This window comes from Ochotona curzoniae, unplaced genomic scaffold (genome assembly GCF_017591425.1).
Source record: "Ochotona curzoniae isolate NIBS_2020 unplaced genomic scaffold, NIBS_Ocur_1.0 contig_430, whole genome shotgun sequence".
NCBI classification, from domain to species: domain Eukaryota; kingdom Metazoa; phylum Chordata; class Mammalia; order Lagomorpha; family Ochotonidae; genus Ochotona; species Ochotona curzoniae.
This window is the reverse complement of record NW_024466219.1, coordinates 10,198,616-10,342,794: the sequence shown is the minus strand read 5'-3', so window position 1 is coordinate 10,342,794 and position 144,179 is coordinate 10,198,616. Positions and strand designations below refer to the sequence as shown.

Below are 144,179 nucleotides of genomic sequence, written 5' to 3'. Positions count from 1 at the left end.
AGAATGAGCTTTCGTTGGAGCAAAGTAATTGCTAACATTTGAGAAATGCACATTATGAAAAAAAGATTTCAATATTTTTGCTCCAAAATAAATGCATAACATAACTTTTTCCATATTGAACTTTTGAAAGATTCTCATGTTGCTGTAATTCTTTTCCATTAGCATACTCATCCTTCACCTTTAATTATCTAATAATTTTAACAAGCATTCAGTAAGCTGCTGTGAGGCATACCGAGACACCTGATAGGCATTACTGACTGTATTTTGAACATATATAAAATATCTCCTTAATGTTGGCCATCTCTCATTTCGTCACTATCTTCTCCATAAAACCCCAAACTATTTTTCTGACCCGCCTCTCTCTGCCCGACATCTGAATATCAATCACCTGAAAGCTCTGTTCCCAAACTAGACAGAACAAAGTATCGCAGGGCAAACAGAAGCTGTTTGGCTGGGGCTCAAGAGGCAACAGGCAAGACAGGGTTCACAGGACATAAACTAAAGCTGATTCCATTATTATTGCTCCAGACTGCAAGCAAGCAAACTTCTCATCCTACTCTGAATCCATACAACGAGAAGTATAAACCAATATTTTAACACGTTTGAAATGGATGGTAACACAAGGGCATTGATTGATGTTTCAAATTGATTCAAATTCTTTGAGTCATCAAAGGATATTTATTAAATAGATACATTCAGCAGTTTGATGGATTATTTCAATGTGTAAAAACAAAAGAAATACAACTGAGCCAAGCTTTTATATTACGTTATTTTTTAAAGATTTTATTTCTTTTTATGGAAAAGTCTGATATACAAAGAGGAGAGCCAGAGAGGAAGATCTTCCATCCGATGATTCATTCCCCAAGCAGCTGCAATGACCAGAGCTGAGCCAATCTGAAGCCAGGATCCAGGAGCCTCTTTCAGGTATTCTAAACAAATGCAGGATCCCAAGCCTTTTGGCCGTCCTTGACTGCTCTCCCAGGCCACAGGCAGGGAGCTGGATGGAAGCAGGGCCTCCAGGGTTACAACCTGCACCCATATGGAATCCCAGCATGTTTAAGACAAGGACTTTAACATTAGGCTACCACGCCAGGCTAAAGTTTTTATTTTGTTTTAAAGGAGTGTTAAAGCATGGTTCACATATTACAATGGAGCCTGGAGTTCAGCCTCTCCCTCTGCACCCTGAGCGACAGAATAGGATATCTGAAGTACTCGGGGCTGTGCCTGGCTGGGGGACTTGGCTGGACATTCTGGCTCTTGGTTTCAGTCTAGCTCTGCCCTGGCTGCCATGGGCGTTTGGCGAATGAACGAGTAACTGAAAGATCTATCGATCATCTATCTGTCTCCTAACAATTTATCTTCCATTATCTAACTTTCTCTGTCATTCCAGTATTCAAATAAAAACAAATACATTCAAAAATTGGGAAGGTTTATTAATGATTAACTTCAGTGATGAAAATTGAAATGAAACTACATTGAATCTGTCCTATTTCTATTAATATTACATCAATATAAAAATAAATTCTCAGAAGAATAATTGGAATAGGATACTTTTTAGAATGCCACACTATACACATTTATTTAATAAAAAGTAATGAGGCCAAAACCACCCAGAATTCCACTGGATCGTAAGTATTTACTGTGAGAGAAGATAAGGATATATCTATTTAGTAAGGAGTTCCCTCAATTTATTAAATTTTTTAAAAGATTGATTTATTTCTTTCTTAGAAAAGCAGAAAGAAAAAGAAGTCTGCCATCCTTCACCGGTCCACCTGCCAATGGCCGCAAGGGACTGGTCAAAGCCAGAAGTCCTGAACTCCAGAATTCTCAGCCATGACACAGATCTGTTGCCAGAGGACTTGTGCTGAAATCTGAAGACACTGTTGACCCTCACAGCCTGAGAGTGTCCTCAGCGTTTAGCATCCAGAGGATAAAGAAGTAGGCAGACATTGTCCGACTTGCAGGAACACCTAACTACAGACACAGATAACAGGGCATTATCCAGCCCCCAACGTCAATCCTGCACACATCCCAGTATTATACTGCACAGTATTAGGAGTTCAACCAGTTTTAACATGTAATCATCACTTTAAAACTGTCAAGTTAAATCTCTGCACGTGTGTCTTGGTTTGTTTTGTGCTGCGAGAACAGGATACCTGGACCAAGCAGTTTACAAAGGACATTCCTTTCTCATGGTTCTGGAGGCTGGGAATTCCAAGATCAAGATATGGCGGATTTGGTGTCTGGTGTGGCCCGGCTCTGCCTCCAGGATGGTGTCTGGGAGGATGCACCCTGCGCAGGGAGGAGCCCCCCTCCTTTCACTGTAGAACAGATTGCGAAAGAAGGCCAAGACAGCACACAGACTAGACTCATGTTCAGTAGTGGCTCCATTCCCACGTGTTTGGGTGGAGCCTATGCGGCCTACTCACTTGCCACAGATTTCAAGTCTTAACTACTGCTTTCACGGCAATTAAATTTCTGAATAGATTTCAGAAGGGAAACCCATTAAGTTATTTGGAGGGACAGGACTGGAGCCATAGTGTAGTAGACTAGGCCTTCACCTGTGGTACAAGCATCCCATGTGGGTGCTGCTTTGTGTCTCAGTTACTCTATTTCTGATCTGGCTCCCTGCTATGGTGTGGGAAAGCAGTGCAGTACGGTGTAAGTCCTTGGGCCCCGACACACATGCAAAAGATCTGGACAAAAGCTTTTGGCTTCTGACCGGCTCAGCTCCGGCCACTGTGGACATTTGGGGAGTGAATCAACAGATCAAAAATCTCTCTCTCTTGGCCTTCTTCTCTCTGTAATTCTGACTTTCAAATAAAAATAAAATAAATCTTTGAACAATGTGATTGGAGGGAGATGTTTCAAACTTCTTCACCGGTGACTGGAATATTTTCACTTCAAGTTCACGGGTTAGATGCTTTGAAATCTTCCTGGATTGCAGTGCAGTGAGCTAGCTGCGGTCAGCACGCTGCAATATGGAACTGTATTTAAATTCATCTCATCTAAAACATCAAGAAAGCAGAGTCTTTAAATATTAATCAAAAGTGTGTGCATTTGATTTCTTCTAATGTGTGTTAGGAAATCCATATCTCACCAGAAAGGTCAGAAATTAAGGTAGATGAACTGACACTGAAAATAAAGCAGACTCACCAGCCAGTCGGAAATTGGCTCTTGCAACGTCTGGACTCAGCTCACGTGCCACGCGGAGACATGCTTCACTAATGTTCCCCGTGCAGTGTCCTACTCAGTCATCATTTGTTACTGAAAATGGTGTTATTGACAATTACTTTCTGCTTGTATCTGCAGAACAAGACTAAGTTATTGTATCCAGACATCATATTGCACGTTTCAAAACGAAGCCAATAAATGTTAAAAGGCGTTGGAAATTCTGGAAAACGGCTCCGAATTCATGCAGACTGAATGAACGCTGATTTTGAAGCCAGGATAATAGTGAGTGCCATGAGATCCATGTGAATTACGCACAGCTCATGAATGCTCGGCAGGGAAGAGTGGAAAAGCACAGAGGTTTCCTCCTGGGTGGAGGTGAACATGGTTGTTTTCCTTTGAGAAATCAGGTTTTAAGAGCTGAGCAAAATCGACAAATTGCCTTTCATTAATATGCTTTGATTCACAGGAAAGTTGGTTCAATCACTCCACTAAATTACTGTTTCGCTCTGACTACAGGATGGATTTAATGCCGTGACTGCCCCGGACGGTCCTGGAGGAGGGGCACTGCATCAATGCATGGTATTCATTGGTAACTGGGACTTACACCTTTCATATTGATTTCACTTGGGTTTCGCTAATGGCTTTTCCATTCTCACTGGATTACCAGTGGAAGTGTACTGGATCCAAGGGGACCACCCAAACTGGAATAGCCTAGAAGGTTCCAACCACAGTGGTAAGGCGTTTGGCTGTCTAGAATCCTTTGGAGGGCCTTGTGGCTTGAATTGATTAATCACCTTTCACTCCTAAGCCTTTACATTTAGTATCAAGTGTTTTACATACTCTATTTCTGAAAACTTCTCCAAGCACCTTGCAGTTCTAAAGTGCTATACTTCTTCGCAAGTAACAGTTTCTCTTGCACATAGCCCGGGTTCCTCCACCTGTTGGCTCCCACCTGATGGATCACTTCCTGAGATGCAAGCAGCAGCATGATAGGAAATCCCTGTTGTCACAGGTTCAGGCACAGAAAGTCAGAAACGCCTCCGGGACGAGCCCTGGCAGAGAATACGTGAAGGGGGTTTAAGCACGAAGGTCTTTAATGTTGAAAGAGAGTTCAATACAAATGTGTCTGGAAGCTTACTCCTATGTGAAAGGTAATCTGCGAAAAGTAATGGTGAGAAAACTAGCAATGAAAACAGAGGATTTTATATTCTTCTTTTCTTGTTTTCATTTTTTAAGAGATAGGTCCTCATTGACATATGAATTATGTCTGAGACGACACAGGCCATCTATAAACCCTCCTCATGCTACAGTCAAGACCTGAAGGTATTTCCACGATTGTTTCATAGGAACGTATGAAACTCTTTACTGTTGAAGATAGATTTTCCTTTCCCTCTTTCCTATTGTGTCTGTTGCCACACAATTTATTATCAGTAATACTATCTTCTGCTCAAAAAGAAAAAGAAAACGGAGGAGACAGGAGAAATATGGAACAGGGGGGTGGAAGAGAGAGCAGAGGCATTCAAAAATATTCACAGGCTGCTGGGAAATCTGAGGGGCTCTGCTTTTAATACTCAACATCTGTCCTTAAAAACAGTCAATCGCAAGATCACTAGCAGCTGCTGCATTAGACTCTTAATCAGCCGTGATTTTCAAAAGGGAAAAAGAATGCTGTTGGATCAGTGGATGGAAAGTTATTACTTAGAACGCACCAGCATGGTACAGACAGCCAGTTCAAAATTTAAACAAGAAAACTTTGCTGGTCGTTCTGAGTCCTGTTCCTGTGTAAGGCGTTGTGCTATGAAGGCATAAATGGTCCCATGTGGCCAGAAGCCAGAAGAAAACAGTGCAAGTTGTGGCATCTACTCAAAAATTATACTTCTAATGGGAAGAGTATTTAAAAATCAATCAAGCTCTAATCACAGGAAGACAAGGAAGCACCACAGTGGCACCCACTTCAGTCACAACAAACATTGCATGGAAGGGGACCCCAAAGTTTTGAAGGTCTGTTCCTGCCTAGATGCAATCCACGCGGCACTGAGAACCTCAGGGACTGCATTCATTTCACATACCCTGGACAAGAGGCTACTCCTGCTTTGAGTTCACTTCAGGCTCTGGGGGAGACTTGTCTGTGCCATTCACCTTTTCATGCCGAGGAGGAACGGCAGCATGCTAACAATTCTTACACTGAAGTAGGGCATGCTGTTCCAAACTGAAGAGAAAAAATGTAGTTACATCCAGGAGAGGATATTGCTTAATGCATCAGCCATTTGTTCCTAGAGCAAGTCCCAGAGGGATCCCTGGTAGCCTATAATGTTGAGACAGAGAAAGAGAGAGAGAGGGTGAGAGAGAGAGAGAGAGAGAGGGTGAGAGAGAGAGAGAGAGAGAGAGAGATGCTGTGATGCAAGGAATTAGCCATGCTTCCTTTCTTTCTTTCTAATGTGCCTGGGAAGCAGCAGGTGACAGCCTACGTCCTTGAGATGCTCGCACCCAGGGCGGGAGACTTAGGGAAATCTCTTGGATCCAGCTTGGACCAGCCCTGCCTTCTCTGGGCATTTACAAAGTGAACTGGCCGATGGACAGACTTTCTCTCTTTCTGTCCATGTCACTCTGTCTTTCAAATAAATAAGTAAACTTTATGAAAAAGATGGGAAGAGAACTAAATCTGCATGTGAGGGGCTCAAAGCAAAAGCCTAGTGGCTTGGTCCTCACCTTGCATGCACCAGAATCTCACATGGGTGCCAACTCATGTCCTGGCTGCTCCACTTCCCATTCAGCTCCCTGCCTGTGGTCTGGGAAAGCAGTTGAGGATGGTCCAAAGCCTTGGGACTCTGCACTGGCATGGGAGACCTGGCGGGACAGTGCATCAGTGTGGGAGACATGGAAGAAGCACCTGGCTTCGGATCAGCTCAGCTCTGGCCTTTGTGGCCACTTGGGGAGTAAACCAGTGGACAGAAGATCTTTCTATCTGTTTCTCCTTCTCTCTGTAAATCTGACTTTCCAATAAAAATAAATAAATATTTTTAAATAGTTTAAAAATCTACATGCGATCCTCTCAAGCAAAGTAATTCTATGCAAATGGTAAGTATTGTGGAAGAGGAGTGTGCATGTCCAGTGTCCTGTTCTTTGAAACTGGGGCAGCAGTGATATTTCTTGGCTGAAATAAATTGCAATTGAATTCCCTTTGAAGATGTCTCTTTTCAGTCATGAAGAGTTCCCCTTAAATGATCAAATCAACTAATTTATATTCCCATGTATTTCTTATTGATTATAAATAAAAGAGAAGAATCTCAAACCTGTGCATTGTATAGTAGTAAATTTCCTTATTATAACAGCAATTTATTTCTCCTAATGATTCTAAATTATATCCCTCGAGATTTATGAGCACAATCACGATTGTTAGCCATCATATCCTGCTCTGGAGCACACATTTATTGAAGACATATGTGACTGAGTTTTAGGTTTAAGTATCAAATATTCAAAGTAGCATTAAACAGAAGTACACAAAGGCATGCCCTTTTTCTTTCCATGGGTCCAGTCAGGGAATAAACATAGAGTGTTTGCAAACCAGAATACAAATGGAAACTGAGAGGAAAACCTGTCATCCTGCATCAGGCAATGATGAGGACATGTCCTGAGTACCAGGCCACGGGGTGAGGTGGTTGCGATGCAAGTCTCAAGCTTGGATAGTGTAGGCCATAGCTTGACCCAGCCTCTGCTGCAATCCGCAGCTTGGTCAAGACGAGGCATTTTTTCACAGCTGCCCAGGTCTGGCTCCTGACCCCAGCTTTGCACAGATACAGACCCTGGGGAACAGCACTGAGTGCTCCTGTAACTGGGTCTCTGCCACTCACATGGAAAACTGGGACTGAATCCCCAGTTCCCATTTTCAGACTGGCCATGTAATGGATGTTTTGGTCATGTGGGCAGTGAACCAGTGAATTAAACATCTCACTTTACTCTATATGTCTCTCAAATAAATAAATCAATTAGGTAAAAATATACTGGAAGTAATAAAAAAGCAAAAAAGTTAATGTGGTAAACATGAGATCAAGAACCTGCTACTGGTATCATGCCGCAGGGTGCCTTCAGCAGCCCTTTTAAATAAATACAAGTACACTCTAAATGACAAAATAATAATAAAAAAGCAACAATAGCATGGGTGTTCATTCCCATTGCAATGCATGTAATTATACTGCTATGACACTGATATCAGCAGCGAATATTTATTGAGAGTTTGTGGTGTGTTGGGAACTGGGCTACTAATATCATTTTATATATTAATTGATGTAACCCTCACATCAACGATACAACTATGCTTACTGTTGGAATTTTTCCAGGGTGGACACCAAGACCTACGGAGACTTCGTCATCGGCTGAACATGGCACAGTGAGGCGAGATAACAGCCAGGAATCAAATTGGAACATCTGGATTCAGAGTGGGTTCCCTTCGCTTCACCTCACTCATTCCGTCGGTGAGGGCCTTTAAAGATTCTTCTATAATATGGCTTGCCAGCGTCATTTGTATGCTGCGCTTGAGGAGGAAGCCAGGAACAAGAACCATTATGAAAATGTCCTAAGTTAATGGAATCTCCAATAAGTTCAGGTCTCCCAGGAGGCCTCCAGACTGAAGAAGACAGTGAGTTGACAAGGAAGGAGAGACTCTTCTAAGTCAGAGAAAGCAGGAAAAGACAAGAACTATTACTGCGTTCCCTCAACAGGGGCTTGAATACCTAGGCTCACTCAGTCTTGCTGCTCGGAGTTGGGATGCTGTGTTTCCAGGAACACGATTAAAAGAGAAGAGTCAAGAGTTGGCCTGCACTTGCAAGCTTGGTTAAAAATATTTGGTCTGGGCCCGGCGCGGTGGCGCAAGTGGTTAAAGGTCCTCGCCTTGCACGCCCGGGATCCCATGTGGGCGCCGGTTCTAATCCCGGCAGCCCCGCTTCCCTTCCAGCTCCCTGCTTGTGGCCTGGGAAAGCAGTCGAGGACGGCCCAAAGCTTTGGGAACCTGCGCCCGTGTGGGAGACCCGGAAGAGGCTCCTGGCTTCGGATCGGCATGGCGTCGGCCGTTGCGCTCACTTGGGGAGTGAATCATCGGACGGAAGATCTTCCTCTCTGTCTCTCCTCCTCTCTGTATATCCGCCTTTCCAATGAAAAGATAATAAAAATAAATCTTTAAAAAAAAAAATTTGGTCATTGTCCTATGATCAAATAGGTCACGCAACCATATTCTTGTGTATGGGGACTAGAGAACATGCAATCGGGTTGGTCGGAAAAACTAACAAGGTCACTACTGAACACACTTGGTTTCTTTCCCGTCTAGTTCTGCAACCACAATCCAGTGCACTTGTCTTCACTTCTGACATGACATCCGGATTCTATTCTGCCATCCTTACAATATGCCGTGTGCTTTCCTTTGTCAAAACTGGGTTCTTACATGTACCACAAAATTGTTTCTTCAGGAAACCCTTCTTTCTCTGCCTGCCTACATCTTACAGTATAATTATGTTTGAGGGCTTTTTTTTTGGCCATAGTATCAATTTCATATGTTGAATGGACTAATACATTGAATTTAATAAATTATCTCCCTTCTTCCAGAATAGACTATAATGTGCATGAGTTCACTTTTTTGGTTTATTATTTTATTTTTTAAGACTTTCAGTATTTTTAATATTGGGTACTCAATAAATGCTAGTTAAACAAATGACTCATTGTTGACAGAATAAATAAATACCATTTTAATATTGATTTATCTATCACTGTAGGTATTCGGAAACTGAATAATCATTTGTCAGGAATACTGCAAAGGTGATGGCATTTGAACTCAGTGGTTTATTCCCTGATTTCCTACAGTACAGACACACTGGGTGTGTGTTTCGTGCAGGGGACCAGCACTCATCAGCGCTGGGCAAAGCTTTCCATGAAGGGCCCTGTTTGTCTTCACTTCCTCAGCTTGCGTGTTCTTCCTTCTACCTCTACCTTCACTTCTCCTTTTATTTAAGTCAGTCCCACGTATCGTAAGATTCCTGACTTCAATAAATGTAATCCAGACACTTTCCTAACTCCAAAGGTTTAGGTTAAGAACACACCTCACTATCTAACACTTCTCACAGTCGCTATAATGGAGATTAAAGGACACGGTCACAGGCCGGGAGCATGACTGCTCTGCACTTACGCGTCACAGCCTTTCAACTGAGCCCAGGGTCACCCAGGTAAAGGTCAGTTTTTCAGCTAGGTGTGGCCACACGACCTGCCTACCTGGACAGGCCTGAGCCTTCCAGGTCGTCCCCTACGGTTGATGGTCAGCTCTCCTGAGCCCTTCTCCCTCCATGCTGGCCAGAACACAGCAGAAACAGCGTAGGATCCTCGGATCTATGAGTGCTGAGAACTACTTCAGCAGTCTACAGACTGAAATAGCAGCGGAATTTAACAAATTAGCTTTTAACCATGAAATGAGTATTTTCTGGTTTATTATACTGTGCTCTGGGGTTTTTTTTTACATTTACTTGGCTGGAACCTGGTTAGTGTGACAGAAATCATAGTTGAAGAATTTTCCTTTGAATCTTGCCTTTGCTTTTCTGGATTTGGAGAATATTTGGCGCTTCAGAACTATGCATGAAATGAACAAATGAATTGAACGAGTTGGCAGCGTCACAATGAGGCATGAAGCAGGCAATGTGATTACAATGGCAGTGAAGGCGCCAGCACGTTACATGGAAATGCTTCTATTTCATTCTTGCTCCTGAATCCAGCTTCTTGTGGATGTGGATCCTGGGAGGCAGAGGGGACTCAGGTGTTTGACTTCTTACAACCCACATGGGGAGACGATGATTGTGCTCCCTGCCCCCAACGTTGGCCCTAGCTCAGCCCTGACAAGGAGGGTGTTGGAGGAATGTGCCAGCAGATGGGATATTTCTCTCCATATATGTCTCTCTGTGTGTCTCTATTTATCTAACTTACGACCTTTCAGACAAATAACCAAACTTTTTTTAAACTAGGGAATGTAATAATTCAGGCTAGAAATAGCCAGTAACCAGACAAAAATCAGCGGAAATGCAAGCAACTAGTTATGTAATAGGTGGTCAAGATTTGATCACCAATTTGTGCAAGAACCTATAGAACATATCTAGCTCTGTTTCGCTATTACCACTGCTGTGATTGGGGTGATTTTAGTTCATCTCAGACATGCTTTTCTTACCATGTTACCACCAAGTCGTGGAGGGAAAGATTCTCCTTTTCTACCTCACTACTTACAAAACATGTTAATATGCAGAAAGAGAAATCCAAACCCCCTCTTTCCTTTTTTTATGTGAAATTACAGAGCACAAGCTTAAAACAACACGTTTCCCTTCAACTCTAAAGGCAAAGCCTACATCTTAAGGGGTATAAAAACAATCTCACATGGGAAGCTGAATGTTTAGGCTAATGAATGGAACTCTATTTTTGATACTATGCTGTGTGTTTATATAAAATGGAGGAGTGTTTTAGGCCGATTAGTGGCTTGCAAACCCTATGCTTTTTTCCAGCAAGGGTGAAGCTTGACAAACTTGAGGAGTTACTACAGAAGAGCGTTGGCAGTGGATGGTGCGGTTGGCTGGATTCAAGACAACAAAGCCTCAGCATAAATTAGTTTTTATTTGTTAAAAGAAAAACAAACTCTGTTTGTTTTTGTAATACAGTTTGTTGGTTCTTTTAATTTTGGGGGAAAATCTGGGGAATTCCAGCTCTCAGAGAAGTGGGAAGGAGAGTCCAGTGCGAGCCAGGCCCCAGTCCCAGGCCCTGTGTAAACACCCACACGCGTCTTCTTCAATCCACCTTGGGCCGCACAGCAGGGCGGGCCTGTTATGCCTGGACCTCAGCTGGACCGAGAGTGCCAGCAGAGGGGTGACTGCTATGTGATGCACAGTGGCTCATTCAGACCACCAAACGGGAGCTTGCGGCTCCTCCTCTACCCTCCTTAGCCCTGACTTTTAAGTAGCGGTGGTGGAAGGCAAGACTCAAAGAATGCTGTTGTTTCCATGAAATTTAGAGAGCATCCTCCCCCACTTTCCAGCAGTGAGGCAGACAAGATAAGGGAACTGGGGACAGAGAGGTTGCGTTGAGCAATGCAGACTCGCACAACACCTGACACTCTCAGATCCCAAGTCGAAAGCCCCCTTCTCAGGAGGGCACTGGGGGAGTGGAATGATGGTAAATTTCATAGCGGACATTTGGTCTAGCAGTTGAGTTGCTTGTGTTCATGAGTTCAAGGCCCAGCATAGGCTCCTGACTTCAGTTACTGCCAAAAGAGTCCGGAGGGGGCCAGTGGTCATGGTTCATGTGGTTTAGCCCCTGCTCCAACCCAAGGGTAAGACCTAGGTTGAGTTCTTGGGGCCTGGTATTAAAAGAGTGAATCAACAAATGCGAGTACTCTTTAAAAAAAGACTTATTTATTATTTTTATTAGAAAGTCAGATATACAGAGAGGAGGAGACAGAGAGGAAGATTTTGCATCCAATGATTCACTCCCCAAGCGGCTGCCATGGCTGGAGCTGAGCTGAGCCAAAGCCCAGGAGCCAGGGCCCTCTTCCAAGTCTCCCACATGGGTGCAGGGTCCCAAGGCTTTGGGCCATCCTCAACTGCTTTCCCAGGCCACAAACAGGGGGCTGGATGGGAAGCGGGGCTGCTGGGATTAGAATCGGTGCAAGACAAGAACATCAGCCGCTAGGCCACCGCACTAGGCCCAAGAGCACTCTTTTCTTCTTTCTCTCACTTTGTTTCTTTTTGTCTGATTCTCTGCATCTCAAACAAAGATAGATCTAAAATTGCTTTTAGCAAAGGAAGCGGCACACTTTTCTCTCCTCTGCTTCCCCAGTGCTGGGATGACAAAACTCCTGCTAAGTTATTTAGGTACCACGATGTGTTGTTAACACAGTCAACACATTATTTGATAAATGCAAATGGTTGTCTGATTCGGGGCAAATTAGTCAATGTCAATGGCATTTTGAAATTTGAGACCCAAGAGCTGCCATGACAGAGCTAATCATCAGACAGAATACGAGTGAAGGTCCCATCCCAGGCTTGCCACCAGGAACGGCCACAAATCTGGGTGTGTGCCCTGCAGGGTACAAAGGACCGTAAGGGGTGAGACTGAGGCCTCCCACTAGTGAGCAAGACAGGGCTCTGTGGTTGTGCTGGGACTCTTTGTCCCGGGCCAACAGTAACAGGAAGCGTGACTCAATATCCTGCCTCGGACGATGGAGAAGCTGAGTCTGGTTTGGAACTTCCTCTCTCAGGTCAGAATGGTCTGGGAACTGGACAAACAGAACCTAGTGTTTGTGTGATTTGCAGAGACCCATGGGTGCAGCGATGGGTGGGTGGGGAAAGAGGCAAAAGGAGGGAAGAGTGGGTTGAAGTAAGGCATTTCTGCTAACCTGGAGGCTTGGGCTAAGCTTTAATAGCCAATGCACCTAAGCTGGAGTCTCACACCCACTCGTGGTACCAGTTTCCACATGTTGCAAGTAGAGTTGCTAACTATCGTTTAGGACACTTAGCTGTTACCAACTAAGTTTCTATTGTGGGTCATCCATTCTTGTAAACATGTTTTACAGTATCTCAGATAATCCCCGCAACAACCCCAAGGGGTTAGGTTGAATTCTTGTGATTAGCAGGTTACAGAAAGGAAAGCCCTCCCCCCCCTTGCTGCTTCCGCATCAAGGATTAAACAAGAAAACTCAAAGTCCTCAACAAGGTGCTTGGCTCAGTGCCTCGAGTAGTACCTTTATGACCCCAATTTTAGAAATAGAAAAGACGAGGCTCAGAACAGCTAAGGAATGTTCCCATACGTGTGCCTTGGTTGGTGGAGCAAGGTGTAGATTGTAACTTCATGTTCCGCCTTCCTGCAAGGGGGCAGCTAGCTGGCAGCAGCCCCTACCTGGGCTGGGCACCCACATCTGCAGGCTCCCAGGGTGTGCCCAATCAATCCTTCTCTTTGCTGTTTGCTGCAGGCTCAGGGCAGAAGCCAGGGGTAGCTTCCATGCCTCTGGCCCTGAGCACCATCCTTCCCCAGCTCCAAGCCCCTGGGGTGAGAATCAAGGGATCAGAGTTTCAGTTCTGTTTGTGAAGTTTCTCAGCCAAGAGGAAAACCATTAGGTGTCAAATTGCAAGGAAAAAGCATCCAAGTAGCTGCCTCATCCAGCACTCCTTCCTGCCAAAGAACCTCAGATAAACTCAGCGGAGAGAAGCCGGCTGGGATGGCTCTACGCAGCCCACTTGGATTGTTCGCTTAGCGTGTGCAACTTGATATCTTCTGATTAATTGCTTTGGATTCAGAAAGCAAAACAGTAGGCTGGCATTCTTCTAGTTCCCTTCGAGGGTTTCTTTTCGATGAGAGGCCACTGGATATACTACTGAGGGTAAAGGGAAAAATCCATGGAAAGAGGTAAGGAACTGCCTCTTTCAGTTATTTATATTTTTATTATTTATTCATATTTTTAGCTAGAGGTGAGAAGGAAAGCCAAGAAAACTCTCTAAGAATCAAAGGCTACATGCATCAAAAAGAAGAGATGCTTAAATGTTGAAAAGGCAATACCCCCTAAAATTAACATCAGACCTTCACAACATTTGCCTCCACATTAAAAAAAAAATTCTACCATCTCAATACTTCCTGAAGAGAACTGAACAGTCACATCCCCTTTGAAAAAAATGAGATTAGTGAGTTTCACGCCATTGAGCCACATCATTGAAGTTCATGAAGCAGGGGAGGGTAGAGGAGGAAGGTGTCTCCCCTCTAGCCGACCCTGTAAGGACTGGCTGGGCAGGAGGCAGGGCAGCTCTGGTCCCTGACACTTGCAAGGAAGAATGGCCCAAAAGCAGAAAACAGGATTTAATATCTCATTTTGAAATAAAGTATATTTTCTCAGAAGGTAAAAGAGAAAAAAAAATGAATTGTGGCATAGTGAGTGAGGTTATTGCCTGGTTACCAGCATCCCACACAGGTTCCAGTTCACAACCCAGCCGCTCTGCTTCCGGTCCTGCTACCTGCTGATGTCCTGAGGAAGCAGTGGAGGATGGCCAAGGGCTTGGGCTGATGACACCAATGTGGGAGATCCAGATGGAGTTTCTGCCTCTTGGAATTTGACCTACTCTGGTGTTGGCCACTGCAGCCACCGGGGGAGTGAACCAGTGGATGCAAGAGTTCTCTCTCTCTGTAAGTCTGACTTCCAAATGATTAAATACATCGATAGAAAGAAAGAAAGAGAGAAAGAAAGAGAGAAAGAAAGAGAGAAAGAAAGAAAGAAAGAAAGAAAGAAAGAAAGAAAGAAAGAAAGAAAGAAAGAAAGAAAGAAAGAAAGAAAGAAAGAAAGAAAGAAAGAAAGGGAGAGAGGGAGAGAGGGAGAGAGGGAGAGACGGAGAGAGGGAGAGAGAAAGAGAAAGAAGAGAGAAAGAATATATGGGAAGGAGAGAAGGAACAAGTCTCCTTTACTTCATTTAAATGTTGGAGAAGCAAGAGTGGGGGGTTCAAGGAGGGTGGGGATGTGGAATCAGGAGAGCTGGGGACTTTTGAAGAAGCAAGGCTCACAGACAAACGACCCAGGAAGAGGTAAACATCAGTGCGAAGATGGAGCCCCGAAAAAACACCAAGCCAAGTATTTAAATGAGCATGTGGGGTCCTGGCAGGGAAGTAGTTCAATAAGAGTGACAGATGATCAGACCCACAAACAAAACTGACAAGTCAGAGCAGGGGAGACCCAGAGAGGACGGCAGTGAGAGACAGTATGCTGTGAGTGCAGCTGCCGGCTGCGAGGCTTCCTCCCGGACATCCCACGCACTCACATTCGACAAAATGAAGTTTCCTTTGCTGGGACAGCAGCAGCTCAGAAAGCAGGAAAGGCATTTGTAGAAAAACCAAGGCCATTCTGCCTCCCTTCATTGGAGGGGAGCTAGAGGAAGAAGGAAGGACCCCAGAGGAAAGAATGTGCCCCTTGGGTGACAATCCGCTGTCCTCTGGGCTGGGAAAGCAGAGCCAGCAGCTATTCAAGGCAACCAGGGCATCGCAGGAGCTGGTAGGGCACAAAAGAGCTGTAGGGCATGGTGGGCTCTGGCAGGGGTACGGGTGCATGGTGGGCTCCAGCAGGAGCTGTAGGGCATGGTGGGCTCTGGCAGGGGATGGGGGCACGATGGGCTCTGCCGTAGAATCCACACTGTTGGCCTCTGTGAGTCAGCATTCACACGTGTGTCCGTGCAGGTGGTGGGAACAGCGGATGGGTCATGGTAAGAGACTCTGGGGGCCTCAAACGCTCGCCCCCAGGGATGCCTGGTCACATGACCAAGGAGGCACGGTTTTCCCCTAAGGAGAGGCTGCTCAAAGTCAATGGCTTCGGGAGCACAGTATAAAACGACAGTGGTTAAAAGGACCACCGAAACCAGGAGGGAAGTGGAGAAGATATGGTCTTCCCAGGAGCCGTATTATCACGGCAGGTGGCCAGCCTCAAGGTTCTGGTGACTTTGGAACACTGGGAGGAATTATGGGGGGTTATGGCGATCAATGGGAAGGTGCAGAGAGGCATTCATCAAGCTCACCTGGTTGGGAAGTTTGGCCTTAAGGAATAGCTGGAGATTTCTGAAAATCTCACACTGTGAGAGCAATGGACGTAAACGAAGGTCAAGGTTCAACAGGAAAGAGGAAGCAGCAGCACAGAGGAACTGAGTCCAGCAAAGATTAAAGGGACTTTACAAGAGCAACACACAAAGTACAGGGAAGTCATTGTTTCCCTGAGTGGAAGAGGACACAGGCTCTCCCTCCTGGCACTGCCCAGCGACAGGCAGACAAGGGAGAAGCCCGGAACGCCGGCCGTGGCAGCTTCGTGCAATGGAAACACGCCAGTAAATGCAGGCCACAGCTGACCCGCGTCCAGGCTGCGAGTGTGCTGTGTCTGGCCAGAATCAGGTTTTTGAAATAATTGAATTTGAGTGCTTTTCACCGTAGCATGCACTTTCCACATTTTTGAAGCCGCCACTACTTAATATTTGATCAACCTTTCTCATTCATCTGTGTTGTTTTTCTAAGCTCTGAAGATATTTGGGTTTGCAAACGCTCCTTTTCGATTTGTTCTGGAAGGATCTGGAAGGAGCATTTTCAGAGGCATAACCTCTACGGGCCACCAGTCCAGCTGAGATAGGCCCGGGGCCCAAAAACAGAACAGGTGAAAACAAGACCTCCTCGGGCAGAAAGGAAATCTTAGTAAAGAAATGCCATTACTAAGACGTAATCCTAACCGTTGTAATTCTTATCATTATGGACAGATTCTGCATATATATATCTATTTCTAAAATCTATTTCTAAGTTCTTTATTAAGTATCTTTTAGTATACCATTGTATTTTGCTGTGTGGTTTTTACCAACTAATTTCTCCTTTTGAAAAGAAAAAAAAAAGTTGGAGACACTAAAACTCACAGCGTGCCATCTGACAGCCAGCAGCTTGTGTCGGTGGAGAAGGGCTTTGGTGCCTTACAGCAGCTCACACCTGACTGTACAATTTATTGACCTGTAACTGTTAGAAGCCCCACCCCAGGATAATAAAACCGTTGGAAAGGTGTTTGCGCCACCTGGTGGGCATTCAGCTCTCAAAACATCCACTCATTCCTAAATTTCAGAACATAGGAAAAAAACACAATAGTTCTACGAAACTTACTCTCACACGTTGTTAAAAATCTGTTACGTTACATAGGCAAAAATAGATAAGATGTAAGCAACATTTGTTTCCAACGTTGTTTTATTCAGTATGTATTCAGAAATGTCATATACGTGTATATATGGTAAAAATGTGCTAGATTGGAAATCCAGCTTTCATTATATTTCTCTTTGCTCAGAGAATTATTTCTGTAGAATCAGTTTCAAAACATACTTTTAAAAAATTATTTAAGACACTCATAGTCTGAGCATAGAGAAAAAATGGGGGTTTGGAAAAAATTAGAATTTGCTTATGCAAATGAAAAGTCTGAAACATCTAAAATTCAACCCTGAATGGATATAATATTTTGCTTCACTGGTAAATGCACACCCAAATTAGGGTAGTAAAAAGCTATTAAGTAAATATGAAATTTATTGGTCTCATATCTCAGTCTGGTGTAATACCAACAAATTCCTATCCATTGTAAATGAAGTTCACAAGTTTTTTTTTTTTTCTTAACAAGAATATATTAAAATAGCCACCAAAGAATATTTTTGAATCTTCTGGTAAGAATTTCTTTGTAGTCTAAGGAAAATGTGTTAGGGTCCTTCGAAGTTCATGGAAAAAGCAGAATGGGGAGATAAGCGTATTTTGATGAAAGCATTTTGCAATCGCAGCATTTTTTCCAGCAGGCGTTTTCCATGAACTGTTGGAGGATGCTACGTCCGGACAATGTCCCAGACACTCCACGTCGCACTCACCTGCAGCAGCCACACTGCTTGGTCATTTTCATGTTTTCTTTGAAGCTGCTCTGATTGTAAAGGATTGAATACCAGTTTTATTTCTACAGTAATGAAGTCATGTTGCTCTTCCAATCAGAGTGATGGTCTCAATCTAAAGGGCCCCCTGGAGGTGATGTGATATGAATGCCATGAGAATAAAGAAATAAGAATTCTTGTAAATAAGATTGTAGATTAAATAGAAAGAATAAAACAAAGTAAGCTAGGGCCCGACGCTATAGTTTAATTAAATCTTAAAAAAAAAAAAAGTAAGGCAGAAAAACAAAGCTGAAGATTGCAAGAGGGAACTTAAAGACAGTGAAATTTTTCATAGTAAAATAAGAAACAATAAATTGAGAATTTGGACGTTCAACGCAACTAGAAAGCAGACCCGACGCGGTCCACAGGTGCAAAGGAGAAGGAGGTGAGGGCTGAGCTGAGGGAGAATGAAAAAAAAGGCGAAGGGGGTAAAATGGTCAAGCAAATACCAGGGACCTCTCTTCAAACTGAGCAATGGAGTCTTAAATATTCCACTATTGAGGACCCGGCACAGAGGCAGAAAGAATCCACGCCAACAAAAATAGACACCAAGTATTAGAAGCTGAACTGTAACAGACTTCTCCATGCTGGAAAGCACAAGAGAGACGTAGTTAAAGATGGGGAAGAATTATCTTGGGGGAAGGCTCCAACAAGCGTCCCGTGGGAAGCCATCTCCAGCTGTGCGCTGCATTGGACACTGCGGTCAACAGAACCAGTGAGGACCAACAGTCAGACCCCATCTCATCCCTCAGTGCCGCCACAGCCACCTTGGACTGCACGGGGCTGTGTGGCTGTGTGCACCGTGCCGGTTCCCAAGGTACCATGTTTTAGACTCGGTGGTGTATGTTTGTACAGGAACGGGGGAGGCAAAGATAGAATGGATCTCAAAATATCATGTTATAAATTCAAATCTAGTCTTAACGACTTTCTGTTGTGTTCTGGCCAGAATTTGGACAGAAAGATCCAGACTCAGGTGGACCAGCAAAGAAATTTCTAACGTGGAAAGGTTAAAACAAACAAACAAACAAAAAACCCAAAAACCGAATCATGAAATCATCCAGGAAGAAAGCGCGCCGTGATGCCGACACGAGGGAATGGATGCTGGGTGCAGGCTTCCCCCGCAACAGTGAATGGAAGAATTCAGCGAGATGAAATCTGTAGGTTTCCCTGGAGGAAAAACGTTGACTCCCAGATTTCGTACCTTCTTCACGTTGTCAGTCATAGAAGCGCAGTAGGTATTTCCAGGTTCACATGATGGGGGCAGGGAGGGAGGAAAGCGTCCGACAGAATGTCTGATTACGAAGTCAGACTAATTAGAAACAGATGCAAATGAGCAGGCAAGAACAGCAAGGCCGGGCCCAGCGTGGTGGCGCAAGTGGTTAAAGGTCCTCGCCTTGCATGCCCGGAATCCCATGTGGGCGCCGGTTCTAATCCCGGCAGCCCCGCTTCCCTTCCAGCTCCCTGCCTGTGGCCCGGGAAAGCAGCACAGGACGACCCAAAGCTTTGGGACCCTGCACCCACGTGGGAGACCCGGAAGAGGCTCCTGGCTTCGGATTGGCATAGTATCGGCCCATTGCGCTCACTTGGGGAGTGAATCATCGGACGGAAGATCTTCCTCTCTGTCTCTCCTCTCTGTATATCTGCCTTTCCAATAAAAAAAATAATAAAAATAAATCTTTAAAAAAAAAAAGAACAGCAAGGCCTGGAGAGGATTCTGGACTCGGATTCGATTTAAACGTAGGCTGAGTGTACTGCTGGTTAGTGCCGTCTTGCAAAGGTAGCGATAGAAAGAAGAAAGCCGTCAGCGAGGACGGAAGAACAGCGCGGAAGGCGCTTTCTAGCGCACCCGACTTCCTGTAACCACATGGCAGTTAAACTCTTTTGTGGATTTTATGATTGTTGGCTGAAGTTCAGCGTCAAGTAAATCATTTAACATAGGTTGTAAAAAGGAAAATTTGACTCTAAAAAGGTCTTATCAGCTTGTTGGAACTCTTGAGCCTCAAGGATTTAATGTAATCTCTTTAAAATTAAAAAGAAGATATATAGTGTGATTTTTTTAATGTTAGATTTTTGGTGTTCAATTTTTTCCACTTTTTGAAAACATATACACATATAATATAATCATTATTGATTTTGCTCTTCTTCTTCCTGACATTTCTCCTATTCCCTGCTTGTTTATTCCGTTCCACCCTCCTTTTTCTTCTGTATTTACAGAGAAATGATTGGATTAATACCTACCAAACCTAGTGATATTTATATCTGAAAATCTGTTTGGGAGTTTTTCAACTTTGATTATTTTAATAATCAGTAATATGTTTGCATTCTAAGAGTCACTGCAGTTTGATAAGAGAAACACACCTCCCATCACCCCTATAGGTAAGGTCAGAATATTCGGTTGAATGAGATACCTTAGCCAGCTGGTCACCTTTGGTTATTTGTAATAATCTCCAATTTCTCAGTGTAAGAAACACTTTCTGGACCTGGTGTGATGGCTCAGTGGCTAAATCCTCATTTTACATGCACTGGCATCTCACGGAGGCACCGGTTCGTGTCCTGGCTGCCCCACTTCCTCTCCGCCTTCCTGCTTGTGCCCTGGAAAAGCAGTAGAGGACAGCCTGTTGCTTTGCAAACCTGCACCTTTCTGATAGCCCCATAAGAAACTCCTGGCTCCTGGCTTCTGATCGGCCATCGTGGCTACTTAGTGAGTGAACCAGCAGATAGGGGATCTTTCTCTGTGTCGCTCCTTCTCTCTGTAAATCTTCCTTTCCAACGAGAAAATGGTACTTTGTAATGAGAAATTTTGTCAATGTATAGATATTTCTGGAGAGCCAGGATTTCTGCTTGACAGTGGAGATGTACCTGTACAATTCAACAGCTGCGGTCCCATTACCACCTGCAGGACTGTGTATTTGTCCTGCTCCATTTGTCTTTATTTCTCTGAAGTTCTGACAACAGAATGTGGCCAAGCTTTCGTGTATTTGCTCTCAAAAACTGCAGCTTGATGCAGTTTTGATTTGCTTTTCCCTTTTTTGGATCAAGTTCTGCATCTCTGTCTTTAGGGCCCTTCCTACTTCTGTTCTGTGAAGCCGATCCTCCTTCGGCCACCGCCCTCCTGGCTTTGTGGTGGCTTTGTGCTTTTTTACAGACAGTTGTCTGTGTCCCTTGCCAAAGCAAGGAGACCTCCAAAAGTTTCTTGGAAAATAGAATGAAAAGAAAAATGAGTATATTTGGGCACAACAAAAGTGGAACCCATGCATTTTTCCAGAACACATATTTCCATAGACTTTTGAAAGGCTCCATATGCTCATGTAATTAATGCATCAGTTTTGTAATCATCATCCTCAAAAACACAAAGACCACAGACGGAAAGTTTGGTTCAACAAAGGGTAGGGGAACTTCTACAGAAAAAAGGAGAATCAAAAGGTAGGATATATTTTTAACAAACAGGAAGAAATTCAGTGTTTTTTTTTTAAAGCAAAGCAGTCAGTGGCATCTGATGGACATAACCATGGCAGTTGTCAGGGTGAGAGACTGCCTGGCAGAAAGGGGAAGGGTGCTGACCTTGGCGAAGCGCTGAGGCGAGGGGACAGAAGCACGTGAGGACTGGAATTTCTCCTTGAGTAACTAAGACTTGCAGGCCATACACAGTCCTTTTCATCCCTTTGTAAAATCAGTATCAAAATATGCCCTACACTTAAAATAACTAGCTGCAACAACGACAAAACTACTAAATATAAATCTCATAAATGCCTTTTATGTAAATCTCTGCAGAATGCCATTACATAACAAATAACCTGAAGCACATATCATCTTGCAATGCTAAATAAAACTAATCTCTTCCTTTAATGCTCTCCAAATCCAGCATTGATTTGATTTCTGAAATCAAACATCCACTGAATGACTACAAGGCATTGAATTGAAACACATTACAAAAATCTATGCAGAGAAGTTTAGTGGAATTTTTGCAGTTTAACTGGAGTTGTCATTGATTGAGTGAATTTGACCTGCTTTAACTTCCTGCATTTAAACTGTGAACAAATATTTTGCTACCTCTTGAAAGAAAAAATAAAGTCTCTTTCTCACTGACTTTCATCAAAGAGAAATTTGACTTCCATGATTTAATGCTACTTCAAACAAAGAGAAATCTGCCAGGCATGTTTTGTTTACAGAAATAACTTGTTTCATTTAAGAAGTCATTTTCTAAAGCTGAAACCGACTGTGAGGCCAGATGAGAAACATCAGACTGTTTTAGGGGAAATCCATACCCTTACATGTACATCGAACAATCCAAACGCTCGGTCAACGGCACTCCCGTCACTGGTAGGCATGTTCTCCTGTGATGGAGCAAAACTTGCTGCTTGTTAAAGTACACAATGTACGTGTGTTCCCCGTAGATGGATGCAGAATCCTTCTTTAGGATCACCAGGGCCACTAAGAGTGAGAGGGCTAGGCTGAGATGTGGCTGCTGGGACAACGGTCAGGTGAAGAGTTGGATAACCCCCAGAAGGCACTTGGGTGGCAAGAGTGTAAGGCAAAGCATTGCTTTTCAAAAAGGAATGTGGAAGGTATTGGTGCCAAGATGTCCCGTGGAGCATGGCCCTAGCGATTTAGCCACTCTTTTCTGGTACCCTTCATTACCCACTAGAACCCACTGCAGTGCTTGGGAAATGGCAGATTCACTTGCCCAATCAATTGAAATAACTCAGTGCAGAGTCCAGGCAAGCACTGAGAAGCTCTGGCTTTTTGGTTCTGCTGATTAGGACAAAGCATCCTTGCTCTCGGCTTCAGCGCTTCTGCATCATTGATCAAAGCAATGAGAACAAATAACTACACATAAATGGATGTTCCTTCTTAAAATGACGTGTTACTTTTCGTTCTCACAGAATATCTTATTCTTTCTTGCTTTACAATTTTTAACATACAACACGAGTCCTGAAATACCATTCATGACAAATGCTGTACTCTGTGTGAATGAAAAAAAAAAAATCAGAATTATCAATTACTCAGAATAATTCTTCACAGTTAGCGAAGCGCATCCTGCAATAGCCCCTACTCAAGCCGGCGTTGGGCAGCTGAGGACAGGACCCGCGAGTAAGCAGATTCCTCATCTGTCCTCCGTGTGTTACAATGGGCAACCGCTTCGCTTCCTAGTGCCACAGCTACCCATTCCACAGAGTATGCACAACGGATCATTCAATGCACTACAATCCACCGAGCCTCAAGACCATCTTCAAGAGGATATCTGATTACTTGGATCTGATTTGTTGCTCAGATATGAGAAATGCTATTGACTAAACAAATTCCTCTTTTCTGAAAAGTGAGGTTATAGCTTGCCAGGTGTCCTACTTTACTGCATACAAAGGATACACGTGAGTGAAGAAACGTGATTTTCCTAGAGGGAGACATGTGGTCTAGGTCCAGTTTCTTGACATTCCAGCTTTGGGGACAGCCCATTCCTGGGAACAGAGGTCCCCTGGATTCAGGGTCTACTCCAGCTGGAGCAAGTGAGTCACACGCCCCTCAGACGTGGTTTGGATCTCGTGGTGTCCTAGAAACTCGTTTTAAATGCTGATTGATGTATCCTCTGACAAACACACTGCAATGTGATCCGAACAGCAAGGACTCGCTCTGATTACCAAATTGTGAGACAATGGAACATGACATTTGCGATTTGGTGTGTTTCATTTCCTGGCACCCACTTTGGTGACGGGGTGATTTTTGTTTATGTGCATTCGGAGAACAGTTCTTTCCCATAGATGCTGAACAGTGTGTTTATTCTTCATGTCACAAATTCCACACTGTGAATTCGGATAAGCTTACTGTGTTGCACAATGTTGCTAAAGTACCCACGGTTTTTTGTTTTAATCACACAGCAACGAAAGCACAGCCACACTGGTCTCTGTACACTCGTTTTGCAGAGCACATAAGCCAAGTTGATTCCCCAAAGACAGATACGCAGGACGTCATGAGCACGGAACATGGGGCCAGTGGGAGCTGGCTCAAATCTGGGCTCTGGCACTGACCTTCTTTTAGTCAGCTTCCAGACTGTTCTGGCTATCAGCCGTTGTCCTGTGTGGCCCAGAGCTAAGAGAAATTAACTATCTGGCTTGCACTAGTCTTGAGCCTCAAAGCGTTACTCATAATTATTATTGTTACGTTTTATTCATAAGTGGTAAGAGAGGAAATCACCCTCTGATCGAGTTGTTTCCATTCACACTTTTCATCCTAGGATCATGCTTAGCAGGGAGAGGAACTGTATTCCCAGCTGTTGCATACAGATACTGTTTTCACTAAAGGTAAACATTAAAGCTAGTCTCTGATATCCTTTTAAATGAAATAGCTCTGGTGGGTCCTTTCAGGTTAGTGTTGCAATATTTTGTAAAAAAAAAAATCTCATATATATGTATATGTTGATATGTTATATACATAATATATACATATACAATTGATATTTTTAAAATCTGGTTGACAAAAATACTTGCTTAGTGTCTGTCCCATATATTACATGAGATGCATTTATAGTATAACATTATTTCTTATTTATTTGAAGTTCAGCTTTAGCTGAGTGTCTCATATTTTATTTAACTACTGAATTCCAAGTTGTCACAAAGAAAGCAACGACAGATAGCTTGAGAAGAGTTCATCTTTGGTGATCTTAGGGGAAGAATAGTTCCTTTGCTGAAAGCATTTCATTGTACTAAACATATTAATCAAAACCTTACAAAAAATGTTTGATTCAGGCAAAGGATAATTGTAAAAAGAAAAACGGGGAGTTCCATAAAAAGACAAAATAGAACAAAACAAACAAAACTGAACCCTTACAGAGTACATCTTTTCATTAAAATTTGGAATTAAAAAGACCCAGTTTCTGATGTGTCTCTGAAGAATCTTCAGTTCATTGCAGGTGTAAACCTTGCGGAAAGAAGGAGGAAACCTTCCTGTTAATATCAGTAACTCACGTGCTTTGAAGTTGTGCACTTGGATGCATTGATATCATGAAGCGTGGTACTTGTAAGTGAGGGCAGTTACTCCAACTCCCTCTGCATTTCCTTTGGAGCTGCGAGTTCTCTATCATTAGAACATGTTACAACAAGTCTCCAGTATAGAATAAATAGTAATGTCGATTTTAGTTGTAACAAATTACGAACTTCATACTCAATGTTTTAGTAGAAAAATGCAAAAACAGACATACAAGTTTTATTGTGCAAATGTTAGAAATCTGAGAGCAACCTGCACTTCCAAATGACCTTTGTGTAGGCACTCCTCCAGGTACCTCACATAGCTTCACTATTGCGTGCAAATGTTCTGGTATAAAACTATGCATGTGCCACTTACATACAAAGTTATTGGCTTGAGAGCTGAATTTTTACATGTTGTATTAGTATAGAGAATATGCTTTCTGTATTTTCTAGGTATAACTCTAAGACGATAACCATGCTTTTGCTTCCTCTCTACCTCTCTCAACAATATCTCTTCCTTCTATCTTTTTCTCCTTTTATTTTTACAACAGCATAATTTCAATTAACTTTGTCATGACAGGGTTAATGCCCAACTAACCATGATGTTCAACAAGCCAAAGAGAAAAAGAATACTGTTGCACAGGTAGATAGAAAATATGATTAAACACGCCTTTTAGTGTCAACAAATTCCAGTACCAGAAAGAAAGAAAATTTCACAGAAATACAGCAATTGTGCCATTAACCATATGAAGAGATTTTCAAAAATTTTTGGAACTGCATATTACCAAGAACCTCTGCATGCATTTCCAAAGAATTTTGTGAGGAAATATCTAAATTTCATTTTTCATGGACTTTTCAGATTGAGACTCAAAAATCCATCCTCTATATGTACTGCAATTTTTAAGCTTGGAACTTTTGCTTAATTTTTCTGACTAGGCCTTGAAATGTACAGTGGCAGTACCAAACTTCAACAAGGAAAGTTTTTATATCATGCAATAGATTCCTTTAAATACAATCCACAGGCACTACACTGGGGCTATAGTTCATGTATAAACAGATATAGTTCATTCATAAACAGGTATTGCCACATCCTCCTGTACTGGCCCCAACCTTGGCCTATGCTCACAGAGCTGCCTTCCTCGGGGTGACCGCTGCATCACTGCCCCAGCACAGCCTCTGACTGGCCGAGGAAAAGGAAGTACGTCCTACCTGCTTCCTAAAGGCACAGAACTTAAGGGAGGCGTGTGGATCCTACATCTAGGAAATGGGAGTCTGATCTGCCTTTCAAAAGTGTAATTTGCAGTTCGACGCTCTAAAAGCACAGAGATTATTTCAAATCTATCAGTTTTGCTATGTGTGTCTTGCAGTAACTCAGACAGCTCAGACAGCCTTCCTGTCTTCTGACAACAGAACTGCACCTGTTCACCAAGCCATCCAGTAAGTGACAGTGGACAAAGCTCCAACAGGAGACATGGGCATGAAAGACTTCACAGCTGACAGAGGGAAAGCAAGATGCGTGGCTCTCTGACGCCCATTTTAGGTGGTTCTCACCTCCTCCTTTTACCCCCACTCCCAGTAAATACCTCATAGGTAACCTTAATATAAAGCAGAAAGTGGCGCTTCACTATAAAATTCCCTTCTTTCTAGTTTGTTAAATAAAGACAAGAAACTATATAACAGCCTAACGATTAATCGTCAATTGTGCTTTATGACAATGAGAGAATTAGAAGTCGGAACACAAAACAACTTGAGTTCCACAGAAAGCAGTTGGTTGATGTATAATGAAAACATATAAAAGCAAGCAGGGCCCTAGTGGCTGCTGAAGTCCACAGCTTGCATGCTCTGGGATCCAATATGGCTGCTCCACTTCCCTTCCAGCTCCCTACTTGTGGCCTGGGAAAGCAGTCGAGGACAGCCTAATGCCTTGGGACTCCGCACCCACATGGGAAACTGGGAAGAGGCACCCATCTTCAGATGGTCTCAGCTCTGGTTATTGTGGCCACTCGGAGAGTGAGTCAGTGGTTGGAAGAACTTTCCCCCTGTCTCTCTACAAGTCTGTCTTTCCCGTAACTCTTCTAAATGAATATATCTTTAAAAATGTACTGCAAAATTATTCTGCAAATGTCATTCATTGCAATAAATCTATATTTTTATAGGTGCATGCTATTTACCATAATACTATATAACATGCTTGATATACTATAAATAAGAATAGATAATAGCATTTTATTATGATAATTGATATTAATTCCTGATAAAGTAGTCTTAGCATTTGGAAAGCCTGAAGTAAAAGTACTTAAACAAAAGAATGGATTTTGACATGAGAAATATACACATGGAATATATTTTCAAATCAAGGTTGATATCTATAAAAATACGTAAGATGTAGCATGTAACACTTTGCAAAAAAACATTTTCATGCTATATTTTTATCCTACAAGTTTCAATATTTACTACAAGTATTTAAAGATATTTATTTGAGTTGAAACATACTATGTAACAAGCATCATTTTTGGTCCAAAGTCACAAGCAATAAACTTCATCTGTGTACAGAAAATATCTGTGGCAAAATTGTAAACCCCCGGTGATATAGCAAAAAAGTCAATTAGGTTTTTAAAATTAGATTAAATATGCTTAAAAGTTATAGAACTAAAAGATAACATATGGAACATAAGATTGCCAAATATTAACTCTGTTAAATTTTTCATAGTAACAACATTCACCCATACTACTTTTATAGACACTTTGTAGAAGTCTAAACTTAAAGATGGATATGAATAGAACAAGGAGGACATCTTGAGGTCATTCTAGAAATGTACATGTTATTCTTACATAGTCCGTGTGAAAGCTGTGATTTAAAAGTAGATCCTTCAAGTTTAGGTAACACTTTCTATATAAAATTGGAGAGGTTTTTCCTTCAAAAAAATGAAAAGACAGAGTTTCTCAAGCACACTGGGATTCGCTTGAAAGTTATATTCACACACACACAGACACACACAGACACACACACAGACAGCAGAGAAGTGGGTTTGTTCAGTGGCAGACAAAATCTAAAAGCAAGCATAAACCTGTACAGAACTTCTTAGCAAAACTATCTTAAATACTTTTCCAGAAGTAGTAAAACAAAGGCTTCCTGCACACGTGTCCAATGCACATCATTAACTCACTTGTACCTATTCTGCCCTCTTGTTTGAGTTACTGCACCTATGTCTGTGCCTATGCATTCTGAGTTAAAGCCGGACTTGCAGGGCCATTGGCAGAATGTTCTGGTTCTTCAGGGCTGCCTGTTGTCTCCGTATCTTCAGCCTCTTTGCTCCCTTCCTGGGTCTTATCTTGGACATCTGGGGAACTAATGCAATTCCCATCCTGTTTTGCTTTGTCCAGCTCATTTTCAAACTTGATTTTATCTTCTTGGTTGCTGTGTTTCTTGACTTGTCCATTCTGGGCAGGGTAGGTGCTGGCAATGATGTCATACAGGAATTGATATTGCTCCTGGTATAGAAAGCAGCCAAAAATTACATGAACAAAGTAGATGGCATTACTTTTTGTCACATAGAAACGAACAGGAACACATCATTTGCCTGTGGAAACCCTGGCTGATATAAAAGTACTCTGGCATATTTTCATAAGAACACTCCAGATGAATTGGTTTCCTTACAAGTCTAAAGGATCACCTGTGGAAAATCATTCAAGCTGTGTCTTACAGCAACACCCAACTGGTGTCATCCCCTCGCCCGCAGGCTACTGTCTATCTCAGCCCCACACCTGTCCCCAGGGTGCCAGTTGTTTGCTCCTGGTCCAATGCCAGGGCATCACTGAGGACTCCAGGAGGGAATCGCCTGCTTGAAGAAGCCCTTCCTGTTTCCTATATTAACCCAGTGCCCCACTCATGTTCTTATACCTTTCACATATTCCAATGAGCAATTACCCTTATGTTGTGGATACTGATTAATTCCCTCACAACCACCTGCAGTTACCACTGCATAGAAAGATAGATGGATTATTCTAGCTGTGTACAAACATATTTTCAGTGTGATCACAGGTCCTAGCACCAGGAGGTGGACTTTATTTCCCAGACTCAAATCTGGGCTGGTTTGAGATGTGCTGGGTTAATAAAAGTTAGAGGGAGATGCATGGCTCATGTGCAAGCCTGAGCCCTAAGACTGCCAGCTGGGTCTGTTCTCCTTCTTAAAACTCTGCTACTTGTCCCTGCAGAAGACTTTGCTCATCTTCCAGGGAGAAGAGAAGCAGATGCTTCTCTAACCGCATAGCTAGATGGCAGCTAACTGCTGGCCTTCCTGGCAGGAAAAGTTAGACCAGCCAGACCCCTGCAGACCATCAACTGTCACAGTTGTAGGAGTAGACATCTCTTGACTGGCTCACCTAAGAAGATCAGGTTGAGAATCCAGCAAAACTACACACGAGTGAACCCTAATTGATGTTACCCATTTAAGCCCCTGATCATTGAGGCCACTGGTTACACAGCAGCATAAATGGACACAGGACTAAAGGGGAGGAGATGGAAACAAAGTCATGAGCATTTCAGGAAACACTCTTCAACAACCGTCACATCAAACTGCAGACAAAGCTGACTTAGGTCTCTCACTTATAGTGAAAATAAGTGGTGTGGGTTATAATGCAAAACAGAAGAAAGAACAGATGAAGAAGGGAAGGAGAGGGAGGGAGGGAGGGAGGGAGAGCAGGGTAAGGATGGATATGAAGGAAGGCACCCTTGAACTAAAGGCACTAAAAGCAAAGAGATATACTCACGTATGTGGAGACCATTCCTGGCCTAGATTTGCGTAGAGACTTCACGACTTGAAAAACATCTACAACCTCTTCTGTTTCTGCACTTTCCATGAGATTTAACAAGGCACAAAATATGCCCGTTTGCTGAGACCCATCTCTGTTAGAGGAAGAAAAAGACCAACAACACAGAAAATAATTACACTTTTCATGGAGGATAGCAAAAAGCAGTCGTCGAATAGTATGTAACAGGTAGGGAACGAGTATCCTTTTATTAAAAGCTATTCATTAATTACAATGATTTTATTACCGTCTTTGAAGAGCTGAGTTACATCTGCTAAATGCTGTCGGAGGGGACACCTTTTCAAGTTGAGACCATGATAACCCTGTTGTTTAGGAAATATTTGTCTGAGCCTTGACTACACGCGCTTCTTGGATCGCAGCGCTTTCTTCTTGACATCTGAAGTCATTGCGATCGATATCTTAATACCAATTGGATAGAACGGAGAGCCATGATTTTCTGGGGGGTAAGGAATAGCTAGGAACTGGTGAGACTGGAAATATCAGGCCATATATATTTGTAAGTTAGTTAATAGCCTTTTTTCATTCGTCTACTTTTCTATACCGCCTTTTGTTTTTTCAAACATTCTATTCATTTTTTTTTTAATTGGAAAGTCAGATTTACAGAGGGAAGGAGACAGAAGGATCTTCCATCTGCTGGCTCACTCCCCAAGTGGCCACGATGGCCAGAGCTGAGCCAATCTGAAGCTGGGAGCCACAAGCTTCCTTGGGGTCTCCCATGCAGGTACAAGGTCCCAAGGCCCTGGGCCATCCTCTACTACTTTCCCAGGCCACAAGCATGGAAGTGGAAGAGAACTGGAGCAGCCAGGACACAAGCCTGTATGCATCTGGGATCTCAGCAAATGCAAGGCGAGAACGTTAGCCACTAGGCTACCATGCTGGAGCCTCTCTATACCACTTTTAAAAATGCATCAGGAAAAAGGTGATGCCCAGCAGATTTATTCATTAAAGTAAGAACCATCAAATGAATTACTAAGCTATGGAGGGTACAAGACATAATGAATATTTAATTTAATTTGCATGTCATCTGCAGTATATTTGATCATATATACTGAGGAGCAGACAGTAGGTATTCAACCATGTCCAATGAGATATACATCGTTTGAGAGCCCAAAGTTTCATTATGAAGATTTCTTTGCACTTGAGCTTCACATGTGGGCAGCCAAATAAGTACAAGAAGCAATGTCTCTAACATCTGGATTCTAATATGTGTCATTCCAGCACTAACAGGACATTTTCAAAAACGCTAAAAGCATTTCACTAGATTTATATTTCCATTTTACTTTACTGTTACTTCTGATTTCCTTTGATATTCTCCCCACGTAAACTTTTTAGCGTCATGCAAACTTCTTTTACTCTTTTTCCTTGAGGTTGATAAGTAGGCAACTATTCCCGCTTATGGGATTCCACTAAAGAGCTGGTGAATATTGTCCTTTTCATGTTTCTATGATTGTGTTTTGGATCTGTTTAACCATCCAATTACAGGTATCAAGTCACATTTGCTGAACGCTGGGATATAAGCTAACATTTGACTAGTGATTATCAGATGCAAAGTCATCAGTCGTCCAGCTGTTGTGACATCTCCTAGAGTGGAGAAGCACACGAGAGCGTGAATGCACTGTGACACCCATTCGCCAGTCTGCTTGTGCATTCTTCCAACAATAATTCAGACCGTGCCGGTGACTTTCTGGAGTCACCACTAGAAAGTGAGAATCGAAGACAACGTAGCATGGCGATGAAAGCAAGGCACTAAAATATGATCTTTTCTGTTACATTTATACTAGTTGTGCTATGGGAACCGAGAAGGACTCATTTCACAAGTCGTTTCCCCTGTGGTCACCTGCTGTGTCGGCAAGTATAAGTTCAATGCCAGAATAAATGTGGAAGAAGGAGTCAGGCCATCGTGGGGGTTCTTAGGGCGATCTTCCCACCCCACCCACCTGCAATGAATGAGCAGAGGCACGTTCTTGTGGTGTTTGTTCCGGTCAGCGAAGTTTTTCTTGGGCAGTTTTTGTTTGAGACTCTGCATCATAGAGACGAATTCTTTGGGTTCTGCGGGAAGCTGCTCTGCACTCCAGTTAGCGTATTGGTACTGGTACACGGTGCGAGGCTCTTTCCTCTGAAAGCAGAAGAGGCGGCAGACTGAGTGAAGTCCGAATTGTTTTGTAATTTCCTAGGCACATTTACTTTGTGATGGTATGTTTTCATTAAATAGTTTTTTAAATGAGGCTTTATGCAGACGGTGGCTTTGCTTGCAGAGGGTATGTGAATTTTGCTAGCAGACCCCGTACATCAAAGAGATGTGTTTCTGAAATGTTTGTTTACCTTGGAATGTCTGACTTCAAATACACGGAGAGTAAAACCTGAGGACTTATTTGTGTCTTTCACTGCAACTTCTATGTCTCCGTATGTTTGCTTCCCTTCTTCTCCCCAGTACTGGGCACAGATTTCCTAGATAAGAAAGACGATAGTTCAACAACTCTTATCTGAATATTCTGTTCTTTAAAGTACTCCAAACATCCATCTTCTCTCTTTCTCCTTACTTCTCCATCTCCCTCTTTGCCCCTTCCCGCCTTTCTATTAAATGAAAACTGTTGTTCCCTAAAACAGCAACTTGCTCATAAAAATTGCAACTCTCTTTCAGGCACATTGGAGGCCCACTTATCAAATATCTGTTTCCTCGTGGAAGTAGAGGAAGTTCAGGAAAAGTCAGGCAGCAGAACATCAAGAGACACCTCTGCCTGCCCTTCTGCAGGTCTCTGACATTTGCCCCTCCCTTCCATTCAGCCTAATGGATAGTCTGTAAAGACATAACAGGTGATGTTCATAGCGTCTGTGTGACCCAGGTCCCACTGTCCTTCCAAACCATTGAGGAAGAAGGCTGCCCCTTTCAGAGACCTGTCTCTGTCTTGGTGACCAACGCCTGAGCTGCTCTGTGTCAACTGAGTGTATAAGGATAGGTCTAATCTGGAGGATAGATGAATGGTCACAGTGTTACCATTTTCTACAAACAATATTCTCCATGACCACAGCCCCACAACAATCGCCATCCCTGCCAGGGAAAACGTAATAATTATTTGAAGCATTAAGGAAAAGATCAAACACATGCCACGGGCATTAATTAAGAGATTACAGGTAGCCTAGGTTTGCTTCCAACTATAGAATATTATGGCAAAAATCACATGGGAATAAAAGAGATGGATACATTTTTCAGGACTTCTTTCTTCTTAGAAGAATATCATGAAAATGTGGAGAAAAAGCACAGTCAGATAAATTGGGACATCAATAGGCTCATCTTCAGTGAGGAGCTTTTGAAAGGTGTGATTCACCCAGGTGACCCCCTTGCCAAAGTGGGGGTACCTTAACAAACAAAAAGGAGCAGAATGTGGAAAGTGATGAGAAGGATTTTAAATGTCACACAAGGCACTGGGATTTTATCTGGGATGAAATGCAAGGATGGTGTTGCCGTTTGATTGTGACACTAGAAATGTGGTGAGCAGCCTGCCATTCTGAAAAGGAAACAGGAAGCCTGGAGGAGTTGCAACCCAGGGGATGGAGCCCGCACTCCAACGTCAGGGTAAGACTGGACATGCGGATTTGTGCCGCAGAGCCAAGATGCAGCTACAACAATCCAGAAAGTGATCTAGGATGCTGAATGGTATTTTGCAATAAAAAAAGAAACAACAAATTCTTCAACATGCAAACCTGGTCTTCCTGCTTCAGCTCCGTCAACATAACAACAATGCTGACTTTTCTTTGGAATACCATCTGCCAAAAGTCACCGACAGTCTCTTTCAGCGGCCCCTGAGTGGCGATCATCACTTCAGGTTTCCAGTAACTCTGAAAAAGAGCAAATAAAACAGCAAGGGTTCATGTGGTTGGAACTTCAGTGTTACTGCTAGGGAAGAGAGAGCAGTAGGATTTTAGGATAATCATGCAGAAACACAGCTTGACATTGATGTTGAGACACAAAAGTATCAAGAGTTGGGGTCCAAGATGCAATGTGATATCTATGTTTAATATGAGTTTTCAGATCATGATAATTCTAGTAGTATTAAATCAAAAGGAAGACATATGATCTTACAAAATGAACACGTTTTATTTACCAATAAAACCCGCCATCTTTACCCTAATTAAAATGCATGTGTTTGTAAATGGTAGGGAGGGAATTTTTTCATATTGTCATCATTATGTCTTTAGTTGATGCTACATATGCATATGATACTTTCCAAGTGAACTGGTATTCTATGAAGGTGAAAAAGAAAAATGTCGTACAATTTCTATTTATTATTTAGAATGTCTTAAATGACTAAAAAAATTTCTTCTTTGAATTCTCAATTTCTTAAAATTACAGTATGTATTGAATTACCCTGAATGAAAAGTTTTTTTTTTATTATATGAATGCTTAAATTTGGATTTGTCTATAGTTCAGGTTGTTAAGTATAAACATTTTTTAAACAATGACATTTAATTTAAAAAAAAAGAAAATGGTAATAGCCAATTTGGCATTTCAACTGATCAGTAATAGCCAAGTCTTATTTTGCATCAATTTTATAGAATTTTATTCTTTACATCTTTCCATAGTTAAAATACAGTATTAAAAATGGAAGCTTTCGTCCCAGGCAGTATGTACTTGAACTGTTTTCTGAAAGGCCCTCATGACGTAGATAGGATTGTCAACCTCAATACCTACCATTACAAAGGAGGCATTGATGTATTTGCTTGTTTCCTCCGAGTCGCTCTCATCCTCAGATGACTCGTCTGAATCGTGCTCACTCTCCTTGCTTGTTTCCAGCTCGTGTTTCAGTGCCACTCTGTTAAAGTCATCTGTAGAGATTAATTAGTAGTAAGTCTTCTTTAACAAATTGGATTTCTGCCTGATTGCTGGATGGAAATTAAAAAGTCATTCAGAACAGACAGACTGCATTATGTGAATTTATTGGCCGGCATGGAATGTGATCCTACCTAACATTCAAGACTGAATGAGTCAGGAATTGTTAAAAAAGCAAGTCAAGGAAAAGTAATTTATCAAATAAATCCAGGAAAATGCATGGATTTTAGCTGTATTAAAAAAAAAAGAAGTCTCACAATCATAGTTGAATCCTGGAAACATGTATTTCCATTTTCTTTGGAATAGCATCATTTTGTTTGATTAAAGTTTTTTCTTGTTTGTTGGTTTAAGTGTCCTAGATTTTATTGTTTCTCAGGTATGTTGCATTAAGTTAATAAGTTCAGCTAAGTGGATATATCAGGTTAATCATTATTTAGTTCAGAAAGTTGTCTAGGCCATCATTTTTTACTTTTTTAGTTCTTTCATAGGTTCTCAATTTTTTTATACTAATGGGACAAGTTATCTGACAAACCATGTCACCATTAATTCAATATTTTACACTTCATTTATCAGGACTTTGGCAGAAAATAACTAGGCCAACCATGTACTGATTTGGTTATTTGCTTACCTGGCCTATTAGTTGGGTTTGTATTGTATCCATGCTAATTTTAGTGTGTGCAACTGAATAAAATTACAACAGTACCAGATGGGATCTTATATATGTGCTTACATAGCACAATATTACAATTAAAGTTTTGGAAACTTCACAGGTTTGAATTGCTAAATGTTAAGCCTGAAAGTTTATAATAGAGTATTCCTCATATTGAGTCTCACATACTTAGGAATTAACAGAAAACAGAAGATAAACAAAATTAATGTTTGACACTCACTCTGAAGGAAGTATATATCAATAAACAGAAGATGAAATAGAATTGGGATAGGGGATTTGGTCTTTTTTTTCTCCCAATTTCAGAACTTTTTCTTTGACAATGTGCTTTTGAGTTATTTGATAGGAAGGAAACATTGAACCTATCTCCAAAGTCCATTGTAAATGTCTGGAGTTTAAAGCACTTGCTGTAACCAAATTGCTTTACAATTTGTACTTATTTATCTATTTAAAAGGCAAGAGATAGAGACACAGGGAGACAGAGCTTTGTTCTGCTGACTCATTCCTAAGCCAACTTCAACCCAGGGAGGTAGGAGCCAGGAACTCCATTCCGCCTCCCACCTTGGAGAAAGGAATGCTCATGTTTCAACCACCACCTGCTACCTCCGGCACCTCCTGCATGTGTTTCAGCAGGAAACTGGAATCTTGAGCAGAACCAGGACCGGAAAGTCCAGGGATACACAGGACATGGGCTTCATTCTGCTTATGATCATCACTCCATGTCCATGGCTCACATTAAACAAAGTTTAATTGTCTCCAATAGAAATAAAAAATGTAACAAACTACATACATGGGACGACATTAGAATTCCTGTTTTTATTTTTGTTTTGTTCTTGATTTCCAACACGCTGTGTCCTCCAGGTCCTGTATGAAGGAAGTCTCTGCGAAAAAAAAATGGAATGGAAAATTCCTTCAAAATCAAAATATTGACTTTATCTATTATTGAAATATAAGACAATCCCCAAAGAAAAACATTTCATCATTTTTTTGTGAAAATTTCACATACTACTCACCAGGGTTTTTTTTTTAGTTTACCTCTGAATTTTTCCTTTTAAATATTCAAGAATTTAATAGTTTTGACATGATGAGTTTTAACTAAAATCCCACAACTACATACAGAACATGTTTCCCATGTGAAGGCTCTTGACAACAAAGCAGTGTAGGAATGTGTGTTGAGACTGCTGTACCAATGTTGACTATTGTCCCCATTGCAAAACTGATAATAAACTATTTTGACTGGCCAGAAATAACTCTAAGGAGACTTTGTACAAGCTTAGAAAGTGAACATGCCATGCATTTTTCCCCTCCAGATTGTTGTCCTTCTCATTCCTAGTAACCAGTCAGCCAACAAGATCAGTCATTTCGCCTGGTTCAGCCCAGAGATCCTGACTTCCCTCCCTACTGCTTAGCCTGGTCTGCCCTCACTGTCATGTGAAAAACATCTAGGTTTCTTAAGCAGACTCAGTTCTCCGCCATGCTTGTTCTAATCCCTCTAAAATACAAAACAGGACGTGTTCCTCCCAGGCTTGTCTGCAACTTGCATCATTGTGAGCAAACAGCGAGTCTCCTCAAAAGCCTTGTGGGATGCTTGCTGACTCTCTCTCCAGCTTTGTCCCTTGTAGGAGCCTCGTCTCTTAAGCCAAACCAACTCCCCCAATCCTCAGAAGGCTCCAATCTGTTAGCTCGTAGTAGACACATGCTTGTTCTGGCTGACAAGTCTTGCCCTTTTGGTTACTTCGGTAACCTGTCCTTCACTTTTGATATCACTTTTAATGGCCATTTCTTCAGGAAAGCCTCTATGTCTAGAGCTCTCTTTCCAATAGTTTTATAAAGCTCTTCATCAAGTGGAAGGCATTTAATATTTTACGATGATAGCATGTGCACCATTATGAATAATCTAGACATAAATCTCAGAAAATCCAGCATGATTTTGCACATATATACATGTATGCATGTGTCCATGTGTACCATACTTAGTGTGGTACCCTCATTCTAATAAAACAAGCACTCTCTCAAACCCTACAGAATAACCATGCAGTCCAATGAATGAATGAGATCACCACTGAGTCCATGCCAGGTCACTGCACAATCTCTGTGAGTTGTGTGCAAGGCAAGATGCCAAGTGAAGCATCACACCTTATGCTTTCCTGAGACTGCCCACCATGTCACCTCAGTTTCCCGCCATTGTCAGTGACTACAAGTAAAATGAACAGTTCATCTTCCCTCTTCAAACCTTCCTTGTTTCATCTCCCCACAACAAGACCAAGCCCCTCAGTGCATCCATACACCCAGATTTTGTTTTCCTAAATGGTTTCTTGTACTTTCAAGTACACCTCATTAATCAGTAACATTGTCTCTGCCCACTGGTGTTGGGGTCTGTCCTTAGGACACCCTGATCATCATATCTCAGCAGTCCCTTTCTCGTTTTTTTGTTTTTGTTTTTGTTTTTTATCGTTTTTTTTAATAAAAAAAATAAATGAACTCTGTGTCTCCTGAGGAAACCACAAGAACCGTTGCCCTTTTAGGAAAAAGCTGACATACCTCAAAGAGCTCCTTGCTTCCACTTGCAAACCATTTCTACTCATTTTTATTTCAGAAGTCCGAACTTTCACTTTCCTGCTCTTACATTGCACAGCTTTCTCTCTACTGCCCTTCACTCAGAGATGTCAGGTGCTGGTGTTCAGAAGTGATGTCTGCGTCACTTCCTCTCATTTAGTTTAGACTTGGATAACTGCATTCTCTGCTTATCATCCTTACTTTCTTCCAAAGGACTAAAGTGTCCTGCTCTACACTCAAGTTCTTCATTTCCCACGGTCGCCACCTGCTACAGCCTTTCCCCCTCACTGCAGTCATGCCTCATCACCATCCTCAACCTGCCAGTCTGATTCTAAACAACAACTCTGAAATCACGATTCCAACCACTTTTATCATGGAAGATGTCCTTAATTCTTTCTTCCTCCTTTATTGTGGTGTCTGCAGCCTTATGAACTGCAACTCAAACGAAATTTCCCTCTTGTCCTTCATTTGAACAAGTCACTGTTCTTTATCCACAGCTACCATCGTCGGTAAACACTTACCACCCCTTTGCTTCCTATTTTTCAATAGCTTCCTTTCAAAACCCAGAAGAGTTTAACCCCACTATCTAGAGTTGTACAGTCTCTCCACCTAGGAAGGACAATGTTACAGAAAAAGCCACACACGTGTCTGATGGGCCGTTCATTGTATTTTGAATAGTCACAATAATTCCTGAAACCTCATTACCTTTGTGTAGGGAGACTTCATTCCTACTTAAAGGCAATCATTTCACACCCCAAGCATTAAACTCTTCTCTGCCCTCTTCACTGCTGTACCTGCAGCTGCACCTGCACCCTGCACCTGCTGCTGTGCACAGGATGTGAGATCTCACCTCCTATCTTCTTGAGAAATGCAGGTAATGAGGCGAGAGCTGCCCTAACATCTCATCTGCAAATCTATGAGCCAACTTGCATCTCCACCTTCACTTTCCATCTCCCTTCAGCCTAGATAAAACATTTCACTACTTCCCTCAGGCAAGGTTTGAACTACCTTAGTCCCAGTTTGATCTAACTCATTCTGTGACCTACTAAAAGCACATTGCTGCCTCATGGAAAGCTCTCTGAATTGGTCTGTCCAGGAGTTTACAGAAAGACTCAATAAAACTAGACTTCATAGATGGAAGAAAAAAATTTGCAAAATGTTTTCTGGCAATTGGACCACTATCGCAATCCCGTGGTAACAGTGAGCTATACCCTAAGCTAGCAGGCTGAATAATTGCCCCCAAAATAGGTGGGATACATATAGTTATCCTTGACTTTGTCTACCAGCTCCAGCCTGATCAATTTCCTAAGCAATCATCAACTCCTCTAATTGTTTCCTTTACAAATCAAAACCAGATGCAGCTTCTAAAAGTGAGATCCAACACTGTTTTTAGCAGAACAATCGTGTGGCTTTATGCTATTTTGACACTTTGTGAAAATACCAGTTTAATAAGGAATGCTTCAAAGTGTTAGTGGTAGAATAACGAATGGTTAAAACACTACTGGTAAAATCACACTTCAGGTTTGAACAAGTTTCCAATACAATGCCTTAAGAATCGGGTATCCTGTTAAATTCTTCTAGGTATTTTGTCTTCTTTAGGGTAAGGACTAAATTCTAGAACTGGGTCAAGTGCATGGCAAGCACTGGCAAGCAGACAGCACTCCGTTCCACTCAAGACCCCTTTCCTGTTATTCCTACAGGTACCTGGAATTCCGCCTCGAGGGGAGAGGGCTCACTGGGAGGGTCTCTCTTCTTCATGTTCTGGAGGTAGGGATGTAACTCTGACAAGCCCACTTCTGTTTCTCCAAACTGATTGTATTCTACCAAAGCCTGGTGGATCAGGATGTATTGTGCCTACGATTTCAAGATAACATTCAATTAGTAAACTGATAATCTAGTTTTGTGAGGCACAGTTAAATGAAATACACTTAACATAATTTGGTTCATACTCTTACTAGGACAGTATATGTCAAAGGATAATTGATATATGTTGCATTGAAATAAACTGGACCTTGGTCTTCATAATTCTCTGAAATACACAGACATTCCATTTCCGACTATTTTGTCAGGAAAATAGAATAGCTTGTCAAGCAGATGAACTAGGTCTATATGCATGCTTAGCTATATTTTTTGTTTGTTTTATTTCAGAGGCAGAGACAAAATTAAGAAAAAGTATATTCCTTCGGTGACTAATTACTTAGTAAATCAAATTACTCATAAACAAAACTATATATAGTATTTAGCATTTTGTACTAAATTTTATATAATATATGTGTCTATTTTACATAGAATAAAGTATGTCTGAAGTAAAAGAAGCAAGTTAATATTCCAAGAACTTTTTAAAAACTTAAAGTTATTTTGTAATAAAAATCAGTAAGATGTAAAGTTAGCAACCTCCAACTCCCAACATATTTGATTATTTTTGCATATACTGGAACATATTGAAGCAAACTGCAGCATGTTTGAATATTTTTGAGGAAATTACATGCATCTGAGAAGCACCTTTCATGCCTCTACTTCCCCGAGCTTAATTCTATATGCTAATTTTCCTACCACAAAGTTTGTTTTTTGGTTCACAATCAATTTTTCAAATCTATACTCACACCAATGTATCCATACACATTGCACATATTTGTGTGCTTTTGTAAAACTTGCATGTATGATGCCCTTCATGTTTCCTTTCATGGTTTTATTCATCCACGTTTTCATTTGTGCCTCTGTGGACACACCTTCTTTGTTACCTTGCAGCAAGCACGTGTAGTAGTGAACATGGTGACAGCCTGTGTCCCATTCCTCGGCTGATCTATCCTTGAAATGGTTTCATTTTCTACCATTCTAAGAATGCTCAGTGCAGCATACATTCTTATCCCCGTTTCTGGCGTTTTTTTTTTTTTTTTGTGCATTGTTTACAATTGTTTCGGTTGAGTTTATTCATATGCTAGCACTGTGTTAGGAACAGGCATTTTTAGTAATTATTATTTCTTACAGTCCTTCAACACCGAGTACAGGCCAGCAATATGAGTGCTCTACCTATAGTGCCATTCTTGTAAAAATCTTTGGAGTTGGTGCTATCATTATTTCCATTTTGTGGATAACTTATTAATGAATTGAGCCTTAGGAGGACTGAAAATTGTCCCGGGATACAGTCTATAAGGAAATAGAGGTAATATTTTAGTTATGAAAATCGAGTTCCAAAAGTCTGGCTGTGTACACTGCATTTTGTGGTCTTCACTGCTTTAATATTTTGAGATGCTATCAAAGCTACTTAAAGAATTTTTATTTTTTCCCGGAACTAATATTTTATTGTTTGTTTAAAATATTTGTGATCTTCCCTTCACGTACTGTGTTTTAGTTAGTAATATAAAATGGGTCTAACTTTGATGATGACCACGTAATGTTTTAGTTTTCACAAAACTGAAAGAACGCGGTTTTGACCCAAGTTTGAAGACATGGTGAATTTATTTATTTATTTATTTTAAAAGATTTATTTATTTCTAATGCAAAGTCAGATCTACAGAGAGGAGGAGAGACAGAGAAGAAGATCTTCCGTTCAATGATTCACTCTCCAAGTGGCTGCAACGGCCAGTACTGAGCCAATCCAAACCCAGGAGCCAGGAACTTCCTCCAGGTCTCCCATGCATGTGCAGGGTCCCAAGTCTTTGGGCTGTCCTGGACTGCTTTCCCAGGCCACAAGCAGGGAGCTGGATGGGAAGTGGAGCTGCCGGGATTGGAACCGGCGCCCATATGGGATCCAGGCGCATTCAAGGTGAGGACTTTAGCCGTTAGTCCACCATGCCGGGCCCAATTTATTTATTTTTTAAGATCATGACTACTACTCTGGAAAGCTTAACCACGAAAACAAAAACTGTTTCTAAAGGCCAGACGTACCTCCACTTGGACCATCAGGCACCTCTGCCGCCTGAGCTTGACCACGTAACCATAAACATCTACTTTGTTCTCTGCTTCCAGGCCCTCCAGCATGGCATCGATTCCAATATAGGTGCCTGTGCGCCCCACACCAGCACTGGGGAAGCAAATAAAAGAAGAAATGAATGGAAGGCCATCCAGAGGGAGCAGAGGTGAAAAGGGAAGGCAGGTCTTCCAGAGCAGCCATGTCCGGAGGGGAAGCCGTCTCTAACCGCCCCGGGTTATTTGATGTGCACAGGCCAGCTCCCTGCGGTCAAGCAGCCCTTGCTCTACCTGCAGTGCACCACGATGGGGCCGCTGAAGAAGTTGCTGAAAGCATTCACTCTCCTTCTCAGTTTGAGGAGCAGGTGTGGGTCGTCGGGCACCCCGTGGTCAGGCCAGCTGGTGAACTGGATATGGGTCACCTGCCTCCCAGTTGATTTTTCTTTTTTCTGGTCAAGAAATACAATTTTAATTGAGATAAATATTGTTTTTAAGAAAAAAAATTCATCACACCAATAACTGTGTGGGAGTATCAATACATAAAAAGCCCTCATGCAAAACACACTTCGGGGCAGGCATCCAGTGCTTCTTGCAACGTCAATTGAGTTTTCTTTTCGTTAATCGACACTGATTACAATGTCCTGCAGGATTTGCACGCACTGCTCCGTGCGCAGTTGCTGAGCGGCACAGTCAGGGAAGGACTCGTGGGAACCTTCACGCGGACAAGCCCAGGAAGGAACCGGAAGTACACGGCAAGGAGAAGGGGCTGCTCGTGGTGAGCAGGGGTCTGAGAAAAACGGGCAAGGTCATCCTCACAGCTGTTTAAAATACTTCTCTTCAGAGGTCAGACAAGAGGACGTGTGGAAAGTCTGTTTAGGGACTCAGTCCACACATTCCTTAGTCCCTCACAAAGCAGAACTGCCAACTCTGAATGCAGAGAGGAAATTGAGAGAAATCAACCCTGATTTCTGCTTGTAATTGTCCCGATGTCAGAGTGACCATCAGAGGATGCTTAAACCACAATTCTGTGACCAGGTGTGAAGAACAGCCTACATGGACGTAACAGGGGAAACCTACATGAATGTAACAGTAGAAACACAAACATTTGGGGGTAAAAAAAAAAAAGGCAATGAATAAGAAATAGAAAAAAATGTCGATTGTAATTTTCTGACAGGAATAAAGGACAGTAATCCAAGACTAATCAATACAACCAGCTGGCCGTCAGCCTCTACACATGCTCTCGTATGTGCCCTTTGGCATTTCATCAGGAACCATTGGTAGGATTGCTTCACAACCATCCGGGCACAGCAGGTAAAAATGCCGTGTGAGGCTCAGAGCCGTCTGGAGAAACACTCAGGAAGTCTGTTGTTGTTGTTGTTTGTTTGTTTGTTTCTGAACAATAGAGGAAGACAACTTGGATCCCTGAGTGCCTTCCAACAAATCCGATTCAAGGGCTCAGTTCTCTTTTAAAGACCTGCATGCTTTACGCCGTGCTATTAAGGTCCATTTCACATACCATAACCTTCGCTCTCTCAAACTGTTCTTACTGCATTCACACAGTCGTGCAGCACTACCACTCATTACGGAACATTCTGTGACCACAAAATGAAATTCTGAACCCATCCACTGCCACTCCCTGTTTCTAAAAGACTATCAGTCCCTGGCAACCATGAATCTACTTTCTTTGTAGACTCCCATATTTTTTTGTAGAAATAGAAACATTTTTATATAAACACAATAAAATCATATGTGTAATGACCTCCATTTCTGGCTGTTGCCTAAGGCACATGGAGTTCTTTATTTTCTGACCTAACATCCTATCTCCACTGTAAGTCAGAACCTTTGAATTCTTAGCGAGGTCTGCATTGTAGCCTTTACACAACTACTCTTTCCATAATGGCAAGAACTCACTGACAGTAAGAGCTGCATATTGATTCAGTTACCACTTTAACCTTTCATTCAACACATTTAATGGATTCTCCTTTAAAAATACATTAGGAGTCCAACAATACATACTTCTGGCTTGGATTGGAGTGAAACTTTTGTGAACAATGTCTTAACTTTGATCCCCTGAACTTGGGTTGTTACTCTAGTCCAGTTCTCTGTCTTAAGGCCCTAAATAAGTGTTCTAAGCTCCATGTTCCTATTACACAACTGCATTGCCATGAAACGTCATCCAAACGGCTGCCACGTGTTGGCGCACACTCACGTTTGTGATGCTGAGTTTCTGGATGATGTAATCAGGGCATCTTTTGCGTTCATTGATCTTCACCACCACATCTCCAAAAGCCCGGGTACCCTCTTCCATCGAGGGCCAGTATTCAGCACACTTGTTCTGTATTTCAAAACATCGTTAGTGATTCTGGTTTTTGATGTAAAAAAAATTGTATTGAAAAACTTCTAAAAACCACAGCCAAAAAGTGTATTCATCTGAAATTTTCTGAACGTGTATGCATTCTTCCATCAGCATAATTACACTTTGGGATCCTTGAAATGCACATGAGTATCTATGGAAATTTTACTGTTTGAATGTGAGTTCCCAATGAGCTCATTCAATATTTCCAGCGTCATAAAGAACAGACACACAATCCCAGCCTGGCATTCAGTACTGGGGCAGGGGGTTCTGTGGGAGATCCAAAGGTTCCTAGGGGCTTGCGCTTGAAGTCAGTTCCCCTGAGAGTTGATATAAAGGCCTGGTTTCGGCCTAACTGTGCTCTCTGTTTTCTGACTAAGCCAAGCGATACTTGCTCCACATACACATTCTCCATTATTTTCTGCTGCCCTCACCACAGATCCAACCAACCAGGCCACTAAATCTTGAACTTGAACCTCTAAAACTGGGATCTGAATCCATCCTTTCTTTTACAAAGTGAAACAGTCTCAGGTATTTCATTATATTGATGAAAAGCTAACTAATTAAGGAGAACTTCCTTTTATACTATCCAGCAGAAGGGTACCCTCCCTTTGTGAACCTGCAAGTTAAAAAGGACATCCTCTGGGGTCTGCGATGGGAGAAAGGCTGTCACATCTGATGTCTTAGCACGCGAGCATCACCCATCTAGCCAAAGTCAGTTATGTTTCACATTTTCACAAGCACTTTTGAAGGTAGCACATCAAAACGTACTGAACTTACAAGTATAACAAAACTGCAAAAAATGCCAAGAATTTCAAATAGAAATCTGACAATTAACAGAAACCTTAATATTTTATGAGTCTTGAAAGATATATATGTATATATGCTTTCAATTTTCTACATGTCTGCAATTTTAATTGAATGTTTAAAGATTAAAAAAGAGAATCTCATTTTGTTGATCAAACCTATGTCATTTTAAAAATGCAGTTTAACACTTTCTCTTCCCAATCCCAAACCCTGCCTTGTCCTTACCCTGCTTCCTTCTTCACAGCGAGTAACCATGACAATGACCGTGGCCTTCTGCTCCCAGATCATCCTCCAAAAGTCATCCACAGTTTCATCCCTGGGACCTAGGAGGTAAAGATGAAAAGGCTGGTTAGAAAGAGTTCTGTAAAACTGCAGTGATGCAATTTTTCAAAAAGAATAGCAGGCTGCCATATTACCTTGTGCTGCAATGTATTTCCTGGGTTCTTTGAAACCCTGTTCAAAATACACAAAGATAGGTCATGGGGAGATCATTCAATTATTCATCAATACGAAAAGTTGCGTTAGAAGAATTGTTCTAGATCCAACGCTTTTTTAGTTCTGGATTACGCCTGGGCGTTTTTTAAGATTACTATGGGATTTTCTTGATTCATGATCAGGTATTTAATTACATCAATCATTTTACCATTTATAAATAATATCCATGATTTTTATGTGCTATTGCATATTCCAAATAACTTTCAAAACCAGACTTCAGTCTCATCTGAGTAGTATAGAAATTCACAAAACTAGTGCAAATACTCCAAACAGCTGATGACCTGATGACCCTTAGGGCACTGCTGCCAATGATGTGGACTCCTTACCAGCTACACAGTTTCTTAAGAGGTTATTTCTTACTCTTTCTTTCTTTGAACAGATATCTCTGGAAGTACACCCAGAATTCCAAATTGTTGGAACACAGTGTTGATTTCCTCAGGTGACTTATGTGTCACTTACAATAAGGAATACAGTAGCATACAATTTATTATCTACAATACCTGCTTTCACTGTAGAAAGCATACTGGGACAGAAAAGATTACACTACTTTGTTCCAGAATTATCTCACATTCATATCAGCAACGATAGAAGCTGCAGAAAACAGGTGGGCTGTCCCTCTGAATGAGATGTGGCATGCGAGCTACAAGAATTCATGATTAATTTCAGGACCTCTCATGACACAGTATTATTCATTCATACTTTAATGGAATCAACAGTTCTTCAGTGAATGGACAAAAACATTTGCTTTCTAGGAGCTCCTAGCTCTGATGTTGTTACCTAGAACCCATACTAATGTTTTAGGTGAAAATCGCATGGCAGAGAATATAGTGAATGTCATGTTAAATTTTTCTAAAAAAAAAAAAAGAAGAAAAAATGTTGGTGTTTTCTTCCTTACAGATACATAAATTCTGATTCGGTAAATGGAAAGACTGCCCGTAAAGCTCGCCTTGTGTGGTGAATGAGGACACTGGGCAAAGGGCAGGTTGGGTGAGAAGACATTTTTAAGTTTCTGTATATTTTTGAACTAATTTAAATTGTTTACATTATTAGATTATTTCATTGATGTGATACATTGTAATGGATTTCATCTTTAGAGATGTTTGGTAAATTGACCAGGTATGTATATTTATATTTTGGAGTAAATCCAAGAGACGGATAGTCTGTGTCAGTCAAATCCATCACCACTGAACTGTAGGGTTACACAAAGCTGAACAGATCCATATCTAGTAGACCTGACTTGACTCTCAACTCAAGCCTTTGACAACCTTCCAAGGCGTCCACCACCATTGGGGAACACAGTCAGCATGCAGGAAAATGGGGAGCTCTCACAGGATATAAATTCACCAATCACTAACCAGGTATCCAGTGCTTAATAGGAACTAGAAGACTTCAGCGTTTCCTAACATTTGTTTTTAAAGGAAACTCATGCTGCAACTAGCACCAACAGGCACATGGCAAAGAACAGATTTTATAGACATTACTAACTTTAGAACAGTGTCATTATGGAGTTAGTTCAAAATGCTTCTAATAATGCATTTAAGTTTTACCAAGACACAAGGGAAGTTAATGAATTGTTCATGAATGCAGGAAAACGCATATTTATCAGTGGCAAATGATAAGGATATAAAGGAATTAGCGGTATATTTTAACTCACATCAATATAGCTGGCATTGATATAGTTTGACCCTGCATCTCCATTTATATCAGAGAGCTCAACACGGTTATAATCATCTGTTTAAAGAAAATAAAAGAAACAAGAGAATAAGTGAAAAATGAAGCAGCCACAATAGGATGAAATTCGATTCCCAAGGAGTACTCACAAGGAAGTATGTCGACATAACGGTTTTTGTTCTGGTTTGATGGCTTTCGGGCATCCTTGATGGAGAACTTGCTGAACACCCTTGGAATGCTCTGCAAAGCACAAAAAATGTCTTAAATCGCAACAGATTAAGGGCAATTAACTTCCCCCTCTTCTATCGTCCAACAAGTCATCCAGATTATCTTCTTGATACTACTAAACAAGTTCCATATGACATTTATAAGTAGAAGCATAAAAGTGCTTTTCCTTAAAAACTGGTGACAGACTTAATTCAGAAAAAAATTAAATGAATGAATTTGAATTAAATGTGTTTAAGACAAGATGCGTGGATGATTATTTAGAATGGAAGCACAAAACAACCGAATACATTTTCCAACACAACTTCATCATTGATGAATATGCAATAAAGCATCACATTAAACATTTACTTGCTAAATATTATGATCTCGTCAATCATTTAGGAGAGTGTCTTCTGGTCTGTGCATGTCTGAAACAAGTTCTGCTTCAATTATGTTGCAAAATTACATAGAATAAATGATAAAAAGTAATGGTTATAGAGACAGATTTAAAATAGAATCACTTGATCAATGAGTAAAATTTGTTATTACATATGAAGAATTGTACACACCTGAAATTCAGCCAGAAATAGTCTCCCCTCATCAGCAATCTTTCTCTTGTAAGTTTCCAGTAAAATGTCTGCATGGATTGGTTCCACATTCATCAGTTGTTTTTCATCATCTATAAGACATCAAAAATTCAGGCCTAGTGTTATGAGTGTTCTCCAAATACACATTCATATTGCATTAAATCAATATTTCAGATTCAGTCATTAGCTTATTTTCTTCTTACACACATTATGCTGGAGAAGCCTCATGCAAGCAGAAACATTCTCCCTTGTGTAAACGACTTATAAACCATAGACCTGGTTGTTTCTAGACTTTGGACTGTTCTTTCTATTAGAATGTTATTTGATATTTTCTGTGACTAAAACAAAGATCTCAGGCCAATAAGCCCATGGTAAGAAAATCCACATTTCTGATAACAGTTTTTACAGCAGTTACTATTCTCATGTACTCATATTATACTATTAATGACTGTTTCCCTATATTTACATTTGAACTGGCGAAATAATGTAAAAATATAACTGAAGTAAAGAGAATTGTGCTTATACAAAGGACTTAGCTTAATTTGATCATCAAGATTTATCCAACTGTGAGGCAAGTGGAATTCAATTATCCCACTTTCCAAATATGAAGCGCAATGTGTAAATAACTGGAGAGTAAACAGACAAATCATCTATCCAAAGTTATAGTTTACATGTAATTCTAAAAAGCCATTTTAAAGAAGAGAATTTTAGCTGTACTTCTCAGGGTGCTGCTCATGATATATTTTTAGTAAGTATCAATTGCTCCCATTTCTCGGAGGAAGAGAGTAGATGGAGGTAAGCCATCATGTTGTCTGTCCAAGTACGGTGGACAAGTACCTTTTTATCCAAGTACGGTGAGCAAACTGGCCTTATACTGATGATGCTCTGGCTTGTCAGGGTCTCTGATCCCCATTCATCCTGAACCAAAGGTCGCTTTTGGGTTTTTATGGGGTTTGGGCAGTGAAGTCTGCATGCTTTCCCAGTGCAATCTGTGCCAGTATCAATGCTGAGATAAGCTATGTCTTTGACAGCTCCTAACCTGCTTTGACTCCTGGAAATGGTTTCTCCTCTTTTCTCCCTCATCCTGCATTCTAACTTCAGCAAATCAAAACTCATCTTTAGGAGAGATGATTGCATGAATTGCATTGTTCATCAAAGCCCAAATACACTCACTCATTAGGCACTGAGTTTAAAACAGGGAGTATGAAAGAAAACTTCTTGGCCTTCCTGCAGGTTATATCCTAGCAAGCAAAAGATAGTAAATTTATTTTACTAAGGCACATCCTGCAAAGGAAGTGAACATCTAGGAAGAAGCTCCCAAGAATTAGCCCTGATGTTCTGGCTCACAGAATTGCTATTTGCTATTGCCCGAGGATAGCTTTCAAACATAAGGTAGCATAAGAATTCTGAAATTTTCTTTGTTCCAAACATAGTTTCAGTGTCTTCAATGCCATCTGTTCTTACTGGCTCACACTTTTTAAGGAAATGAGAAAAATAATGTAAAAGGTAGAAAATAAATAAGAGATAATCAGAACTCTGCTATCTTCTCTAAAGTCCAATTGCTCTTCTTTCTCCTCATGCGTAAATCTTCCTTTAGTGGGAGTTGGCGCCATGGCACCACAGTGGGATCATTTTGCTTGCCTGCATCTCTGTGGCTTTGCACACCTACCCTCCACCGCTCCGATGGTTATGGGCTTTTTTGCTTACCCACAGCCTCAACAGGCAACATTCTGCCTCCCCACATCCAGTGTTCTCTCTTCTGTCTTGATCATCATCATCATTCAGTCACCAGGACATTTGCCAGAATACTATCTTATTTGTCAATGTCTATCTTCCTTTCCTGATTCAATCCCTAACCCTTCAATGACTGTGTCTGATATTGCCTCAGTACCTGGCACAACATGTGACCAACACTGGGAATCTCACCGACCTTTGCTGAACAAGCAGAAGAATTTTAAGTTTCAGCGTTGTCTTAGAGCAAATTCCTTTTAAAGTACCCAATTGTTATTTAAGGCAAATAGACATAAATGCAAGGAATGGAATATTCACCAGTAAAAATGCACACACTTACCCCTTTCAACAAGCTCTTGTTGTTCATCTAAGTTGCTATGAAATAAATAAACACAAGATTATATTTTCTTAAAAACATACAAATCAGTTGACATTCAATGATAATGGAATTGATTTTATTTAATGAATGTGTTGGAGGGAACAAATCCCAGAAAGAAAGAGGAGGGAGAGAGAAAAGCAGAGAAGGAAGGACAGAAAAAAAGGGGGCAGGTGTGATAAGAGGGAGAGGAAGAACAGAATAAGGTAAAGTACTCCCAGAATCATCTACTAAACTCAGAGAAGTGGCCAAGCAATTTTGTTTGACAATCCTGTGTTTCATAAATTATGGTTGTTTCTAGCCAAGCAATACACACACTTCCCCAGATGCTGCCCTCCTAGTTTTTCTTTCATCATTCATACATGCCCCTGACCCTCTTGTGCCACAACAGACATGAATTCTTATTATGTATTGGTAAAACACATTTATAACATCATTGGAATGTACAGCAAGTATTAATACTTATATGACATCTACACAGCCACATTAAAGTCCCTGACCCTAAGGTCAGTCACTGCAGTAGAAGTTCGGACAGGGACAGAGATATCCACATTCCATGTGAGAGGGCTTAGGTTCAAGTTCCAGGACCAGATCCCAACTCCTGCTTTCTGCTGCTGGTGAACTGCGGAGGCAGCGGGAATGCCTGCCACCTCTCTGGGAGCTTTGGATGGAGTTTTTGTCTCTAGTCTTTGTGAGCACTTGGGCAGTGGAGCAGTGGACCTGGCTGTCTGTTTGCTTTGTCTCTGCTTCTTGAGTTCAAGACTCCTGCCACAGACTGAACATCGCACCACCTTCCCCATTCCTGTGTTTTATTTTCTGTCGATGCCTTATTTTATGCACCTGCATCGATATCTATCACTATTATCATTTCAATATTCGCAGATCAGTTCTTACCTGGATCTTTTCTTATGCAAATCATAGATTTTATAGAGCACAACAAGCAGTGCTACTGATGTCACGATGATCAGAAATACCAGGAAACCAATCAGCGCTCTAGAATTGTCTAGAAATTTAAAATGGTACATCAGGAGAGGTTATTATGTCAAATATTTGCTGTGTTCTTTGTACAATCAACTTAAAAGAACTTATTATTTTTCAATTACTGTGAGATGATCAACACTTCCTTGGAAAAAATGAAATGCTTCTGCAATTTTTCTGTGTAGTATAATATCCAGAGAAAGTCACTCAGTTTCACTTTATGTGTAGAGTGACCAGCCTCCTGAGGGTATCAGAAAGGCGACACAAGCAGGGATAAGCACTCCTGTGTTGACACTGAGGTGGGGAATCAATCGACCAAGAGACAAATGGATTTGTTCTGCGGTTAGAATGAACCTTGGCTTCAGTTTCCTCTAAGGTTAATGCGGAGCCTCCCCCTTTCTGAGGAAGGGTTCCACAACACAATGTGTCTGAGTCATCGCTTGCACTGTATCAGTGTGCCCCACAACCCATACATGGAGGGAACCTGCAGATACTGCCTGGGGCCTTAGCGTCTTTCAAGTTGGGAACCTGGCTGGGATCCTTCTCTTTGTACCTTTGCTTCCTAATTTCTAAAATGAGTTTAAATGAGTTGGTCCACAGTGAGAACAGAGAACAGTGTCTGGGACATAGAATCTAAATATTAATTATTCACCACACACACACACACACACACACACACACACACACACTGTCAAACACGGATCTAGAAATAGGACATTATGAGAAACAAAGATCTCTGTGCCCGTGACAGTTATTTACTAGTGAGGAAAAGAAGACAACGAACACTGAATAGAATAAACAAATGGTAAGTAGGTTAGAAGATGAGAAGGGCAGTAGAAAAACAAATTGGAAAGCAATTCCAGGTCACAAAACTCCAAGAAGCAGACAATAGAGAGGAAAGCAAACAAGTGAAAACTAAGCAATATGCATATTTGCATTACGTGTGTATGTGTGTGTGTATATATATATATATATATACACATATTCATTCTAGAAAATAGGTGGAAAGAATATAAAAGATGTTTTCTGTGTTGACAAGGAATGGCTGGAGTATGAAATAGGTCTTCTACAATCCAAAAGGTGGAAAAGACACCACGCAGTTAACAGCTGCCAAGCGGATGGCCTCATGCTCAGAATTTTTATCACTATAAGCATGAAAATGGGAATTTATGAATTCAATTTTGGCTCGGAATTATCAGAACCTAGTTCAAAATTCGACCCTACCGATTCTCTGACACATTGCACAGAGCATGTTGATTAAATTATATAGCCTTGCTTCCTAGTCCGTAAAATAGGAATTCATTTCTCTTCTTTAAGGGGCTACTAATTCAAGCTGCACACGTGGAAAAATGATGTCAAGGGCTGGACTGCAATGCAAGCATTTAGGGAAGATGCTTGTGCTGAAAAGGGCTTCTGAGACAACCCCACGTATTTCACGTCTTCCTCTATCTCAAATTCCTTTCAATAAAATTGTTAAATTATGTCAGCTATAGTAGCACATTTATATCTATGCACCTCTGTGTATATCTAATTAATTAAAGATGATTAGTTCCAGATTTTGTGGATAGCATTTATCAGAAATGTGATTATCCAACCTCTTCTTTACACTACTATCATTTTAATGGGTTTCTGACTTTCATAATTGACTTCAAGAGCCAACTAGACCTTGTTTTTATTTAATTATTGTTTTTGCTGCCCTTGCTTATTTTTCTCCAGGTGAATGTTCTTTTAATTTGTTGTTGTTGTTGTTGAAGTCTACATGTAGTGGAGTCAATAAGGTCTTCTTTGTAATACAAACTAAAAATTCAATTTGAGAACACTGAAAGAGCATAAATCCATGTTGTCAGAGAAAATGACACAAGGTAAGTCAGAATAATAGGTTTCACCTGTTTCAGAGAGTAGAAAACACAGGAGGAAAAGCTAAAACCTAAACAACACAAACAAAGGCCAGACACCTGTCAGAATGGCTGACTCTTCATTTTGGTGGCAACACTGTGCTGCAGCACAAGTGAATCTGAGCTCAGAAAACTGTGTCTGCTCATGCCAGCAAGCCACAAAGAGTAGTTCATACAGTCATGCAGAAAATTACATGGAAAACAACAAAATGGCTAATGGTGGTTACTCTGGCAAGCAAGAAAAAAAAATTGAAGAATGCAAATAGCCACAATTATTTTCATTATTACAATGAAATTTAATTCACAGGTTTTTTCCCATGCTATCTTAAATCAGAAAAGACTTCAGTTTCAGATAGTTATGCCAAGCAAAATGGAATAGAAATGAGATGCATAGATGACAGGTAGCGATGGGATGAGAGAAGGTGGCTGGTGTGACACAGAGTTAAGCTGTTTATTGAGATGTCCATAGCCCTTGTAAGCATGTGTTTGGGTCCCAGCTGTTTCTCTTCCCATGCAGCTCTCTGCTAAGAGCCTGGGTAGCAGCAGTACCTGGCTGAAGTGCCCGGGCCCCTCCATCTCAGGAGGGGAGATCCCAATGAATTTCCAAGCTCTTGGATTAGGCTTGGCTCAGCACTGGCTGTCGTGGCCATGTGGGCAATGAACCACCAGACAGAAAATCTTGGTCTTGTGCTCTTTCTACTAGTCTACCCTTCAAATAAGTAAAATAAATCTTTTAAAAGATGTTTCAAAAAAATAGGCAACAATGTCTAAAGTAGTACACAAAAGCACTAGCATAAAAATGTTATAAGCATAATTATACTGTAATAATTACAAAGCCTCTTGTACAGTATTTTATAAAATAAAAATACTTTCGTGACTATCTCCCAGTCTGAATTTCAGATAATGCATTTTTATATAATTTGTCACTTATTTATCTTTATTATAAAATTTTTAAACGTTGTATTTCTAGAAAGCCCATCATTTCAACATGTAACAATCAAATGTAAGTAAACATGCATAAATAACGTTGCTTTATAAGGAGCTAATGCATACATTATACAGACATAACAAGTGACCCCAAAAGGACTTACAGGATGTTGACTGAGACATTTTAACTTTAGTACTGTTATACTCGCCATTGGAACAATAGACCTGCATATCAGTAACAAAAATAAGAATTATTTTCCCAAAGTAAATATTTTCATCTTAATTTAAAGCACACATCTCACACAAGGCTATTATTTTCATTAAGATGCACTGAATAGATGCGATTCACAGGGGGAATTCCAAGAACATGTCATTTTCTGTTTTCAAATATTTTCAAAAGACCCAAAAATGTGAAGAAATACTGTGCCATTTAGTAGCAACAGCGGTTACAAATGGCCTAAGTAAATGAAACTAGATGATAAAACAGAATCTGGCACAGGAAGTATTCATATTTTAAGGTTGAAGTGTTCTAATAAGTAGGCTATACTTTCACATTTTGTTTTAAAAGGAAATCTAGCTACATGCTTTTTCCAGAATTACACATACAATTAACATAACAACATGCTAAAATTTTGGTATTTATCAGCTGGTACATTTTTTGAATGTTATTTGTTTTAGCAATCACCATAGCTTATAAGTAATATAAGGTGAAAAAACTTCATGATAAAGCCCTATAAGCCCATTGAGCAGCACATAACAGTAAAATGTTGAACATGGGGATAATTGTGCATGCTATATAGATGATGAAAAATGAAGTTTCCCAAGCTGTATCTAAAATTATTTGTAATTTTAATAATATATTTGATAATATAATTATATATTTCATATTATAAAAGTACAACTATATACATAAAATATGTTCAGTATACAGTAAAATTACACATAATTTTTAAAAGATTTATTCATTTTTTTATTTGAAATGCACAGAGAGGAGGAGTGACAGAGAGGAAGAACTTCCATCCAATGGTTCGCTCCCCAAGTAGCAGCAATGGCTGGAGCTGAGCCAATCTGAAGCCAGGACCCAGGAGTTCTTCTGGGTCTCCCACACAGGTGCAGGCTCCCTAGGCTTTGGGCTGTCCTCAACTGCTTTCCCAGGCCACAGACAGGGAGCTGGATGGGAAGCAGGGCTGCCAGGATTAGAACCAGCGTCCATATGGGATCCCGACACATGCAAGGCGAGGACTTTAACCACTACACTATCGTGCCAGGCCCTATACATAGTTTTAATTCTCTCTGTTCACCGGTATGCTACAATTTGTTTTTATTATTTTATATACCTGTGATATTTGTACTATTCTTCCAATTGAAAAATTCACAATAATCAATATAAAAAATCAAGGTTAATAAAAAAAGAGAAAATACTAAACTATTGGGCCTAAAAGATTGCCTGTTGGCAAAATAACAAAAATGTAGGCAAATTTAACCATCCTGGATTTCTAGATATTCTTGCAAAAAATATTGACATTAAAATGTTGTTTCTAATTCTAGGGAGAAAAAAAAATCGGACTTAAATACTTGAGTATTTCCATTAGCACTTCTTAAGTCTGGAATGCTTTGGGTCACATGTAACTTCCTAGGCAGTGATCTTATTGTAAGTTCAATCACAAAGTTCTAATCATGGTGGTGTGCAGGCAGTGCAACGCTCTAGACAACACGACCTTACCTTAAAGTCATAGTCTGTTGAGTAGTGAAGATTCTCTACCAAGAACATGCAGACAGTATTATTCTCGTTTCTAACTATGCTGTTTCCAGTTAGGACTTCCAAATAGTATTTTTTTATGCCGGGGCCATTAATCTCTTCAGGTTTCTGGCATTTCACAAGCACACTGTTATCTGACTTCTGGGTGATGGACACATTCTGGACCTCGCCTGGAGCTAACAACATGAAGAAAAATGTATCTTAGTCATTCAGTAGATGCATACTTACATCCTTGCCGATACGTGCACTACATGGGGGAGTTTAAGTATTTATCCCGGGGTTATGGGCAAAGAACTTATGAGAGGACATCAGTGAAGATGTGATGATAACACATGTAAACACCTGGTTAGATTCTTGAGGAGCAATGACAAGCCTGTTTTCTGGAATTTCATTGAAACTTGGAAAAGCAACAAGAGCGTAGAGCCCCATCAAGGACCTGGACTTCCTAAAGCAGGATTTACACGACATTCAGCAAAGAACCGTATAGCCTTGCATCCTAGCTCTCTGGAATCACACACGCCCTGTGTTTCACAGGGCGCTTTCCCCCGCCCCATCATCCCTGGTGAACATTCTCATCCTTCCGACCACAGATCGAGCCTTGGCGGGGACACCATGGAGATAGCCTAGGGTGGCAAGAGCCAAATGCTACTGAAAAGAAATCTCAAATAGAAAATGTGAGAGAAAGTATTGGGGAGATCAGTATCATCAACGGAAGAAAATGCCAACAAAATACTGTATTTTATGAAGTATTTTATCAAGTGAAGGAGCAGTTTCGTGGCAGTGTTTAGCGTCTCATTGCATTTCGTATTTCTGGATTAAGACAACGGATAACATATATAGACGATCACTCACCTACATATCTTAATATACATGTATTAATTCTAACATGGCTACATACTCCGTTGCCTGAAAGCTAACAAATTGTAGAACATGCTTCTGTGCTCCGTCCTTGCAATTCTATACCAGAAAAATATAGGACCTTGAGGTAACAGTTTAGAATTGTTTTACTTGGAATTATTCAAATTCTAGCTGTTAGCCGCTATGCCAAGTCAGTATGTTTTCCCTGTGTGTCTCCAAGGGAGATGTATGTAGGCTGGAAGTTGACTCTGTTCTCCTCCACTCTCACAGGAAGGAGCATTACAATATGTGGCTTACCTGCTGCATGGGTTTTGAAGCTACACTTGGTAGCAATCCCGTTGCGTGTCACTTTTGCATGGACATATGCATATAATGTTACAGAATAGTCTGTAAAAGGTTTCAATCCTTTCAAACAATGTTGGGTCACACCTTTAGTCAGATTATTGCAGCTCTCTTCAGTCTTATCAATCTTTTTAGGATCTAAGGGAATCAAGAGTTAGCAAGCAATTAAAAGCTAGAACCACCACAAAATCAGTCTGGTGTCTATACAATACTATTCCAAACAAATTCTGAATTAATTAGCAATTGAGAAATAAATTCTTCCTTGGTACTTAAAAAGCACACATTATTAATTAAGCAACTCCATTGAAATATTTATATACACCCATCGTTTTCAAAAATTGTGATTTCGAATCTTCAGTTTGGTACATAAAATCTACTATGTTCAGGCACGTTTGAGTGGACATACTCTGCACTCGCTGACACAACATAGCTCACGTGAATACCACGTAGTCTTGAGTCGTGATGTTTTTTTCTAGAACACTTTTCTGTAACTTAAACTCAGTACTTTGAACATTGGCAGGAGTCACCATCACAGGCCTTAGGTGAAGTATCCTTGTTTTTATCAACTGAGCTTACTTTACGACATTCACCTAACCACCACAGGACTTCATGGAGTGGTGAGAATGGGGCAAACCTTCACTCTGGCACTGGTATCTGAGAGGCTGGAGTTGAGAGAAAAATGCTCTTGTTTCTTGCAAATGAATGAAAGAGGTTTTAAAGTTTAGGATCGTGGGTGCTGGTTGGCTGGAGAGGCATGAGACTGGTAGGAACCATTTAAGGGTGTATCCCCTTAGGTTTTTAAAATTCCTTTTCTTTTTACTTGAAAGGCACTGATACAGACATAACTCCATCACCTCTCCTTCCAACCCCCTACAAGTGTTGCATGTAGGTAGCTCTAAGTATCAAACACAGGGCGGAAGGAGCTCTACATCACTACTCCACCGCCACTCTCCTTCCTTCCCTGTCACTCTGCCATTAAAATGAACAATGGTTAAATGCTTAAAAACATATAAAGCAATACACTGAAATAGCATTTTAACTTCTCATATTTTGAGTCTCTGTTTGGTTCCTTCCCACCACGTGTGAGTGTGCAGTGCCAAGAGCCGCGCTCCTGCTCCCACTGTGTGAGTGAAGGTGGGGCTTTCCGAGGAGCTGAGCGTGGCTTGAGATTGTGCACACACGCTCCCACTGTTAGCCACCAACTTGAGTTTGTTCTCCTAAGTTATCTCCTTTGAAAATTTCTTTTTTTCCCCTAAGGGTTTATTTCATTTTTATTGTAAAGGCAAGCATACAGAGAGGAGAGACAGAGAGGAAGATTTTTCATCCAGTGATTCACTCCCCAACTGGCTGTAATGGCCAGAGCTCAGCTGATTCAAAGTCGGGAGCCAGGGGCCTCCTCAGGGTCTCCTACATGGGTGCAGGGTCCTAAGGCTTTAGACTATCCTCTACTGCTTTCCCAGGTCACATGCAGGGAGCTGGATGCGAAGCAGGGTTGCCAAGATTAGAACCAGCGCCCATATGGGATCCCAGTGCAAGCAAGGCAAGGACTATTAGCCGCTAGGTTACCATGCTCGGCCCAAGCTTGTTTTTGAAAGATGTGGATGAGTTTCTCTTCCAGCAGCTTCTATGCTGATACACCAAGGAGATTTCACGATCAGACTAGTTTATACGTGTGTGTGGGTGTGTATATATATATGTATATATATATGTAACTATATATATACATATATATAGTTTATATAGCTTGTACGTTTTATTTTCTTACTTTATTTTTGCAGGAGTCTCACTATAAACTATGCTCCAAGATTCTGTGACACTGGACACATACCCACATGTGTCATAGTTGAACTAAGATTTGGAAGGCGTTTTCTGATTTGATAGATATTTACCAGCCAGAAATGAGCACCATCTTCGAGCATCTTAAGAAAGGCATGTAAGCATGGGAGACCTGAGTTGCAGCCTTTTCGGGGAGTGGAAACCCTCAGTACATGGAAGTGGTTGCAAAACCAAAGGTATTAGGGTGCCCACCACAGTCCATGCCGAGAGCTCCCCGGCTCTGTGGCTCAATGCACATTTCTAGTAATTCTTCATTTCTCCAACAATTAAATTTGACACATTTACCTTCTACATTACAAAGTGTGTATCCACTGAGTACACCTTTAGCAGTCCAGTTCACCATCACTTCATGTGCACCTTTCACCTCACAAGTAATTGTGGGCTGATCTGGAACTGTAAAGAGTATAAGAATATAGAATATGAAAAGTGAGACAAGGAGAAAATATTATTGATGGCATTCATAATTAATAACCAGATTTTGGTTAATAATGAAATGTAAAGAAAAAGTACCATTCTCATTAGCTTTGCTTTAGGGCAGATTACTTTGGCAGAGTAAATGTCATTCCAGTGTGGCAGCATTTTGGAATCTAATTCTGATTTGCTGGTTGCTTCTGATTGCTCCCATAACTTTGGTTTGTTCAAGGTAGAGAACAGCTCTGCCATCCCTGAAATCCTCTGCCATCCCTTCCCATCTAGCCCGCATCCCGCTATGTCACGTTCATGTGTCTTTCCTACATTTTAGCTAAATGAAACAAACAGGAAACACTTGTAGATGCCCAGCATTTCACATAATGTTCTGGATTTATTTCGTTGTGTGTTTCACAAATCACTTCTTTTGTACTGGGAAGTAGCATTCCATTGTGAAGTTACGCCTGTTTTATCTGTGATTCAACTCTAAGTGGACATTCGGGTCGGTGCCAATATTTGATAGATTAATCTGCTTGTCCTTTGTGACCGTAGTTAATTTCTGATTCATTACTTCTCACTTTTGTAATTTTAATAATTGAGTGGATGTGGAATGTTATCATCTCATTTTAATCTACATTTGCAAAATGCATAATGATACTTCACGTCATTTTAGATGTGTTCTAGACAGATATGTATCTGCTTCTGTAAGGTATATATGTAAAATATTTGTATTGTTTGTTAATTGGCTAATTTGATAAATTATTTCAGATCTGAATGAGCTCTAAATATATTTTAAAAAGATACTTTGTTGAAAAAAGTAAGTGTAGATAATTTTCTGCTTTGCTTTGTTTGTGTTTTGTAATCCACGGGCTTGCTCTTTTATTCCTTTAGTGGCTGCTTTCAAACAGCAAGAATGTTCCATTTTGCCGAAGTTTAATTTGTCAGATTTCTCTACTGACGTTCCTGCTTTGTGTATCCTGTAGCATTTGCCTATGACAATGACAGAAAACTGCTCTCCAATGTATTTGATGAGACTTATTATAATTTCAACTTCTAGGCCAGTTTCTATTTCATGTTTTGCTAATTGAAAGGTAAAGTTTGATTCTCTTGCCCTCTGGGGACACCAGGGACATTTGTCGGAAAGGCTGTCCTGCCCCCACTGAAATATGTTCGTATTTTTATCAAATATATTGAAGTTTTCTGAGATTTCTATTGTTTTACATTGATGTATAAAGACCATAATACTTTTATTTCTTAACACAAAGTTCTATCTGTTTAACATTACTCCCTTTATGGGTTTGAATTATTTTGGAAGATTATGGGGAGACATAAATTTAGCAATTTTCTTTAGCCTTCAAGTGTCCCTTACAAATTAAATGTAAAATCAGTTTAATATGATATATCATAATCTTACAAAATATAATAAGTAGTATAGCACATTTACAGATTTCATAAAAAGAAATCAATATTATTTCTGTACTCTATTAATGAAAAATATGACAATGAAATGAATGTAGAAATAATTTTAATAAAAGAACGGCAAAAACATAAAGTAGCTGAATAAACTAAGGGAAACTTGAGCTAATGAAAACACATCCCATGTTTATAGAGAGGAAGACTGTCACCGTCAAGTGCAAATACTCTCCAATTCGCTGCAGACCCTCGACGCAATCTCTGAATGTCAGCTGAACTCTGGAAACCGGGAAGCTGATTCCAAATTTTCTATGAAATTCATTGGTCTCTGAATATTCAAAATGAACTTAAAGAAGAACAAAAGTGAAGGACTCACATGTTTCATCCCAAAACTAAAAGTATCTATCTATCTATCTACCGATCTTCTATGATGTGGAAACATTTGGATAAGATAAAAATGATTTGCCCTTGAACAGTTGACTCCACTCTGTAAAGCTCCCTTTTCTTGTTTTAAAGGGTATGTGATCCTGGGAAACAGGTGGATGGCGGGAAAGGCTGTTTTTACCAGATATCTGGCTACTTCATTATGACATTTGAATTTGGTTTGGATTTTTCAATGAAATTTTGTTATTTTAATGTTTTCCTCATTCAGTAAGCTGTACTCTATTTTTTTTCTCCCTTTTGTTATCTTTGCATTTGTTAGACAAATATTTTCTGGTGATTTTCAATGACTGTGTAGCTGAGTGATAATTTCCAAAATATCATGTCATCTTCCTTAAGGCTACAGATTCTGGCAACAATATGTTTCTGTTTTACTCAAATCTGAGCACCTTTGTAATTCGCTGGTATTCACTGTGGTTCTTGGCATACCGTGATGTTTCTGTTCCTTTACCACTGTTGTTCACGTAGTATTCTTTCTGCCTGTCGTTTGTCTATCTGCCTGAAGAGCTGTCATCACGTGTCAGTGTTCCTCTGCCCTTTCTCCAGTGTCAGCTCCTCCTGACCTCTAGGCAAACTTCCACTCCATGACTTGAGTCTCCTGCCCATAAGCAACACCATCTACTTGTACTTGGACAGTTGCTATTCACAAATCATCACATTAACAACAGAATTTTCCATCCAAGTGCACATTTAATTGCAATCTCTATATTTAAAAACTAGAATGTTAGAGCCTTTTCACTTTTTCCTATTCAATCTTCTGAGAGCCTCTGTTATTTTTCTGTTGTCATTAAACATTTCAATGTTGAAATGTTGTATTTTGTAAGCAGTATACTCTCATTTGTGTTCCTGGAATATTTGGTAGTGATTTTTTTTTCCTTCAGTGCTTATATTTATGATTGTATATGGTTAGTTTCTTCGCTCACTCTGAGACAGGTGGGATCTGACATGGTGGAGAATATGCAGGTGTACAGCAAGTCAATGAAACTACTGCAAGACCAAGGGGGTGACACCAAAACAGACAACAAAGCATTCTACTTTTCTCAAAATTTTGCTCCCAACACAATTTCTGAAGAGCCTACAATTTTCAAAAAAGAAAAACTGTTTGGGAGTTGTACAAATTAGTTCTCAAATTCAGCTGTTAGAAATTTGATTTCTGAAATCTGTTTTCTCAATCTGTATCTTCATTTTCCGTGATTTCAAAATAATAATGGTGATAAAACAGAAAGCAGTTTTACATACAATGTAAGTAGTACACTTACTTCCAAGATCTGTTGTAATCACTCTTTGTTCTTGAATAAGCTGGTAGTTATCATAAGATACTTGTAAGTCACAGGTATAGTTTTTGTTGGGCTTAAGGCCTGTTAACTCAATTTTATTCTTGTGAGATAGACCAGAGGTACCTGAAATAAATTATGTCACATTAGAATATTAGTATAATATCTCACACAACTTAATTTTTAATTCATATCTATAGAATTGTAATATCTCTCAGGAAGAAAACCTGCAAAAATTGTCCAAATAATAAATCAAAATAATGAAAATTATTATTATTATTAATATCATTGCTATTATTATGGCATCAGTATGGATTGCCAAATACAACCTGGCAGGCAGTTTGCTGCCATGCAATCGGAGACTTTATCCCATTCAATAAAAACTCATAAAGCCAAATTCATCACCAGAAGCACTTGGAATGCTTTTCCTATTTTTCTGGCATCAGATTGCTTGAACTTGAGTGTGGTTCCTGACGGAGGATGGATGAAGTGCACTGTTTCTCTAACACAGAATGCGTGCCACTTCACTCCCACACAACAGTTTCAACAGCGCTTGCATAGAGCAAGTGCCAAGAAAATTTTGATAAACGAACTAAAATCTCCACAGGTCAAGATGAATATTTATCTATTTGTGAATTTGGTTGAGTGGTATAGATAATAAAATGACTTGACTGTGAACATTCTCAGGTCTTCTTTTGCATCAGTGAGAGGGAGTGAAACAGGAGGCCGAGAGAAGCAGCCACGTACCACACATGGAATGATCTGATCAGTGTAATGTTCTTACCACAGTCAAAGCTGTACTTAATTTTCTTTCTATCACACTGAAAGTTGTTGGTTATGTTCCACTGTAAACAAATAGATGTATTGGCTTTTTCAGCTGCGGTGCAGTTATGTAACTGAAACATTTCACGCTCTGTGAAGGAGACACAGAAATAGGCTTGATTAATATTTCACAACTTGTTCATCTTCTCAATTAAAAATCACTAACATTATACCCACCACATAAGATTTGGCAAGCATTGTGATTTTCTTTAATATGGTAGCACTCATGGTTTGGTGTTCTTTCATTATTCAGTTTATTACTAGTGTTACTTTTAGTGTGTTTACACATAATGATTATACAGGTCTATGAAAACAATGTAATCCTGGGGTACTTACATGCCCTGTGTAATGATCAAATAAGGATAATTACCAGATCTAGGACTTCAGATATTTATTCATCGTTATGCAAATGTTTCATAGGTTCTTTAAAATATTTTAATTTTCTCACACCATCTATTTTGGCAGCATTTAAAATTTATGTCACATTTAAAATGAAACTCAAGCAAATATCTAGAAAATTGTAGCTTTGGCACGTTTTAAAACAATCATTTAATTTTATGTGTTTATGCTTCAATTTTTATTTACCCTTTAGGTTTTACTGTAATGGCTATTTGCACAGAACATTAGAGATCTTCTTTCTGGGGAATGAATTTGTAAGTATTGTCATTTTCTATTTTCAACAGATGACTTATTTCAGTACTACTTAAGGGGGAATGAGTAAGTTAAATGCGTACTTCTAAGATGTATCTTAGCATAAATATTATTCAATGATATTAAACTGACAAAGGATGCAAAATACTTTTCAGTTGCACAGCAACGTGACACCTGTTTAACAACACTTCTCTCCTAGCATAGGTTCCTTGAAGGAGTCTGTTCCCGACCTCACACCCCTTCTCCTGCCAGGCAATGGCTTAACCAGCAGAAAGAGCTTCTCCTTCAGTTCATTTTAACACTGCTTTCTTTGAAAGTATATGATTTTCACCATAAACATCAAACCCCTAAATTTGCATTTTTTTCCTAAATGCATCCGAGAACAGCTATCCTATCCAACAGGATAAACGTGTACATATTTGAGTGATCATGAACAATCTCTGCTGGGGCAAGTTAGAGTTAATGCACTTGAGGTTTTCTGTAACGGCAGTGTGAGAGGCAAAGAAGCGACCTAAAGACCATTAGACCCTAGTCACTCTCTGGTGTTTACTGGAGTTGGAGAACAGGAAGTGAACTCAGTGCTGGCTTTGTTTTTCTCAGCTCAGGTCTCTCACCACACTGGTTCCTGTGACCACTAGCACATGCACGCATGGGATTGTCCTGCTTTTTGCAAATACACAAATAGGAATAAACTGATATTTACCTGGTGGCACAGTCAAGTTTAACACCATGGTTCCAGTACATAAGTGAGAAATATTAACCATGCGATTGTCACATGCTTTCAGTTCAGGTATTGATTTGTTTGTGCAATTAGGTGTGCACTGCACCTCCTCTTCAACATTCAGGTGTGCTGTAAATAACTTGGTGTTTGTGTCTTGGCTGTAAGTCACAGAGATGTTTGCATATTTTTCAGCTGAAAGAAAGCAAAACAAAAGATTATCTTTTTTTCAAAGTGTTTTATACTATATATAGTTCCATACTATATGAAATGCAAGTCTTGATGTTTATTTTCAAAACTGCCAGTCACTAAGAAAATGTACTCAGGCACACACACACACACACACACACACACACACACACACTCACACACACACACTCACACACACATGCACACACACTCACACACACACATACACACACACGCACACACACAAACACGCTCACACTCACACACACACTCCCACACACATACACACACTCACACACACACATACACACGCACACACACTCACGCGCACACACACAAATAGAAGAAATACTTCCTGTATCTCCCGATCATTTTTCATAATGACCGTTACTTTCCTTATCAAGTACCAGCGTGTAAGCTCATATTAAGATGATTATGGCATTAATGCCTTTCTTTCAAAATGTCTTATAAATTCCATGAGAATGAAGACTAAGCTACACTGATCCCATAACTTTGGTTCCATTCATATGATATGTTAGCGGTTGATGCTTTATAATCTCCTTTGTCTTCTAAAATGCAATAATATTGCTCCAAATACGTGGAACAGTAATTACTCTGAGACCACAAGTCCTCATTCAATGCCTTTGTTATGTAAACTTTGGCTGATAACAAACGCTACTAATTACTTTTCTTTATTTTGAGCAATTTCAACTGACAGGTAAAGATAATTTTGTTTAAAAATTCATATGTCCACTCAATTTGCTTAGCTGAAGTCATGAAAGCCTTGTAATATTTAAGACTCTGTCCCAAACCCGGGGCATACAAGGACAAGTCAGATAAGATCAGCTTTTAGAAAAGTACATTCCAGCATGAATACAAACATGGACTGAAATGCAGAACAAATGCAGATGCCCAATATAAAATATGCAAAAAACAAATAGACAGAAATTCATTCAAATTGGAGAGCATTTTTGAAAGAGTTGGACAAAGTTTGTGTCTAAAAGATAAAGCATAACATAACAAACAAACAGAAAAGGGTTGACAAATGAGGGTAGTATAGAATCCCAATGTGAAAAAAAAGCAGGAGTAAACACAGAAGCAGGAAAACTCAGCATGTGTTTGGAGCACTGCCCATTATCCGTGAAGACTTGAGTTGGGACTGCCAGGAGGAGTGGCGCACAAGGAAACCTGGACAAAAGACAGCCAGAAAGCAGCAAGATGTATCAAAAACCATGAGAAGTAAGCATCACGCTATGGGCACTGGTGGGATTTCTAACTGCTCCATTACAGACTCCTGGATTGCACCTGGCCCAGCCATGGCTGTTGTGACTGGGACTAAACCAGCATGTGGCAGATCTCTCTCTCTCCCTCTTCCTCTCTCCTTCCTTTTCTCTCCCTCTTTTTATAACTCTACCTTTCCAATAAATAAGACAGATAGATAAAACTTTTGTATTAAAATGTAGAGCCAGTCATTTGTTGGTGAGAAATAAGAGCTGATCATTTAGATAAGTAATGGATCTAGAAAGCTTGAAATGAAGAAACAGAGGGATGTACATGTCTCCCAAACAAACTTACCACATTCTGGCAGACTTGTAGTAGGTTCTGTGATAGAGATAAAAAGAATACAAATGATTAAAATGTCATCTAAGAATATGTCTGCTACAGGTATTTTCTTCACAATATTTCAACTGCAGGAATTCTTTTTATTAGGTTTAATAGATAACGCATGGTATGCCTAGTTCAGTGCTTTGGCTTCAAGGCTTCCAATATTATAACCAGCAAGTTTTATAGTACTTTTTCATTATTTCATACAACAAATATAATTGTGATCATAACATTAGTGGATCTTTTTGGTGCATACCTCACTGTGTCATGACAACACATACAAACAAATCCTAAATTCCTTGGTTGGTCTCAAAATAGATTTCTATGATTACAGTCCCTAAAAACTAAAGTTCATATTTTTGTTGTGAAAAACATTCAGGCATAAGGACTGCTTCAGTTTCTAACATTTGCAAGCTTGCTACCTATATATTAGATCCAGGGTAATAAATGTAGTCTCAACACATTAAGTAGATTCTTGTATGAGCAGATGTGTTCAATTGAAGAGTTGAGAAGAAATACAAATGTGGATTATTATCTCCAATAATCTCGTCTTCAGTTGGTGGGCTGGCTGGCTCTGCCTTTGCTGGCCCACCAACACTTTGATTATCGTGGCCCTCCCATGTGGCCCATCTCCTTGACTGCCAGGCCTTGTAGCTACCTAAATGGAGCTGAGCAGTCAGTGACCTGCTTCCTCTCACTTGGATTGTGCAGCCCCTTTCCATGTCCCAGCCTTAGCCCACTCATAGAGATGAGAGTTCTAGTGGATTTGGTTATTTCCCATGGGCATTTTCATAAAGGACACAGTCTGGGAAAATGCTGCTGCTGTTACAACATCACATCCTGATCTCAACAGTAGCTGCACTGCCACATGGCGAAATGTCTACCGCTGTCGTGCGGCTTGAGAATTTTTTTTCCAAGCAGCCACGGGTAGAACAGGCTGAAGACCAGTTTGGAAGCCCAGCCCAGGTGCATGGTGGTAGTATGATTGCATGATTGGGGGTCAGGTTGTCACCTATTGTTGCAGTTGGAGTGACAGTGCTTGCTGCAGTTGGAGTGGGTGGTGAAGTGGATGCAGAGTTGGAATCTGCAAGGAAATGAACACAAGAGGAAAAGTTAATGACCTTGTTATATTGAAGAGCAGAGAAAACTTGTTAGCAAAGATGATTTCCTAATAGAATCTTTGCTTTGTGGGTCCTCACTTGAATCAACATTTGCTTGTTTTCAAAAATAAAGTGAATACAAAACTACAACTAGCCTTTTCATATTAAGAATCCACCTAATTTTAACTAATTTTTGTGTGTGTGTGTTTAGAGGGAATGATTCATTTGTTGATATATTTCTTACCTGATATGCAATCATCCTCAAACTATTCCTTCTTACTTAAGAATCACTCTATTTCTTTTCAATGTTAAATAATAATAATGACCCCTTGGTAATATGAATTGCATACCAGAGTTTTCATATATTCAGTCCTCATATCAGCTTTACAGAATGAATCATCTTATGTTCATGCTTACAGAAGGAAAAACTGAACCTCAGAAAGTACCAGGATAACTTAAAAAGGGTCACAGAAACTGGATAAAAGGTAGCTTTATTTTGTTCTCGATTTTTTAACCACATGTATGCAAATGCTCTTGAGAAAGTCTATGGGAACGCATGCTATGAAAAAGCTGTGCTATCCATAGACTTCACATTTTTAGAACATTCAAATAAACTTACGTTTTATATCTATTCTTTCCCACAGAGTTTGTGAAGTGCCCTCGTATTAATAATATCCCAAATCAGTTAGAAATCTGAAGACTCTGGACTTGATCCTAGGGCCATCTGACCCCCAAGTCTGCCGATTATTCAGCTGTGTTGTAAACATTTGTAAAAGTCAAAATAAAATAGAATATATTCATATCCTTATTTTTTAAGATATGACACAGAAAAAGCTTAGGGACACATTTATTTCACCTAATTCCATGTCAGTGTGAAAGTTCGTAATTCAGAAAACCTGTGAATAACATCTAGCTTGACGTATAGGAACTATGTTGAAGTTAGGAGTTTCCATCTCATTTTCCACAGTCTAAAATATCCAGAGCATCGTGATCAAACCTGAGGAGTTCTCTTTGGAAGGGCTGTGAGTGGTGCGTGCAGGTAAGGCAGCAGAGCTGTTGTATGCGGGGCTGAGGGTGGCTGCAGAGGTGAGACCTGGGACTGTGAGGGAGGTGTTGGCCACAGTCCACCCTGTTGAGACATCTGCAAGCAGAAAGGCCATCAGTACTGTCACTGGTTCCTGCCACACAAGGTTACCAGCCAGGCAGCCAACACAAATGATGACTGCAGCTGAGACAGAACGATACCCAGCCAAGAATTTCTATATCACAGTACATACATCCCACAAAACTGTAATCACAGCAGGAGGGCTTATGCAGAAGGTGAATTTAAAGGCAGAAAACAGGTGACAAATGCTGCATTATAATAATAAACACACACATTTAAAACATAGTTGGCATATTGAGAAATGGCTTGCACAGTTCAGGGGTCTCAGCCTCCTGGCTCAGCGCTGCCTTCAGTGATATCAAAAGGGCAGAGCATGAGCATGGGAGCTGCCTCCGTGATGCTCAGAGCATGTAGAGCAGTGGTGCTGTAAGAGCAACCTGGCACCTGCTGAGCGCCTCCTATGATGCAACTCCGTGGGGGATAAAACTAAAGGACAGCGGCTCATTGGTCAGGTTCTTAAAATAAAACTGATCAGGCCCCTGCCTGTGCAGCAGCTGAGTTCAGAATACTTGGTTCCTTCTCAGTTGAAGTGACAATTGTACCTTCACTGTGTACACTCTCCTGGCTAGAAAAAAAGGTCAACAAAGCACATTTCACTGTCATAATCTCTCTATTTTCCAATCACCTACAAACTGATCAAGAATCTGGTGTCATCACTGATGAAAAGGACATGGTACTTAGTTAGGGCACCCACTGCATGGTTCATCATCCACAGTCTACCTCCTCCTTCCATAATTAGACAGGCAGTGGATGGACAATCATAGGGTGCCTACTGACTTACTGGGACTTGGCTTGTGGCCATGGAAAAAGCAGAAGAAATATGAGGGAGCCCTACTCAAGAGAAGCATGGCTATTTTACTGTGAATATCCCTGGGTTTATAAGTTCAATGATTTGAAATGAGCCTTGTGTTTGAAGCCACGTTCCCAGGCAGCAGAGACACATCGTGCATAGATGAAGAGGGCTTTGAGGGGAGCGGGCAGGCATCTTCCAGGGACAGAGAGCAGTCCCTAAGTTTACACAGACACTTTCCATTAGAATTGGAACTGCACTTCCCACCAAAATTGAGTTAGAATTCTCTGCTCGGTTTTCAAAAAGCATTCCACTCTCAGGTTGAAGTCAACCATGGTACGGAATGAATGACATAGACCTCGGATCCCCAGGCACAGGAGAACATGCAGAAGAGACGGAAGATCTGCTTGGCTTCACTTCAACCTGCGTTTCCCTTCTCTTCTCCTCTCCCTACCCATGCAGCCCCTGTCAAGAATTCCCATCCTTTTCAAAATTTTTTACACACATAGGTAACTTCACTGATTATTTAGAAATGGAATCTACAATTGGAATTAGGAGAATCAACCCTAAAGCTTTGCAATTAATGAAATTGGTCATTATAAGAGGAATTTCTTCATCAGGGAAAATCAAAGTAGTTTCTATGATCAGCAGCTGTGGAGGTGAGTCATCTTTCACTGTTTTAGTTTGTTTCCATCCACAGCTTCTGAACTAGCATTCACTCCCAGCTCCAAGTCTTTTGACTGTGGTTCTTGTTCTTAGCTAGAGTAGGTGGCATGAACACAGGAGGTGAGGCTAGTTACAGAAAACCTGTGGATTGACTAAACAGTTTTATGCCAAGTGAACAGTATTCATCCACCAAAATAATATTTATCCTAACTAGTTAGTTTGACTTCCACATTTGATTAATAGCTCAACATCACCAATAGGTTCCAGTAATTCTTATCTTTATCATCTTCATTTATGCCTTTAACTACATTTATACTCATTTATGTGACCATGTGGACTCTTGACCTGAAGTAGAGCACGTTGTTCTGGTATGAAAATGGTAAAATGAAGTCAATTGGTCACTGACTTTGGAAAGACAAAGAAAGAAATATTTCTGCATTGTTACGTTACACAGATACCAAAGGAGTATGAACATCTGTTTTTTTCATTCTTTATGGGATAATTTCATTGCTGCGATCATTTCCTGATATTCTTTGATATTAGTCACTCAGCTCTTTTGTTAGCTGGTACAAGGACAAGACTAAAATATTAAGATTCATGTTGTCATACATTATTTATATTACTAGCAAAAAGAAGTTCTCACTGCATAGTAACTGCCCCAAATATAAAGAAATGTATAAATATCCGGAATGACTGCCTCGCAACAAACAGGCTCTTGTTTTAACCTCACAGTGTTTTAAAAGTTTGTATACAATAGAAGACCACTTGCTATCTGGCTTAATATCCCAACAGTGGCTACAAAATCCCACTCATCAACTAGCGAGTGCTAGCAGATCAAGTGGCTGCCTGTCTTTTAAATTCAGGCAGCTGTAAGACGCTGGGTATTTGCAGTTTTCTAAAGGGCCGGCCAACCTGATGTGTCATTGCTGTCTGCAACCGGCGTGAGTGTGGTGAGCTCAGCTTTTGTGCTGAGTGTCTGAGTGTTAGCTCCGGGAGGAGTCGTCTGCAAGTCAGAGTGCCTGGGAAGTTGGGGCACCGATGCTGGTGTAACACCTAAGGCGAGAGAGCGAGATGGTTTTGTTAGTCTCTGTCCCACTACAGATGAAAAACGCAAGCACTGCGAGGTAATCAGAAGCAAACGGCTACTGGAGTTTACCCAACCATGAAGAGACCTAATAGTCCCGTATCAGGAGTTAAGACACTTGCCTGCGCTTCGGATTCCAGCCTCCTACTCTCACAGATCCCGGGAGTGGCGGTGATCTGTGGGAGGGGCTGGATTTTTCTCACCCTTTTGGGACACGTGGGTTGAGTTCACAGCTCTCAGCTACCACCTGTACCCTATTGTAGCATCACCGCCATTTTAGGAGCTCCGTCCCCCATCCCGAGGGAGCTCCAGGTCGGGTCGTATAGTCAGAGGCCCACTTTCTCCAGCTCTCTACAAGCTTTAGTCATTCTTTCTCCTCTCTGCCGACTAACTAAAAGTCAGGACATTTCTCTGGAGGCAGAACAAGAGAAGTTTTCCCACATGCGAGTGTCTCTTTCAAATCATAAAAAATATATTTTTAATCCAACAAATTATGTATTTACTATATACAATGGCCAAGGGGTATGTGGGAAAGAAGCTGCCATTAGGAAGAACATGAATCAACTATTTTCCTGCTGCAATTTTAAAAGCTTGGTAATACCAAGTGATGAAAGAGATGTGAAACCATCACACATAGGTGTGCGTACACTCGTGAGCCCATACAGAGTTCACGCAGACTCCTGCCCAGTGCCTGCAGGGTGCGCAGTAAGACACAGGGTTACTTTTGAGAGGATGGCATTTCCACTGTACATGTAAAGTGTGTGTGTGTACACACTTCATGAACACATGCCAAAAATACTTCCTCACTAGTAATGTTTCGCAACATACAGTAAGTATTTTTGCAAAAAAATGTTGCATATGTAAGTTTCACGTTGTGTTTGTGAGGACTGACTGTAATTTTTTAAGAGAAACTACTTTGGTATGTGTTATTAGACAAGTAAATTAAATTATTTCCGCCAAGTATGTCTGTAGCCAAGAAGATGCTGAGTGCATTCCATAATACAAATTATACACTTTAAGAAAATAATAAACACAGGTTCTATCCTAGTAATAACACTTGATAACAGGATCATATTCTGGAACATTAAATATAAAACAGACTCTTTGATTTGAAGGTATACAAACATTTCTAAGTTCAACATTTTGTTATTGTGCATCCTGATGTGGAGCCTATTCTACTTGAATCGTAGTTTCTCAACTTTATTTGAAAACTTATGGGTTTGTTGTTATTAGTATTAACATGTAGAAATTAAAGGGAACAGTGCATGAAAATGTTTGTGTATGAATCAGGAAATGTAGAATTATTAAAATAAAGAACTCAGTTGCCCCAACCAAAAACAAAACAAAACAAAAAACAACAAACATGCAAGGTTCTACAACATCTTCTTTCCTGCTTATAGTCCTTTTGGATACACTTTAGGAAGTGATTGAAATGTTTGTGTTTACACAGGTAGGAACCGCTCTCCTGCTATGGTGCCCGGGCATATGATGAAATCAATGAAAGAAGGTCCCTTAACTGCTTACTACATCAACTGTCTTGAACTGACATTGCTACACTGTTCAAATTCCTCCCTGTTTTATCAGGATTTGTCTACAAACCTGCTCATAACAAGGTGACATGTTAGCATACATTTTATAAAAGCATGAACAATCACAACTATGGATTCCAGTCCTGAACAGACAGGCAAATCTACCGCTAAACCTAAAATGAAAAATGATCACCATCAACATTCTGAGGAAGCAATTCAAGCAGCAAATATTCTTGGGAGCAATCCAGATCAAAGATACAGTCATTTTAAACGACAATGTTCATCCTCAGAGTGAATTTTTAAAATTAAGTTTTCTGTCTTCAATAGTTCTCTGATAATGAGTTTCTGGGCAAGAAGAAAGAAATGGGAGGACTCAGGAGACGTAGCAGATAGAGGAGCCTCACAGAGCCTCTCTGTAGGATTCCCAATCTGTTGGAGAGCAGTGTGAGCCTGCCAGAGATGTGTGAGCATAGTCCCTGGGCGGATGGTCGGACGCAGGAGTCAGAAGGAGCTGGAGAAACCCTGACTGCCTGAACCGACCTGGGGATCCTTCCTCCTCCACCTTCTCCTTCCCTAGCAACGGGCCTGCATTACTTTACTCAACTACTACTTAATGTTCACCTAATATGTTGTACACTTTATGCAGCCAAAGAAAATAACATCCTTAGAAACTGCAGATACAACTGAGTTAAAGGGAAACCTTCTGATCACTTTATTTTCTTTTTGCGAATGACAAGTGTACCCTAAAACCGCTTGGATGGAGCACCTTTCCGTGTTGAGTTGCTCTGTCTTCTCCAGAGCACCAGTGTGGTCCACAGTCCTGGAGGGAGGCCTGGCTTGAACATTTACCTGCACTAAGCGGAGTCGTGGCCTCTGAGGAGCCATTGTCTCTTTCAGAGATGCTGGTGGGTAGGAATGCAGTGGTGCGAGCAGGTGAGGGGAGAACTGAAGCCAGAGCACTGGGTGTCTCTGCTAAAGGCAGTCCTGTCACATTAACGGGAGACGGAAGAAGACAAGAAATGTATCAATTACATCCTGAAATGTATGCTCATGTGAGCTTACTAATAAATAAATAAGCCACAGAGTCACACACACACATGCACTCCACATATACACGACAAAGGGCATATATTTGCAGAAGTATATTGTACATATGGGTTTGTAAATGTGAATACAGATATGTGAATACAGATGTAAAAATACTAATGCACATGGTCATATATAAATACATAGATACAAAGTTGGCTAAAACAAAGATGAAAAAATGGACGTCAACATAGCATCTTCTTGTCGTTCAACTGCTGAGTCTCAACCACACAGTCAACTGGACACAGAAGGATGAGCCATAGTACAAGTAGATGATTAAAGAAAATGTAAAACATTTACAAAGGAAATATAAATATAATTGGAAACATAAATTCATAGGACAAATTAGAGGAGATATGGTTCTAAGAGAAAAAAAAAGAAACAGCAGTTCTAGGTACTGACATTTGTTGTTGTTGTTTTGAATGAATTCAGTTACAGTAAGAGAAATGTGAGTGAGTCCTGAAAAGCACAATTAACAAGCAGGAGTACAGATAACCCACACTCACACATTGTCTTCATGGCCGTCACCACAGCAGGGCTGCTAGAGACGGCACGGAAAACACCTTTTTCAGAAAATATTTATTTTTATTGGAAAGTCAGACATATAGAGAAAAGGAGAGACAGAGAGGAAGCGCCTCCATCTGTCGACTCACTCCACGAGCAGCCGCAACAGCTGGAGTTAGCTGATCCGAAGCCAGGAGCCTAGAGCCCCCTCCATGTCCCCCAGCGGGGTACAGAGTCCCAAAGCTTTGGGCCATCCTCAACTTCTTTCCCAGGCCACAATCAGGGAGCTGGATGGGAGGCTGAGCCACCAGTATTGGAACTGGCATCCATATGGGATCACAGTGCATGCAAAGCAAGGACTTTAGCCTCTAGGCTAAAATGAATTTTGGTACATTTCAAATTCACATTCGAAATGGGAATAACATGGCCCTGTGGCAGTTAGACAGGCACTTGCACATTAACATTAGTGTGCAGATATGTAAAAATATTCTATAGGGCAAATAAACACCAGAAATTAAAGATCTTCCCAGTGTTTTGGGTTACTTTTTTTGAAAGTTAGTTTTAAATAAATAAATTGGAAAATGCAACAGAATTGTTAATTTTAAAATCTCTTGGCTCTATGGACTTAAAAAGTATAGGATTGTACATGTTTTTACTTCTTTGAATAGCAAACTATGCATCTTAAAGTATTTGATTAATTCAAAACAACTTACATCATACACAGGTTTTATTTAATTCAGTTTAGCAAAATGGAGCAATTAGTGGCACCAGTATGCAAACAGGGGATCAGGTACTCTACAAAAGGAACAGAAGCAGTAGACCAGGAAAGTATTGAGAACTAAAACTGAGATATTATTGAGTGGAAAAGTAAAAAAAAAATTAAATAAAAGTGACACAGAGAAATCCTAGTGTCAGTCATTAATTATGAGGCAAAAGTGAAGTGAACTGCAATTAAATATAGGTAAAAGTCATCCAAATCATACCAAATTGCCACAGTACCAATACATAAAACAAGCAACACGACCCCCTTGTCATTCACAAACCCCAGTTGATTACCCAATAGTTAGAGTGAAAAATCCTAATATCTACAACTTTATAACCAAGTAACTTACAATCAAATCCACTTAACACACATTTACCCACAATGATATGCAAACACATTTAAATGACTGTCAGGCAGCTATCTTCAGCCTTCTATGTAAACTCAGAAGTTTAGCATTCTCTCATGTGCTACATTGACTAAAAGGAAGGGGAGCAAGGTGCCAGAACGATAGGGAAAGAGAGGGAGGCAGGGAGTGAAGAAAGGAGGGGAAAAGGAATGATGAGAGAGAAGGGAAAGAAGGAAGGAAGGAAGGAAAGGATAGGCAACAGCTTAAACCTCTGTCCATTTATGCTAATTATCATCATTGTACAGGCTTGCTAACTTGGTATGTTTAGGTTAAACAGCTTAAAGTTGCAAGACTCCAACGGCCCAACTTTTTCTCTATTTGATTTAGTTTTTACTTGTTTATTAATTTTCTGAGACCATTCATCCCTTGCCTCCCCCATCTCCCACTTCCTCACTCCCCTATACTTCTTCTCATTATTTGTTCTCATGTTATCATGAAAGCCTAGTTCCTCAGTTCACGGTTGCAAGATTAACTTTCTGGTGTTTAAAATGCTACTGTGGCCAGCAAGAACATTGGCAATACTGTCATCCCATATGGGTGCTGGTTCGAGTCCCTGCTGCTCTACTTCATTCCAGCTGGTCCAAATTCTTAGGCCCTGCACCCATGCGGCAAGAAGCTCCTTCCCTCTGGCTTCTGCCTACAGTAGTCCTGGCTCTTATGGCCCTCTGGCTAGTGACGGAAGATTCTCTCTCTCTCTCCCTCCTTCCTTCTCTCTGTAATTCTGCCTTTCAAGTAAATAAAATAAATCTCTAAAAAATGTTTGCTTACAAATAGAAAGAAATGAGAGGTAAAATCCCTCCAGGTACAACATTTAATAGTTTTATGTTGTTTGAAGAGTGGTATTCCTAGTGAGTGATTCTAGTCAAACATATGGAGTCCCAGATGTAAAATGAGACAGTGTTCAGAGAACTTCTTTCCTATGTAGAATTCTTAGTATCTTATTGCATGTACCTTAAGCTCACTGCACATTTCTCAGCTTCACAAATAACATGCATGCTTCAGTGGCCAATTCCACATTGAGCCTGAACAGCTCTCTAAGTCCTTTGGAGACTGTACCAGTTTGGTTGCATCCTTATTGGTCATGTGTGGGAGACACTTTTCATTTGCATTTTCGGTTATAGCAAAGTCAATGTAGAGTCAGTGAAAAGCAACAAGGTGGTGAGAGGAATCTACAACCTCACTCCCCACTGATTCTGCCAATACCCAACCATGTCCTGCAATAATCACCAGTCCAGACGGCTGAGGTGAACTGAATCTTTACACGGTAGAGATTGGAAATCACATGTGAATAAAGTCATAAAAATCATGATCTGCTGTCACAAGTGACTTGTACTTCTTTATGAAACCTTGTAAGATGATAACATTCAAATATTTAACCTCTTTTAAGAGAGAAGAATATGAGGCTCCTGCAAAGTTTGGAATGTTTTTGTCAATATTTACATAGCTCTGTGTCTGTATCACCTAAAACAAAGTTTTATTCAGTGGCAAAATGATTTCGGTAAAATCTAATTTTCAGAATATGTCAAATGTTCCTCATTTACAATTATGCATTATGATTATTAAATCATAATTACTTCAATCGTTTCATTCACCATTTTAAAGCACTTTTCTCAGTATATGATTAATCAGGAAATAATTATCTTTTGAGTAATAACAACCTTATAGTGAACTGATTTATCTTTTTGTGAACTTTCATTTGTCTTGGTAAAGACAATGAATTTCTCTTGGTAAAGAAGACATATGATTTTATTCGCAGTAAATTTAATGTATTTTAGGAATAGGACCCTTTTATTTCAGACTTGATTCAATTGAGTCATTTGAATTTCAAAACGGTTACTAGAAGAATATCTTAATTTCTTAAAGGATTACATAAACACACATATATGTAAAGATTATTTACATCTATATTTCTCTAATTTTCCAGAAAATTCCTTAATCCATTTAGACAGCATTTTTGTGTGCCAACTTAAATTTAATTTTTCTTCGTTAAAATCTTCAAAGGGAATTGGAATCCTGCTTACCAAGTCGGAGAGCAGTAGCTGTTTACACACAGTGATGTATACTCATTTAATAACAGTTACAGATGATTTTCAATCTTTGTATTTTATTAGCAGGAATTTTTACAATGGATGAATTTCAATAAGTCTTCATTTTTATAAAATTTGTTCTTAAATAAGTTACTTGGACTAGGAAAAAATCTATTAGCATTAAACATATAAACTTCATAGCAATAAAATACTTTAAAATGCAAATATTGTTTCTTACCAGCTGTGGTGGTATCTGAACCTTGCGCTGAAAAAGAGGAAAAAAAGAAGCCATTTAGAAATGTTTGAATTTGATATGAGTGTAAATGTAACCAGAGTTTTACATGTCCATCATGTTATATTAGAACTTTAACAAAGTAGCAAAACTCGATACTTTTTTACCCCAGTGAAATTATATTTCCTCACTTCATGTTAAGTTGACAAAGCTGATGTGTATCAAAACTACATTATGAATTTTTGAATTTTTAGGCAGAGTAAGAAAAAGAAAATACTCAGTTGTAACTATCAGAATCAGTATCTAGCCGGTAAAGTCTCTGAAAAGACTTCTGGAAAGATGGTTTCCAAATCTATTCCCTGATTTAAATAATGGTTATTCTTTGAACACCTATTGTGCGCTGAACATCATATCTTCTGCTAGTAATGAATGCGACCAATACACGGCAATTCCATTTTTCTCCATGAGTCACGTTAATCACAATAGACCAAAAAACCCACGCAGAGGATTCTGGGTGGTTGGCAGGCCCTTGTAGGAGGTGTCACGGCAGGTACCGGATGCTTTAATCTATTTCATGTATCTAACTTAGTCCGAGAATAAAAGAAATAGAGATTTATCTTGCAAATTTCAAATAGCCAAAACAGGAATGTTTTAAGGGAAGATCAAATGAGGAAATGCTAGAATTCTATATCAGCCTCTTTTATGAAATGCAAAATGGGTTCTTAGGTGACGAGGCTGTGATAAGGACATCTGGAAAGGGAGGCAAAGGAGACAGGTCCATCCTGGAAAATGGGTCCATGTGACACCAAGGAAGTGGATATCCAGGCTGGAAATCTTAGGAATTGATGACTGTTTAGGGGAGTGGGAGAAAAAGTGGTAAGAAATACATTCACATGGATAGTCTGGCATTCTAATGAATGGTAGTAAGTTGCTTGTGGAAATGCAAGCCGAACGGGAGAAGAAATAATGACTGGGTGGGACTGAAAAACTGAGTATGTTTTGGATTCCATATAAAATATGAAGCAACTTGTGGAGCTAGAGACTGGTGGCTCACGGTAAATACTGGGGCTGAGGTGCTTGAAGAGCAGAGGTGGGTCCTGAAGACACGGAGCCAAAACAGGACGCCACGTGACCTAATGGGGCATCTGCAGCTAGATCTACAACGGGTATGAGAGAGAGAGAGCCACAGTGGCCACTGCTTTCTCGTAGGAGGAAAAGAAACCAACATGGCTACAGGGGTGAAGGTGTTTAAAGAAGGAAACGGAGAAGCAACAGGATCCGGGGATTTAGCTAAGATCTAGCTCATCTTCCATGAGGGTGTAGGAAAGTTGTACCGAGTGGCTTTACTGGTAAGACGGGAGCTGGATTTAGTCAACAGTGAAGCCATGTCAGTTCTCCTACCCGTGCTTGCATGAAAAGACCATCTCATTCTTTCCAACAGACAGCAAACTGAGGATACAGGAAAGGCACTCCAGCACCAGAGGGAAGAAGTAATTGGCTCGCATTTGAGTCAGGGTCCTGCCTCGAGATTTTATTTCCTGTGCACACACTCATCTGAAAACTACTCTCCTCTCAGGAGTGAAAGCAGAAGTGCAGGACCCAGAATTCTGGCTGGTGCCATCTGTGGTTCCATCTTTGACTTATTTCTTGAAATAATATGTATTTTTAGGTGGCTTGTATTTTTTGAATTTTTTTTCTGTTTCTCTACTTTTTTCCTAATCCCTTATACTTAAATGTAGTCATATGTTGCATGGGCACACACACAAATATATAAATATATTCATAAACACACACGTAGATATACACAATATATACAGCGCCTGAGGTGTTAATCAACAGACGATGCAACATCAACAGGCAAGCCTCGCAGAGTGCATTCACACCCGTTGAGACAGGGGCCACCTCATTCGGGGGTACAACTTGCAGGAACCGTGATATGTGTTGTTCATCATCAATCACACGACGATTTTGTTGTAATTTACATTATTTATATAGCTGCTTCTCTTGATAGAAATGTTTACCACCAGTACGAGGGTACTGATAAAAGTCACACACATGTAGAATTTAAAAATTCTGCAAATATGCTTTAAAAATCCATGCATAGTTGTTTAATAATATGTATTCTCATGAATTTCATAAAGATACTTTGTATTGCAGGCCTGGTGTGATGGCTCAAAGACTAAATCCTCACCTTGCATGTGCCGGGATCTGGTATGAGCACTGGTTTCTGTCCCAGGTGCTCTACTTCCTGCCCAGCTCCCTGCCTGTGGCCTGGGAAAGCAGTGAGGGATGGCCCAAGTCTTTGGGACCCTGCACCCGCGTGGGAGACCTGGAAGAAGCTCCTGTTTCCTGGCTTCACATCAGCTCAGCTCTGAGTGCTGTTCCTATTTGGGGAGTGAAGCGGTGGATAGCAGATCTTTTTTTTCTGTCCCCCCTTCTCCCTGTAAATCTGACCTGCCTTTCCAACAAAAAATAAATCTTTTCACAAAAAGAATGACACCTTGTGTGCACCAGTTTCAAAATATTTTGGTAGTAAAATAAATTTTATGTTCCACAAACATTTTGAAGTCCTTTCATATGCTATCCATCAGGCTACATAAATCTTAAATGTGTTAGAGAAATGGATATAATTCCAAATGGTTCAAAAAGCCATGACTTTATAAAAGAAAATAAAACATACGATATATTATGTTTTTATGTTTTTTTTTATTTTAAAGATTTAACTTTATTGGACAGTCAGATATACAGAGAGGAGGAGAGACAGAGAGGAAAATCTTCCGTCCACTGATTCACTCCCCAAGCAGCCTAATGGACAGAACTGAGCTGATCTGAAGCCAGGAGCCAAGAACCTCTTCTGGGTCTCCCACACAGGTGCAGGGTTCCAAGGCTTTGGACTGTCCTGGACTGCTTTCCCAGGCCACAAGCAGGGAGCTGGATGGGAAGTGGGGCCATGGGGATTTGAACCGGCGCATGCAAGGCGAAGACTTTAGCCACTAGGCTATTGTGCCAGGCCCACGTTTGTTGTAATTTTTAAAAGGGAACCATAGTATCAATAATCATTTATCATGTTTATATATTTGATAAGACAAACTTCATACAAAACTTTTGAATGAGCATATAATATCTAGAACACGATCTTCTATTTTCTATTAGGAGATTATATTAATTTAAATAATATCATTATCATCTGTGAGTTTTACAGAAAAACCAATATCTGGAGGGTGTAGAAAATAGATAAGGAAAATGCAGGGACTGTCATTGGGAGTTAAGACAGCACATGCAGGTGTGTGACAATACATTGAAGGGATCAAACTTTCTAAGATGGGCATGGCATTGAGCATTCTCTTATCTTCTAAAAGCATATCAAATAAATATATCAAAATTGATATATATAACAGAACATTTTGGCTTTATACTTCTAGTGACTTTTTAAATACTTTTTAAAATGACGTTTTTATTATTTATGAAAAGGAATATCTAGTTAAGTTTCAGTAGGTGGCACCAAAGCACCAAAAATCTATAAATCATCTAGCAAGGGGTTCTTTTGTGGCAAATCGCCCATGGAATTTACTAGTACATTAAACAGATGAAAATGTAGATAACAGGTTGCTTGATCTTCAAAGCCGTGTTCTGGTAACACATGTATTGTTACTGAATTTACCTTTCCCAATATGTTTCTTTTACAACTCAGAATGCTTAAATGATTGCAAATCAAAGTTACCTTGAAGTCACGCCCCGAAGTCCCTGATCAGAGATTTCTGCAAAAACTGGGAATCAATCTGAGTGAAAATGGCATTTCAAAAGCCAGATTCAGTCTTTAAATACCAGCCGCTGCACACCCCCTCCCTGAAACAAGAGGAGTGCATTTCCAAAGGGATTTAAACCTGTTTTGTTCTGCAGATTGAAGAAAGGTACAAGGACAGAAGAGTGGAAAGAGAAAAAACTAAATGGATACTTATTCCCCACACCTGCCCTGAAAGGAGTGAGGGTGTGTTTTCCAGGCTGGGCATGTGGGCTGCATTCCTACAGACATGAAGATCAACACAAGAAGAGAAGGCAAATCAGAGGGCAAGGCAGAGTTAGCCAAACAGATACACGCCACTTTCCTTCTTGGTGAGGAAGACATGATGCATAGCAAGAAACAAAAATAGGAACAAGAAAGAATTTACTTACTCGGTGAACCCAAAAACACAGTGAACCCACAGACAATAAATCCAACAAATCATATCAAATTCATAAATACCTACAGGGTTGTCACTCTGTGCAATTGGTAAAGAAGGAATTGATCAGGATTTCAGTGAAGCAGAAGAAATAATCTTCTTTTCTTTGATTTGGTTTATCAGTAAATATCATAACAACCACTGCGGTCTGACACACTTTTACAGCCATTGCATATTTCTTCACAAAGGAGACTCCAAAAAATGTGTGGAGAGTGATATTCTAGGATAAGTTCATTTTGGTGTAAAATGTTGTGAAATCTATGCAGAATTGTTTCTTAATGCACAGTTTCCATGAACCTTTTGAAAGCCTCTTCTATATATGAATTTTAAATATTTTTTGCTTAAGCCCCATATTTTAATTCCACTTATTACTCTTAACATGTGGAATAATGCTTCTATTTTTTATTCACTTAAATCTTTGCAGCAAGCCAATGAGTTAGTGAATATTTTAACTTTTTTGTGGGGAATAATAGTAAGGCTTAAAGGAATCTGCTCACAGACACGCAGAGAGGGCATATGAGACTTGAATATTGTCTGTTTGTATTTATCTTAATCTTCATACAAACTCAATGTCAAAAATGGGTCTAAAACTATGAAACCTGGAATTCTGTGGGTAAAAATTGAACTACTTGCCACTAAAAAATTATTCCGCAAGTTTCTGCTAACAAGGAAAAACAGAATTTCATTGATCTCTTCTGATATACAGTTTTCTGTTCTATAAGGAAACTAAAATTCATTGAGTTTAACAGCCCTTCCGATTTCCCTCAATCCTGTCAGTACCCTTAAATGTACAAGTTCCAACAGTGTCCGGACAACTTCAGCAGCCACTTTTTTGGGCCCCTGTCTCATAAATACACATGAGTACCAAAGACACAAAACTCCAAAGCCTCTAAAAAAGAAAGACAAGATCAGGACCAAGCATAGCACTTGAAAGAAGCAGGAGCAATAGCAAGAACAGAGGAAATCCTAAAACCAACCCTAACTCCAGTGCTCAGACGGGGGACACCTCCACATCCATACACCAAAAACAAGAGGTGAAGAGGTGAATAGATATCGGCTCAAATCTTTACAAAAATCAGAGAAGAACAAGTAGTATAATAAAAAGAAAAGCGTTGAAGCTGGCAAGATAATGACAGCATCAGTGTGCTTCCTGGTGAGAATGAGGCATCAACGGTGGACATCGGAAAGCAGAGGATGAAACTTCCACCAGTGGGACTGACAGCCCTGTTCAAACTTTCAAAACTTATACCCACACGCTTTAAAAAAATACACATCCTAAAGGCATCAATATGTAAAACGGAGGGGAAGGTAAGGAGTGCAAGCCTGAGTATGGAACTAAAACAAAGGGCTTCTGATTTTAAAACACTGTCATCACTGCTGTCTGCCATGCAACTGCTGGTTACTTGAGTTTGGCTTAAAACATCATGTAATAAATTTAAGGCATGCTGGCTGGCTAAACAAAGAACACTGCCATTTAATAAAGCTTAGATAAATATCTGTGAAATTTTTCTTAGGTTGTCTTTTCTTCAAGAACTATCTGTAATTTGGGGAGAGGGTGACTAGATGATCAAAGATGACCAAGCTGAGGTCTTTGATTCAGATTCCCAAGTCTTAAAAACATTCTAGTGTAATAAGTGAAGCCCCTGCCTTACGCGCAAGCATCCCATGTTGCCACTGGTTGAGTTCCAGCTGCTGCACTTCCAGTCCAGCTCCCTAAGAATGTCCAAGGAAAGCAGTGAAAGACAGTTTTAGTCCTTGGGCTGCTGCACTCACTGGGGAGACCTGGAGGAACCTCTTGGCTCCTGGCTTCGGACCAGTCCAGCCACATTGATTGTGGCCATTTATGGAGTGAATCAGAGAATGGAAGATCTCTCTCTCTCTTATGGGCCTCCTTCTCTTTCTGCAGCTCTATACCCCAAATAAAAGCAACTTAAAAAAAAAACTAAAATTAAAAAAAAAAAAGAATCCCATGATCAAATTTACTTTGGATATAGTTAACTCTCGAATCCCCGGGGAGATCTAAAAAAGAATGTTAACTTATTGGAGGCAGAGGGAAATCTAAGCAGCTTTATCAAGCCCAGTATCTCCCAGAAGTGTTTGTCATAAACTCACTCTTCCATGGACACATAGAACTTGAGCACCAGGAGCCCCAGTGCTTCTGAGGATGCAGCTTATGTCACTCTGCCTTGTTATTGGTTACAGGTTTCTATCTATGGGACACAAGAATCATAACCCCGATTAATACAAGGCTCAGTCCTGTGCTTGTATTCACGCTTTCTGTATATCATGCTGAAAGTGCAAATTTCTCAGTTCCACTGCTGGAAATTCCCAATTCAGTATGTTTATGCCAAGCAGTGATCTATGCATTGGCATTTTCTGTTTCTTTGAAGATTTTATTCAGTTTTATGTGAAAAGCAGATTTACAGAAAGGAGGAAACACACACACGAGCAGAGAGAATGTTCTTCTGTCCATTGGTTCACTCCTCAAATGGCTGCAAGGACCAGAACTGAACCCATACTAAGCTAGGTGCTAGGAGCTTCTTCCGGGTCTCCCACATGGCTATCCTCCACTGCTTTCCCTGGTGCATTAGCAATGAGTTGAATCGGAAGTGGAACTTCCAGAATTCATACTGGTACTCCTATGGGAAGGCAGCAATAGTGGGTGAAGGATTAGGCTGTGGAGCCAACACACTGGCCTACATTGGCGTTTTGTTAAAATGCCAGTAATGACTATGTTGAGTGCCAAGGTCACGAACAAATAAAAAAGATGCTTTTGCACTCATTCTTTATAGAAACATTTTTCAGAATAAGTTGATTGACTCTTTTCTTCATTTTTCTAAACTTAAGAATATACCTGACTTACATACACAATTCAGAGAGCATGATCCATTTAATTATATCAATCCTTCAGTAAGCACAGGTTTTTTTCTTCTATCTGCATAGTCTCATAGTTAAAAGATATTTGTGCAAGTGACAAAACTGTTTTATCAAGGTTTGAGTGTTATGAATAATATTGGTATTGAATAAGCAGCCACTGTGTGGCTGACACTGCTCTAACTACTGGCGGTTTTGATTCTATCTAACCCCCAGAGAAATCCTGTGAATATCGATAGTATCAACTTCTTTTTTTTAAGATTTATTTTTATTATTTTTTCATTGGAAAGGCGGATATACAGAGAGGAGAGACAGAGAGGAAGATCTTCCGTCCGATGATTCACTCCCCAAGTGAGCGCAACGGGCCGATGCCATGCCGATCTGAAGCCAGGAGCCTCTTCCGGGTCTCCCACGCGGGTGCAGGGTCCCAAAGCTTTGGGCCGTCCTTGACTGCTTTCCCGGGCCACAGGCAGGGAGCTGGAAGGGAAGCGGGGCTGCTGGAATTAGAACCGGCGCCCATATGGGATCCTGGGGCGTGCAAGGCGAGGACCTTTAACCACTTGCGCCACCGCGCCGGGCCCGATAGTATCAACTTCTTACAAATGAAGACTCAAGAGCCTTCATAAGTAAGTTCATAGCAAAAATGCATCTAACTAAAAATCTCTGTGCTTCTTATACTCTGCTGTGGTGGAAAACTTTAATATCAAATGCAATATTGGTGCTAAAAGGTATCCGATAGAGGTGAGTACAATATAATTTATGATGCATCTAAATGGAATCCAGGAAACCATACCTTAAATGTATTGTTAAATTTATTGAGTTATAACTGTGAAAGACTCTTTGGAGAACAAAAGGGGGGTTGGGAATGAGCAGGCCCAAGACAAACTGAAATGAAAGTTAAATGTCCTTGCTTATGTCTGCACAAATCCTCAGGGAAAGAAAAACATAATATGCTTAAAAGTGTCATAGTTTTACTACATCTGTGCTTCCAGACAAAACAAAACAACAAACAGCTGAGCAAAAGCTATGAGGGTTCAAACCTAGGATATGTGAACCAGGTGGAGCGGGAAGTGAACAGGTGAGCGAGGTCAGGGTCATGTCTCCCTTGCTTTTGCACAAGATGCTTGCAGCAACACTGTCCAACCTGCCTGGTTGAACCAAGAGGGAGAGAGCAGTCACGCTACCGGTGAGTCTGTGTGAGCGCCAGCTGATACCAGACACTAACCCACAGGCAGGGGGTGCCTGCCCTCCAGACAAGACCCATGTCTGCCGCTGGTGAGGTTGTTTGATAGACGCACGGTCCTTTACCTCCCATTCCCCTTCATGAAAACTTTGGAAAGCAATGTTGCACTAACTTTCAAAATCTCTTAATGAAGGAACACAGGCCCAATGGGAAGAGCGACGTTTTCATAGATTCTCAGTGTGTGGCTCTCCTGAGCCTGCTGTTTGCACAGCTCAATGTCTTTGCTAACAGCGGTGTCTGTGCTGCTCCTGTGGTTTGTTCTCCTCCGTGTACTTCTGTTTTTCTTATTCTAAGTCTTTATAGGAAAGGAAGAGGTGCAGCTTGTGCGGTTAAGTGCACAAGGGCTTCCAAATGGTGCAACGGTTGCCATAGCACCCACGTAATCAGCCCCATCTAGGGTTCAAACCGCAACTTCTCTAGCGCTGAAGCTGCCGGATTCTAGATGTAACGACTACAAAATGCTTGGCCTCTATTCGATTTATTGTTTTGCCTCTTTGAAAGTGTCAAAGACAAGGTTCATATGGGGGGGGGAGGGTATTCTGCCGATTTCTGCAGCACCCCATTTGAAAAAGACACTTGCAAAGCATATTTTAATGAGAAAAAAAGTTAAACCTAATCTTTGCTAATGTATCATTCCTTTTGGCTCAGCAACAACTTGTGAGTGAATTGCATAATGAGACTTGGGGAAAAGAGATTAAAAGGGAAAACTGCAGGAATTGGGCAAGTACAATTCAAACTCCCCATCAAGGTGCTAAACCAAGATTGTGTAACAACGGTGTTTGAGTTGTTGAGCACTCGTAGGTGTAACATTGCTCCACCTGGGAGAAACATTACATTGCACACTTTCCTAACAAACGCACTGAAATAAATAAGTTGGGTGACTTCCTTGCTGTCACACTTGATAGTCTTCATGAACAGCAGTGCTTGAAAAACAACACATGTGTCCCACCATTTTTCTATCCAGCCACATTCACAGATACCCGTTAGCTCTGGCTGGTCAAAAAGCTTCCATGTTGAGTAGTTCTGGCAGCTGTCTTATGTTTTGACTATGTAACTCTGCAATGATATAGAAAATATGAAAAATAATAAATTGACACTCATAAATAACTACAGTAGAAAACCTGCAGAGTGTCAGTGTCATGGCACAGTAACTTAAGCCGATGTCTGTCTGTGATGCCAACTGATGCCAGCTGCCGATATGAGCACTGTTCACATCCCTGCTATTCCACTTACGATGCACCTGCCTGATATGAGCTTCAAAAAGCTCCTGTGCGAAACCAGGATGGAATTCTAGGCTCCAGGTCTAGAAGTGGCCTAGCTCCAGTCAAGGGAAAAATTTGAGGAGTGAATCTCCTTCTTTGTAACTCCACCTTTCTAATTAATAAACACATCTTAAAAAAACAAAAAAAAGGGGGGAGGGGAGCTCTTTCCTTTTGTTTTTTAAAAGGAACCCTTGCTGAATACATCCTGATACATTATCTTACACAATCCTCATAATAACATAATTCTCCTACGTGGCCAGCACTGAAGTCACTGAGCATTTAAATGAACTGCATCAAATGTAGGATGGTTCTCCTCCCAAACTCCTACATCTCCTACTAGTTTCCAAAGGCCACCTCCAGTAGACGCCTCGGTTCCCAGCCCCATCACTGCCTCATGAACCTTGAACACCAAGCACTGGTCGCTGCTTCCTCTCCCTTCTCATTGCCCTCGCCCTCGTCCAGAGACTTGCCTCATGCCGTTTTCCATAAACATCACACTTGATTTTGTTAGTCAAGTTGTAGGGTTTTTTTGTTTGTTTTGGGTGAGCGGATTGGCAAGGTCAAGTCACGGAGAAAGAGAGCAAGAGTAAACAAATAAGATAATAAGAAATACTTTTAGATTTAATCTTAATGCATTTACTGCCTTTGGTCACAAAACAACAAAGCTTTGAGAAATTTGATTTTGAAAATCATTGTGATATACGGCATGTGTAAGTTCACATTTCCTAATGAGGTACAATATTGCATTTGCTGTTGGTACTTTCCTAGGCTTTGTATTTTTAATTTGTTTGTTGTGATATATTTCCCCCCAAGTCTTTCAAAAGTTCATGATTTCTATATGTCTCTTTATACAATAAAGAACAAAGAGCAAAATGTACTCAGAAATGTAAATATGTGTGATGAAGAAAGAGCTGGATTTCAAATTAGACTCAGCCTGGCCCATTTTTAAATTCTAGCTCAGCCAGCATGACCTTGTGCAAATTAATACACAGTCCTTCCACTGCTCTTACACCGAAGGAAATCAGCGCTGCTGTTTATCTGTAGCACTAATCACAGTAAGCAAGATATGGAACCCTTGTAAGTCAATCAATAGACGATAATCAATCACAGAAAGAGATTCTGCCTAACCCTACTCCTACGTGATATCTAGAACATTCGACTTCATTAAAGTGAGACTAAGATAGGCTGGCCCGAGAAGTCAGAGGGGAGGGGCAGGGAGAGATTGCTCTTGGGTGTGAGGTTAGTTCAGAGAAGCAAAAGCTGATTTTCTGCAGTGGGACGACAACAATCAAAAATAACGTCTCATAGATTTTAACACGGGTAGAAGGAGGGATTTTTTTGAGTGTCATCATGCAGGAATGACAAATGATTGCAATGATGAGAAGGCTGATTGCCCTGATTTGATCAATACACAATGTAAACAAGTATATTAGCATATCACATTGTACCCCATAGCTTCAAACTATTACAAATAGGTTAGAAGTTAAAATGAAAATTTATATTTGTGAATTTGGTCTCCACAGCTGCAGGTTAGGATCAAGACATATGCATGAGCCAACATGAAAATTAGATAAAATAATATTTGCCATCTCTTTAAAAATGTGAATAGCAGGCACAAACATAATACTGAATAAATATTCCCCTTCACTTTATGTTCATGGATTCCTCTGCCATCTTTATTCTACAGCCATCAGTGGTAGTAATTTCCAAGTGAGATTCACGAATTCGTAACATTAAATTTATTTTAAGAGGATGTCAGGATGGCCTTCTAATTGACACAGAACTTTACACTGTGGAGTTGGAGTTAGGGAAGAATTTAAATGTGCCTCCTCGATTGAGTTTTGATTTCTGCATAGTATTTCTGTGATTATGCAACTTGGGTTGAATAAGAAGAAACGAGATTTAAGTTTTATTCACAGATTGTAGTATTCAGGGTGTTTCCATGGCCATCGGTACTGTATTTTATCACATTCGTTTGGCACTTCTCTTCCCTCTTTGGAGGGATTCAAAGGCAAGGTTTGCAAGTGACAAGTGTTGGTTAATATATCACCATCAAAACCGCATGATTTTCCCATGACTCATTTTCTGTGTTTCTGTCTCTGAGCCAGGCAGCAGGAAAGGTTGCAGCTGAGGACCTACATCCAGCTCTCCCTTCACCATGCTGGCCTGAGCAACACCAAGGCCAGGCAGTCCCAGGAACCCGGTTTCTCAACCATCATCCAGAAAACCACCTCGAAGCCTCTCTCTGACTGATGATGCTGAGCTACCGAATATTCACTCCCGAAGTTTAACAGCTGGGCAAAGAAGTTTTTCACATAGGAAGGAACAGGTGCAGGTCACATTTTCAGGCTATGTTCAGGAGACTTCTCCAAAGGATTGGCTGAAGGATCTTCAAATGTCCAAAGAATAGCTTTTGTTTATATGAAATCAGGCTGAAATTGTCATCCTATGAAAGTCATGGAGGCAGGGCAGATTAGCCCTGGGTCTTTGCACTGTCCAGGACCTATCTAAGTCCTCAGATACCACATCATCACTGCAGGTATTTGAAAATGATGAATGTCCTTCAGCAACATAAATAGAGGGGGCACCTAATGACACAGGCAACAGAACCATTACCAACCTTATTTCAACCACCTGTTTCCTTTATTTTAAAGTTTAATCTATTTGAAACCTGGATAGCATCCATAGTCTCAAGTTTGAGGGATGTTTTAAGGTGGGAAGGATATTTTGGTCTCAACAGTGTTCTAAAATAATGCATATACTATTTGCCATTTAATCTTGCTATTTTTCATATTTATTTATTTTTATTTTTTCTAAGGAAAGAAGAGAGATTCCAGTGCAAGTTCACTCTTCAAATGCATGCAATAGCTGGGGCTGGGCTAGGTTGAAGCAAGGAGTTCTGAACTCAATCCGGGCATAGATGCTTGAGCCGTCACCTGCTCTCCCTCCCCCACCCAAGGGTAAGTGTTAGCAGAAGGTTGCAATGTAGAATGCAACTGGGACTAAGTTGTAACAGGATGCAATCCACAGTCCTAACCACTGTGCCAACCATCCACTCCCAGTTATTATTTTAAATAAATTAGCACGTAGAACACAAATCTCCCACCCATTCAATAATCTGGCTACTGCTGTATTAAACCCAGGCATTAATGAAAAGATGGTTGCCTTCTTTTGTAACAATAAAATCTTCAAAATGGGTTCCTTGTTTTCAAACTCTCAATCCATTTTATACTTTCATAACCTATGCCTAATTTACAGAAATATAAGAAAGGAAGAGCAGTTCTTGACACAGCAAGTCACTTCATGATGTGAAACAGAGAAAATTTGGGTGAGAATTCTTAGGGAAAATATTACAAAGAGTTCATCAGTTTAAATGTTTACATTATTTTGTCTGTTTATGATAATACAATCCAATTGAACCTAGTCAAGGAGATGATCAGTCTAACATAAGGTTCATATCATTAATGTAATATTGTCAATAAATATATGTGTATTATATGCAAATATATATCAATATAAATAATATAGAATAAACATAGTATAAACATGTATAGTTACATAATATATAATAAATATATAATTATATAGTATATAATAAATATACAGAACATATATATTTGAAACAAAAAAAACATAATGTTGGCAACAAACCAAATGGAAGCTTGAGCCACATTTCATGAGTCTTTGGAATATAATTTTATGATAGATATCTTTCATAGCCTTTAACAATATTACATTATATTTAAAATTCAACATTAATTCCATGTTGAAATAATATAATTATTATTTTCACTAAATGATTAGAATTGAGAAATGTTTTAAAATGTCCAGAAATAATTGCAAAACTTATTACAGTGCTTCTTTGCTTCAAAGTTTTGAAAACAAGCCTTTAGTCAGACGGATATTGTTATTTTAAGAGATAAGTTTACGAGCCATTTGATTACTTGTTTTGATGGCTATGCAGACTAAACATAGACTAATACAATCTACGCTCAAAAGTGGGGTAGAGATTCTAGCAGCAGTTTGACAGCATGTGATGCAATTATAAACTATAAATTGAGTTAATTTCCTTGGAGCACACAGAGGGACAAAATAGAAGCTCGTATAAGCCTTCTGTTACCTACTAACAGTCGTAACTATCAGTCATCACTAACATTATTGCCTTTCAAGAACATGTATCTTGTTATATTTATTATTATAATAAATCTGTTACATTTGTAATTAGAAAACCATGAGATGGGAATATGATTTTATTGCAAATCATTTTCTATCTGTGCATTTTATACAAATTACTTTTGATTCAAGAATTGAAACAAACTGTTAAGGAAACTATATTGTGATTTTAGAGCAAGGCACACTTAAAATATCTGAGCTTATGAATGCTTAAAAATATTTTAACGCATCTATAGTTGTCCCACTCTTTGTACATATTGAGACAATTTTTCAGAATTAGGAAAATCATAAAAAAAATCAAAATCAAAATCACTTGGGGATTCATTCTGGTAATTAAAATAGTTTCATTAATAATAATAATAATAATAATAATAATGCCTGAGTAAATAATAATAAGCTGCAGAACTATATTCTAGCGTACTTGAGTAAATAAACCCTCTTTTGTAAAACACCCCAGCTCTCTGCACATTTTCTACTGAGTTTGTTGCTCTTTTGCAAATGCATCCTCCCCTAGAGTCGTGATTTCTCTGTTACAGCTCCTATGACAGGTCATGCAATAGTTGAAGATTATCATACACCCTGGGTGGCTGCAAAACAACCTCAGATTCAGGTTCTGAACTATCTGAACCAGACCCAGAGGGTGAGCTTTGCCTTCTCATCTGAAAACTGGTTGGATAAATAATGTCTACCATGATACAGTACGGTAAACGTTAGAGATGCGTGACTCATCAAACACACGTGAACATTCCAAGTGGTAGGCAGCAGTTGTCAACGCCAGGACGCAGGCTTCAAGTAGGAAATGGACAATTTCAGAAAGGCCATTGCCAGTACTGGTTGCAAGGTTCTACAAAGAATCCTGTATCCACTAGTGTCTGCAGAAGGCTGTTCACGGTATGATGGCTGCATGCTTAGCCACATCATGCATTGCAACCATTGCATGGTTCCCTCAGTTTCATCCCTTTTAATAGGATGCTTTTTATATTGCCTTGTTGCTACTACAGTGTCTCTCTCTTCTCTCTGAGACTCAATGTTATGTGCACGCTGAGTGACATACTACTGGTGATAAGGCATCGAAATGACTCAGTTATAAAAGGAAGTTATCTCTGATGACAAAATTCATTTGAATCCTTTTAGATTTTGTGATTAAAATTTGTGTTCGAGAAACAACATAAAAATTCATTTCGTACTGCGAAAGACTCAACTTGTAATTCCTAAAAGTGTCAAGGAAGTGAGCAAAGGACTGAAAAACTCAAAAACCAAGGGCAACTAATGAGACATAAGAAATTGATTACATAAGAAATTGATTACATAAGAAATTGGTTCGACATTGCATCCTGGATTGTTTAGCAGGAAGAGAAACCAATGGGAAAACATCTTTGTTCCAATGATTAATTTTAATTTCAACAAATGTGTTTTTTGATAAACGTTAATAACAGAGGAAGTTGCGTGAATCACAAACTTAACCTTTTATCATCCTGGCAGCTTTTCTGTAATACTCAAAGGCTGATTTTGAAAAATTCAAATGACTACAAATAGTTCAGACAATTGGTTTGAAATTTCTAACTAGTTTTTGAGGCTGAGCAAATGCAGTTAAAAATTCTTTTGCCTTAACAAGGTAAATCTGAATTAACTCAAAGTGTATAAATATAACATGTTTCAGAAGTTGGTGACTGCTACTTTATAGGGTTCCAAATGAACACACTGAGGGACATAAATAATTTAAGGACGCTTGTTTTTAGGAGTTTAAGCCCCCAGGGGCACGTATAATTCACCCTGGTGGCAGAAATCATTTAATTAAAACAATTTGGGAGAAGCAGCGTATTAGTAACACCTCATGATTTCAATTTTTCAAATTGAGCTTTGCTTTCCAAATGATTCCCTCCAAGTCCAAGAAAAATCACTCACTTTACACGTATATTATGGAAAAGTATCCACGAGACTCAAACTTTTTTTTTCTTTCCCTGTCAGTTCCACATCGGCACTGGCGCCCGCAGTATCCTTGCATGGCGGTCCTCACCTTCCCTCCCTCCTCTCCTGCCTTCCCGAGGGCGTGCCTCCCTGAGCTGTAGGAAATGCGAATGCCTTCATTTCTCTTCATGACAAACTGAGATTGGGGTTTTGTTTCTACACTGGAAATAAGCAAAGCAATGCCTTCATATATTTAATAAAAAAACACTTTGTATTTACTTACAAAAAAAAGTGTTTAAGGTTCACTGTGTACAAGACTCTTCAGACATATTGTGGATATTTTCCTGGGCCACTGCAACCTCCCAGCTAGCAGAGGAGCGAGATGCACAAGGCAGTCATAGCAGTCACTAACACGCACACCAATACTTACTGTTTACAAACACTCTGATATGTGGATAATAGATGTGTATACCGATACATATTAATCCCCTCAATCACTGTAATCATCTGAGGGTCCATGGTTATAACTGTATCACAGTACCCCCATTTTAGAAATAGAAAGACGCAATAAGGGACATGGATGCTTTGCCCATGAGAGCAGGATGCTAACTCAGATCCTGTGACCCGCACTTAGCTCTTTTCATTCTTTGCAAACCGTCTGCATTCTACTATGCTAAAGCGCTGGCATGCCCTACATCCTATGGAAGCAGGGAGAGGGAGGACTTCACAGTTGTTGGGGTGACCGTGGAAGACTTCCTGAGAATAGCGATGTGCAAATTAAGAAGGGCATGTGGCAGTTAAGCAGGAAGGGGAGATCAGAAAAAAGTGAGCCGTGTTCGTTAGCCAGCACCGAGCATTGAGAAGATTTCTAAAAATAAATCTTGTGCTTCCAGATGCGTGCTAAAAGGTGCCAGAAATGCTTCCGAAGGGGAGGGGATGCTGATAAAGATGCTCTCGGTGCAGGTGGCACTGTGGGAAAATGAGTGCCAGGCAGAGGCAGACAGTGCAGGGCTTTGCGTAGGTGAATGTGGTGTGTAGAGTCAGGCTCAGGGAGCAGAAACAGACGTGAGGATCCAGGTCAGGGTGGTTAAGATGCTGTTCAAACAGTGTCAGCTGCAACTAACAGCAAAACAAAACAGTAAGGAACATTTTATCTCACAAAGCAGAGTTAGTTCCATGTCTCAACAAAAGTATGAGGGCCATGATTCTTTCCAACGTTTCAGTTTGACATCCACAAGGTACAGGCTTAGTTCTCCAACAGCATCAAAATATCCACATCTCACATTCTCGTAAACACAAACTGGACATATGAATGGAGACTTGTTTTACTTTTGTGTCTTTCACAAAATTTATTTATTTAGAAAGGCAGAATGATAGAGAGAGGGCAGGAGGGAGGGAGGGAAATTCGGGTGGGAAAAACAGAGAGAACATCTCTCTTATTCATGGAGTCATTCCCCGGATGGCCACAGTGCCCAGGTCTGTAACAGACTGAAAGCAGGACCATGTACTGCATCCAAGTCTCCCATGTGGTTAACAGGATTCAGTGCTCCTGTCACTGGCTGCTGCTTCCTGGTTCCATTAACAGGCAGCTGGATCAGAGGCAGAGTATCCAAGACCCTAACTGGTACTCTGATATGGGATGGTGTCAAGGTGGCTTAAGGTTCAGTATCTTCCCCATTTAGAATGAATAATTCCCCATTATGCCTGTGGGAATCTTCCCAAGCCCCCTTTATGTTTCTTTGATCACTAAGTGCCTGTGAACCATTTTAATCAATCAGGACCTATCTTAGGGGCCAGGGAAACTGCAAGACCTAACTGAATTTGAGGATCACGTGAGAAAGATATAAACTTGAAATAAAGAAAAACACAAATGTATTGAGGATGATGATTTCAGTTGTTGCAATAGAGATAGACAGAAATAAATAAGTATTCCGAGATTAATGCAGAATATGTCCTATCTTGGTTTGGATAAGTGTATGGTAACTGATATAATTCAGTGACAGAGGGACTATGAGAACAGCATAGGTTAATCGAGTAGGTTTTTCATTCTGCTTTGATAATGTGCAGCGTGAGTACCAATTAAAATACCAACCAAAGATGTATATGGTACATAGTTAGAGAAATGTGAACTTAAGAAAGAAGTCACGGGAAGCAGCATTGAGGCTCAGCAGGTTAAGCTGCTGCTTCCAGTTATAGCCTGTTACATTGGAAGGCCAGTGCACGCCCCAGCTACTCTGTTTCTGATCTGGGTCCCTACTGGTACACCTGGGAATGCTGTGGAAAATGACCCAAGTGCATGGACCACTGCTTTCCATGTTGCAGACCAGGACAGAATGCCTGGCTGCTGGATGTTGGAGCCATCTGAAGAGTGAAGCAGTACATTTAAAATAAACAAATATTTAAATTAAAAAAGAAAGAAGAAGAAGATACAACTAAACTTCAGATGTAGAAGTCACACAGTTACAGGAGACAAATTGAGCAATGAGGTGGGTGATATCATCCAGAGACAGCATGGAGGAAGCAGAAATGAACACATGGCAATCGCCACATTTAAGGAACCAGCAAAGAGAGGAGTCAGGGGACTGAGTGAGTAAGTGGGAGGCTGGTTTCAAGATTCCTGGGAACAAATGTGTGGTGGAAATGCCAGGAAGAAGGAAGCCATCAGTAATAGCAAACACGCCTTTGATGGGTGAAGTATGGTGAAAGCTCGAGCTTGGGCGAATGGATTTCGTTGATTTGAAACTGAGGGCCAGAGGTGGTGATGCCCCTGGTGCTGAGAAGTAATCAGGAGGCGGTAGGCAGAGGAGTGAGAAGTGAAAGAGGGTAGATTGTGAGACTGGAAAAATATATATTTTAGAAGATAGTGAGGCATAGAAGATTTGAATGAGGATACTAATTATAGAGACTTGGAGTGGATAGATGGTATGTCTCTATTTGTTAATTGCGTTGTCACTCTGTCAAAATTTTGCTTTCATGATAGTCTACAGGGTTCATTTGGAAGTATAAGGAAGAAGCGTTCCAAATTTTAAAACTATAATGTGCTTCTGGGACATATTTTATACCAAATCCAATTGAACATTTTAAAAAAATTAAGTATTTGCTATTTTTAAGTACCTAAAGCTGTTTTATGTACACTTTTTTCTGTATTTCTTTAGCCTTGTTTCTTTATAGCACTAATATTTGAATGCTAAACATTTCAGAAGTTGAATATGATTTTCATAGATAATGATATCATACAACAGTGATAAATAATTATAAATATTTCCTCTTAGAGATGTTCAGTCTATAATTTTCTTTAAAAATTCTAAGGAAGAAAACAACATGACCATTTATAGTTCATACTTAAGGTCCAACATTGTCATGTGACCCTGGCCAAGCTCCTCCAGGGGCACATTTCACTGAAGATGTAATTTACAAAATGTCTACACCACTTTTAAAGCGCTAAGATAATTTAAGGCAGAAATGAAGAATGCCTTTAAGCCTCATTATTAAGGGGAAACATCACAGTTCTAAACTGAGGACAATTAGTTACCATTGGTTTTCTTCGCTAGGCTTCCTTAGCTGATGCCAAAGAAACACCTGCTTCAAATACATGATCTTACAAATGTAATTTCCAAGGTGATGAGGCTGGGAACTGTGGAAGAAAACTTTGTTGCTTGGAAAAAGTGACCCATTATTTACTGAACTCTGTGACTCAAAGATAGGCTCTTGGTTCAACTTATAAAAAAAGCCAGGGAGCGGTTGCTCAGCCTAGCAGCTACAATCATCTTGTTCTACACCAAAGCGCCTACATTTTCCTCCTGGCTCTGACTTCTGGCCGACACATACTGGGAATCGTAGTGATGGCTGAAGTGCTTGGGTCCCTGGAGACCACCTCTGGTTTCAGCCATGACCCAGCCCTAGCCACTGCAGGCCTTTTGGGAATGGCCAGCTGGTTAGATGCTGGTCTTTCTCTGTGTGTATGTGTCTATGTGTATGTCTGTCTACTAAATTATAAATTAAAAAAATAAAACTTTATTTTTAAAAATTCCATTTTTTCTGTGCACACTAAAAAGTAGTTTCTTCATCTATTTTGAGAAATGGAGACCTGGTGTGGCTGGCAGGATTCCTAGATTAGGTTCGGGCTCTTCGGCTAAACCAAAGTACAAATCAAAGGTCTATCCATCATATGCTCTGTTACAATATCACGATGTAGGATTCAGAAATGAAAAGAATGTAAAAGCTTTAAAAACCTAAGAAAGAAGTAGCATTTAAATTTCAGTTTAATAAAATGTAGTAGCTTCATGAGTACATGAAATGGTAGACATTGCAAGCAAGATAGAATGGCAGAAAGCATAAGATGGAGTGATTGGGAGCAGGTGGGCAGGTTGTGAGAACTGGAAAAGATTGGCAGAGAATCAATGGGAGTGTAATCAGTAGAGATGAAGAAGCCTACACAGGGATCTGGTAGGAGCAAGCACTAAGAATTAGTCATTTCCAAAAATACTGTCATATCTTCCACAATTTGAAGTATGAAACCAAGTGTTCATTTTTGTGGTTACTGTACAACCATGTAGATATGTCTTTCAAACTTTTGCACCGTGTGCTACTTTAGGATACTGCTTCAAGTTGTATTGTTTGTGCAAGCCCTCCCTTTGAAACTGCTGTTATGTCTACGTTGCATAAAATAATAATTACTCTGACAAATCAACAGTGTACAAACAGAATAGTTTTATATATTTTTTTAATTATTGTTTTATTTGTCACCAATTGTTTTACTGAAAAACACCTTTGGACTAAATGTGCCATCTCTTTCAACTGTTCTTTTATCTTGCTTAGGTAAATGGGAAATCTTGGACTTCTGTTACACCATTTTAATTTTTCTTTTATATCAGCATTCAACAAAAGATTCTAATATTTCCAACAGAATGAATGAATTCTCCAGTACCAAAAGGCTAAGATGTGCACCTATGCCCTTTAGAATCCTAAAGCTCTATAATTTCATGTTTATCTGCTCCTTCAGACTTTATTTTCTTTTAGTCTTCTCTCTACTTTTGCTTTGGACACGCACACTTCTCGCCTAATGAGAAAAAAAGCTTTGATTTTCTGGAGCATCTTTTAGCTGCTGCCATATTTTTCTTTGCCATTTGTAAATGGCCTTTGCTGACAAGGGAACTCGGGGCAGTTCTCATCCCCACTGTGACCTCGTGTCTCTCATCCATCCCATGCTGTTGGAATCCTTCCCACTTTGCATTTACTTTCTGGATGCAGCAGCTCCCTTCTAATTCTCTGTCCAGTGCTGCCTATTCTTAGCAGAGGCTTGAAAAGTGTTTGGCAAAATAAGCATGCAGATTGTGTGTAAGTCCATATCTCAGAAGATTAATCAATTTGAAAAGCAGGGAGATGGAAAAAAGAACATCAACACACTGGTTTACAACGCAAATGCCTTCAATGGCCAAAACGATGCCAGGGACAAAATTGGCACAGAAGCCACAACAGTTTCCCCAGGTGGATGGCAGGAGCCCAGTTACTTGAGCCATTGTCACAGATTGCCACACTCTGCACTGCCAAAAGCTGGAAGCAATAGCTGGAGCTTGGAATCAAGTTTTGGCATTTCAATAAAAAGCATGAGTGTCTTAACTTCTGGGTTAATTGGCCTCCATATACCTCAGATATTTTAATGTCTTCTATTTCTTCTGTGTGTTGCACCTTTTGCTCTCTTCTGTATTTAATGCACTCCTAAATATCATTGGAAGCCCATGGTTAGAAGATAATACTTTTTGCTACCATGTCATTCTGTGTATACATTTACAAAAGCTTTTCACAAATGCTCATCTCCTTGGTTTTCAGGAATATTCTTCCCTGTGTAGCCATATGGCTGACTGTCATCATTTCTTCTCTTTGTCCGCTGTTTGCCCAAAGCTACCCTGAACCACTCCAACAATCATTATTCCACTGTATGGAGAGCATATTTTAGTGTTCACATTGGCATTCAGGATTAGCTACAAACTAGTCCCTGGTCTTCCTCTTTTACTCTGTAAACAATACAACAGCTCCCTTGCATATGCCATCTTTATCACCATCTTTCCTCATGTCTAAAGTGTGACACACTTCTACCTATTTGCATTTTGTTCATTATTTGAAACTTTCTCTGAGCCTACTGGGTTTCAATCATGTTGTTTCTGTAATTTCCATGGCATGTTGGGAACTGATTGGTTGCATAACCAATGCCACTTCTCATTCCATGAATAGAGCAAATGCTTTTTAAAAAAGATTTATTTATTTTTATTGCAATGTCAGATACACATGGAGGAGAGACAGAGAGGAAGATCTTCCATCCAATGATTCACTCTCCAAGTGACCACAATGGCCGGTGCTGAGCCAATCTGAAGCTAGGAACCAAGAGCCTCCTCCAGTCTCCCATGTGGGTGCAAAATCCCAAGGCTTTGGGCTATCCTTGACTGCTTTCCTGGCCAGAAGCAGGGAGCTGGATGCGAAGTGGAGCTGCCGGGATTAGAACCGGTGCCCATGTGGAATCCCGGTGCATGCAAGGCGAGGACATTAGCAGCTAGGCTATCGTGCCAGGCCTGAGCAAATACATTTTTAAGAAGCAGACAAAGTGTTTCTTCTCTTCTGTGCTCTCCCCAGTACCTAGGTCTGTCCTTTACAGTGACTCATGGTTGGAGTCTGACGGGAAGGGTGAATCCTCCCTCCTCATCCTGTTAATCCCACAGCCAAGACATTCTTGGCAATCCAATGTTGCTTAGATGAAACGTCTGGCATTCTTCAGTCACAAATTTGTAGCAATTGAAACAAACTCAGTATTTTCTCTTTGATTTTTGTTTGTTTGTTTGTTTTGTTCATTAGGAAGCTTGTCTGAAAAAAAATGGCCTAATAGGTATTCATTATAGGAAGCTATCACTGTAGGATACAATAAATATCCCAAAGCTATTGATAACCTCTCTGTTCCTTGTTTAATTCTGCAATGGAAACTAGAGGACAAGCCCAAGGCCATAAAATGGTGATGTCTGCACCAGTCATAGATTTCATTTTTTAAGCTGACTTCTCCTCATTTATTTGGACTACTACTAAGCACATTTTATTTTGTCTCAGAGCTAAGTATAAATGACTGATTCAAAAACCTATAGGATCATTGCTGAAATGTTATGCACTGCAGCCACTTGGGGAGTGAACCATCGGATGGAATATCTTCCTCTCTGTTTCTCCCCCTCTCTGTATGTCTGCATTTCCAATAAAAAGAAATAAATCTTAAAGAGAAACAATACAGACAAGTTAAAATGAATCTACTATTTTCAAAAGGGCATCTACAGCTCAGCTGGATCCACCTTCAAGCACCCTGGGAAAGCAGCAGAGGATAGCCCAAAGCCTTGGGACCTGCACCCACATGGGACACCCAGAAGAGGCTCCTAGCTTTGGATTAGTTCAGCTCTGGTCATTGCAACCATTTGCGGAGTGAACCAGCAAGTGGAAAATCCTTCATGAGAAGAGATGAAGAGAAAAGAAAAGGAGAAAGAAAATAAACGAAAAGAAGAGAAAAGAAAAAAGAAGTCTTGTGTTCATTAGATATTTTATTCCATCAGCATCTGCAATAACTAAAGTAGGATAAAATGTGGCCATCATCGCTTGTCATGTGGTCCTGTGCATATTTATAGGCTGTCTTTCTAGCATGTCCTAAGCTCAGTAATCAACCCAAAAACCCCACTGTCCCTTCTCTTTCATTCCTACAGAAGTGGAAAAAAAAAAAACCTCCAGTCATACATATGGTTTCCTCCAATATTCAAACATCTATGACTGCATACTCACAGTTCTCCATAAATCCTCACATGTAAGTGCTTGAGTATAGAGAACAACATTTCATTTGTAGGTGAAGATATACCAATGACTTAATATAGATATGTGACAACTGAGTGGTCTTTCCAGAACTTGGAAGAGATTCCTCCATATATCTCCATGTCATCTTGTCTGTTTATATGCTGTTGGGAATTCACCTATCTACCTTGGCCGAATGTAATCATCTGTCTATGTGTGTTAAGGTGTTTCTTGCCAGGCACTGCCCCGAATACACTTGGACGTGCTGTGTGTACCTGTCAGGATGTAAAGCTTCAGGAACCACAGACACAAGTACTGGACGCATGGTATGTTCTCAGAGACCCATAACTGTATGGAGAGATCAGGCTGATCTTTCTCTAACAACCTCATCACAGTGCCAGAAACATCAACAGGATGTCAACAATGGCTTCTGTCTCTATCGTAATCCACTGTTGACACTTGGGTGCCACAAGGTGAAGAAGAAAGCGGTGCTTAAGAATTGTCTCAGTGCTAAAGTCCCTTAGGAGCATCTGTTAAAGAACGCTACCTGATTTTGAAATCAATTTAAGTGACTTTGTATTAGTTGAGATAGGCTTTTGGCCTAGCAGACATGTTAGTGTTCCTGGGTCTGAGTTCCAGCTTTGCTTTGCTTTTAAGTTTCCTGCCAACTCACACGTGGGAGGCTCTAGGTGCTGCTTCAAGACCTGTGCTTCCACTCTGCTGGCGGAGCTGTAGATTGACTTCCTGACTCCCATCTTCAGCCCATTCAAGCCCGAGCTGGCTGGTGATAGGTATTTAGCGGTGTAAGCCAGCAAGTAAAGGATCTAATTCTCTCTTTCCTACTCTCAAATACATTAGATAAAATTGAATTAATTTAAAAAATATAAGTTGGCAATTAGAGAGGGCAATTCGGCTTTCCAGAGGGACTCAAGCAGTCATGTGTGATCTCTGCCCTGGAAAGGCACTTACAGATAGACAGGGCCCTGCCATTTGCTCTGAGAAATGCCCCGAAGGTGAGGAGGGACATAGTTTTCTCCAATATATATACATCTTTACGTCCCTTTTCCTATCCAAATAATTTCTTTTGCTGCTAAAATATTCCACAAGTGTGGGGGTTGGTATTGCGTTGCAGTAGGTGAAGCCATCGCTTGCAATTTGAATCCCAGTTGTGCTGCTTCTGATCTAGCTTCCTGCTAATCCACCTGGAAAAGTAGCAAATAATGGCCCCATCTCTCTCTCTCTCATTCCCCTTCTCTCTATTATTCTTTGGAATAACTGAAATAAATTTTTAAAGATGTAATTTGAAGACATTGGAAGTATTTTTGTTTTCATGCTCTGTTTTGTTACAAATAATATGCAGGTATGCATAATAATAGTATTGAAAAGCAATGAAACTTTAAGAATGGTAGTAATAGTGGCTAACTAAACACAGTCCCCTTAAATGCCAACATAATTTCTTAGTAACTCTCAGGTAGATACTTTAATTATCATCATTTATGGGTGAGAAAACTAAGGCACGGATAGCTTAATTTTGCCAAAGAAAGTGGCGGAGCTGGGATTTAAATAAGGAACGTCTAGCAACAGATGTCTACAATGTTTGATATCACTTGGAACACTCGCGCCCATATCCGGGTGCCTGAGTTGGGGTCCTAAGTCCAGCTCCTCTCTCCACTCTCTATTCTGGGTGGGCTTTTCCCTAACCCAGGCTTGCTCTTGCAGGTATTCGTATAGTGAACCAGTGAATGGAAGATCTCTTTCTCTGCCTTTCAAATATAAATGAATAAAGTCTGCAATCTTAACCACCACACGTGACCTTGAAAACAATGCTATACGTGAAGATCAGCCACAAGCTCAGCCAGAGGCTATAACTTTCCAATGTTCAGGTCAGGACTTGGTTCCTTAGAATGAACTTCTAACTACTTGTAGGAGACCTACAACTACTTTCAGAAGCTTTCCACAATGGAAATTGTTCAGAAGTGCCCTCTTCTATTCCCACAAACACATCCGTCATCTACTTATACTTCAAAAGAAGTTTCAAGCTTGCTTAATTAGATAAAGGAATCGTGCACTTGAAGAAAAGAAAGATAAAAACGAGAGAGCTAAACACTACTCTCATTTATTCTGTTAAATACTACCAGTTTGATTTGACTATATTAATGATCTGAAAATAAAATTTTGCGAAGTAAAAAGGGAATGTAATGCAATGCACCAGACTTAGGTCTAGGGAATTCTGAAACACACACACAGAGTCATAGGTTCAGACCTGAACCATCAGAGGTACAGGAATCTACGGAAGTTACAGAGCATGGGGACCTTGGAGGTCAGCACAGATGCTGTATCCGCTCCTTGGCAGTTCTTTTTGTGGTCACACACAGGGAATGACCATTCTAGAGTGAAGGCTTGACATGTGGTACTCAAATCAAAGGGGAAACCATAATTTTCATATTTCCTTTTCAATTCTCAAGATGTGACAGTGACAGAGGCAAAAATGGTCGCAGAACAGAACTATCACTGGCAAACCACTGCAAGCATTTGCGGTTTGTGGAAGGCTGTCCCAAACAAGAGCAAGGGCAGCTGGTCGCGTGGGGAAGGTCACTGGCAGATTGAAAGCTGAGAAGAGGCAGGGGAACCCAGCATGAAGACTGGATATTCTGTGTGGTTTTGCACCCTCTTTCTGTCCTCCTCCATCCTTCTCATTGATATGGAAAAAGCCACACCTCTTGTGACATTCCAGTTTAAACCATTAGTATTTATGCTCATATCATGTAACTCTTTGTCAAAATGATTCTGGAATCAAGTTAGTAGGTATTGGATATTGTTAGTTATTCTAATGATTCTTCTTGATATTATTGTTCAACAGCAAATAGAGCACAGGGGGATTGCACTGTCCAATTAGGTTGTCTCTGGAATTCCTGCCTTGTCACATGCTCTAAGAATTGTAAAATGTGCAAATCTTGCCACTTGCAACACTGTGTGTGAACTGGAAGGACATTATGTTAATTGTAATGAGTCAAATGCAGAAACATAAATACTGTATGACCTTAATCATTTATGGAATCTAAAAAGAGCTGACCACACAGAAGTAGACAATAGAATAGTGGTTATAAGACGGGTGGCGAGAGAGGAGAAAAGTGGGGAGAGATGTTGGTTAGTGAGTACAAAGTTACAAGAAGAAATGAGGAATAAATGCTAGTGATTATATTTAATGATAACATGTTGTAGATTCCAGATAGCTAAACGACAGGTTTCTGAATGCTCTAACCACAAAGATTTGATAAGTTAGAAAGGCATTACATAATGGTTTTATGTATCAAATCATGAGGCTGTACTCCATAAATATATACCACTATGTGTCAATAACAATTTATAAAATAGTATCAATTGGTCAACAAGTTTGACATGGTAACATCTCAACAGCCATCTTTTGGAAGACATGCATGTTAATCCGAGGTGCTGTGTCCCTGAAAGTCTTTAGTTAGCCCAGCACCATACATTAAGAACAGGACTGAAAGCCTGTCACAATAGTTAATCCTCCCCTTTCAGATGCCAGGATTCTGTGTGGGCATTGGTTTGTGCCCCAGCTGCTCCATTTCCCATCCAGCTCCCTCCTTGTGGCCTAGGAAAACAGCAGAAGATGCCCCAAAACCTTGGGACCCTGCATCTGCATGGGAGACCCAGAGAGGCTCCTGGCTCCCCTGGCTTTGAATTGGCTTCAGCTGTTGCGCCCACCTGGGGAGTGAACCAGCAAATGGAAGATCTTTCTGTCTCTCCTTCTCTATGAATCTGCCTTTCCAATAAAAATTAAAAATGAAACTTTAAAAAAAATACTGCAATTTCTTTGAGGAATGGAAGATAGAGGAGGGTGAAACAGCATGGTAAGTACAGAAAATGCAAAAGAATATTAACTGTTTGGTCCTAAGGAAAAAATAATGTAGGTGAAAATATAGGGGTCTTTCAAAACATTTGTAGAAGATGAAATTTAAAGTTAAGTTCATTTTGGAACAGAATAAACACAAATCAATGCTTAATTTTCTCTGTGAACATTTGAAGCCCTCTTAAGTGTGCACAGATTTCAAAAACAATTTTCACACCCCCCTCCAAATCTTGTAATTTCCTTTTTCTAACTTCTTGAATACTTTTATATACTAGCGGCACTAATGTAGGGAAAATAGCAGTGTCCTAGTCCACTCTGTGTTGAGGTAAGGAAGTTTTACGTATTGGCTTAAGTTGGTGTTTACAAGGTGTGTTTTCTCCAAGAACATTTCAAGGAGTCCTCAAAATCAAAATCGGTATTATAATTTCCATGATTATAGCAAATATTGTTTTCCTTTTTCTTCCTCACTCTCTTTTCGGTAGACACTTGATTTTGCACAGTCTATGCTAAATGAAAACACAACAGATGGAAGGAAAAACCAGGTATGGAATTTGGATAACATCTCTCAAGACAGATATGAGAAACTTTCATGAAAATGCAAAGCAGTGTCACTTTTTCTATTAATTTTTTCATTTTATGATTGCATGACTGTTTTATATATAACAGTTGTTATATTAATGCATGCTGGCATTCTCACTTAAAATATTTTAAATAAAATATATATCTTACATTTTATATTCTTTTATGGTAAACATAGTTATTATTCATGTAAAATGAGATTAAATTTTGAGAACCATTGGATTTGAGTACAGTATAGAAGACACAGAAACACGAATTTTAGGTATTTTGAACAGTTCAGGTGAACTGTTTTGTTTTGTTTTAATTGTTGTCAAATTCAGGAAATATTATAACCATAAGGATGCATGGTAAAAGGAATATTTGCATTGACCTAAAGATGTCCAAGATTTTCTTGAGCTTGAATTCTCAGACCCAATGTGAAAGTAACCAAAAAGGGAAGCTTACCCAAAGTACTATTCTCACGGATCTGGTGTGAAAGCAGATAAAAATGTGGCTAGGGTGGTAGGTAGGGGCTGAAACCAAAGGTGAGAAAGCCTTGCAAGTTCACAGCACATTCTGAATCATGGCACAGTTGCCAGTTCTCTGACAGAGAAGTCCTGAAGGCCCAAAGTTACCAAAGTGTCACAACTGGACCTTCTACAGCATGGAGACTGGTGTCCGTGTTGGCCTAACAAGTCTCTTCTGCACATTCCAAAGAGGTGTAGACAAGATTCCTTCAGGCAGAACTGGGTGGTGGTACACACAGTCCCTTTTCCTGCCATGTCACAGCTGATGACCTTGTAACTGCCACTCATTTGTGTCATTTTGGCTTCACAAATTGTTTAGGATCCCACCTTAAATGAATGGTCATTTGGATACAAGGCTGACACTTTCTGTAGAAGAATATGCATTATAAAGGAAAAATCATCAATTTATGTTTCTTTGACCAAAAACTAATATCTAGTTCACAAAAAACAGTTATGAAAAATATCCTTTAGGGCCACAGTAATTTGATAATACAGTGTCTGTTTCCTTAACAGCCTTAATGACTGTGTCTTTAGATTAAATGCAAGTCCTTTGAACACTTGCTGCTGAGGCCCCTCCCTGTACAGGACCAGCACAGGAAGTTCCCCATGGGGAGGGACTACATAGCTCTCCCATATAAATTCTTCTGATCATTGGCATTCAGTGATACCAACTCCTGTTGAATGCAGGTAGAGAAAGCAAACAGCTTTCTCACAGAACAAGCAAGAAGTTATGATGAAACCATACATGTCCACTGTTGGTAGACAAGAGAAGAAAGCAGAGATCAAAACACTAAGTTCCTTCCTCTCACAGACATTGGTCCTGTTAACTGCACTGCTCCAAGAATCATCCAAGCATCCAACAAGAAGAAAATGCAGTCTCAAACCTCCCCAAAGTTTGATTTCACCTAAAATAACCTGGTCCTTAATTTAAAATTCATTGTGAAGATATTTAATTAATAATCACCTCAAAAAAAAAAAAAAGAGTGGGGGAAGAAAATGGACTTTCTCAGTTACTGCCAGGAAGTCAGAAGACTGGTGGCCACACGTGCATTTTCTACGTGCTTCTGTGAGGCACTGCCATGTCATTTCTTCAACTCAACATCCTCAAATTATTAATTAAGAATACATTTTCTTCTATAGATTTTTCACTTCAAAATATAGAACTAAGTTTTTCCCAATGATTATGAGAAGCAATCAGAAAACTGAACTACTCTATAAAATCTTCTATTGGGACTTGAAATTATAATTTCCCGGAAAACAGCATCTTAAGAACAGAAGTGCAGCTTCATCAAGTGGTCATATGGCTGTTACATTCAGATTTCAGATCACAAGCACCAAGGCATTAACCACATTTTGGGGGTGAGAACAAGAGGAAAGCGAGAAAGAGACATGAAATACTTGTTATGTTAGTTTGTAAATAAGCAAATAAAAATCTTCACCCAAGAAGACTGAAAAGTCATGGTGAACATTCTAGACTATCCTTATTCTATTTCGAAAAAGTAAGACATACGTATATGAAATTTCTTTCCTGAGCACAATTATGGGGAAAGCCCACTGCTTTCTTTATCCAAACTTCATACAAGAAGGCAGCAGAATGTGGTAGCACTCGAGCTTTACAGTTTGTCATTGTCACTAAAGAAACCAGCCATGGTTATCAGCTTATGGTTGAAGAGTCCTCACACTACCAGTTTTTGTCCAAGAATTACAAGGGTTTATTCATTCATCCATTTCATTATTAATTCAGCAAACATGTGCTTATAAACAACATTGGAATTTGCCACCAGGCAAAAGCCTCTTCCTTACAGAAGCTTGCAGTAGAAAGAAGCTAAAGAAAGAAAAGAACAATTTAGCAAGGACATTTCAATGAGAGGCATGTGAAATGATTATAATCTGTGTGTACTACACAACTCTTTCAGGGATGGGGCAGGGTGGGGAGAAGCTATGCCATGTAACAGAGTTTGGACCCAAAGTAACTTAATTCATTCACTTGAACGTCAATCAAAATCAGACTACTGCCGTCTAATTACAGAAGTTGTTGCTAGTACATATTGTAATGGAGGCAAAGAGGAAATCAATGAGAAGAAACCTGTAAGTGTTTGTGCTCCTCCAGGAAGAGTTCTGGGAAGATGGAAGCTGGCTGCAGAAAGACCAACCAAGGCCAGCAGTGAAATGCAAAGCTGAAATGAACATTTAGCAAGAATGGGGGACTTCTGGTATTTCCATCTGGGTGGAGAGTTAAAGAAAAAAAAAAAGCACAAAACCCAGAACAAAAGTTTTCTCACAGTATTTTGCAACTTCTGCTTCCGGATTCTGTCAGAATCCAGAAGTAATAAGAGAGTCAAAAATGAAAAACACAGTTTATTTTTTAAAAAATGACACTTGACAACACTACCCACAAAATTGAGTGTACTTAATTAAAATATATTTGGAATTTCTGATGACTTTCTATACTGGGTTAATTTTTATTTAAAATGAAAAAGTGATGTATTCTTGATATCTCTTAGCTTATAAAGAAATTAAAACTAATATTTGAATCCAATGAAAAAGTGGAAAAAAAATTCAGCTTATGAATGTTGGATTTCTTTAACAGAAAATATCAAAACCACAAGTAATCTGTTGATAAAGATAGTAGGAAAATTTCTTTTTTCCATTAACACTTTACAACTTGAACTTACAAAGCTATTTTTAGGAAGATTAATTATCTAATTTTTGGGTCAGCGAGAATAATCAGTTGATTTTCTCTAGGAGCTGAAGGTTTTGCTTTCCAATGCAAACTAGTGAAGTACTTGATCTTGACATATACACACAGTAGGCCTAGATGCTCTGCACTTCATCTGCTGTCAGCATTTGAATGCACTAAAAGCACAAGGACTAGATAATCCACTTTAAACAAACATTGAGTTTCTTTTTGCTCAACTTCGTCTTCTTTTTTTATTAGCTTTGCTTCTACTCTGATACAAGTCTACCTTCTTGAACAATTTCTGTTCACAGGATGTGGCTGCCTGAGTTTGTCTCCTGTGGCAGAACATAACCAAACTGTGTTGGCTCTCACCTCCCACTTACTGCGAAGCAAGCTTCCTTTGTGTATCTGCTCCTCTGTTCCAACTTAAAGTCATGCATTTCTTCTGCGAAGCACAAAACAAGTTTCCTTACGGAGCTTGTGGCAACACAAGACAAAGAAAGGACCCCTGTACTATGCACTTAAGTTCAACAGGCTGGCTTTCTTGTCTGGCACCAACTGCCAGAGAGAAGTGTCTGGTATCCCTTAGTCCTTGCACAGTACACTGTCTCTTTTTGTAAGACTTCATGTCCTACTAGCAGGTGTCTGGATCCAATGAGAGGTGATGGACAAGATGAAGGCAGAAACAAGAGAGACAAAATACCTTTTAATTTAAAAAATGAAAACAGGTTTGTATTTTCTCCAGATGCAAAAGATGAAAATACATACTAAAAATGAACAACTGGTAAGAGATCTTGATAAGAGACTCTATGAACCTTCTGCAGGAGTGACTGAGTTACTCATAAACCTTTAGTAGATACAGTTGATACATGGAGAATTCTTCAATAAAAAAAATTCTGCCCTTATAGTAACTACACATTTATGTTTTTTTTAATAGTCTTAAGCCTTTAGAAAAACTGGCATCTCATTAATTTTTAATCTTTTAAGTATTTTTGTCTTTCATTTTAAATTTCTGAAAACTGTATGATAACTCTTCGTTGTGTGTGGTACCCAGCCAATTTTGTGGTGAATAATGCATAGTGGGTGTTTTCTCATGAAGCATCTGGTAGTCATATGGCCTAGAATAGCCCAGTGTCACCAGCGAAAAGTCCTATAAAAAGCATTTCAACTAAGCGAGTAGTTGATGAGAAAGGCTGATGAAGGAAGGCCATATTGGTCATCGGAGGCAACTGTTTGTCTTCCTGGAGGAAAGATGTTGCTGCCTCTGGCTGTACGAGCAAGGGGTGTGAACACACTGCTGACAATGCACAGGGCAGCTCAGTCCTCCAGCTGGGTGCCGATGGGGCCAACGTAACGAAAATGGACAAAGCCCTCTGTCTTTCTGACAGGGAACTCAGGGTGAAGGAGTCCAGGAATTGACCCACTACCATTTACAAGAAGGAATCCCAGCCAGGGGGAAGAAACTAACGATTGGGCTGAGCATCACAAGGTGTCCATAACAGCCAATTCAGTGTCCATTTCAGAGTACCAGGCAAATGAATAAATAGACCATAATATGCTAAAAAAAAAATCTACACCAAATTACTGCAGTTTTGGAACAGGATGAATCATTATCCATCACTTAGTTTCAGTTTTCTCATTTCTACAGCAGATTAGCTAAAATAGACAACTGAAAGATCGTTGTTTTTTCTACCATTGCCTTATTGTGCAAATAATAATGTTCTTACTTTACCATAGTCTCCGAATTTCCAAGTTTCTTGCCCAAGTATAGGCAGGAAATATTGCGGATAATACCAAAAGCCCAATGCTCTGAACAGTAGTTGGCTCTATGTAAACAATAGAAATATTATAAAATGCAAATGTGTTGCTTAAAAATAAAGTGACATGACCAAAAGGCTTTCTCATTTTCTCCTTAATGAATAGGAAGATGGTTTTTTTCCCCTCATAAATTCTTTGTAAATACCAACACACTTATCCAAACTGTGTTCGATTATACATCAAATTAGCCACATGAAAAGCAAAGTCTTGCTCCTAAGTTAAGCGAATGGATTTGACAAATTCAGCCCAGTATATATGTATACTTAAAATGATTCTGGAAAAAAGATAGGCTAATTTACTGAAAACAGTTTTGGAATCCACATAGCAGTATGCAAATCTGATAAACTTTTTGAAGACCCTTTGCTTCAAAACTTTCACAAAGTTTTGCTCATCTCACAAATAAACTTGAGTGCCAGTTTCAATGAATATTTTGAAATTCCCTCCCTGTTTCTTAAGTTAAACATCTCTCAATGTAGTCATAAATCTGTGATTCACAATTAATAATTTTAATATAGAGAAAGTGGATGAATGTTTTAAATTTTTCATCTGATACTTGCTACCTACAGAAATTTAAATTTTTCTGCTAATACATTATTATTACACATACATTAACTGAAGTTTAAAAACTCTTGACATGATTTTCTCAAATTACAAAGTGTATTTTTTTTTATTAAGAAAGGCTCAACTGGAGCAGAGAGTAAGTGTAATATACTGAAAGAGAGGGAGGGGAAAGTTTTCATGTGCACTGTGTCAGTTCAAGAAAGAAACAATTACAAAAACAATACAACTGATAAAAAGGAAAAAGGAATGACTTCTTGTCACTAAAAACAAAACTAGCATTTGTAATTTATGTGTATATTTTTTTGGTGTACTACGATCTCTAATTTTAAATCCATTTTCATTATACCAATAAAGTGGGAGAATTAAATCTTAGATATTAAATTGCTGCTTCAATCCAGTACATGATTTTTTTTTTTTCGGTCAGAGGAAAGAAAGCGACTTTGCTTTTGTTTCTCACAAAAAGATTTTTAATCTGACCCATGTGCTATCATTATTGTCAACCCGGGAGGTTTGAACAACGTCTTGATAGTCCTTAAACCAATGAACAGCATAAAAAATCTGAAGTCCTAATTCTTTTTTATTGTAGCTCTTATTTTATTTTTTAAGGAACTTAAAATCTATTTAACTAAAACACTACTGAAAATCCCACCACTCACGTGTGTTAAACAATAACTATTAAAATGATGTCAATTTTGCTAAGACACATGAAGCACGAACATCTGTGAGACAAGGAAAAGCTAAAGGAAGGAAAGGTTTTCTTGCCCATCAAACCCAGATGTTCAGCCCATGAGATGGAGCCTGGAAGAAAAGACAAGTTACACTGCCTGCTATCCCTAGGAAGTGCTACTTCTCAGAAAAATCAATGAGAGCTTTTTATGAATTATGCTTTACTTAAAAGGCTCTTCATTTTTTTTTCCCCCCACAAAAACACTTCTGTAAATATTCTGCTCTGAAACGTAAGGGCTATTTTTTTTTCTTTTTTTACAAAAAGATTCATGATAAGCATGTTGTGTTAGTGAGTGATGAGACATAAACTTAAGGCAAGATCTCAAAAACTTTGGCTTTTTGTATCGCATTTGTTTTTTCCTTTTCCTTAGTTCATTACTCTTCAGCAACTACAAAGGTGATCAGGATAGATTAATCAATAATGGGAGTCCACACAGATGGTGGTCAAACATTCCATATTGATGTATTTTTATTTGCAGAACAATGTTTGAGTTATTTCTTATTTTTATCAAGTTTCAACTTTTACTCCAACTCTTAAAATGAAATTCCAAATAAGGCAATTACCACAGTAAAAACAAGATTTGAGTGCTGTTTTATGGTTTTCCAAATGTTTAAGTGATATAACAAGCTCATATTATTTTATGCCACTACCTTATGAACTGGTTTCACATTCATTTTCCATTACCACCCTACGCTTACAATTATAAGCATTAATATTTAACTTAAGAGAACGTATTAAAGATAACCAAGAAAATCATTTGGGATTCTTCGAGCATAACACAGATGTTTTTTTCTTTTTAAAAATTGACTAAGATAGATGAGAAACTATTTATCTTTAACTTGATATTAATTGAAATTGTTTTTAGTTTCACAGAGCTCCTGAAAAAAAGATAGAATGTGATGAATCTGGCACAGCTTTTACATTCAACAACTCAAGTTATTTTTATATTCTTATTTCCTTGGCTTTGAAGTACTCCTTAAACCGTATCTGCCTTGTTCCACTTCCAGGATTTTGAGGTTCCACTCGTCTTTGATCTCTCACTGGCCATTCCCAATCGTTCTTTCATCCACAACTTCTGGCTGCCCTTGACATAACACCAGTCCTCCTATTCTTGGAGAAGGAAAGCTTTTCTTTCGTTTCAAAGGTGCTGCTGATTTCCTCTTGTAGGTCACCCTAAAAGTATCTTTCATCCTGCTCAGTGTGAGAATCTTTCCTTGCTTGAACCTCAGGGAGAACCCGTGCAGCCCGTCTGCTCTAACGTGGCCCTTCAGCAAGGAGACACTGCAGCTTTGAAGTGACGCTCCTCTGTCTTTGGTTTCTTCGTTTTCTCATTCCAACATCAAATTTTCATTTCTTAAAGCAGTGGATCAAAAAAAAGCAGTATTTACTCATATAATTGAACTAACCTGTCTGAAAATAGATTATTTCGTTTTAGTGGAATTTCATTTCCCTAATATTTAAATGCACTCTTTTTCTTGCATTACAGCAAATTATGCCTTCCGATTCACAGATTGCGCTCATAGGCATGTTTATCTGTTTTTTTCACACACTAACAAGCTATTTGCATCAGGTTGCTGGGCCATCTCTCCCGCGCCTTCTCTCAGATTCATCATCGTTTAAATGAGGATGGAGATGTGCTGACGGTGCAGCTTCAGATCAGTGTGCAGCAGGACGAGAAAGCTGCAACTTTCTCCTGGATGGAGCCTTTTCACTATTTCATTGTTGAAATCACATTAAAGTGTCGAAGCCACTGATAACACCAATTTTTCAATTAAAACAAAATACGATAATACAATATAAATACCATTAGGATTTGTATTTCTTACTCCTGTCATTTTACCATTATTCTGCTTCCTCTACTAAGATTCGTGCTCAAGGATTATTTGTATATTCATTAAATAATCTGAGGAATAGAAACACAATACAGGAGCGTTAACAAGCCCCATTAACACAGCGAGGATGAAGTGTGAGGCATGCATGGAAGACACACTGCTACTTCCAATTCGATCACGGCAAAGTAAACTATTAGGGTGTAATAGTCTGTAAAAATTGGAATAAAAATCTGAAAACAAAAATTAATTTGTTTGTGTAAAGGGCAAGTTTAACCCAGATCTCATAATTACTTATATATCTAAGTGAGATATCATTTGCAAACTATTGGAATTAAGAGATAGCACGTGGTAAATGTTATTTTTCATATCAGCTACCAGTTTTTGCGGAAGTTGCTACACTTTTAGTTTAATATGGTTTGCTGACTGAATACAAAATAAATATGCTTAAATTCACTTGTTACATATAAGTATACTAATGATAAATGACATATAGAAAGTAAATACTTAGATATGTAAAATGTTTCTGAGAGGAGTATATGAAAGCTATATGATTGTAAAGGGCGTTAGAACCGACCCAATACCTGTCAAATTGAACCAACTGGCTTTTAATTGATCAAAAAATGGAATATATAAATTTTTAAGACAGGATTTCTTTGCAACGAAAAATTAACTTGTAGCAAATCTTCTGACTTGCATTAAATATTGGCTTTCATAAGAAGAAAATATTTCATACTATTTCATCCCTAAGCAGAACACAAAATGTACATCACCAAGTGACTTCAAAAACATTATTTTTGAACGGATTTTCACTAAGCTTTTAATTCATTAGTTCTCTTTGTACAATATCTATTAGCACAAATTATGCTAAATCATATTTTTGAAATAAGCTAGCAGGAAATGTATGAGTTAAAGATATCTAATTCTTATTTTAATAAATTCCCTCGTAGTTGATTTTGAGTGTCGAAGCACCCACAGCAAGGACCTTCAGCCTCGGAGCCCAGCCTCTCAGGGCAAGGCATGGATCTGAAAGTGCATGTGGCGTGTATACTAAGCCTGCTACAGTTAACTGGCTATCCCTCTTCCCCGCCCTCCAGAGGCTGAGCTTCCCTGGGTTCAGAATCAAATCGTCTGCCCTTCTCCGACTAGACACCCCTCTTCTCCTTCACATTCAGTCTTCCGCAAGCAGTGACTCTGGCCTTTCTGTCTCCAGTCAAGACGTGACTCTGCTGCACCCTGGATTGCCTCAGGTCTCTAACTGAATTCAGGCACAAGTAATGGACAAGCTGAAGCGTCAGTTGCTTACTGCTTGCTTGCCTCTTTCTCACTGTAGTCATCTATAGGGAAAACAGCACCTGTCATCCTCTGTAACTTCTTTCTCCCGTTCATGCAACAACTTATCTTGACAGTGTAAATCTTTCTTCCCCGAAGGTAGAAACTTAGCTCACCAACTTAAGTCACCATCTCCTTTCTGCCTATAGCCAGCTCAGTCCTCTCCAGCTGGCCCCAACTCAGGTTCATTTCCACTAGATTAAATTCACAGTAGTTAGCACAGTCTCTCTTAAACAAGCCCGTTGCCTGCCATTCCAAATGGTTTCTTTTCAATGTACGTTGAATGAAGTCCGAGTCCTTTCTATTTCCAGCAAGGTTCTGCAGGTCTCTCCTCCTGCCTTCCCCTAAACACAAACTGCCCACTCTCTACTCATCACGACGCACAGCTGGCTTTTCTGGTTCTCATCCTACCGGTTGGTTTTATTTTGCCTCAGGACCTTGAGCCAGCTGCTCTTCCCAAGGGACTTCATGTTCTTTCCAGCCAACAAGAGTCTCAATCTTGCTTCCTTAATCCCACGCTGCAGAGTGGTGCTGACCCAGGAATCAGGCATGTTTCGCTTGATTAGCACTGTTTTTCTTCACAGCATATATCTGTATCTGAAACTTTCTCAGTTTTTTTTTCTTGTTTGTTATCTTTCTTTGCTGTGATGCAGTTTCACAAAAGTGGGTGCCTTTCCACTTTTATTTGCACTATATCACCCTATTATGTTCCTGACACGCACTTGGGTTTGATAAACAATTATAGGCCCAATGAAAGAATTATTTTGGTATAGTTTGCTAGTATCACCATTTTGCAGATAAAGAAAGTGAAAAGCTGATTTTCTCACTATTTTATGACTAGCAGTCTCAGAAAGGAACATAGGCAAGCATATGGACAAGATTTCTAACCTAGACCGCTTTACTACTTTAAAAGTAAAATATTTCTCAAGCCAGAATTACTGCCATTCTTCAAATCACTTTCATTAGTTGTTCTTTTCTTAGTTTCTTCCCCAAGATTATTATTGCTTAGAGTCAAAATTCTGAGCTGGTGTCTACCAATTCACTCTATCTCGTTCATCATTGTAGTATCAATAAGGAGATATGGAACATAACAGCATGAATCATTAGAAGCACAAAAACTTGTTGTTTATGAGACAACAGCTAAGATCTGACTTCAAAAGCCAAAAGAGTATCTGGACGTCTAAGGAGCCAGCAAGAGAACATTTGGCCTACATATCTCATTGTCAGTTTGCATTTATAGCATTAATGAAAAAAAAAAATAAACATGCCTTCTTTAATTGTCTCTAAAGTTACATCTAGCTTCTCTGTGGAACAGAGCAGCAGCTGATGACCCGGCTTGGATGACAGCAAGAAGAGGTGCAGTCTTCTCCACTTCCTGGAATCGGATGAGAACCTCATACATTTTCCATGATCAAAGTGCTCACGAAAGGTCAAGTTACTTCCCTTACACTTCAAAAATAATGAAAAATCTAGATACTTTGGTGAATTAGTCAAGGGTTTTCACTTTGTATCATATCAAAAACCAAGTTAGGTGGGGGAAAATCCATTCTTTCCATTGGATCTTTCCCCTTCATGCAGACTTCCCTCTGCTTGGTTAGTCCCCTTTTCAAAATAATCTAACACATCACTCATGCATTACTTGCATAGCAAGGGATGAATCAAAGATATTTCAGGGCTTTGTCTAAAGATACACACTCTCAAAGGAATTAGGGCTTGCTAAAGTTATGGAAGAGACTTACTGCACCATGGTTGGTATAAATAGTCAACACCAGTGTGTGGACTCACATTTATTCTCCATACAGTTTCTCATAGTTTATCTTGGGTCCTGTCCCGCTGTGACTGCCTATCTTGGTGAGTCATGTCTGCAACTCCATAATTACTAGATTGACCACTAACAAGATCGATAAACCCAGTGGAAAAAATGGGAGTGTAATAAAATAGACCCAAGTTAAAATCCCAGCTCTTGCTCTCTCAAATCTCCATTTGGTATGAACTAGGGACCCTGAAACGTTACCCTTCAAAACCTCCTTAAAAGCTAAAAATATGTTTATTTTATATATATGTATATATAAAATATATAACATTTAACATTTCTTCCCAATAAATATTTCATTGTCAGAATCAGTTGCAAAGCAGTCAAAGTGAATGAGGACTGTTAGTGAATGCCTTTTATGTATATGGCTTTAGTTTTAAAATATTAAATAATAATCTATATAGTGTCAGCTCAGAACCTATGTAGCTGAAAAATCTCAGAGAAAATCTGGTTGTAATGTCAACCTGGAAATAGTTTTGCAAATATAGTTTTTACTTTGTGTATTAGACATAGATTTTTCAAAAGTGATTTTTATTTTAATTTACAAAAGATTGGCATTCTGATAGTTACATGAAACAAGGCATAGTATTTTTTTTATGAAAGGAAATTTGGGGAAATGATGGAATTTGAGAAAGTTTTTTAAAATCCCTTCTCCAAGTAGCCACTGCCACAAAGAGATTACAGGTTTCTCAAGGATAGGCAGAGGGTGTGATATTCCCAGCTTGTATTCATAAAATAGCTGCTCATCAAATAATTAACACATTTATGATTGTCAATAGACTAAGTGGTCTGATCACATGAAATACTCAGAATGTTTTCAGCTCTTACATACCAGGAATCTGTAAGGTATTTTATTTACTCATGTCTATGTGTCTCCAGTTGTCTAGAACAACCAAAATGTCCCTAGTGAAAGGAGGGATGCACAGCATCATACTCAGCCTGTAACCAAGACACAAGGAGGAAGCAAAAGCTAGTGGAGACTTTGTGCAACTACTTCTTTGACTTGCTGAAATTTTCCCAAAGATCTACCATGCCAATGACATGTTAATTCTCCAGCTCTGCCCCAGGGACAGGTGACAATGTGAAACCAGCACTGTGGTTTCACAGTGATGATTGAAATGTGCTCCCCGAAAGGGACCCCGAGATCACTCGCATGGCGGCTGCAGCAGAAGAGAATCTGTGCTGGTGTGAAACAGGGAGAAAGCCAGGGGACATGGCTTTCTAACGAAACTTTAAGCAGCAGGTATAACTCTCTCACCTGAGACAGAAGCTGTGGAAGGAAGAGTAAAGTAGCGCACTGACACTCTGAAGACAGGAAAACACAATACTTTTAGAAAAATACAAGTTATGAGAGTAGTAAATGTCACAAAATAGTTATATATTATGCTGGAGAAATGTGGAGAGTCATTTTGTTATCATAGTTCAGAAACTAAAGAAAGGTGTGTAGACATTTTCTCTACTCATCATTTTAGATTGATAAAATTTTAAAAAACATGACTTTAATTTTATCCCTTACTTTTGGCTCCACTAGTTAGTAAGAAAATGGCGTGAAGTATGTGCAATGATCAATAGAATAGAATGCAAATGAATGAGCTCTGAAACATAATTTTATGCTGGCACAATGAGTCAAGCTACCCTTAAGACAACCGCATCCCATACGCAATACGCGGATGCCAGGAATCTAAGAAACCTGTTGTGAGACAGCAGGTGACAGCTGAAGTGTGCACCCTGCCACCCATGTGGGAGACCTGACGGGAACTCCAGACTCATGGCTTTGGCCTGGCCCAGCCTCAGAGGATGTGGGCATTTGGGGTGTGACCCAGCAGATGAAAGGACTCTGTCATTGTACTCACCAAATAAAGTAAATTAATAAACTTTGTAAAATCCAGGATTAAATCTACACATGGACCGGTCCCTCAAATGTTTTAAAAAATGTCCATCATGGGCCCGGTGAGGTAGTCTAGTCAGTAAAATCCTCGCCTTGCATGCCTTGAGATCCCATCTGGGTGTTGGTTGATGTCCTGGCTGCTCCACTTCCCCTTCAGCTCCCTGTTTGTGGCCCTGGATAGCAGTTGAGGATGGCTCTGCACCCTCATGGGAGACCTGGAAAACTCCTGGCTCCCAGCTTTGGATTGGCTCAGCTCAAGCTGTTGTGCCCACCTAGGAAGTAAATCAGCGGATAGAAGATCTTTATCTCTGTCTTTCCTCTCTGTATGTCTGACTTTCCAATAAAAATAATAATGAAAATCTTTTTTAAAAAAAGTTTATCAGCACTCTAACACTTAAGACTCTTATTTTTCACTTGTTGAATATTATAATTAGTGGCTAGTTAACCCTGTGCATTAAAAGTGAATTTAAATTGTGTTTGCAAGAAAGAAGGGATGGAGGGAAAAAGCAGGGAGTGAGAAAAATGTAATTGTTTCATGGAATTGAACCTACAGAATGTATAAAATTTGCTCTCTTTATACTAATAAAAGATTTCAAATTCTCACAGTAAAACTAAGTGAGAGCCCTGCATCTCAAAATGAACATAACTGACAGAAATATCAATACAATATAGATGTGAGAATAGCCAACATAAACCTAAACTTGACAAAATCAAACTATTTTGCTTGAGTTCTATTCAAAGTAACTTTATGACTGTACAGTAAAATCGATGAGGTTGGATGTATCGGGAGTTGTTTCATGAGTCCAATAGTACTAGTTGTACAGTTGAAATGCCAATAACGCTGCTGAACACTGGCTCAGTACACACGATTTTTAAAAGATGATGATTTAATTAGGCTATACAGAAAGCTGGAGAGAATTAAATTGCTTTAATTTTTCTCTTGAAAATATTGATGAATTCTAATTGAACGTATGTTTTCATTGATGTTGAGTCAAAACACCCTTGGTATCCAAGTCATGAAAGAAGCTGCTGTGGGAAATGTGGCTGGAGGGATATCCCAGAGGAGAAGGACCTCAGCCAAGACCGTCCTGGGGGTGGCAACACGGATACCAGCAGGGGCTGACGGAGGTGAAACTTTAGGCTGGGGTCCTAGCAAAGAGTTGCAGATGACATTGGCCTTGGAAATCACACAGATGGTAGAACGCAGAGCATTCTCCTAAGCCCCAAAGCAGGGAATGGAAAGTTAAGAAAATGCAAAAGCCTCTGCCACATAACCTCAAACTATCTTTTTTCCACTGGCCTTTTAAAGGGACTTCCTATTTCTTATTCCTACAGCCGTGGTATTCCTTAACTTAGCATGGCTCATATAAAAGCATGATTGTTTTTATTGGACATTGCAATTAATTTCCTAATTTCCTAAATAGAGGGGGGTATATATGTTCATAGAAACGTGTACTAGGAAATACGAGACATAGATTAAAAACAATTTTACACAAAATAAAGTTTTAAATCCACTTTCCATCAATTTTGAACGTACACTATAAATAACATAGAAGAAATTAAAATTTTCATGAAGTGGCTCTTAGTTTCAGATACTTAATTTCCATCAGGAAATAAACATGTGATTTTAAAGCACTATATGGTCAATCACGATGCAATATGTTAGCATTAACTTTATGTTGAGATTTTGGTAAAGTATAAAGTAACATTTTGGCAGTCTTGCCAGTTTTCTTGTTAGAAATGAGCTGATTGAAGCTACTAAGAATGACCTTGGAAAATGTTTGCATACTTCACTCACATTGGCTTTGCGAATATCTATGTTTTCTCCTTATGAAATTGTAGGATAGTTTTTGCTTCTTTCATTATTGCCCCCTTCACTGTTTTGGCAACTCTGATTTCATAATTCTCTGCTCACAACAGTCATTCCACAGATTCTCCTGACAGAGTAATACTGAAAGAGCAAGGTGATACAGAAACAGGAATGGAGATTAAAGAGAGATTTCTGGGCCTGGTGCTGTGGCTTGGTGAGTTAGCTGCCACCTGCAATGCCAGCATTCCAGCTTGAGTTCCAGCTGCTGCTTTTCCAATCACTGCTGATGTGCCAGGAAAGCAGTGGAGGATGGTTCGAGTCCTCAGGCTCCTGCGCTCATATGGGAAGAAGCACCTGTCTCCTATTGTTAGTTTGGCTCAGCCCTAAGCACTGTGAGCATTTGGAGAGTGAAACAGCAGATGGAGGGACTCTTTTCTTCTCTGTTTCTCTCTCTCTTTCTGTAAATATATATATATTTATATACAGAGAGAATTTTACCTTTCAAATAAATGAAATAAATCTTTAAGAATAAGTTCAGGTAAATGATTATTGTTCTGCCTAAATATTAGGAACATGCACGCAAAATTTCAAAGGTTATTATAATATCAATTTCTGCATTTTGGCATCTCATGTACAAATGGGCATCAAAATCATATTATATTGATAAAATAAATGCTCTTCATCACTTTATCTTTTCATGTATCATTCACTGAAGAGTGCTATCTTTATGTATGCAAAAATCGTGATGTTAATTCTGTACCCAGGCGGGTCTCTAGTACTGATAAATATATTCAGACTAAACTGAATTTCAGTTAAACCACGTTAAATTTCTGCTCTGATTTTCTCTTATGTAAATAGCCTCTAAAGCTTGTAAGATGCTAAAGAGCATCAACAGTCCATGTTGATGACAAGCGTCTTTCTCTGCCCACCTTGACATCCACACACATGATCTGAGTGGGAACCCTTGTGGTCAGCCATGGTGTGTGCTCACAGTATGAATCAACCTGACTCTGCTCGCCGACATTCGTCATCACTCAATGCCGTTAGAAGTGTTTTCCAGCCACCTTCTGCTGTTTGTACACACCAACATGGCCACGACACTCGTTCCAGTGTCCTCCTCAGTACCTCCCCGATGGTCCCTGACACCCTTGGTTACTCCTGCTATCGTGCTGCCTTCCCCATTCCTTACTTCTCTAAGCCAGCCCCACAACTGACATAAGCATCAAAACCCCAAGAGTAGGTCAGGCTAAGTGGAGAGTGATATTCTCAAACTATGGATTTTTGAGAAATCAAGATCTTCCCAGAAAAAGGTGAGGCGGGAAATGAAACAGAGAAATAGAAAAGAACAAAAACAAAAATGGAGTGGGGACCAAAGTCTATAAACATGTAGATAGATCCCAAACTCATTTTTGAACAAAGGATATATTTATCGGAAAGGCTAAGTTACATAGAAAGGAGAGAGAGACAGAGAGAAAGAGAAATCTTCCATCCTCTGGCCAAATGCAGAATCTCAGAACTCCAGGTTGGTCTACCACGTGGCTAATGAGGTCCAAGTGCCTTGGTCATCTTTGCTGCTTTCACAGGCACATTAACTGGGATCTGGATTGTAAGTAGAACAGTCTATGTTACGCTATGGGATGATGGCATTGAAAGGCAGCTTAAGACACTGTACTGTAGCACTGGCACCTGAAATGAACTTCATTTTGACAAAGTTGTTCTACCACTTACACCCTCCTGCTCTGCCTCTGATTAATTTTGTTTCTGTTTCCTATTCTCCCTCTCTATGACGTCCCTCTCAGATTTTTTTCTCAACCTCCCTTCTTTCATCGCGATAAACTGGAGATTAACATTATTTATTCCAGGTCTGGTAAAGAATCAGACACAGGTGGTACAAGGCATCATTTCCAGCTTCATTTAAGTTACAACAGCAAAACATCCACGGTTTCACAAACCATCATCAAGGTCATTCTCACAAGAACACCCAAGAACACCTGACATAATACTTGCAAAATTACGAGGGAAGATGGAAAAAAGTGATCCATGTCAGGGGGTAGTTTTGTGACAAGACTGACGGAACAGGATGTCAGAAGGGAGAGAGGACTCGACAGTGCCTGAGAGGCCTTGCGGAAGTGCAGTGGGTGTTGGCGACACCTCCCACTGGTTCTCTTTCAGTCAGTCAAAGAAAAAAGAAAAACACATCCCACACCAGCTCTAGACCTAGACTCTAGTTTTTGGTGGACCTGTTGCTATAGGAATAGCGTGATCTTTATGAAATGAAATGAGAAAATACCAGGACACCCCTTTTTTATTTTATTCTTTTCAGCGGTTGAATGCATCCCCAAAGTTAGGAAAGCACTGAAATGCAGTAAGTGAAAGACAGGAAAGCAGTGGATTAGGTGGTCGCACTGAAGATGCAAAAAAAGAGAGATTTTTAAAAATATCATGAAGCCAAATTTCAGAACTTGGTGGGCATGTCATTGCTCAAATTTAGAAATGCAAATAAGTTTGCTGTGTCTGAGAAATGGTTCAGGAGATGGAAAACTCAGGATTATCAACACAGAGTGAGCAACGCTAACGGACCCAGAGTCTGCAGAACAAAAATAAGACTGATCAAGAATGGAAGCTGATAGAATTCCAATATTTAAGAGATGGACAAATATGAAAAACTAATAGGCAGATGACTACCTAGAAAACAAATATTATATCAGACTCATACGTATGACTACTATATGCATTATTGGTATGTAGAGTCTCATATGCATACAAACAGTGTAGGCATATCTGTAGTTCTACGCGAGTTAATTATCACTGGTAAATGGAGTTCAAACACAGTGAAGAAGCTGGCTCAAGTTCACTACTCTCTCTGTACTTAATTAAACACAGCGAAAAAGGATAATAAGACACAGCCCAATGACTCCACCTTATCTTCACCAAAAAGGCATTGCAAATTCTAGCATCAAATACTCAAGGCAAAATATTTTAAAGCATTAATAAGAAATCATTTCACAACATCTCTAAAATATAGACTTATAGGTAAGTCAAAGTTTTAAAAATTCAACTAAAAATGTATTTTGAACACTTTGGCTAGGAATGGCACATGTTTACGATATTTTTTTTTTGATGCAGATAGAAAAATAAAAACTGTGCCCAGGAAATGAGTTTTAACTGTTATGGTTCTTTATTCACAATATAAGCTACACCTCAAACCAACATACCTTAACTATTATGTAATGGAATAATGAATTTACCTGTGTTACATTTTTATCATGAGCCAAACAATATCGTTCCTTCTTTATGGTCTCAAAACCATCATCATTCAAGAGAACATTGGATAAATTTTCAACAAAGTTTCTGTTTGTCATAGAGAAGAGATGCAGAGCATGGAAAGTAGGAACTTTAGTGGAAAACTGAACCCAGAAACCGTGGTACCCTAGCAAAGCTTAACCTTGGTCTATTCTGCATTTGCAGTTTAGAGAGGAAACAAAACTCCTAAAGCATCTGTCTTTTACGGATATTGGTTTGCATTCAGCTCAATCTCTTTCTGCTTATAGAATCTATGTCCAGTTCTTGGATGTAAGCTTCGCTGCTCAAATATAGTTACAAACTTCCTGTAGTTACAAGCTAATTTAACACATTAAAATAAAATATGCAATCCAAATTACTTTTTTGCCAACAAAGAAAATATATTAAGTGTGAATAACTTCTCAGCATATATCCTAAATCAAAGAATAATTCTTGTAACTTATATATCAACAAGGCTATCAATGCCTTTTAGAAAAAGCATTTCCCTTGATATTTATGTGAGCAATTGAAAACAAGTGTGATATTTCAAAATAAGACCATGTACATTAACCCATTTCTTATTCATTAGAATTAATTCACAGGTTTCCTGATTCCACTATGCTCTTGATTTGATTATGAATTTAAATATATTTCTCACAGTAACATTCTTTAATAAGCTGAATGGAAGTTTTATGGTGACTTTCTCTGTGTTCTAAAAATAATTTAGTGGGTTTTTTGCATGTGTTCGCTTATAAACAATTTGTAACATTCCTTGAGTGAGAATATTTGATGGGCATATGCTTTTATTTATTGTAAAACAGGTATACCACCTTACTCAAACTAGATTTGTTTAAAATTTGTTTTTGTTTAAGGTAAAAAAAAAATTGATGAGATGAAAACTTAGCACACATTTTTTACTAAGACATCTTTATCTCCACAGAGTTCTAAATCCATCTTTTGAATATGCTACAGAACCACCCCAACAAAAATTCTACCTGACAATGTTTTTCTTTGCACTCTGGTTGCTGAAAAGTTAATTAACTAATTAATTATTAACAATCTAACGTACTTCTTTCAAGTGAAAGGAGACTATTAAGGAGTGAAAACTGAAAGATTTCAAAGTAAAATCCAGTGAGAAATTAAAAAAAAAATTCCCCTTTTAATCTCTCTGAAATTTCTGCAATAGCTACAATTCAATGTTACTTAAATTAAAAAAAAAATCTTTATTTATGCTTTACCATAAGGAGAAATATTAAGCAACCACTTACTGGTTATATATAACAATCACCAGAATGTGCTATGACCCAAGTTAAAATTGTTTGTGGAATGTCCATTGAGTAGATTCTGTTTATGCAAAGGGGCCAAACTTAAGTAGCAGCCCAAAGTCCAATTAGCTACATTTTCCTATAGGACATGCATTTGCATGATTTTCACAACTTAACTATTTCTGTCCAAAGTTATAATTCTACCCGCCACCCAAGCAGGGCGGCGGCCCCAAACCCCAGAAACATTTCCAAAGCAAAAATTCATAGAAACTAGTATCAGTGAATGAAAAACTTGATTTACAGCATATTCTGTGATATGAATACACAGAACTACAGTATATTGTTAAATATCTGATTGCTTTTTAACTATCATCTACTTAAATCTTTAATAGTGTATTTCAGTAATAATCGAAATTTGAGGAAGCAAACCCTGGGTTTCAAAATACGGAGAAGTTTAGATGCAGCCAGAGCCTGCTCATGACTTTCCAAAAGTGCGTTTCTTTGTTAAAAACTTACATGTTTTTTCATTTTAAAATTCCTCAGACTCCATAAGCACATCCATGTCACTTCAGGGATTAATAAATAGGTTGATTGTACAATAGCCTTGAACAATTTGTGAACAAAGATCTCAGTAGACAATGTTTTAATTTTAAATTCAGATTTTTTCTGCAATATTTGCACCTTCACAGAGGAGCAATATCTTTTGTCACAAGCAAGCCATGTTTGTCTAAACCACAGGAACCAGCACCATTTTATGGTGGGCTTATCCTCCACTCACGTAACCCCATTTTTTTTTTGTAATGACTCTTCCAAACCAACGTTCCTCCAAAACAAAACAAAATAAAAAGTAAAGAGTGATTAATTAGACTCACCGGCAACAAACACCTCTGTGTCCAGAAAAACGAAGCCCAAGGCCAAAAGTTTAAGCCACAAGTCCATGGTCAAATCTTGGAATCAACTGGATGCGTCAGAAACAGCATGCGTCCTTCTGAAAGGCAAAATAGTGGTTATCTCTCCCCAAGGCTTTCTTTGTAAAATCAAATCCAAAATAAAAGAAACGAATGCATACTCTTCCCCGTTGTCTTATCAGACAGGAGCGATTTCCGCCTCTGCTACCCTAAGAACAAACCACTTGTGAGCTAGCTACAAGAGCTGCTACGTGGTGATGTCAGATTCGGTTTTACTAACTTCTCCAAAAATACTGTAAAGAGTTCTCTTTGCAGGAAGTCAAAAGAGTCGTTCAAAGTCAGTGCAATGACATTTTACTTCCTTAATTCAAGCACCTACGCTGTTAGTAGGTTTTTAAAAAAGCATTTTCCCCTTAAGGAAGAGGATTTTCTAACAGTCCAAAACATATTCCTCTACAAGTTCCAAGACAGCTTTGAAAAATGTCGAATCTACCACAATATAGTCAATAATTTACTTACCTAAGAGGTAATTAAACAGATTCAATGTGGGTGTAACAAAATGGGGGATGTTGAGATGTCAGAGAAACCAAGTTAGCATTCATTTCATTAGTTAAGATCATCAAATGAATGAATAAAATGTCATGGTATTTTTGGCAACTGGTACCATTTGCCGTGAGGGCACCCACAATCCAGTGATGACAGTTTTAGCAGAAAAACCCATTTCCTGTGCAAAATCATTCTCCGAGGCCAATCAGATTGCCCCAGATCCTTCAGTTATCCTTATGAGGCAAGAGATGGAGCTGAAACGTCGTTTCTACCACAGCAAACCCTGCTTGAAAACGCCAGCTGCTGTGGCTGTAGCTGTGGCTGTAGCTGTGACTGTAGCTGTGGCTGTAGCTGTGGAGATGAGCAATGGAATCGAAGAGTTATGTTTTACAAAAATTAACTACTTCTCTCTCAGCAACATGGTCCCAATGTTTTTCAATAAATAGTAAATATGAATATTAATTGAATTATTACTGTCGGTTAATGATCAATAATATTAACTCATCAACATTCATATTCCATGTTGTAAATACACTACAAATTCAGCAGTACAACTAAATGAGTTGATAGCATTATCATAATATTTATTTGCTCTTAAAAATGAAAATACATTTTCACTATCACTTTGAGCTGTAGTTAATTCCTGGTGGCTATGTAGACAGGCTCTCTGCAGTGACTGCAATCTGCCGTTAGGAAACATTATTTTATGGTTCCTTTGTGCAATTAAATAAGTTGATATTTACCAACTTCACTGACTTACTGACTGAAATCCCAAAGTCAAGCTCATATCCTCTGGTATACAAAAGAAAGTAACTTCACAGCTTAAATTCTTACTAATAAATTTAATAAGATAATTATAACTTGTTTTATTATGATGATCATAACTACCTAATGGGGTTCTTTGAATATGTAGGAACTCTGCTTATTGCCTTACAAGGCTTATCTAATTCATAATATGTCCTTGAGCTAGACAATATTGCGATTGTCCATTCTAACCTGTGTGGTTGCTCGAGGTTAGAACAGTGAGGATTCAGCTTTAGTACTCACGTTTCATCTTATTGCCTTATTATTCTGAAGTTAATCATCCATTTCCCAAACATTTTTGGTTATTTATTTTTATCTTTATTTTAAATATCTTGAAAAGTAGTCTAATAAGTAAACATGAGTATTTCTACAAATGCATTTTTTAAAATTTTTTTATTGTTAATCACATTGTATTATGTGATACAGTTTTGTAGGCACTGGGATTCCCCCTACCCCTCCCACAACCCTACCCCCATGGTGGATTCCTCCACCTTGCTACATATTCACAGTTGAAGTTCAATTGGGATTCATTCATTGCAAGCATATACCTAGCATAGAGTCCAGCATCTTATTATCCAGATAAGTTCAGCGGTTTCTAGGGGAGACCTTCTCTGGTCTGAAGGTAGAGCTAACAAAGTAAAGTCCCTGTTGGTTAAAAGCCCCTACAAATGCATTTTTAAACAAGATAGCTTTGAAAGCACGCACAGCCTTTTATTTGGTTAGATCCTATGGAAAATAAGTATCACCGTTCACGGTTTGGAGCACTCTGCTCCTTAATTAAAAAAAAAATACATTTACAAGGGAAAATTCTTTGGTGTTAGCTTTGAATGTCTTTAACAAGATGTGTAGATTTGTTGACTGTTGAATATGCTAAAACTAGAAGTTAGGAAAAAAGTATATGACTTATAGTCTTCAAAAGGTCAAAAAGCGGGTAAAATACATTTTAGAAAAAGTTGAATGTGACAAGTTGAAAGAGTTATTTAAATGGTGCTTTTCAAAGTAAAACACTGAAAAAATACTGCACAATTATGAACTTCCAGTCCATTCTTTGTAGGTGAGCACAGGACCATCTGCATAAGGTCGAAAAATACATTTTATCCTAATGTGTTAAAATTGAGGTTAGTGTTAAGAGAAAATTAACTTTTGGGTAACAGAATCTATGTTGTATGCTATAAAAGCATAGCTAAGTGGAGTCTCATACAGCGTGACAATTGCAAGTGAATATATATGGCCCCAGAAAAGAGGCCATGGAACCACACAAGTCTGTTTTGCCTGAGGGCAGATAGGAAAAGCTATTGCAGCCTCAGGATGCAGAACACAGCTCCTGTAAGCCAGTGATGCTGAAATGGATACCCAGGCAGGTGTCTGTCCCACAGAGCCTCTGAGGTATCTCTACTTTGTCAGATGTGAGCCTGGCTTCTGGGAGCTTGGCATTAGCAGCACAAAAGCCTCACAGAGGACCTGCCGATATGATACACTTTCAGTATCGGCAAGGGAGCAGTATTCAGCTAAAAAAAAAAAAAACAAATAGGGTAGCCAAGGTCAGGAAATGACAGCAGATACCATATGTCGTAAATGTGGCAGTACTTCCTGAGCAGATGAAGAGAGCATATACTCAAAATAAGCTTAAAGGCTGATCCAGAACTTGCTAATAGAATGTTTAAAGCTATAACCATAAGTTTGAACAAGATGTGATTTAAATTAATCAAGCTATTTTACAGATATTTCAGTTATGCAAAAGCTATAGAAAAATAGAAACAGATTATAGGAGATTAACTGCAAAAGCAGATGTCTTTGATTCATCCATTTGTCCAAAAGATATAGAGAGTAAATTTTCAATATAAGAATTATTTCATCCAATGTAAGGAGGGGGGGGGGGAAATGATGACAAAACATACATTCTCCTTGCCCTAGTAGAAGACACAATGATTAATTAATAATCAGGACAAGTTCAGCACAAAAGAAGTCCCTCAACTATTATTTAAGAATGTAATCAGAGATTTCATCTGATTGTGAAATGGAAACTTTGAAATAAGTTGAACCAAGGCCTGAAATAATAAAAGTCAATTATGCATGCAGAGAAGGAAAGAGTACCCTGGGCAGAAAGGAAAATGTATCTCAGGACGTAAGTGGTTTTCGGGAATGCAAAGTGAAATGTGTCCGGTAAGGAGCAAAAGCGAGTCTGAGAAATGATAGGCACGCTTTGCCACTTGTACAGTTTCACTTCTGCAGGACACAGCGTGATGCTGAGAGAGACTGGAAAGCTCTTGGAGAAGTATTACAAACTTAGTCTTCAATGTTCCTTGCAAGAATATGCTTGTTTCCCTCACTTATTTCTCTGATCTCAGTCTCTTCTTCACAACACTAAGCACAGAGTCTTTCCTTCTCCAGCCTTGATCTTTTGTCAGCACCCAAAACATCGCTCTCTCCTGCTCTGCCATCACTCGCCTTGACTTCCTCAGCAGTTACCATGGTGGGTCCTCTTTCTCAGCCTGATTTGCCAGTACATCTAAGACAATTAAAAAGCTCAGACCTGGTCCCATGTCTGGGAGTAAACATCTTCATGCTGATGACACACATTTTTATCTACAGCCAAATAGATATTTCAGATTTAGAAATTCACATATCGTATCCCATTATTAGCACGTCCACCAGATTGCTTCACAACCAATTCAAGAGAATGTGGAAATCTCGACCCCTCCCTTTCTTAAGCCTGCTGCAAATTCACATCTTACTCATATGTGTGAATGTAACAACATTAACACAATGGCTTGTGCGAGACATCTAAGTCTTTTTTATATTTCTTCTATTGTAAACACACGCAATCATTAGCAGATCCCATTAATTCCATCCACACCATCTATCAAAGCTGTGCTCCGTTTCCAGTGGGAGCCCTTGGGATCGGCCCACCACCACTGTGAAAGCAGTCTGCTTACTGATCTTTCCCCTCAAAGTTTGCTCCAAGGAGCAATCAAACTGATTTTTCACCAATACAAACCAGATGGTGATGAATGTCTTGTGCAAGAGTCATCATTCTTTGTCTTTGCATTTTTTAATAAAAGCCAACCCCTACATGTTTTTCTCCAAACATTTAATGCCTTCACTCACTTTACCCTACGTGTGTTCTAGCCATGCTGGTTCTTTTCTGTTCCTTGCAATATCAAGCTCTGCCCCTCACCACGCTCGGAATGTTTTTCCTATCCCATCTCCAACACTCACTCTTTACCTGACTTCTACAGCTTCAGTGTTACTTCCTCAAGATATTCACCTGATTTTTCCACCTAAAGAAGTCCCTCTAGGTTTTCTTTTTAGAACTGTTTCTTTTCTGCATATTCAGACATTTATATATTTATTCACTCATATCTACTCCCCTCCCTAGAAGATAAACCTATTCTAGAGGGTAGACCGCTATGTATAAGAGGTATTTGGTATAACTGTTGCCACATGCAATCCCTATTAAAAAAATAAATGAACAAATGATGTGGTGTAGTCAACATACATCTTAGAATTTGACAAGAGCAGGAACTGACAGAAAAGTGGAGAAACTCTAACTGCAGAACAGCGGTTTAGTTAAAGGATGATGGTGGGAGGCGGGGGCAGTGTGACAGCATGACAGATAAAACAGTTGCCTGTGTTGCCCAGAATTCCATATAGGCAACAATTCATGTCCCGGCTGATGCACTGCAAATCTAAGACTCTCAAAACAATCCTGAAAAAGCAGCATAAAATGGCTGAAGTGCTTCGGCCACTGCCCCCCATGTGGGAGACGGCAGAAGAACCTCCTGCCCCCTAGTTTCAGGCTGGCCCAGTTCCTACCAGTAGTCATATGATCACAGTAGGAATGGTTATCAATGAAATAAAAGATTTTTAAATGATTGTCAGTTAATATTAGCAATTAAAAATATTTGATGTACATTCTAATCAATAAATAATGCCAAAATCAATCGTTGGGAAAATCTCATTTGAAAACACTTTAGTTCTGGCATTGATCACTAAAACGCAGGGATACAAGAAAACTCTAATACAACCAGCAAAACTACAGATGTGGTCCAGGAAAATTGGACAAAAGCATCACCAAGTCACCCTGCATGTGTCTTGGCACTAGGAGACCTGTTTCTTCTTCTGTTTCTGTTTATACAAATATAGAGGGTCATATTCAACATACAACACAGGTTTCTTTGCTAAATACTCAAATTTGCAAATACACAAAGAGCAGAATATAAAAACTTTTTTCTAATCTACTCATCAAGCTGTGGAAGCAGTCCCTCCTTTGTGTTTCACATGTTCGCTTTTCCTTCGGAATTACAACGGAAGGAGTGTCGGCGGAACTGTGGCGTGGACTCCACCAAATGAGTCAAAACTGCGTGAAGTAAAATAAAAGCCAAACAAAAGGAAGAATCATACATTTCAATTAATTTGTCTATTGCAGTCTCAATAATTATACTCTAAAATGGTTGCATCTTACTTTCGCCAATGATTAAAACACATGAAGCTGACCTGTTGTCTTTCTTAATTTGCTTAGTTTTAGCATGTGAGCTCTGGCTATACTTTGCTAGATGCATCCTTGAGTTGTCTGTAGATTGATAAAATTGGGTATAATGTGCAGCTTTTCTAACTTTGTTACACTTGGGTACAGTATCTGGGATGTGAGGAAGTTGGTGGAGACTCGGAGTTTTACAGTTCTCTCTCAATCTGTATCGTTCTTGAAACACTCTCCCAACTCATCACTAGCACCTCTGCATAGTTATTTTGAAATATATTTTGCGTTTATCACTTTATCTTCATCTATACCACTACCATCTTGCTCTAGGATACTAGCATTTCTTAAATAAACCCTTCAAATGGCCCCCTACTAGGTGTATCTATATCTTCCCCAGTTTTTATTTTTTTCCCACTCCATTTTCTACTCTTCGTCCAGAGAGAACTTCAGTAAATGAAATGATTACCGGTACACCGATTCTCCAACCCTTTGCTATCTTCTCTGCAAAGTTAGAATTAAAAGAAAACCCAGCGTCTGTGTTACGGCTCACCTCTCCCTGAAGCTGCAGTTTCCACCAATCTCAGTGCTCCTTCATACTAGTCACACGCGCGTCGGATCAGACATCGAGTTCACCATGATCTTTTCTGTATCACATGTTCTTTACACTTCAGCCATGCCGTCCCCAGCTACACCTGTTCTCCCCATCCTTCCGGAATGTGCTCAGCGTACCCTGTCTCTAAGGATTCATCAGGCAGTATCCAAGCCACCCAACACTTTCAGGACAGTTTTCTAATCCTGACAATGAATTTCTTGGGGAAAGGTTACATTTCACTTGACTTGTAGAAAATAAGTCTATGTGACAATTTATGGAACCCTAAATTGAAGTTATACTGTATTTTGTACTAATTGTTTGAGCAAAAAAAAAAAAGTTTAGTTTAGCTCAAAATTCAGAATTACAGAGAAAGGGAAGCACAGAGAGAGAAAGGCCTTCCATCTGCTGGTTCACTCTCCAAATGGCTTAGGTGACCATAGCTGGGCCAGTCCAAAACCAGGTGCCCCTTCTGGGTTTCCCATGTAGATTCAGGCACATAAGAAGTTGGGTGATTCTCCACTACTTTCCCACACTGCAAGCAGGGAGCTGGTTGGGAAATACAGCTGGCAGAACACAAACCAAAGCCCATATGTAGTGCTGGTACAACTGGAGGAATAGCTCATCCTGCCACCTTACCTACATTACTGTAATATGACATCTTTGTCTTGGCTTAAAGTACAATATCATTTAAATTAATCAGGAAAATAATGCAATAATACTGTTTTCTAAAGATGTAGACTTGTTTCAATAGAAATCCTTTCGGAGTTGACACTAACAGCTGGAGCAACTTAAACCCTCAAAACAGTCCAGTGTGGCACCCCAAGGTTGGAACTTGATATTCTCTAGGTAGGAATTCAGAGACCAGATTCATCACATTGAGATTCTGTAATCTGTTGACCTTCCACCTGCCTCCATCCAGTGGCAAGAAGGGGATAAAATGCCTGGATAAAGAGACAGAGCTCCCGACCCGAAATGGCCAAAATTTCTTAGTCCTTCGTTCTCTTAGCAGTAACTAAAAAAACTGTCAGGCTCAGATGTAGGGGAAGGATTGATGAGAAATCAGTGTGGCCAGTTGATGTCTACTAGCCAACAGCAACTCGACTCTGGAGACAGCGTCAAAAACGAGTTTCAGACAGCTAGAAGTAGAAATAAGAGAGTATGAAAACATTTTACTATGTGTAGAGCACAGTAGGAATAAAATAAAATTAAAAAATTTATTAGCCATATTGCCAAGGAGTTCAGTACAGAGAGGAAAATGACAAGTGTATATATAACTGTAATATAACACATATACCACTCGTGCTATTTGTATGAATAAATACGTGTCTACAGCCTTTTGATGAATGAAAGGCTGTAAAAACCTTCAGGGTATGTCTAAGCCTTCTAACTGAAATATTCTAGAAGTGTCAGACATTCGATTTTACTGCTGTCAAAGAAATATTACATTTTAAACGTCATTTGAGAGAGTAGCATTTAGGATAACTGTTAAGACACCACATGTCCTGTATTGGCATGCTGGGGTTACAGTTCTGACTCCCAGTGCTGATTTCCTACTAATGTGCACCCTGAAAGACAACACCCACAGCTCAGGGAGCTGGGTCCCTGCCAACCACGTAGAAGGCCCAGAATGGCCCGGCTCTGGGTAGTGTGGACATTGAGTGGGTAAGCCAAAAGATTAGATATCCTCTCTCTCTTTCTCCCTCTCTCTCTCTCTTTGCCTTTAAAATAAATGAAATTAAAATAAGTGCATTAATATTTGTTTTATGGGAGACACGCAGCATTTGTGACATTTTATTGCTTATTAAATGCTCTTAACATTTTACTTTAATGGATTACTGAGATGTTCATTCACAAGGTGGTGATTTCTCATTATGAAAAACATCATTCTATGCTAAACAGTTTAACAATGACACTATAACAGTTAGCAGGAATGAAAATGGAAAAAAAATATATCAGGTGCCTATACAACTCCATAGGACAAGATTAAGTTTGAAAGTAGCAAGAGGGAGGTTTCAGTTTTAGTTATGTTTTCATTTTCAAAAGCTAGTAATAGTGGTAGTAGTACATGTGGGGTTTACTGTATGCCAGGTACGTGGCTAAGCACTAACACAGATTTTCTCAATTAATCACAGCACCAGTATGAATGAATGAGATCACCATCATTGATATCATTTCTCAGATCAGTGAACAGGTCCAGGTTAGTAAAGCAACTTTCCACAGCTCATTTTCTTTGTGAGAAAGAACTTAAATTAGCACCCAAGTTTAAGAATTTAAAGCCACATCAGCCCCCAAATAGTCTATATTAAGGGTTTCCACTTAACAAAAGTATTTAATTCTGTGTAACTCTGTGGAAAAAAGAAATACTTCAGAACTGAACTTCAAATATACATTCCTGGTCTCTAAGAAGTAAGAAAGGCTGAGGCAAACACAGCATAAAAGCCACTGTCATTTCAGGGGTTGCATTTCCTGTCACTTCCATTGGACTTCTGAATCAGGTGACACAGGTTATTCTCCTATTTCTCCGCCTTTTCCCAAGATAACTGTATCAGCTCTCATGATGAGAAATGCTGTTGACTTGCACATATTACAATATTCATTCAGAGGTTTTATCCCTGGCCTGAACCTCACCTGTGTGCCCTTATTTCTTACTGCCTAAGGCACCCAACACGTGGCTGGTTCATGATCACAGCCAAGCCTGAGTTCTTGACTGCCTTACTCCCCTGCCATTATGAGGGCATCACCATCGCCCCAGCCACCCTGAAGTCACCCTGGAACCTGGGTTTTCCCTCAAGCCCATTTAGCAAGCAAGACCTGGCAATTCTGCCTTTAAATTTTCAATCAACTTCCTCAGCCTCCTCTCATTTCTGCTCCTGCCATGTGCCTTGTGGAGACCAGCACAGGCTTTTGTTTCTCTGGTCTGGCTGTGCCTCTTTGTGAAACCATTCCACACACCACAGCAAGAGAGAGTTTCTTAAAACATAAGCAAGTTCACTCTATGTCCTTTAAATCTGCTTTTAAGTTCTGTTTGCAATTCAGATGGGATGAGAGCTCTTACACAATCCAGTTAGGTCTAATGAATTCCAGCCCCAGCCTGATTCTTCCATGTCATCCTCTGCAGCTTTTCTCCTTATACTGTTTGATCCCTCAGAAACCCCATGATGAGGCTGTGGCTTGAACTGAGCTCATTTCTTGTAACTACTCAATGAGATTCTTCACAGTTTTACACCACTGCTTCTTGTCACCACTATTATGTCCTCAGAAAAGCCTTCCCAGGTCAGCCTTTCTAAAGAGCATTCCCAACTCTGGCTCTCTCCCACATCTCAAAGCCTCAATCATTTCCTTGAAGACATCCGAGCTCCAAATCAGACTGCCTGGTTTTTATTTCTGACTCCAGCTTCCTGCCAAAGCAGCACGGTCCCTGCTACCCACATGGAGACCTGGATTAAGGTCCCAGCTCCCAGTTTCAGCCCTGCCCAACCACTCTATTGTCAGCTTTTAGGGAGTAGGAAGGGTGAACTAGCAAATGAGAGATTTCTCTCTCTCCATTTCTCTGCCTCTCAAATACATAAAAAGCAAAAAAAAAAAAATAAATCCCCTTTATATTTTTCAATTAAAGTGATTCCTTCATCCTTTTATCTGCTGATTTTTATCTGACTCGATTGCACGTAAATTGTATAGGGTAGAGTCGTCCACTGCATGTCTTTGCACTGCTGTTGCCAAGAGAAGTCCTTGTCTTCTGGTACATCTCCAGTGAACACCTGCTGGCGATGGAGATAATGGTGGGATGAATTAACAAGTACATGAACACATGAGATTGCACTTCCATTTCATAAGTAAGGATGCCACATATTCTTTGACAGGGAACAGGATACCATGTACAGGGCTAACACTTTGAGGTCAAACTTGTTTCTAAAAACTGAACTCCAATCACCAACTTTAGAGAACTTACAGAAAGTTAATGGCTTCTGCCTAGCGTGTTTTCCCTCAAATATAAAATGGGGAGGATGCCTTTGTAGAGCTGGAGTGTGAATTAATGAAATGCTGCATCAAGAACCCAGCATGATGTTTCCTTCATTGCAGTCTTTGGGAGTGTCAGCCCCTCCGAGGACAGAGCCTGTGATACTGAGCCTGAACCAGGAGGACCTTATTTCTGTTCTTGGTTTTGTTCTTCATTGCTCTCTAACCACTTAACCACCCTTCCTCTAAAAAAAAAAAAAGGTCTTTAATTAAAGAAATTAACCCCCTTCTTCCTGCGTACAAAATTATAGCTCACACATCAGCCTCCTTCGGCTAATGAATATATATCTTACTACCACTTCAATTGGAAAAATATAAAACTTAGTTTTTTCATGGGCAAAAAGTGTCAAATATTCCCCTTTTATCAAAGATGATTCCAATCCATTTTCTACTCCAACTCATAATTTTCAATGATTTTTAAGCCAAAACCTTGAAAACTCTACAAAACTCATCTTTTCTGGCTTCTTAGTTAACAATGAAAGCTGGTCTCAAGTCTGCATGGATCACCAACTCGACCCTTCTCCACTAGGCCTGGAAATGGCACCTGCTTGGGGATGGATGGATTTAGTTTTCATATGCAAGTGATTCACGTAGATTTACTTTAACAGGCTGAGGCCTTTGGTTCTTTTGAGAGGAATGTTAAGTTTTGGGGAAAAGATCAAAGAAGCTGAAGTTCCCCTTAACTTTCAGTTGGCATCTAGGTAATTATCACACTTGCTTCTGCTGCTTGAAAGAGGAAGGGGCTACTGGCTTCTCATATCCCGCTGTGTGAGATTTGGCATGAACCACAAATTCAAGGGAACTGATGGTTTATAGTCCATAGCTGCTTCATGAAGGAGAAATCAACCATCTTTGCTTGGAAATATTTGGGGGAAATGATGAATCTACTCCATGGTAAGATCAGAAGCAGAACTTCTTAGTACATATGCTGCCAAAGCAAGCACCAGAACTTCTTAAGTTTGTGAGAATGGGGTAAGAAAATAGAGCACTACTAGAACGGCAACTTGGGGGCCTGTGTTATAGTGTAGCAGATAAACCCACTGACCGATGCTAGCATTCCATGCCAACTGCTCCACTCTGATCTCGCTCTCTGATAATGTGCCTGGGAAAGCAGCCAAGATGGTTTATATTTGGACCCCAGTACCTATGTGGTAGAAGCTCCTGGCTAGTTGGTGTCCATCTGGCCCAACCGTGGCCATTGCAGCAATTTGGGCAGTGAACCAGTATATGGAAGATCTCTCTCTCTCTTTCTCTCTCTCCCTTTCTCTCTCTCTCTCTTTGTAATTCTAACTTTAAATTTAAAACTACCTTTTCTTAAAAAAAAGAACTTTAAGTCTTCAGGTTTATATTTGACCCTCATTTTCCACCTCAGAGTTATGTGAAATTAACATTTCTCCAAGTTTGAAATCTAGATAAGAGATGTAATTACCGTTACTATGACATGCAATCATAAAAAGGACAGCCGCACATTCTTTGAAAAGTCTTGAGCAAAACGGACATTGGAAAAAGAACGGGTGACCCGCAAAGCCTTGAAACTCCATGTTAGGACTGTCACTACCCTTTGGCTGCCAGGCCGTGAGGAAGCAAAAACAAAAAGTGGCCACAGCGAAGTTCCATAAAGTAGGGATCAGTTGGCAAATGGTCTCAAGTGAAGGACCGCAGGGTAAACATTTTAGGTTTTCCACGACGTGTGGTCTTTACTGTGCCTACTCAACTCTAAATTTGTAGAAATCAACAGTATTTAAACCAATGTGTATGGCTGTGCCCCACTAAATATCTATTCATTTACAGGCACAGGTTTCAATTTCATGTTTTACACCACATGAAGTATTATTCTTCTTTGGGCTTGAAAAACATTCCTGTTTGTGGATTGCACAAAAATAGCTGGCAAACTGGATCTGACAGAGAAAGAGCAAAAGTACTATTGAGCTTGTTCTCAACTATTCCAGTTCCCTAAACTGTTGTCATGCAAGGTGAAGTCCCAGATATAGGGCAAGATAAGGTGCACACACTGGACATCATTTACATTATTATTCCCCAGAATCATGAAAAACAATAATAATAATTAAGTCCTAACACAGGGGTAGGAATGGAAAAGTCGGGTGCCTGCATGGTGGCACAATAGGAATCCCACATGGGAACTGGTTCAAGTTTTGGCTGCTCCACTTCTGATCCAGCTCTCTACTTATGGTCCAGGAAGGCAGGTAAGTTGGCCCACATCCTTGGCCTTTGCTCCCACTTTGGAGACCTGGAAGAAGCCCCCGGCTCCCGGCTTCGGGTTGGCCCAGATCTGGCTGTTGTGACTTTTTGGGCAGTGAAGCAGCAGTGGATAGAGGATCTCTCTGTCTGTACCTCTTGCTGATTTTCTAAGTTAAAAAAAAAAATAAATCATAAAAAGAAAAATTATAACCATTCTTACAGAAAAGGGAACAATGAAAAAAATACATGTAGTTTTATGTTTAACTGTGATCACAGCACTGGTTTTACCCGTTAGAGTGGCCTTTACAAATCAACAGCTTGATTGCTTTGACTAATGGTTAATGGTTAATTTTCCTTCTACTCGTGATACAGCTCCATTGTCAAAGTGAGCAAAGTTCCCGTGAAAGCAATGACGTTAAAAGGCATGAGTTGTTGGGCCCGACAAGGTGGCGCAAGTGGTTAAGGTCCTCGCCTTGCACGCCCGGGATCCCATATGGGCGCCGGTTCTATCCCGGCAGCCCCACTTCCCTTCCAGCTCCCTGCCTGTGGCCCGGGAAAGCAGTCCAGGACAGCCCAAAGCTTTGGGACCCTGCACCCACGTGGGAGACCTGGAAGAGGCTCCTGGCTCCGGATCGGCATAGCATTGGCCGTTGTGCTCACTTGGGGAGTGAATCATCGGACGGAAGATCTTCCTCTCTGTCTCTCCTCTCTGTATATCCGCCTTTCCAATAAAAACAAAAATAATAAAAAATAAATCTTAAAAAAAAAGAGGCATGAGTTGTTCTAAAACCAAGTGGGAAATAAGTCCTCTGATTTTGTCATTGTGATTAGGTAGCAAAGACCTTGATATCTTAAATTGAGTTTTAAGGGGATAAATGATTTCTTTACTTGCCTCTAGAACTTGCCTATTGTTTTGCCAAGCAGCAGTTATGCTTCCATCCTCGGTAAACCTTTTGAGTTTGTCCTCTAGCTCTCAGGACCCGTAGTTCTGGGGAGGCTCTGGTAGAGACGAAGCCTATGACTCAGACCTGCAACATAAAAGAAGAGCATTCTCATGGCCTAGGACATATTTACAAGCTCTGTTTCCTCAATGGACACAAACACCTATCATTGCAGCTCAAGGAATTTAAACTGGGGCATCTGGGAAAGAGACCCTTGCGTGTTTTTCCCTTCCCATATTTGAAAAATAGGAAGATTTGCAAAACAATGACTCTCAGGTCTTCTCTTGCTACCATACATGTTCTAAGTCTAAATACAAAGTAGCTTAAATTCAAGCAAGGAACTGAGAATTTAAGACAAGTAGAGAAATACGCTGTAGGCTCCTTCCAGTGGTATCTAATCTAGTGACTGCCCTGAATGTTTTATCTGCCTCATCCAATAAATTGGTTCTTTGTTAAATTTAGATAAATTTAGTAACAGTTACTCAGAAAGTGCCTAGATTCTCCACCTGGAAAAAGAGTTCTTTTTCTATGACAATATGCATTTACTTACCCTTTAGTAAGTAGTTTTAAAACAGTATGTGGTATATTCAAAGTATTGGTGACAGGATCTCAGAAAACAAAAGTAAGTAGGGACAAAGTCCATAGCCACCAGCAGCTCACCACCTAGCAGTGAAAACAGGCTTATAAACAAATAATTAAAATGCAGTGTGATTAAAGTGGGATGGCATTGTGGCCGAAGGAGGAAGTGCTCCACCATGCTTGAGTAGCCAGCAGAGGTTCACCCGGAGACTCAGGGGGGGAGGGACAGCTGTTGGATGCCAAACAGCCACAGCGGGGACGGATGCACAGACATCACCCGAGAAACGTGGTGTTTGAAGAATTACAAGTCGTTCAGCTTTGCAGGTCACAGTGTTCAGGGATCCAGAGAGACATGAAAGCTTTGGACGGGGTCCTCAGCAGTCTGGATTGCCCTTCTGTGGGCCATACAGAGTCATCAGAACCTCCTGAGCATGGAAGCCAGGTGCTACAATGGGTGTTTGGTGAAACTGTTTAGTGAATGTCATAATAAAGGTCAGGACAAGGAAACTGCAGCAAAGTTGCAGCAGGACCCAGAAGCAAAAGACACTACAAACATCTCACAAATGTACTTGGAAGCACCAGCAGGGTGAAAGGAACAGATATGTGGTGATTGATATGAGTCAAACTTGTAAAACAAAGCAGATAAGGATAGAAGTAAATTCTTTCACTCAACTCCAACTTCAACCTGTGTTTTACAAATTTCTCCTTTTTCTCTCCCTCTGTTTTAAATTTGATTCTCTTATCCCTCTATGTTAAAGTACAACTTGGTACTATCCCATTCTCTCTCACTCGCTTGCTCTTACTCTCACACTCTTTTCTTTGACTTTGGTCCATGCGTTCAAGAATATGTCCAGCAACATAAAAGCCTGGGAAAGGGCTGGGTGTGGTGGTGGTGATAGAGTGGAGTTCAGATGAAAAGAGAAGTGTTACTGGAAAGTGAGGGTCACCAAGGACAGGATGCCAAGATTGTAGACATTCTTAGAGCAGCGTCCTCTCCACCATTCTGCTCATGTGCTCTCCCACCAACACGTGGCCTCGGGAGTGGCATCCTGGCCTAGAAGATGTAAAGCAGCTCATGGAGGCTCAGAGCTACTCTGCACAAACTTCTCTCTCACTTCTCATGTGGGCGGAAGTGAACTCAGCCCAGAATGCTCCACTGGTTTCACCCCCCTCGCTGGGAGGCGCAGCTGCAAAGCGTGTGCTCCGAACCTTGTGAGTTCACATCTGAGAGCCACAGAACCATGACTTGTGGCCATAACTTGGGAGCCTATAAAACCAGAGGAGCCAGGCAGACCTTAACAATAGGAACTCGGCCCCTTGTTTTACCAGGGCACACCCTCCTGACCCACAACTGAAAGCACCTTGGGGCAGCACCTTCAGAGGAGCTGACACACTTCCTCTCTGATGAACTGAGCAGAGCTTGCTCTGCCGAGCAGGGTGAGGCCTGAACGCGTGCATACAGGAAGTTAGCGGTTCCCTTTTTAACAGTGTCTGCTCCCAGTTCAGTCTTCTACAACTATCGTCCATAACTTCTATGTGCTCAGTAAGATTCTGTGCCTGCCCACTCTGCCGCCCCTGCCTCCCCGCTGCACTTCTCTCCGGTGTCTGGCTAGAGGGGAACTCACTGGGCCAGGATGCAGTGGACTCCGTTGCACCACACAGGATGAGGTGACGCTGAGCTGCCAGTGGTCACCCGTGTGTGGGAGCTGAGTTCAGCGCTCAGATGACAGCCCCCTGTGGTTCTCAGCGAGGTGAGCTGCAAAGGTGCAGGTTTGCCTGTCTGTGCCTTAGCTCATGGCAGCTCCTCCTAGCCGACATCCATTTCCCTCCCCGCCCTGCCCCCCCACGCACCACACACACATCCTGCTCATGACAAGTACGTACTTCCTAACACTCTGCACAGGATCGTTCATTTCAGCACAGATTGCACGGTGAGCGGACCCGTGGCTGGGCTGAAGGTGTCTGCTCTGCCCAGAGTTGTGTGAGTGAATCCACCAGGAGCTCCACCGTCTCTTCAGTGGTAGCCAAATGATTGATTGTGAGGCAAACAAAAAGCTCAATGGCAAAAGGAGCTTTTAAAAGGGAAGCGCATCCTCGCTACCCGATCAAAGACTGTAGAGGCTTTCCCTCTGATCACTACCGCTCTTTCAAAGTCAGCCTTCCTGCTTGCACTGTTTCTTTGCTGTTCAAGACCCAGGTTCGTGTTGACCGTGTCGAAGAGTGATCTTCTGCTGATTGTGCCGATGGATTTTAGGAGATGTAAGTGAAAAGATTGAGGGGCTCGTCTAAGGGACAGGGCTCCCTGTAAGTGGATAGGAACAACTCTTAGATTGACGCACGCAAACATCGTGTACATAGTTAACAGACACACTAGGTTGTGTGCCAAATTCACACCAGCATTCACTCTTAAGACTTCCCATTCTGAAAGGAAACATATTGTCATAATCTTCTACATATGCTGATTATTTTACACTTTACTATATTTGTATGTATGTAACACCAAAATTGCATAACCAATTACAAGAGAAAATCAATACTTAATATCCGTTTAAAGACTACTTGTTAATACAACAATTTATATGAAAAGAACTGAGCTGCTCGATTATAATTAAAAGGAAATTTTCTGTTACTACAAGTTGGCCTTCACAATGCACCAGTTGTTGTTGTAAAATAATCTTAGGGAATTTGTGATAATTGTCTAAAGACCGTGGCATAGTGTGAGTACACTTTATCTAAAATAAGTGAGATCAGGACCCAGCGTCGTAGCCTAGCAGCTAAAGTTCTCACCTTACATGCACCAGGGTCTCCTATGGGTACCGGTTCTAATCTCAGCAGCACCACTTCCCATCTAACTCCCTGCTTGTGGCCTGGGAAAGCAGTTAAGGACAGCCCAAAGCCTTCGAAGCCTGAACCTGTGTGGGAAAACTGGAAGAGGCTCCTGACTCCTGGTTTCAGATTGGCTCAGCTACAGCAGTTGCGGTCACTTAGGGAGTGAGTCATTGGACAAAAGATCTTCCTCTCTGTATATCTAACTTTGCAATAAAAATACATAAATCTTTTAAATAAATAAAATGAGATCAAAATTGCATCAGATGGGCCCAGCGGCGTGGCCTAGCAGCTAAAGTCCTCGCCTTGAACGCCCTGGGATCCCATATGGGCACCGGTTCTAATCCTGGCAGCTCCACTTCCCATCCAGCTCCCTGCTTGTGACCTGGGAAAGCAGTCGAGGATGGCCCAAAGCCTAGGGACCCTGCACCCGTGTGGGATACCCAGAAGAAGTTCCTGGATCCTGGCTTTGATTCGGCATAGCATCGGCCGTTGCGCTCACTTGGGGAGTGAATCATCGGACGGAAGATCTTCCTCTCTGTCTCTCCTCCTCTCTGTATATCTGACTTTCCAATAAATAAATAAATCTTTTTAAAAAAGTGCATCAGATTTAGGTTTTTCTGAGGCTTTAAAATATTTCTAAATCCATGATGACGTATCTTGTGTCTAAGTCTAGACACAGATTTCTTTCATGTTCAATACACCTGTAGCACGCATGGCGTGAAGTTGGCTTTTAGGGTCCCTGCCACCTGAGCTCAACTGTGAAATTTATACTTGTGGCATCATGTCCATACTCAAATAATTCGGGGTTTTAGCGGAATGGAATTTCAGATTTCTGAATGAGGAATTCTCAATTTACAATGGCAATGCTGTGTGATAATGTGAATATGGATTACAAGAGTGTCCATAATTTTGGACAGACTGAAGTTCTTAGGAGTCGCATCCAGCACTATCATGCTTCAGAGAAGAAAATTAAGTTTGGCAGATTGATAAGTATATTAACAAATTCACTAAAGAGTCATAATACAACAAAATGTAGCTTCAGTTACGTGAACGACCACTGTACCATTATTTTATAACCTTATTTAAATGTTTGTATTGAATTATTTATAAAATAGTGAATACCATAAGCAAGAAAATGTGCTTGACACATTGTGCTTCCGGTTAACGCTATCTTACAGTTATTTGGAATTCATCGTGTGAAATAAGGTACTATCTTATACTAGTCGGTATCATTCACTTCGCTACCGTGTCCAAACTATCAACACCTGAAGTGGTCCTTGAGGCCACAGTCAAGATACCACCTGAAATATCTGTTGTCATCTCTGGACTCTAACTCCACCTCTCCTTTCCACCCCGCTTCCCGTTGAGGTACACCATTGGAGATACCAGCTAAAGGCTCGAGAACCTGGCATCCTGTCACCATGTGGGAAACCCACATGGAGTTCTGGCCTATTAGGTTCTGCTTAGTTCAACTGTGCCTATGAATGGCATTTGGGTAATAAAGCAACATATCAAACATTCTTTCTCCCTCTCCCTATGTATCAATCTCTCTCTCTCCTTCACATCTCCCCAACCCCTTCTCTGACTTTCAAATAAATGAAAATGAGTTAATAATTACTTTTAAAAACGTCTGTGCAACCGAAACCCCTTTAGAGAAGAGGACACTTTCACATGCACACTCATGCAGAAACTTACTCGTCTTCCTATAAAATGAGTGAATTTGCTATAGAGCACCTCTCATTCCGTTC

The 144,179-nt window shown here is 40.0% G+C and overlaps 1 protein-coding gene across 1 annotated transcript; it reads right to left on the bottom strand.

The window, feature by feature from the left end:
- Nucleotides 1-27,057: 27,057 nt before the first annotated feature.
- On the bottom strand, nt 27,058-125,487 carry PTPRC (protein tyrosine phosphatase receptor type C; the record flags this gene model as incomplete). The annotated part of the gene is made up of 32 exons (XM_040985781.1): nt 27,058-28,090; nt 29,369-29,504; nt 31,366-31,544; nt 31,751-31,876; nt 33,131-33,265; nt 34,119-34,252; nt 35,714-35,804; nt 39,184-39,333; nt 41,368-41,503; nt 41,680-41,837; nt 43,598-43,723; nt 44,774-44,871; nt 44,965-45,001; nt 46,698-46,774; nt 46,864-46,954; nt 47,491-47,600; nt 49,580-49,614; nt 50,510-50,618; nt 53,580-53,640; nt 55,139-55,350; nt 56,330-56,512; nt 58,358-58,603; nt 61,732-61,872; nt 62,531-62,659; nt 63,923-64,132; nt 65,702-65,728; nt 66,744-66,815; nt 67,829-67,972; nt 70,365-70,505; nt 72,915-73,049; nt 77,090-77,116; nt 125,409-125,487. Coding segments are annotated over 32 exons (4,011 nt in total), but the record flags the coding sequence as incomplete, so codon positions are not given.
- Nucleotides 125,488-144,179: the final 18,692 nt, after the last annotated feature.